The sequence below is a fragment of the Chlorocebus sabaeus genome, chromosome 5 (genome assembly GCF_047675955.1).
Source record: "Chlorocebus sabaeus isolate Y175 chromosome 5, mChlSab1.0.hap1, whole genome shotgun sequence".
NCBI classification, from domain to species: Eukaryota; Metazoa; Chordata; class Mammalia; order Primates; family Cercopithecidae; genus Chlorocebus; species Chlorocebus sabaeus.
In genome coordinates, this window is record NC_132908.1 from 71,808,928 (window position 1) to 71,930,823 (window position 121,896).

General features: G+C 52.3%; 4 protein-coding genes and 1 pseudogene across 11 annotated transcripts in view; 2 read left to right on the forward strand and 3 right to left on the reverse strand.

Moving 5' to 3' along the window:
- ZFP1 (ZFP1 zinc finger protein) overlaps positions 1 to 15,574 on the forward strand; it is a 25,936-nt gene extending 10,362 nt beyond the window's left edge. Inside the window, exons 3-4 of one of the 4 annotated variants that reach the window (XM_007994070.3) lie at positions 8,906 to 9,032; positions 12,319 to 15,574. In XM_007994070.3, coding sequence (XP_007992261.2) covers positions 8,906 to 9,032; positions 12,319 to 13,394 — 1,203 coding nt within the window. In that variant the 3' untranslated portion in view covers positions 13,395 to 15,574. Of the gene's footprint in view, positions 1 to 8,905; positions 9,050 to 12,318 lie in introns of those variants that run through there. The other 3 variants (XM_038008265.2, XM_073015576.1, XM_007994071.3) reach the window with 3 other exon arrangements.
- Positions 15,575 to 34,967: 19,393 nt separating this feature from the next.
- LOC103233306 (small ribosomal subunit protein eS4-like) lies at positions 34,968 to 35,748 on the reverse strand (annotated as a pseudogene).
- A 14,860-nt stretch (positions 35,749 to 50,608) lies between these two features.
- Positions 50,609 to 57,171, reverse strand: CTRB2 (chymotrypsinogen B2). Its single transcript, XM_007994075.3, has 7 exons — positions 56,786 to 57,171; positions 53,356 to 53,459; positions 53,179 to 53,258; positions 53,006 to 53,084; positions 52,594 to 52,774; positions 52,187 to 52,320; positions 50,609 to 51,735 (listed from the first exon to the last, which is right to left on the reverse strand). The coding sequence occupies exons 1-7, from the start codon at positions 56,835 to 56,837 to the stop codon at positions 51,574 to 51,576; spliced, it is 792 nt and encodes a 263-aa protein (XP_007992266.3). The 5' UTR covers positions 56,838 to 57,171; the 3' UTR covers positions 50,609 to 51,573.
- Positions 57,172 to 70,143: 12,972 nt separating this feature from the next.
- LOC103233308 (chymotrypsinogen B2-like) lies at positions 70,144 to 72,850 on the forward strand. The gene is made up of 6 exons (XM_073014942.1): positions 70,144 to 70,195; positions 70,445 to 70,597; positions 71,074 to 71,177; positions 71,275 to 71,354; positions 71,593 to 71,936; positions 72,210 to 72,850. Exons 1-6 carry the CDS (start codon positions 70,144 to 70,146, stop codon positions 72,446 to 72,448), a joined length of 972 nt encoding a protein of 323 aa, XP_072871043.1. The 3' UTR covers positions 72,449 to 72,850.
- A 3,203-nt stretch (positions 72,851 to 76,053) lies between these two features.
- On the reverse strand, positions 76,054 to 121,354 carry BCAR1 (BCAR1 scaffold protein, Cas family member). 5 transcript variants are annotated; one of them, XM_038008261.2, is made up of 7 exons: positions 121,298 to 121,354; positions 91,206 to 91,826; positions 85,305 to 85,466; positions 85,012 to 85,128; positions 82,684 to 83,781; positions 81,691 to 81,780; positions 76,054 to 77,846 (listed from the first exon to the last, which is right to left on the reverse strand). In XM_038008261.2, the coding sequence occupies exons 1-7, from the start codon at positions 121,337 to 121,339 to the stop codon at positions 77,334 to 77,336; spliced, it is 2,643 nt and encodes an 880-aa protein (XP_037864189.2). In that variant the 5' UTR covers positions 121,340 to 121,354; the 3' UTR covers positions 76,054 to 77,333. The 5 variants fall into 5 exon arrangements, with proteins under 5 accessions (XP_037864189.2, XP_007992274.3, XP_007992275.3 ...); XM_007994083.3 differs by lacking the exon at positions 121,298 to 121,354 and adding an exon at positions 116,417 to 116,524; XM_007994084.3 differs by lacking the exon at positions 121,298 to 121,354 and adding an exon at positions 114,341 to 114,593.
- Positions 121,355 to 121,896: the final 542 nt, after the last annotated feature.

Sequence of the window (121,896 nt, forward strand, 5' to 3'; positions counted from 1 at the left end):
TTTCTTTTTGAGACAGATCTCTCTTTCTCACCCAGCTGCTGTGCTGGAGTGAAGTGGTGTGATCTTGGCTCATTGAAGCCTCAACCTCCTGAGCTCAAGCAGTTCCCCCACATCAGCCTCCTGAGTAGCTGGGACTACAGGCCTGTGCCAGTTAATTTTTATTTTTTAATTTTTTTGTAGTGTTGAGATCTTGCCTCCCAAAGTGCTGGGATTATAGGTGTGAGCCACCATGCCTGGTCTATTTCTGTCTTTTAATTGATTTATTATTTTATTTGTGATTGATTTTTTTATAGGCATAGGTGAGTTTAAGTCTGTCATTTTGCTATTTATTTTTAGTTGTCCTGTGTGTTCCTATTTTCCCTTTTATCTTAAGTGGTTGCTGTAGAGATTACAGCTTATAATCTTTACTGACCACCTCTGTAATATTTTGCATAGTACTTTACAGGTCGTCTGGAGTGTTTATGGGTTAACTAATATATTGGTACTCTCTACATCTGCCTCTTTTGGGTTGTTTATCTCTTGATTGTTTTTGTCTTGTCTTTTTTTTTTTTTTTTTTTGAGGCAGGGTCTTGCTCTAGGGGCTTGCCCAGGCTGGAGTGCAGTGTCTTAATTTCCATTCACTGCAACCTCTGCCTCCCGGGCTCAAGTGATCCTCCCACTTCGGCCTCCTTAATAGCTGGGACTACAGGCACATGCCATCATGCCCAGCTAATTTTTGTGTTTTTTGTAGACATGGAATTTTTCTGTGTTGTCCAGGTGGGTCTCAAACTCCTGGGCTCAAGCAATCTACCCACCTTAGCCCCCCAACCTGCTGGGATTTCAGGTATGCACTGAATGCCTGGCCTCATTGTTTTTGTTTGCTTGCTTTCTTTTTCTTTCTTTTTTTCTTTTTATGTTTTAACAGGGTCTTGGTTACCCCCAGGCTGGAGTACAGTGACACGCTCACAGTTCTTTGTAGCCATGACCTCCTGAGCTCAAGCAACCCTTCCACCCCAGCCTCTTGAGGAGCTGGGTCCACAGACATGTGCCACTATGCCCAGCTAATTTTTGTACTTTTTTTAGATGGGGTTTTGGTATGTTGCCCAAGCTGGTCTCAAACTCCTGGGCTCAAGCAGTCCACCTGTCTCAGCCTCCCATAGTGCTGGGATTACAGTCATGAACCACTACACCTGGCCCTGGTTTTGCTTTTTCACATGTCTAGCAGTTTTGTTTGTACGCTGGATATGTTGAATGATACATAGCTCCTTCTAAAAAATGTTAGGTTTTGTTTGCCAGATAGCTAAATTATTGGCAGATGATTTTGATCCCGTTGGGGCATGTTTTAAGATTTGCAGGTGTGGATCTGTCAGTTTGGTCATACTCCTTTCTCCTAGGGTATGGTCCATCCTTCTAGGGCATGGCTTTTCTGGCATCTCAGCTGTTTGCCAGTATCTCTATCTTGCTGGATTCAGACTGTCCTAGCTCCTCAGCACTATGCAACCTCTGAAATCTCTAGTCAGCTTTCAGTCTCCCAGTCATTGCCACTGGTTCTCTTGGAGGCCTGTCTTCCACCTACACATATTAGGAACTAGCCAAAGATCTGAGGTGAATCTTTATGCAGAATGTTAAGGCTTCTTCTCTATGTCTTTCTTAGCTCCATCACCCTGTGTCTTAATCCATTTTTTACAGAAATTTATTTTCTCAGCTGGACAAGGTGGCTCATGCCTGTAATCTCAGCACTTTGAGAGGCCAAGGTGGGTGGATCATTTGAGGGCAGGAGTTTGAGACCAGTCTGGCCAACATGGCAAAACCCCATCTGTACTAAAAATACTAAAATTAGCCAAGTGTGGTGGCACTTGCCTGTAACCCCAGCTACTTGGGTGACTGAGGCACGAGAATCACTTGAACCTGGAAGGTGGAGGCTACAGTGAGCTGAGATCACGCCACTGCATTCCAGATTGGGTGACAAAGCGAGACTTTGTCTCAAAAAAAAAAAAAAGGAAGAAATTTATTTTGTCACAGTTCTAGAAGCTGAGAGTCCAAGATCAAGGTGCCGGTGAAGGCCTGGTCTGTTTTTCCAAGGTGGTACTTTAAATGCTGCATCCTTCAGAGGGGAGGAGTGCTGTGTCCTTGCATGGCAGAAAGCAAAAGGGCAAAAAAGGAGATGAACTCCTTTCATCAAGCCCCTTTAGAAGGGCACCTGACCCCATTCACAAGGGGAGGAGCCTCCATGACCCAGTCACCTCCCAAAGGCCACACTTCCCAATACTTAATTGGGGATTGTGTTTCAACATGAATTTTTAGAGGGGACAAAAATACTCAAACCATAGCCCTGCCCCTAGATCCTAGTTGCTTTACAGACCCAAACACCAGTTTGTGTTTTTTTTTAAATTTATTTAATTTTTGAGATAGGGTCTCGCTCTGTCACCCAGGCTGGGGTGCAGTGGCATGATGTTGGCTCACTGCCACCTCCATCTTCTGGGTTCAAGCGATTCTTCTGCCTCAGCCTCCCGAGTAGCTGGGACTACAGGCACGTGCTACCACGCCTGGCTAATTTTTGTATTTTTAGTAGAGACAGGGTTTCTCCATGTTGGCCAGTCTGATCTCGAACTCCTGGCTGCAAGTGATCTCCCTGCCTCGGCCTCTCAAAGTGCTGGGATTACAGGCATGAGCCACCGCACCCGGCCAGCGACACTCACTTCTGCTTGGGCTTTGTTTTTCTGTGCCGTGGTTCAGCATCATTGTAAATGCGTGGCTCTCCTCATATATGCCTTTTGGTAATTGTAGCCCTACAGTGATTGCTCTCCTCTGCTTGCAAGTAATTATTTTATTTTGTCCAGTTTTTATCGTTTGCCTCTCTGATTATTTTGAAAACCCTGCTTTCTGGCGTACTCAAGAGGTCTGAAAGCTTTCAATCTACTTACTTGTAACCTGTTCTCTCCTGAAACTCGCAGGCTTTTGTCTTTGCAGTGTTCTGAGATTTCCTTAGGAATTTTTTTCTTCCGTTTTACGTGGTAGATTATAAGATTTATTTCACAGAAATACAAATAAAGCATAGTAGTTTTATGAAAAAAATTATATATATGTGTATATATTTACATTTTTTTTTTTTTTCTGAGATGGAGTCTCACTCTGTCACCCAGGCTGGAATGCAGTGACACAATCTCGGCTCACTGCAGCCTCTGCCTCCCGGGTTCAAGCGATTCCCCTGCCTCAGCCTCCCAAGTAGCTGGGATTACAGGTGCCCGCTACTGTGCCCAGCTAATTTTTGTATTTTTAGTAGAGACAAGGTTTCCCCATGTTGGCCAGGCTGGTCTCAAACTCCTGACCTCATGTGATCCGCCCACCTCGGCCTCCCAAAATGCTGGGATTACAGGCGTGAGCCACAGCGCCCAGCCAAAATATTTTAATGTATTAAAACAGTTGAAAGTAACTTCAGTATGGATCAACTTTTGAGACAGCGTCTCACTTTGTCACCCAGGCTGGAGTGCAGTGGTGTAATCTCAGCTCACTGCAGCCTGGAACTCCTTGGCTCAAGCAATGCTCCCACCTCAGCCCCTCATGTAGCTGGGACTACAGGTGCGCACCATCATGCCTGGCTAAGTTTTTGTATTTTTTTTTTTTAGAGATGGGATCTTGCCCTGTTGCCCAGGCTGGTCTTGAACTCCTTACCTTAAGTGATCCACCTGTCTTGGCTCCAAAGTGCTAGGATTACAGGCATGAGCCACTGCATCCGGCCCAAGTGTAGGTCAACTTAATTATCTGCCTATTTTGCTATCTAGTCAGTGCTTAACATTTTGACATGTTTCCATGTATTATGTATGTTGAAGTTTTTTAAAAATATAATTTCAACTTATTTCAGATTTAGGGGTACATGTGCAGATTTGTTACATAGATATTTTTCACGATGCTGACGTTTGGGGTATGATTGATCCTGTCACCGAGTAGTGAGGATAGTACCCAATAGTTTTTGCTTTGTCCCCCTCCCTTCCCTACCAGTAGACCCCAGTGTCTGTTGTTGCCATCATTATGTCCATGAGTACCCAGAGTTTAGCTCCCACTTATAAGTGAGGATATGCACTGTTTGGATTTCTGTTTGTGTTAATTCACTTGGGATAATGTCCTCTATCTGCATCCATGTTGCTGCAAAGGATATGATTTCATTCTTTTATATGGATGGGTTTTTAAATTTATATTACTTGTATTATATTACATTTTAAATGTGTTAAAATGTAATTTTTTTGTTTGGTTTTGTTTTCTTTGAGACAGTCTCGCTCTGTCGCCCAGGCTGGAGTGCAGTGGCATGATCTTGGCTCACTGCAACCTCTGCTTCCTGGGTTCAAGAGATTCTTCTGCCTCAGCCTCCCGAGTAGCTGGGATTACAGGCACCCGCCACCATGCCTGGCTAATTTTTGTGTTTTTAGTAGAGACAGGGTTTCACCATGTTGGCCAGACTGGTCTTGAACTCCTGACGTAATGATGCGCCTTCCTTGGCCTCCTAAAGTGTTGGGATTACAGGCATGAGCCATTGTGCCTGGCCAATGTTTTTTATATTACAAAATTCATACATTAATTTTGTCCCTTACTGTCTCTGTCATATGAGGATCTGCCCTCCCCAGCATGCTGTTTTGTTTTGTTTTGTTTTAGTAGAGTCTTGCTCTGTTGCCCAGGCTAGAGTGTAGTAGTGTAGTGGCGTGATCTCGCTCATTGCAACCTTTGCCTCCCGGGTTCAAGCAATTCTCCTGCCTCAGCCTCCTGAGTAGCTGAGACTACACGTGCCCACCACTATGCCTGGCTAATTTTTGTATTTTTAGTAGAGACTGGGTTTCACCATGTTGACCAAGCTGGTCTCGAACTCCTAACCTCAGGTAATCCACCTGCCTTGGCCTCCCAAAGTGTTGGGATTACAGGTGTGGCCACTGCACCTAGCCTTTTTTTTTTTTTTTTGAGATAGGGTCTTGCTGTGTCTCCAGGGCTGAAGTGCAGTGGCATGATCACGGCTCATTGCAGCCTTGACCTCCCAGGCCCAAGCTGTCCTCCTACCTGAACCTCCCGTGTAGCTGGGACTACAGGTGTTCACCACCACGTCCAGCTAGGTGCTTTGTTGTTGTGGAGACAGGGTCTCGCTATGTTGCCCAGGGTGGTCTCAAACTCTTGGGCTCAAGCAGTCCTCCTGCCTCATCCTCCCAAAGTGCTGGGATTACAGGCATGAACCACAGCACCAGCACTGTTCATGTCACCTCAACTCAACCCTAACATTTTGACCATTAAAGTCAGTCTTTCCATCTTAGAGATAACCAGTATGTTTTATGTGGGTGTACCCATGCCCTTTGTTAAATCACTTTTATATGCATGAACAGGATTATATAGAATTTTGGGTCATGTTATGTGCATTTTTTGGAATTTTGTTTAATTATTGATGTTCCTTTGACAGCTTTCAGTGCCTTTTGTTTTTAGGCTTTGTTACTTTGTTTATATTTTAGCTAGATCATTGAAGTTTGTGGTGCTTTTAAAGTTTGCCTCTTGTAAAAATTATATATAGGTTTTTAAACCCTGAAGGTCTTAGTCTTTTAGCAGAAATTTATCCCATTTTATTTTGATTACTGATTTTATCTGCTTTTCCTTCTCTGCTTGTCATATTTCTACCCTTTAAAGGTTTACGTTACTTTTCAGTACTTACCTATTTTAAACAAAAGTTAATCAGAATTTTTCTTCCAAATGATGGTACTTCTTCCCGCCCCAATGTCTAAGTTGATGACATGCAAAAATTAGTTTAATACTTCGTTCCCCATTCCATATTTGCATACTTTTAATATGTTTTACTGGTTTGCTATTGCTTTTTTTGCACATTCAACTGATTCTTGCTAGGCTTAATTTTGGTTTTGGTACATCTTTTAATAGTAGTAATAATGCCTAATACTTGACATCTATTGTGTACTAGTCATCATTCTAGACTCTGCATCAGGGGGTGTCAAACTCTGGCCAGTTGTCCAAATGGGCTGCTGCCTTGTTTTTGTATGACCCACAAGCTAAGAATATTTTTGTTTTTTTTTTAATTATTTTATTTTATTTTATTTTATTTTATTTTATTTTTATTTTTTTTTTTTTTTTTTGAGACAGAGTCTGGCTCTGCCACCCAGGCTGGAGTGCAGTGGCTGAATCTCAGCTCACTGCAAGCTCCGCCTCCCGGGTTTACGCCATTCTCCTGCCTCAGCCTCCCGAGTAGTTGGGACTACAGGCACCCACCACTTCGCCCAGCTAGTTTTTTGTATTTTTTAGCAGAGACGGGGTTTCACTGTGTTAGCCAGGATGGTCTTGATCTCCTGACCTCATGATCCGCCCGTCTCGGCCTCCCAAAGTGCTGGGATTACAGGCTTGAGCCACCATGCCTAGCCTTTTTTTTTATTTTTTGAGACAGAGTCTTGCTCTGTCACCCAGCCTGGAGTGCAGTGACGCAATCTCTGCTCACTGCAAGCTCCACCTCCCGGGTTCACACCATTCTCCTGCCTCAGCCTCCCACGTAGCTGGGACTACAGGTGCCCACCACTACTCCTGGCTAATTTTTTGTATTTTTAGTGGTAACAGGTTTCACCTTGTTAGCCAGGATGGTCTCAAACTCCTGACCTTGTGATCTGCCTGCCTCGGCGTCCCAAAGTGCTGGGATTACAGGCATGAACCACTGCGCCTGGCCAAGAATAGTTTTTAATTTTAGTGGTTGGGGGGGAATATCAAGAGTATTTTGTGCTGTGAAATGATTTGAAACAAAAATGATGGATCAAGTTGGTTTTTTTTTTTTTGAGGCGGAGTTTCACTTGTTGCCCAGGATGGAGTGTAATGGCACCATCTCTGCTCACTGCAGCCTCCACCTCCTGGGTTCAAGCGATTCTTCTGCCTCAGCCTCCCGAGTAGCTGGGATTACAGGCATAAGCTACTGTGCCCGACTAATTTTGTATTTTTAGTAGAGATGGGGTTTCACCATGTTGGCCAGGCTGGTCTCGAACTCCTGACCTCAAGTGATCCACCCACCTCGGCCTCCCAAAGTGCTGGGATTACAGGCATGAGCCACCACGCCCAGCCTCCATAAATCAAGTTTTGTTGGAACACAGCCATGCCTATTTATTGACGTGTTGCCTGTGCCTGTTTTTTTTTCTGTTTTTGTTTTCTTTTTTGAGATGGAGTCTTGCTCTGTCGCCCAGGCTGGAGTGCAGTGGTGAGATCTCAGCTCACTGCAAGCTCTACCACCTGGGTTCATGCCATTCTCCTGCCTCACCCTCCCAAGTAGCTGGGACTACAGGCACCCGCCACAACGCCCGGCTAATTTTTTGTGTTTTTAGTAGAGACAGGGTTTCACCGTGTTAGCCGGGATGGCCTTGATCTCCTGACTTCATGATCCGCTCGTCTCGGCCTCCCAAAGTGCAGGGATTACATGCATGAGCCACCGTGCCTGGCGCCTGTGCCTCTTTTTATGGTATGACGGCCAAGTCGGTTTGTTTTAGCAGAGACTGCATGTAGCCTGAAAAAAAAATCAAATAGTTACTTGACCCTTTATAGAAGAAGTTTGTCAACCAACTCATTCTAGATATTTTCAGCACTTTGAAGATTTGTCTTCTGACTTCCATTGTTTATGTTGAGAAATCAGCTGTCAAGTTTTTTGTACCTCTCAAGACAATACCTCTTTTTTTCCTCTGGGTTTTTTTCTGAGACAGTCTTGCTCTGTCACCCAGGCTCAAGTGCAGCAGGGATTACAGGCGCCTGCCACCACGCCCGGCTAATTTTTATATTTTTAGTAGAAACGGGGTTTCACCATCTTGGCCCTGAACGCTTGACCTTGTGACCCGCCTACCTTGGCTTTCCAAAGTGCTGGGATTACAGGCCTGAGTCTGGCCACCTCTAGGGTTTTAAAATCAGTTTTGTTATACTCTGAGTGGGTTTTTTTGTTTTTTGTTGGTTGTACTTACTGTACTTGGGGTTGGTGGTTTTAAAACTATAGCCTGTTGTGAGGTGTGTTGGAAAATTCTCAGCTATTCTCTCATCAAATATTGTTTTGACTGCATTTTGCCCCTCCTCTTGGGACTGCCGCCGCAAGTATATTAGACCTTCTCAGCTCGTCCCATGTATCTTTTAGGCTCCTTAATGTACCTTTTGCATTTCAGTCTAGATATTTACTGACATTTTTTGACTAATCATTTCAGCTGTGTCTGGCCTGTTAAATTCAATCATATTTTTAAAAATTTTTTGTACAATTTTTATGGCTTGAATTGGGGGATGGAGGGACAGAGATCCTTACTTGTACCTGATATTTTATAGTTGGAAGTTGATTTTCTGCCTTTAAGTAGTCAAAGTTTTAACTCTTTAACATCGATATCACAGAAATAATGCCTATGTGAGCTTTATTAAAAGCACACTGGTAACACTGAATACCTAATGTGCTTGTCTCACAGTACACATCTTGAGAGCAGAAACAGTGGTGCAGTCTTGGCTTACTGCAGTTTCTGCCTCCACCCACCATGTAGCTGCGACTACAGGCATGCGCCATCACGCCCAGCTAAATTTCTTTTAGTAGAGATGGGATTTCACCATGTTGACCAGGCTGGTCTCGATCTCCTGACCTCAAGTGATCCACCCCCCCCACCCCCAGCCTCCCAAAGTGCTGGGATTACAGGTGTGAGCCACCATGCCTGGCCAACAGTGTTTTATTAATATGAGACACCTATCAAATATGACAGTGCCAGAGATAATGGGAATCTGAATAAATCTCAACTATTTATAAAAATATATTTTGGAAGATATGAAAAAAACGGTGAACAAGATGTATCATTGGTGTAAATATATAAATTTTCATGGTGAATGACTTACAAAGTTGTCATCTATCCTTTCTGTATCACCAAATGATCATCTTAGGATGAATAACAATATGCTGTTTTAGGGATCAGTTTCATTCACGGATGTGACTGTGGACTTTACCCAGGAGGAATGGGAACAACTGGACCCTTCTCAGAGGATCCTATACATGGATGTGATGCTGGAGAATTATAGCAACTTACTTTCCGTGGGTAAGGATGATTTTCAGGTACAGCTCACCGTTTTCCTAGAAGTATTTATGTCCGGTCTCAGTGAACAGAAATGAGCTTCTGAATTACTAAATGTTTTTGGCCTAAGTCTTCAGGTGTTAAACCTGAGAGATCTTGCAGCCTTTAAAGCTCTGTCTCTCCTTTCCTTCAAGGCTTCTGAAGTCCGAGCAGTTATGAGCTATGTCCCATTAGTAAACTGCTGTCAAGCCACAGGCAATTTCAAGTTGGAGCAACAAGAAGAGTTTTGGGTAGCATAGAGTTGTCAATTCAGAACGTTTTAGGGGAATATGATAGGAGAAAGGGAGAAGCAGAAGCCAGTGGAATTAGTATCCAGGAGATTATGAGCAGCTCAGTACCTTTGAAATACTTTTCAGGAATCTGTTTTTTGAGTCCCTAACCCTTAAATATAGCTGAGGAGAGATGACCTGTACCGTAAGTCTCTGAATCATACCTCCAAATGTCTGTCTCCCCTGCTTACCTTTTTTTTCCTGTTTAACCTTAGATATTTGCCTTTCACACTTGAACCCTGATACTTTCCCAATATGTCTTAAACTTTTGTTGTAACTAGTTGCTCTTTCTTTAGCATTCTCGTTTTGCCAGAATGGTAACACTTACATTTTAGCTCTTAGGAATCGGTGTGGTGGCCTTAAGATAGATTTTTCAGTGTGAGAGTGACAGTGTTGTCCTGGAAAAAATGGCAGCAGGATCACAGTAACATAACCAGTAATAACGTAAGATGACGGTCTAGGTTGTGGCTGGGCAATTTTAAATTGCTTTTTAGATGTAGGGGTACAAGGGTATATTCCGTGATGCTGAGGTTTGGGTTTGATTGATCCTGACACCTAGGTCGTGAGCATGGTACCCAGTAGCTTTTCAACCCTTGCCTCCCTTTCTCACCAGCCATTCTGTCTACTATTGCCATCTTTATGTCCATGAGTACCCAGTGTGTAGCTCCCATTTGTGAGCCTCCATGTTGCTGAAAAGGACAGGATTTCATTTTTTATGGCTGTGTAGTGTTGTATCTTGTACATGTACCATTCTTTTCCAGTCCACCATTAATGGGCACCTAGGCTGATTCCATGTCTTTGCTATTGTGCATAGTGCTGTGATGAACCTACAAGTGGGCATGTGTCTTTTTGGTAGAATCTTTTTTTTTTTGAGACAGGTCTCATTCTGTCACCCAGGCTAGGGTTCCATGGTGATATCTTGGCGCACTGTAGCCTCCACCTCCTGGGCTCAAGTAATCTTCTCACCTCAGCCTCGAGTAGCTGGGACCACAGACAAATACCAGCAGGCCCTGCTAATTTTTACTTTTGTAGAACAAGTACTGTAGATCCTGACCTCAGGCCAGGCGTGGTGGCTCCCGCTTGTAATCCTAGCATTTTGGAAGGCCGAGGCAGGAGGTTCACCTGAGGTCAGTTCAATACAAGCACCAACAACATGCAACCCCATCTCTACTAAAAATATAAAATAAGCTGGGCATGGTGGCGTGTGCCTGTAATCCCAGCTACTTGGGAGGCGGAGGTTGCAGTGAGTGGAGATCACACCAATTGCACTCCAGCCTGGGCAAGAGAGAGAGACCCCCATCTCAAAAAACAATAAGAACTCCTGACCTCAAGTGATCCTCCTGCCTTGGCCTCCCAAAGTGCTGGGATTACAGGCATGAGCCACTGTGCCTGGCCAAATGATTTTTAATGGGATTGCTGGGTGAAGAGGTAGTTTTGAATTATTTGAGAAATCTTCAGACTATTTTCCACAGTGGCTGAACTAATTTAAATTCCCACCAACAGTGTGTCTTAGCTTTGCCAGTATCTGTTTGTTTGACTTCTTAATAATGAACCTGAGTAACTTGATCCTTAAGATTCTGAACACATTAAAAGTAGGCTGGGCATAGTGGCTCATGCCTGTCATGTCGAGAGGATCCTTTGAACCCAGGAGGTCAAGGCGCAGTGAGCTATGATTGTGCCACTGCACTCCTGCCTAGGCAACAGAGGGAGACCCTATCTCAAAATAAATAGGAATGGAAGAAAAGTAGGATATGATAGTGAATATATGTTCACTCTCCCAACAACTTCAGTAGGAAAAAAAGCAATAAAACCAGCAGCAGTCAATGATCCTGTTGTAAGGGTTGTATTTTTCTTAGAGAATGAGTTTCTAGATTTTACCATTTGTAAGATTCTCACTTTGGAGACTTGGAGCTCTGCTGTATGACTATCACTGCAAACCTAATGAGAAGTGCTGCTTTCTGGAAATCATTTTGGTAAAGATGAACAGAAGAGAAAAAGGTGAAAAAGCTTAGAACCATGCAGACTGGTGCTGGTTCTACCATAGTAATCTGAGTTTAGCAAATAATACTCTTGCTCGAGATCTGCGTAGGTATTTTCCCTTAATTCCCTCATCTACTTTCTTTCTCCGTCTCTGTGCTAACTGCAGTGTCCTCAAGAACACTGTAAATCTCCATCCCTGGAATTGCCAGCCTTCTCGTATTATTTGTGTTCTGTTTTCTGTCTTATTTCACCTTTTCTGCCCACTTTAAGGTCATTTTGTCATCTGGCATTGCTACTTGTATTGATTTTGGTTTTGTTTTTTAACCACATGGGAATTTAGCATAATCACTGGGAATTTGAAATTCTTGTCCTCTGTGATAATTAGGACATAACAAGATTTTCTATACTAAACATCACATGTGTTTTTCAGTATCTCTGCAATCCAGTATGCATTCCAAATCTTGCTATTATCTTTCTCTTTCAAAGTTTGAAAGGAAACATTTTCTTTCAAAGTTTGAAAGGAAACATTTGTGCTGGGAATTTTTTTTTTTTCTTTTTTTTTTTTTTTTTTTTTTTGAGGCGGAGTCTCGCTCTGTCGCCCAGGCTGGAGTGCGGTGGCCAGATCTCAGCTCACTGCAAGCTCCGCCTCCTGGGTTCACGCCATTCTCCTGCCTCAGCCTCCCGAGTAGCTGGGACTACAGGCGCCCGCCACCTCGCCCGGCTAGATTTTTGTATTTTTTAGTAGAGACGGGGTTTCACCGGGTTAGCCAGGATGGTCTTGATCTCCTGACCTCGTGATCCGCCCGTCTCGGCCTCCCAAAGTGCTGGGATTACAGGCTTGAGCCACCGCGCCTGGCCTGTGCTGGGAATTTTTTAATATTGGGAGACTGAGTCCCAAACTAAAGAGTCAGCCCTGTGATTGAACACTTGTGAAGACTTCGCATTCTGTAACATTACAGCAGAGGCGTTGACAAGGTTCTTTTCATTGTGCTCTATCCTAGAAGTGTGGAAGGCTGATGACCAGATGGAGAGAGACCACAGAAACCCAGATGAGCAGGCAAGGCAATTTTTAATTCTTAAGAACCAAACCCCAATTGAGGAAAGAGGTGATCTCTTTGGAAAAGCGCTTAATCTGAACACAGACTTTGTTTCTTTAAGACAAGTACCCTATAAATATGACTTATATGAAAAAACTTTGAAATATAATTCAGACTTGCTTAATAGAAGCTATGCAGGAAAGCAAACTGATGAGTGTAATGAATTTGGAAAAGCACTTCTCTACCTGAAGCAAGAGAAAACCCACGCTGGAGTAGAATATTCTGAATACAATAAAAATGGAAAAGCCCTCAGCCATAAAGCAGCCATTTTTAAACATCAGAAAATAAAAAACTTGGTTCAACCTTTCATTTGTACTTACTGTGACAAGGCTTTCTCCTTTAAGTCACTCCTCATTAGTCATAAGAGAATACATACTGGAGAAAAACCATATGAATGTAATGTATGTAAGAAAACCTTCTCCCATAAGGCCAACCTCATCAAACATCAGAGAATTCACACTGGGGAGAAACCCTTTGAGTGTCCGGAATGTGGAAAAGCTTTTACCCACCAGTCAAACCTCATTGTACACCAGAGAGCACATATGGAGAAGAAGCCCTATGAATGCAGTGAATGTGGAAAGACGTTTGCCCAAAAGTTTGAACTCACCACACACCAGAGAATTCATACAGGAGAGCGACCCTATGAGTGTAACGAATGTGCAAAAACCTTCTTCAAGAAGTCGAACCTTATCATACATCAGAAGATTCACACGGGGGAGAAACGGTATGAGTGCAGTGAATGTGGAAAATCCTTCATCCAGAACTCACAACTCATTATCCACATGAGAACTCATACAGGAGAGAAACCCTACGAATGTACTGAATGCGGCAAAACTTTCAGCCAGAGGTCAACTCTTAGATTACACTTGCGAATCCACACAGGAGAGAAACCATATGAGTGTTCTGAATGTGGGAAGGCCTTTAGCAGGAAGTCCCGACTCAGTGTCCATCAGAGAGTTCACGTTGGGGATAAACCCTGAAACTCCAGCCAGGTTGTACTGTGGAAAACTCCTGCCAGAACTCTTCAAGCGTGTGAGAAGCCTCATGACAGTTTTGAGGGAACATGGGAATTCATACTGAGATGCAATCTCTCAACTCAAAAATGTATTAAAAATAAGATCCCATGAGAACATTATACTGGAAGTTACATGTGATACCCAGCTAAAGAATACGTATCAGAATATATCCAGTTGTAAATAGCCATACCCAGTTGTACTACAATGAGCTTTTAAAAATCTTGAATGAATTGAGTATTCTAGACAGCAGCATAAGAGATACACAAACAGTATCCTATGAATTTAGTGGTTTTATGTGGATATGCCACAAAACACAAGTGGTATGTTTTAGATCTGCACATGTGAATTTAGCATAATCACTGGGAATTTGAAATTCTTGTCCTCTGTGATAATTAGGACATAGCAAGATTTTCTACACTAAACATCACATGTGTTTTTCAGTATCTCTGCAATCCAGTATGCATTCCAAATGAAATGTGTAACAGATTTAAAGTAGCATGGAACCTACGTCTTTCCCTACTGCTTGCTGGCATATATAAGTTGGTATGAACATCGTTTTTGAGCTGCCTCTTACGAAACAGAAGACAGTGTTGAAGTTTTCCCTGCTTCTGGTTTGCTGAAGATTTTCTAGAAGCACTATTTATACAAATATGCAAATGTGAAATAATTGATCTATAGCGTGAAGGAGGCAGACGTGAGTTGTACTACTCAGTATGCACCACAGAATAAGAGTTTGTCATGTAAAGACAATATCCCCATTTATCATGCTCTTATTTTCCAGTGGGATATTTGCATACAAATGCATGTCTATTACCAAAATATTGTGTAACACAGACAAACTACCTGTTTTTCTTTCCTTGTTTCCCTTAATATTTCATGAATTGTCTAGCAAAAATGGTAGGATGCTTCTATAGTTCACAAATGTTACATTTCACAGACCTTAGAGGAAAAATTATTTTAAGTAACTGTCAACTGTTTCATTGCTTTTTAAATTTTTGATGTGTGTAACACCCCCTTTAGAAATGATTTTTTACAATATTTTGTTTAAAGGAGGCATGTCTACTTCCTTGAGTTGCACTATTGCCAACCTAAAACATTTCCCTTTGGAACATGACTTAAAAATTATTACCTTTCCTTTAAATGTTTACACTTTTATAAAAGATTTTTCAGTGGTCTCTCCCTATATTAAGAATTTTTGTGTAACTCAAAGATAGGCTTTTATAGACTTGATTTCAATTTTTTTTTTTTTTGATATGGAGTCTCGCTTTTTCACCCAGGCTGGAGTGCAGTAGCCCTATCTCAGCTCACTGCAAGCTGCAACTCCCGGGTTCACGCCATTCTCCTGCCTCAGCCTCCTGAGTAGCTGGGACTACAGGCGCCCGCCGCTGCGCCCAGCTAATTTGTTTGTATTTTTAGTAGAGACGGGGTTTCACCATGTTAGCCAGGATGGTCTCGATCTCCTGACCTTGTGATCCGCCTGCCTCGGCCTCCCAAAGTGCAGGGATTACAGGCGTGAGCCACCGCGCCCGGCCTTGATTTCAGATTCTTAAGTTCAGCCGTTCCCTGTCAATCACAAATCATGTATTGGAAATTATAAATGGCAACCAAAAACTGGCTTTTAAAAAATATTTTTGGATATCATTAACGTGCTGTCACTATATATTAATTTGAGTGACTTTCTGAACAGATTTATCCAGAACATCCGTAGCCCAATAAGCTTTTGTCTAAGTTATCTTACCTACTCACAAAGGAGGGGAAAACATTTTCATATGCTGCTTTTAGAAATGTAAATTTTAACAGCCTCCTTGGAAAATATTGTGACTCTGTTTTAACATTAATATACTCTTCAACCTAGGAATCTCCTGGGAATCCCTAAGGAAAAAAAAGTGCCAGTACTTAAGGTTATATGTTTACTAATGTATATTGTATTTTTTGGTAAGGACCGAAAGAAAAAAGACCATCAGTAAGGGAATGGATGAATAAATTGTGGTAAAAACATACCATGACTGAATGGTATTTCCTTGAAAAGAATGTATGGGACCAAACTCCAAACTCCTCTAGGTCAAATGAGGAAAGCAAGAGGGGAGAGAGAGAGTGTATGTGTGTGTGTAGCAGTTTTTATAAAATAAAGATAAACCCATATATATGTGTGTCTTTGTGTATGATTTTATGGGCCTGGTGAACAGAATTCCTTCCATTTTTAACCTGTGGACCTCACCAGCTGTATCAGTGAGCGCTCTAGCAGTAAACTGAATTAGCCCCATATGAAAGGATAACTTGGAAAATGAGAGAAGGATTAAGGGAACAAACAACGGATGGTAAGGAATCCAGAGACCAGCAGTGCCAGGAAGCTGTTGTCTCCGTAGGGACAAAAGGAAGAAATGGTGTTGCAGAGCCCAGTGAGAGCCAAAAATGTTGTAAGGTCTCTTTCCTGTAAGGGATAGGAAAAATACAGAATAAAAAGGAAGAGTCTCTTAAGTGGATGTCGAAGCTCTAAAAAGATGCAGCTACTGTGAGAAACACAGAACTGTCAGGAAAGGGAGGGCCGGGGGGAGGGGGGATAGGGGGATGAGCCTCAGCTCTTTATTGCTTCCTCCTGAAGATATCTCCTCCACTGAACCTGATCAGAAGCCCGGATGATGCTGTCCTCCTGGGATAAAGCAGGGTAGAAGGATGGAAGATGGACTAGGAGGGCAAACAGCACAACCAGCAAATCTCCCATCTCAGTTTCAGCCTTGCTGGTCCGACTGTAATGAGGCTTTCCCAGAAGGACCCTTCTTCCCCTATGGTCATTCTAAGTGGCAGCTGTTTGTCTCATGCCTCTTACGCATTTAGAGGGAAGATGACTCTGAAACCCAATTTCAGAGGAAATAAAAATTCGGGAGTTGTCACAGGGTTAATATTTTAAGCCATAAAGCTAGATGAGATTACCTAGGAAAAAAGTATAAAGAATGTCAAGGACTGAGCCCCAAGCACTCATCCCAGTATTTGCTGGGCAGGAACTGGCAAAGGAAACTGAGAAGGAACCACCAGGATTAGGGTGAAAACCAGGAGAGGGTGGTATCTGAAGCCAAGAGAAAAACTATTTTGAAGTAGAAGAGTGGCCACAATATCAAACACTAATAATTTTTATGAAGTTGGATATATGCTGAGATTAACCGTCAGTGAGGTCATTTTGATAAGAACAGTTACAAAGGAGTGGTCAGGGTAAATCAAGGAAGATTCAAGATCAAATTGGAAATGGGAACTGTGAATAAGGGGCAAAGTGTTAAGGACTGAAAAGTCTGAGATTTTGTCCTACTTGTAACAAGCTACCAGTTTTCACAGATGCTGGCAGACGACCTTGTATTGACCTAGAATACACATTCGCTGGGTGGAGTTACAGGAGAGGAGCTCCAAGTTGAGGGAGCCTGAATCTTAAACAGTGGTCTAGAAGTAAATCTGTCAAACCTTTGTCTGGAAGGAAGACACACTGGATGCTAAACCATTGCTCTGGAGAGCGTATTACCTATCTAAGGCTATTCATTCATCCTGAAAACAGCCTGTAACAAAAGCCATCACCATCTGTACTTGTAAGATAGGCGGAAACATGAGAAAACCCATGGAGAATTGTCTCCCAACACAGAGAAATGGATGGGTAACTGAAGAGATGGGGGCTTTTGATGATTTGGGTGTTTTAAAATATTAGAAATTCTAGGATAAATGTATATACTCACGGGAATGACAAGTAGAAAAACTGACACTCTAGGAAAGGAGGAGGAGAATGGACCAGAGCAGAGTCTGAGCAGGTGAAGACACCGGGATCCAGGGTGCCAGCGAAGAGGTCAGACGCTGGAGCACCAACCAGGAGGAAGGCAGAGTGTGGACACAGAAGATGCGAGAGCTTGTGAGTGTTCTTGTCTGATTTGCGTTTGCTCTGTTAAACTGAAAACATGGTTATTAGCTGAGAGTGAGGATGGTGGAGGTGGTTTGAGAGGTTTGGGGGATAGGGAAGAGTGAAAAACTTAAGGAAATGTATGATACACTAAAGGCCCACTTGAGGTTAGTGGTTATGAGTTTAACATCAATTATCAAGGTTGTATGTTTTGTTCCAGCCACATTCAGCAGAGTTGGATTTAGCCTGGATTGACTGGTGTGAAATATATGAACCATGGGACTTAAGCTGATGAGGTCAAGAGTCACAGCTTCAGGGAGGGAAATCAGAGTGAGGGATATCAGCAAGATGGCAGAATAGGACTTTCCAGCACTTGACTCCCTGCAGAAACATCAGTTTGAATAGCTTTCCATGCACAAAATTACCTTCACAAGAGCTAAAGAAACGAAGTAAGAGATCACAGCACCTGAATATAGGATAGAAATAAAGGATGCGGCCAGGCACGGTGGCTCATGCCTATAATCCCAGCAATTTGGGAGGCTGAGGTGGGTGGATCACCTCGGGTCAGGAATTCGAGACCAGCTTGGCCAACATGGCAAAACCCCGTCTCTACTAAAACTACACAAATTAGCCGGGCATGGTGGTATATGCCTATAATCCCGGCTACTAGAGGGGCTGAGGCAGGAGGATTGCTTGAACCTGGGAGGCTGAGGTTGCAGTGAGCTAAGATTGTGCCACTGCACTCCATCCTGGGCAACAGAACGAGACTCCGTCTCAAAAACAAACAAAAGATGCATTGAAGAGGGCAGGAAGGACAGTGTTACATTATTTTTGTTACCTCTGCCCCAACCCCGGGCACCACTGTGTGAACAGAGATAACGCCCCCATACAGGGGAAAGAGAAGGAAGTGGACACTGGACTTTGGCTCCATCCCTAGCACCAGCTCACCTGGGTAAAACTCAGTGCTGGGCAGGCCCCCGTTGCCCTAGACCCCAGGCCACTCACTACCCACAGAGTGAATTTCCAGGCCCACCCTACCATAAGGTTGAATCCCATAGCCCCAGGCCAGCAGAGCAGACTTGGTCTGCTCACCTCACCTCCAGATCAACCTCAGTGGGTCAGACTTATCCCAGCTTCAGGCCTGGTCCCACAGTCTGGGGTTCCAGGCCATCCCCAGGCCTGCAGATGCAAGGCTTCAGGCCTGTCCTGGGTCCTAGACCGTTCCCGAGCCAGGTCAGCACCACTGGCCTCAGGCTCCAGGCTGGCCCCTGCCTCACCTCAGTCTACAGGGGCTGACATGGTGCCAAGGCCTGCCCAGATCTACCCTGGCACACTGTACACAGCCTGGGGCCTACCCCAGCACCATGTAAACCCCCATGGAACCAGGCTTCAGGCCAACCCAAGAGGATACAGGTTCCAGGGTTATCCCCATGTACCCAGTCAACAAGTCCACTCCCGTAGATCCAAGCTTCAGGCCCAGTTCTATAGACCCAAGCACCAGGTCTGCCCATCTGCTGATGCAGGTACCAGGCCAGCCTGGCTGAAGACTCCAGCAGCAAGCCCACTTGCAGATCACACCAGATCGCCTCTCCAGAATCTCGACAGGCTGACTGGTGAAGAGCTTTCCCAGACAAAGCCAGTTGGCAGACTGGAATACTTATTCCCTATTTCTTCAAATGCCCAGACATTAACACACTACAACGATCAAGGACAATCAGGGAAATATGACCCTCTAAAAAAGGAACAAAAACACCAGTAATTGACCTTAAAGAAATTTAGAAGATTTGGGTGATACATGAGCTGCCTGATAATTCAAAATAATTATTTTAAGGAAGCTCAGCATATTAAATTTTCTTATCTAAGAAAATAGAGAAACAATTTCATTAAATCAAGAAAATGACCAACATTAGAAACTTAACATAAATTATAAAAATAAATTCTGAAGTTAAATAATACAATTAATGACATGAAAAATGCAATAGAGAGCAGCAACAACAGAAGGGATCAAGCAGAAGAAAGAATCTGAGCTCAAAGACATTTTATTTGAAAATATCCAGTCAGGCCGGGCGCGGTGGCTCAAGCCTGTAATCCCAGCACTTTGGGAGGCCGAGACGGGCAGATCACGAGGTCAGGAGATCGAGACCATCCTGGCTAACACGGTGAAACCCCGTCTCTACTAAAAAATACAAAAATCTAGCCGGGCGAGGTGGCGGGCGCATGTAGTCCCAGCTACTCAGGAGGCTGAGGCAGGAGAATGGCGTAAACCCGGGAGGCGGAGCTTGCAGTGAGCTGAGATCCGGCCACTGTACTCCAGCCTGGGCGACAGAGCAAGATTCCGCCTCAAAAAAAAAAAAAAAAAGAAAATATCCAGTCAGAGGAGAAAAAAGAATGAATGAAAAGACTTGGGATTTATGGAATAGCATCAAAAGAACAAATGTTTGACTCTCAGAAGTTCAAGAAGGAAAGAGAGACAAAAGGGCAGGAAGGTTACTTAAATAATAGGGCCAGAGTGGGGGTAGTTCACGCCTGTAATCCCAACACTTTGGGAGGCCACGGCAGGATCACTTGAGCCCAAGAGTTCAAGACCAGTCTGAGGAATATAGTGAAACCCCCATCTCTAGAAAAATACAAAAATTTAGCCTGATGTGGTGGTGTGAGCCTGTAGTCTCAGCTACTTGGGAGCCTGAAGTGAGAGAATCCCTTGAACCCAGGAGGTTGAGGATGCAGTGAGCCATGATCATGCCACTGTACTTCAGCCTGGGTGACAGAATGTAACTGTCTCAAAAAAAAAAAAAAAAAAAAATCAACAAATAATAGCTATAAAATTTTAAGGGATACACACTATAAAAAGATGTAAATTGTGACATTAAAAACATAAAATGTGGGAAGGGGTAAACATGTAGTTTGGTGTACAATCCAAGTTGTTACCTACCTAAAATAGCCTGTGATAACTATATTTTCTGTAAGCCTCATGCTAACCACAAAGCAAAAATCTATAGTAGATACACAAAAGATTTTTAAAAAGAAACCAAAGCATACCACAAAAGAAAATCACCTAATTACAAGACAGCAAAACAGAAAGAAAGGAACGAAGCATCTAGGAAAGAAGCAGTTAACCAAATGGCAGTAGTGGGTCCTTGGCTATCAGTAATTATCTTAAATATAAATGGATTAGGCCGGGCACAGTGGCTCAAACCTGTAATCCCAGCACTTTGGGAGGCCGAGGTGGGTGGATCATGAGGTCAGGAGATCGAGACCATCCTGGCTGACACGGTGAAACCTGTTTCCACTAAAAATACAAAAAAATTAGCCGGACATGGTGGTGGGCGCCCGTAGTCCCAGCTACTTGGGAAGCTGAGGCAGGAGAATGGCACAAACCCAGGGGGCAGAGCTTGCAGTGAGTGGAGATCGTACCACTGCACTCCAGCCTGGGCAACAGAGCAAGACTCCGTCTCAAAAAATAATAACAAATTATATAGAAATGATGGATTATTCATATAAATGGATTAAATTTCTTGGTTAAGAGTGACTGAGTAAAATGTTTTAAAGACCCATTTATATGTTGCCTATAAAACTCACTTCACCTTTAAGGTCATATATATACTGAAAGTGAAAGGATGGAAAAAATATTCCACGGAAATGGAAACCGAAGGAGTAGGGGTAGCTATACTTAAATCAGATAAACTAGATTTTAAGTCAAAAATTGTGACACAAAGGTCATTATAAGATAAAGGTGTCAATTTATCAAGAAGATATACCTCTAAATTTATATACATTCAACATCTGAGCACCTAAATATGTAAAGCAAATAATAGATCTGAAGGGAGAGATAGACTGTAATATAATACCAATATGAGACTTCAGCAACAGAGAGATCATCCAGACAGAATCAGTAAGGAGATGTAAACTACAGCTTAAACCAAATGAACCTAACAGACATACACAGAATTTCCATCCAAAAGCAGCAGCATGCACATTCTTCTCAAGCATACAAGGAACTTCTCTAGGATAGGATGTACATTAGGCCACAAAACAAATCTTAAATGTAAGAAGATTATAATTATATCAAGTATTTTTTTCCTACCACAATGGTATAAAATTAGAAATCAATAACAGGAAGAATTTTGAAAAATACACAAATATGTGGAAATTAAACAACATGCTCCTAATCAATAGATCAGAGAAGAAATTTAAAAACATCTTGAGACAAATGAAAACAAACACAACATACCAAAATTTACAGGATTTGTGCAGTGAGCTGAGATCGCACCACTGCACTCCATCCAGCCTGGGCAACAGAGGGAGACTGCATCTCAAAAAAAAAAAAAAAAAATTATGGGATTCACTAAAAGCAATTGTAAGAGATGTTTATAGCAATAAATGCCTATATCAAAAGAGAGCAAATAATATTACACCTCAAAGAACTAGAGAAAGAACAAAGCCCAAAGTTAGAAGAAAATATCAGAACAGAAATAAATTATCCAGAGATTTATTCTTTCATTTCTTAGAGAAAGACAGCAGGAAAAAACCTTAAGAATTGTTTAAGATAAAATTGGGAAACTTTTAGGTAGAGTAAGAAAAAAGACGACTCAAAATCAGAAGTGAAAGAGGAAGTGTTACAACTGATACCACAGAAATACAAAGGATAAGAATACCATGCACAATTATACATCAACAAATTAGAGAACCTAGAAGAAATGGATAAATTACTAAACACATACAAACTACCAACACTGAATCATGAAGAAACAGAAAAACCAATAATGGGCTGGGCATGGTGACTCACACCTGCAATTCCAGCGCTTTGGGAGGCTGAGGTGGATCACTTGAGGTCAGGAGTTTGAGACCAGCCTGGGCAACACGGTGAAACCCCATCACTACTAAAAATGCAAAAATTAGCCGGCCATGGTGGCACGCGCCAATAATCCTCGCTACTCGAGAGGCTGAGGCAAGAGAATTGCTTGAACCCAGGAGGCAGAGGTTGCAGTGAGCTGAGATTGCGCCACTGCACTCCAGCCTGGACAGTAGAGTGAGACTCGGGGGCAGGGGGGTGGGGAAGGCTAGACACAGTGGCTCATACCTGTAATCCTAGCACTTTGGGAGGCTGAGGCAGGCAGATTACCTGAGTTCAAGAGTTCGAGACCAGCCTGGCCAACATGACGAAACCCTGTCTCTACCAAAAATACAAAAATTAGCCGGGCATGGTTACGGGCACCTGTAATCCCAGCTGCTTCGGAGGCTTAAGCGGGGAGAATCACTTGAACCTGGGAGGCAGAAGTTGCAGCAAGCCAAGATTGTGCCATTGCACTCCAGCCTAGGTGACAGAACGAGACTCCATCTCAAAAACAACATTAACAACAAACCCAATAAGAGGCTCAATTAAAGAAAAGTCCATCAAAGAAAAGCACAGGACTTAATGGTGTCATTACTGAGTTCTACTTAACATTTAAAGAACTAATACCAGTTCTACTCAAACTCATCCAAAAAAATTGGAAAATAGGGAGCACCTTCAAACTTATTTTATGAAGCCAGCATTACCCTGATACCAAAGCCAGACAAGGGCACTGCAAGAAAAAAAAAAAATTACAGGCCAGTATCCCTGATGAACGTAGATGCAAAAACCCTCAACAAAATACCAGCAAACCAAATTCAACAGTACATTGAAAGACAGTTCACTATGATCAAGTGGGATCTATCCCAGGGATGTAAGGATGTTTCAACATACACAAGTCTATAAATGTTATCTACCACATTCACAGTATTAAGGACAAAATCAACTCTGATCACCTTAATAGATGCAGAAAAAGCATTTGACAAAACTCAACATCTTTTCATAATAAAAACTCTCAAAATAGGTATAGAAGGAATGTACCTCAGCACAAGGCAGGCCGTGTATGACAAGCTCACAGCTAACATACTTAATAGTGAAAAATTGAAAGCTTTTTATCTGGCTGGGCGCAGTGGTTCACACCTGTAATCCTAGCTCCTTGGGAGGCCGAGGCAGGCCGATCACTTGAGGTTAGGAGTTTGAGACCAGCCTGGCCAACATGGCAAAACCCTGTGTCTACTAAAAATACAAAAATTAGCGGGGTGTGGTGGTACAGCCCTGTAATTCCAGCTACTCGGGAGGCTGAGGCAGGAGAATTTCTTGAACCTGGGAGGCAGAGGTTGCAGTGAGCCGAGATTACACCACTGCACTCCAGCCTGGGCAACAGAGTGAGACTCTGTCTCAAAAAAAAAAAAAAAAAAGAAAAGGAAAAGGGAAAGCTTTTCATCTACTATCATGAACAAGACAAGAATGTTCACTCTATTTCTACTCAACATAGCACTGGAAGTCCTAGCCAGAACAGTTAGGCAAGAGAAAGAAATGAGGCTTCCAGATGGGAAAGAAAGAAGGTAAATTGTCCATGTTTGCAGATGCTATGATCTCATATAGAAAACAGAGTCCACCAGAAAACTTTTAGGACTAATGAATGAATAAAGTTGCAGGATACAAAAATCAGCATACAAAAATCAGTAGTGTTTTATGAAACAATGACCTATCTATACAAGAAATCAGTAAGACAGTCCCACTTACAACAGCTGCAAAAAGTTAATGAATGAACCTAGGAATGAATTTAACCAAGGAGATGAAAGACTGGTACACCAAAAACTGTAAGACATTGATAAAAGAAACTGAAGATACAATTAAATGGAAAACTGTCTTGTGTTTGTGGATTGGAGGAATATTGTTAAAATGTTCACACTATCCAAAGCAATCTACAGGTTCAATGCAATGCCTTTCAAAATTCCAATTATATTTTCCACAGAGATAGAAAAACAATCCCAAAACTTATATGTAACCACAAAAGATCCCAAATACTCAAAGCAGTCTTGAACAAAAAGAACAAAGCTTGAGGCTTCATACTACCTGCATTAGTACATTCTCACACTGCTATATAGAACTACCACAGACTGGGCAATTTATGAAAAAAAAGGTGTAATTGACTCACAGTTCCACAAGCTTAACAAGAAGCTTGACTGGGAAGCCTCAGGAAACTTACCATCATGGTGGAAGGCAAAGGGGAAGCAAACAGCTTCTTCACATGGTGACCAGACAGCATGCTAGCAAAGGGGGAAGTGCCACACATTTGTAAACCGTTAGATCTCATGAGAACTCACTATCAGGAGAGCAGCAAGGGAGAAATCCACCCCCATGATCCAGTGTCCTCCCACCAGGCCCCTCATCCAATTTGACATGATATTTGGGTGGGGACACAAATCCAAACCATATCACTACCTGAATTCAAACTACACTACAAAGGTATAGTAACCAAACAGCGTATTAGTATGAAAACAGACACATAGACCAGTGAAACAGAGTTCCCAGAAATAAATCCACGCATTTACAGTCAACTGATTTTTTTTTTTTTTTTGAGACAGTGTCTTGCTCTGTCGCCCAGGCTGGAGTGCAGTGGCTGGATCTCGGCTCACTGCAAGCTCCGCCTCCCGGGTTCACGCCATTCTCCTGCCTCAGCCTCCCGAGTAGCTGGGACTACAGGCGCCCACCACCTCGCCTGGCTAATTGTTTGTATTTTTTAGTAGAGATGGGGTTTCACCGTGTTAGCCAGGATGGTCTCGATCTCCTGACCTCGTGATCCGCCCATCTCGGCCTCCCAAAGTGCTGGGATTACAGGCTTGAGCCACCGCGCCCGGCCCCAGTCAACTGATTTTTGACAAAGGTGCCAAGAATACATAATGGGCAAAGGACAATCTCTTCAGTAAATGCTGGACATTCACATATGAACTAATGAAATACAGAAAAATAAACCAAAGACTTAAATGTAAGACCTGAAACTGTAAAACTACTAGAAGAAAGCAGGGATCCATGACACTGATCTGGTCAATGAATTTTTTTTTTTTTTTTTTAATCTGACTTCAAAAGCACAGGCAACAAAATCAACAACAGACAAATGAGATTACATCCAACTAAAAAGCTCCTGCACAGCAAAGGAAACAACAGAATGAAAAGATAGCCTTTGGAATGGGGAGAATTATTTCCAAATCATAGTCTGATAAGGGATATCTAAAATACAGGGAACTAAGACAACTAAATAGCAAGAAAACAAATAACCCAAGTAAAGAGCAAAGGACCTAAATAGACACTTCTCAAAAAGAAGACATACATGTGCCTAACAGATATATGAAAAAATGTTCAGTGTCACGAAGTATCAGGGAAATGCAGATTAAAACTACAATGAGGTATCATCTCACACCTTGTTAGAATGGCTGTTAACAAAACGATGAATAAAAGTGTTTGTGGGCCAGGTGCGGTGGCTCACACCTATAATCCCAGTATTTTGGGAGGCCGAGGCAGGTGGATCACCTGAGGTCAGGAGTTCGAGACCAGCCTGACTAACATCGTGAAAACCCGTTTCTACTAAAAATATTAAAAATTAGCCGGGCGTGGTGCCCTGCACCTCCTGTAATCCCAGCTCTCGGGAAACTGAGGCAGGAGAATCGCTTGAAGCCGGGAGGCGGAGGTTGCAATGAGCCAAGATCACGGCATTGCTCTCCAGCTAGTACAACAAGAGCAAAACTCCGTGTCAAAAAAAAAAAAAAAAAGTGTGATGATGTGGAGAAAAGAACTCACAAAGTTGATGAGAACGTAAATTAGTACAGCCATTATGGAAAATAGCATGGAAGCTCCTCAATAACTTAAACAGAACTACCATGTTATCCAGCAATACCACTACTGGGTATCTATCCAGAGGAAATGAAGTTAGTGTGTCAAAGAGATATCTGCACTCCCATGCTCATTGCAGCATTATTCACAATAGCCAAGGTATGAAATCAACCTAAGTATCCATCAGTGGATGAATGGATAAAGACGATGTGGTCTACATACACAATGGAATACTACTGAGCTTTAAAGAAGGAAACTCTAGCCAGGCGCAGTGGCTCATGCCAGTAACCCCAGCACTTTGGAAGGCTGAGTCAGGTAGATTGCTGAAGTCCAGGAGTTCAAGACCAGCCTGGCCAACATGACGAAACCTTTTCTCAAAAAAAAAAAAGAAAAAGAAAAAAGCAAACAAACAAAAAAAATTAGCCAGGCACAGTGGCACGTGCCTTTAGTCCTAGCTACTTGGGAGACTGAGGCAGCAAGATCATTTGAGCTTCGGATACAAAGTTGCAGCAAGCCAAGATTGCACCATTGTACTCCAGCCTAAGTGATAGAGCAAGACCCTGTCTCAAAAAAATAAAGAAGGAAGCTTATTTGTAACATAGATGAACCCTGGAGGACTTTATACTAAGTGAAATAAGCCTGGCATGGAAAGACGAATACCACATGATCTCACTTATATGTGGAATCTAAAAAAGTTGAACTCATAGAAGCAGAGAACAGAACAGTGATTACCAGGGGTTTAGGAGTGTGGGAGGGGATAAGAGATGTTAGTGAAAAGATACACAATTTCAGTTCAATAGGAGGAATAAATTTAAGAGATCTATTAAGAGATGGGTCTCACTACATTGCCCAGGCTGGTCTCAAACTCCTGGGCTCAAACAATTCTCCCACCTCAGCCTCCCAAGTAGCTGGGACTACAGGTCGTATCACTGTGCCTGACTGTAATGTATTCTTGAAAAATCACCAAGGGTAGATTTTAAATATTCACACCACAAAAATACATGTAATACAAATGTAAATTATTCGGATTTAGTCATTCTACAATGTATACATTTGTAAACATCATGTTGTATACAATAAACGTACTTTTTTTTTTTTAAAGACAGTCTTGCCCTGTCACCCTGGCCAGAGTGCAGTGGTGCAATCTTGGCTCACTGCAACCTCTGCCTCCCAGGTTCAAGCGATTCTCTTGCCTCAGCCTCCCAAGTAGCTGGAACTACAAGCGTGCTCCACCATGCTTGGCTAATTTTTGTATTTTTAGTAGAGATGGGATTTCACCTTGTTGACCAAGCTGGTCTGGAACTCCTAATCTCCGGTGATTCACCTGCCTTGGCCTTCCAAAGTGCTGGGATTACAGGCATGAGCCACCACAACTGGCCCCAATAAACATAATTTTGGAAGTGAGTTTTTAAAATTTAATTAAAAACAAATCTAAAGAACTTGAGGGGATAAAGGGAGTGTGGAAAGTGGTAGAGTGAAAAGATTGTATGTTTCCATGGGGTAGGATTATTAGAGTACTAAAAATCTGGTTGAGTGTGGAATGCATGAAACAGATTACAAACAGGTTGCTATTACTAGTAACAAGATAAATATGTTTGAGAATAACTGGCTGAAGGAGGGAGGAATACAGGCTCATTGGAAAAGTGGAGATCAAGGAACTGAAAAGCCAAGTATTAAATCTACATAAACATTAAAATTATCAAAAATTCAGATGGTAGTGTTAGAGTGGTAACTAAAATTTAAGAGATCCAGGGATCAGAAGATGACTGCTTTAAGTATGAGGTGGTATAGTCTGATGGCCTGAGCGTCCATGCCAAGGGGTTTCAGAGAAGATGAAAGGAGAATGGTCTTTCTGCTTTCAGCCAGAAGGATATCTTCCCCCTCACAGGCCCAGTGGTAAGGGTGAAGTAGTAAAGTTTAGGGAATGTTCGTTAATACACAGGGAATTCTGGCCAGTCACGGTGGCTCACGCCTATAATCCCAGCACTTTGGGAAGCCGAGGCTTGTGGATCAGTTGAGGTCAGGAGTTCGAGACCAGCCTGAGCAAACGGTGAAACCCCGTCTTTACTTAAAAAAATACAAAAATTAGTCAGGAGTGGTGGTGCATGCTTGTAGCCCCAACTACTCAGGAGGCTGAGGCAGGAGAATCACTTGAAACCAGGAGGCAGAGGCTACAATGACCTGAGATCACACCACTGCACTCCAGCCTGGGCAACAGAGCAAGACTCCATCTTTTTTTTTTTTTTTTTTTTTTTTGAGACAGTCTCGCTGTCGCCCAGGCTGGAGTACAGTGGTGCAATTTCGGCTCACTGCAACCTCCGCCTCCTGGGTTCAAGAGATTCCTCTGCCTCAGCCTCTCAAGTAGCCGGGACTACAGGCACGCAACACCACGTCTGGCTAATTTTTGTGTTTTTAGTAGAGACAGGGTTTCACCATGTTGTTCAGTCTGGTCTCTTAACTCCTGACCTCGTGATCCACCCACCTCGGCCTCCCTGAGTGCTGGGATTGCAGGCGTGAGCCACTGCACCCAGCCGAAGACTCCATCTCAAAAAAAAAAAAAAAAAAGATATAGGGAATTCTGCTTGTAACCTGTGGTAAGTTTCAGAGGGCAGAGGAAGACATCTAGAAGTTGGGGAAAAGCAAAAGATGGAATCACAAAGGGATATAAGTAGAGGAAGTTTAGAGTGGCGTCAGGCAGGGGGTGACCCAGAAATCCTGAGCCTCTTATAACTGAGCAAATAAGGACAAAAGCTTTAATGAGATCAGACCCGATAGTCTCAGAAAATGGTGGAGAAGCTGGAGTCTTGGGAGGAGGCAAAGGTAGGCATCTTGCCAAGAACACCCAGAGTTCTGGGCCCTTCTTCACTCCTGCTAATAGAAATGTGGAAGCCTGGGGAGGTGGGTCTAACTTGGAGCACTTGACACTCCTTCTTGATCCTTGCCACGAGGTCATACGAGGAGTATTTGAATACCATATGGTTCCTTGCATATGGTAGATACCATAGAGCTTGTAAGAGTGAAAGTAGTCAGACTAATTGTATTGACCTGGAAAAATGTTTGATCGAGTTTTAAAAACAAGTTGCCAAAAATGTGTGTACACACACACAGACAGTTGGCTTTCTGTATCCATGGATTCTGCATCTGAGGATTCAACCAACCTTGGGTTGATCTGAGGATTCAGCCAACCTTGGGATGAATATTCAGGGAACAAAGAAAAAAATTGTTGGTTGCATTGAACGTGCACAGACCTTTTGTCATTATTCCCTAAATAATGACTATATAATATTTACATTGTATTAGGTATTTTAAGGACTAGGGATGATTTAAGGTATACAAGAGGATGTGCGTAGGTCACAAATACTGTGCCATTTTCTATCAGGGACACTTTAGCCTCTGGATTTTGGTATCTGCAGGAGGTCCTGGAACCAGTTCCTTGTGGATTATCAAGGGACACATACACGTGTATACACATACACAGAGGGGGAGAAATGAGAGGGAGGAAGGAAGATGTGACAACATACAGTCGGCAAATCTAGACAAAGAGTGTATGGGTGTTCATTATGTAGTCTCCTCTGTAGAAAATTCTAATTTTCTAATTTTGAAAATGTGGAAGAATGTTACAAGATATTATGTGTAGCTTTTTTATAGAATATATATTTATATACATATGGATATAAACTTAGACAAAAACCAGGAAGTATAACTGCCTGACACGTTCTCCTTGCCCACAGCCCAGATACAGCCAATATCAAGACAAGGCAATTGTAATAGAGAGAGTTTAATTCATGTAGAACTGGCTGACCAAGACCGGAGTTTTATTACTCAAATCGGTCTCCCTGAAAATTTGGAGACTCAGGTTTTTTTCAGGATAATTTGGCGGGTAAGGGGTCAGGGACTGGGGAGTGCTGACTGGTTGGTTCTAGAGATGAAATAAGGGGTCAGCGGGCAAGGTGGCTCAAGCCTGTAATCCCAGCACTTTGGGAGGCCAAGGCGGGTGGATCACCTGAGGTCAGGAGCTCTAGACCAGCCTGGCCAACATGGTGAAACCCTGTCTCCACTAAAAACACAAAAATTAGCCAAGGCTTGGTGGCTTGCACCTGTAATCCCAGCTACTCAGGAGGCTGAGGCAGGAGAATCACTTGAACCCAGGAGGCGGAGGTTGCAGTGAGCCAGGATCATGCCACTGAACTCCAGGCTGGGCAATAAGAGTGAAACTCCATCTCAAAAAAATAAAGAGGTCAAAGTGGGCCCTTGCCATCTTCTGTTCCTGGGTGGGATCACAGAACTGGTTGAATGACATGACGAGATTACCATTCTGGGTGGCACTAGCTGGTGCATCAGAATGCAGGGTCTGAAAGATACCGTGAGCACCAATCTTAGATTTTACAATAGTGATGTTATGGGGAGATTTGCGATCTTGTGGCCTCTGGCTACAAGACTCCTAAACCATAATTTCTAATCTCATGGCTAATTTGTTAATCTTACAAAGGCTGTCTGGTCCCCAGGCAAGAAGGGGTTTGTTTTGCAAAAGGACTGTTGTTTTTGTTCCAAAGTTAAACTATAGATTGCAGGTCGGGCACGGTGGCTCACACCTGTAATCCCAGCACTTTGGGAGGCCGAGGCAGGCGGATCATGAGGTCCGGAGATGGAGACCATCCTGGCTAACACAGTGAAACCCCATCTCTACTAAAAATACAAAAAAATTAGCCGGGCATGGTGGCAGGTGCCTGTAGTCCCAGCTACCTGGGAGGCTGAGGCAGGAGAATGGCGTGAACCCAGGAGGCAGAGCTTACAGTGAGCCAAGATCCCACCACTGCACTCCAGCCTGGGCAACAGAGCGAGACTCTGTCTCAAAAATAAATAAATAAAAACAAATTCCTTCCAAAGCTAGTTCAGCCCACGTGCAGGAATGACCAAGGGCAACTTGGAGGTTAGGAGCAAGCTGGAGTTGGTTAGATTAGGTCCGTTTCATTGTCATGATTTTCTCACTCATAATTTTTGCACGGTGGCCTCAGAAGGACTTGGAGCAAGCCCTAACAGCGTTTACCTCTGGGATAGGGACCTTTAGGTTTTAAATAGATTAGAGCTATAATGGTGACTTCTACATTGACATATTTTCTCATCAATATTTGGAAGATAAAAAATCAGTACAAAATACTGTACTCTATTAGCTCAGTTTTCAGATAAAGACTCCACACGTATATGGAAAGTAAGCGACGAGGAAGGGGTCTCTTGTGGGGGAGAACAATTATTCCAAGAGATGGCTCATGACAGATAACCTGCTGGCATGTTCCCAAATCCCTCACTCCCCGTGTAGCCCAGCAGCACGTCATTCCTGCACAACCCAAGACTTCCCTCTAGCCCCTGCCTCTTTGCAGACGGCCCCTCCTCTGCTGGGCTGCCCGTTGGACCCTTGCAACTTATCTTCTGCTTTCCCTCTAATAAATCTGCCTTTTTTCTCCCCCATGGCTGTCTTAGTAAATTCCTTTACCGCCTGCCACACCAGCCATAGCCAGTTGTACCCGCGACATTTTGGTAGCCCGTATGGGAAGTGCTCGGGGACTGCTTCGGGAGTCCTCCCCTCCTGTGTCCCTTTCTTCTCCAACTCCAGCCTCTCAGTGGACAGCGCCCAAGCCTGGAGACAGCTGAAGGTCCCCAGCTAGGTCTACTCCCTAATGGATCAGAAGGTCCCGGTGGAGAGATGCCCGATTCAGTAAAAGTTTAGAGTCTTGCCTTCCTTTTCAGTCTTCCAGGGGACAAATTCTAGTATTCGTCTGACAATCCATGCCACTGGCTAGGGCCACTCCTTTGTGTAGCCTGGAGGCCAAGGGGTAAACAGGTTTGGCTACCTTGCTGGGAAGGGAGGAAGGCCCCTCCTATCCTTTCTAGCCAAAAGTTCACAATCCCTACATGTAGTGCCACTGGCAGCGGAAGCTCAACCAGGGTAAACCTACACACATTTTGGGAAACTCAGAGCCCCCCTTTCTCATGCTAAATTCTCCCGTGAAGACAGCAGCCACGCTGCTCCGGACCTCTTAAGCCAGGTGATCCCAAACAGCACCAGGGCTAATTCAACAGTTTCACCTTCAGATGATGCTGCGGATGGAATATCAGTCTCCCAGTGATGCCAGCTACCTTTACAAGGCATCTCCCCTGGATGCAGCTGGACATCAGTTTCACCTTGACAGGCTGCCCTTCTCCAACAAGTCCCTTTCTCCACCAAGAGCCAACATCCTAGGCCTCACAACCCGGGACAGTGACCCACAGGGTCTCCTGACAGACCAACAGGCATAGGTAGGGTCAACTCTACGCCTCAGGCCAGCAGGAAGTAGCTGCAAATGAAACTGCCACCCCAGTGCCAAAGCTTTGGCATTGTTCAGTTAGAGGGGGAATGTGGAGTCCTGGTAAGCTATGCTAGCAACAACAGGGAAGGGGTCCCAGGTGAGGGAGAGCAAGTATTCCAAGAGAAGGCTAATCAGACAACCTGTAGACACAACATCCCATTCGTTCCACATGCGGCCCCCTCCAGCATGACCCTGTAAGACTTCCCTCAAGCCCCTGCCTCTTTGCAAGCAGCCCCTTCTCTGCTGTGCTGCCCATTGTACCCTTGCAACATGTCTTCCTACTTTTGAGAAAGGGTCTGGCTCTGTCACCCAGGCTGGAGTGCAGTGGTACCGTCTTGCCTCACTGCAACCTCTGCCTCACAGGTTCGAGTGATCCCCACCTTAGCTTCCCAAGTAACTGGGACTGTAGGCACCAGGCACCACTCCTGGCTAATTTTTAAATTTTTGGTAGAGGAGGATTTTGCCATGTTGCCCAGGCTAGTCTCGAACTCCTGAGCTCAAGCGATCTGCCTGCCTCCACCTTCTGAAGTGCTGGGATTACAGGTATGAGCCACCACGCCCAGGCCATATTCTCCCTCTAATAAATCTGCCTTTCCGCACAACTATCTTGGTGAATACCTTTATTGCTTGTGATTCTAGCCCCAGCCAGTCACACCCAAGACAATATGTATATTTGTATATATTTACATTTCTAGATATGTCTCCAGTTATTAAACATTTAATAATGACATGGTGGCTGACACCTGTAATCCGAGCACTTTGGGAGGCCAAGGCAGGTGGATTGCTGGAACCCAGGAGCTCGAGACCAGCCTGGGCAACATAGTGAGACCCCTATCTTTACAAAAAATACAAAAAATTAGCCAGATGTGGTGGCTCATTCCTGTAGTCACAGCTACTCAAGAGGCTGAGGTGCGAGGATCACTTGAGCCCAGGAGGCAGAGATTGTGCCACTGCACTCCAGCCTGGATAACAGAGTGAGAATCCCATCTCAAAAACAAAACATAAAAACATTTAAGAAAACTTTGTGCTGTGCAGTCTGATGTATTTTTCACCTACATTCTCCTGCTTTAAAAGGGTAATTTGTACATAAAAACCCCTCCTAGGATGAATTCTCCTCAGTGGAGAATATAATTGCCATTAATTCCAGTGGAAAAATTTGTATGCACACCTTAGTCCCTAAACACACACTCATTTATCCTAAAACACCATAAACCCATTAAAATGGACACAGATAATTGACCTCCACTAACACAGCACAACATAAGCAAGGTCTCTTAATTACCCTATAAAATGGCTGTCTACATACATTAAGCAGTTCATGCATTGCTATAAATACCTGAGGCTGAGTAATTTATAAAGGAGAGAGGATTTGTTTGTTTGTTTTTGTTTTTTAAGATGGAGTCTCACTCTCACCCAGGCTGGAGTGCAGTGGCATGATTTCGGCTCACTGCAACCTCGACCTCCCGGTTTCAAGTGATTCTTCTGCCTCAACTTCCTGAGTAGCTGAGATTACAGGCACCCACCACCATGCCCGGCTAATTTTTGTATTTTTAGTAGATACAGGGTTTCACCATGTTGGCCAGGCTGGTCTCGAATTCCTGACCTCAGGTGTTCCGCCTGCCTCAGCCTCCCAAAGTTCTGGGGTTATAGGCGAGAGCCACCACACCCGGCCAAGAAAAGAGATTTAACTGGCTTGTTGTTCTGCAGACTGATCTCTGCTCAGCTTCTGGGGAGGCCTCGGGAAACTGACAGTTACAGCGGAAGGTGAAGGGGGAGCAGGCACATCGTGTGACAAAATTAGGAGCAGGGTTAGGGGGTGCCACACACTTCCAAACAACCAGCTCTCACAAGAACTATCTTGAGGACAGGACCAAGCCATGAGGGGTCCTCCCTCATGACCGAAACACCTCCCAGCAGGCCCCACCTCCAACATTGGGGATGACATCTCAGCATGAGACTTGGACAGGGACAAATACCAAACTCTATCACCACACTTCTCCAGGCCTTTCGGAGCTGCATTGTACACTTGAGACTATACTACCAAAGAAAGCATATTTGACATCCATCGTTCACATAAGAAAACGCTTTATACAAAAAGGTAAAGTAATAGAGGCAGAAAAGTCAATGGAAACAATGCAGGGAGTGCCAGGGTTGTCAGTATAAGCTAAAAAAAGGTTACAAATGCTGAGAACTTCACACACCCCACTCTACGACTAGGAAGGTGACCACAGGGGTTACTCTTAGCTGCATGTTCCCAAGGCTCTACAAATCCAGGTTTTTTTTTTGTTTTGTTTTGTTTTTTGAGATGGAGTCTTGGTCTGTCCCCCAGGCTGGAGTGCAGTAGCACAATCTCAGCTCACTGCAACCTCCCTCTCCCAGGTTCTAGTGATTCTCCTGCCTCAGCCACCCCCCACCCCCCCCAAGTAGTTGGGATTGCAGGAGTGTACCACCACACCTGGTTATTTTTAGTAGAGATGAGGTTTCACCATGTTGGTCAGACTGGTCTCCAACTCCTGACCCTCAAGTGATCCACCCACCTCTGCCTCCCAAAGTGCTGGGTTTATAGGAATGAGCCGCCACGCCTAGCCTCTGATCAGAACTTTTTTCTTAGAAACAAGAATTCACTATTTGGGGGGGGCGGGGGGAAAGGTATGCTGCTACTGCAATTTAGCCACCGCTGTTTGGTGGCTAGCCTCTTCTCTCTCTTCAGCAATAGTAAGTCGGATGCCCTTTCTCCTGGGCAGGGAGATCCAAGGTTTACTGCCATTGCCAATGACAAAAATGTTGGACAGCCTCGTGGCAAAGCTGTTGCCACTGGCGTCCCTCACATGCACACTGAGCGATCCAGGATGTCTTTCCCTGTTGGTGGTCACACCAACACGACTGATGCTGGCTCCACCAATCACCGTACAGACATTGCCTGTGTGGAATTTGATAAAGTTGATTATCTTGCCAGTCCCTAAATCAATCTTCACAGCATGGTTCACCTTGATGAGAGGATCTGGGTAGTGGATGGTCCCAGTATCATGAGTCACCAGGTGTGGGATTCCTTTCATCCCCACAGTGCTCTTCCTCCCTTTGCACAGGTTGTGCTTTGCCTCTTCCACTGGGATGCAGTAAACAGCAAAACAGCCCTTGGTGTCATAGAAGAGGCAGAAATGCTCCCCTATCTTCTCAATACCAATGACATCCATAAATCCAGCAGGGTATGTGGTAGCCACTCGAACCTTGCCATCAATTTTGATGAAGCACTGCATACGTATCTTCTTTACCTCATCTCCAGTCAACGCGTACTTGAGTTTATTCCTGAGAAGACGATCAAGGGAAGACATTCCCTAAGCTTGTGGGGATCTGTCAATGGACGAAGTGCAAATACACCTGTTAGTTTGTTGAGCATCAGTGCTTCGGCACTGCAACACACTTCAAGTGCTTCTTAGGGCCCTATGGTGAAACCCTGTGATGGAAGATCACAGCTCTTTTTAAGTGCCTTGTAATCCTCATAAACCACAGTGCTTTTAGATGAAACTCCTCTTAAAGACAAGTTCTTGCAGCCTGGGCATATCTCAAGATGTAACTGTACTTCATCTAATCCTCACACAAGCCTAGGAGGCAGTGGTTTTTGCCTTACTGGTGAGGCAGCCAGCCAAAAGCAGCAATGCCAAGAACAACAAAACCCAGCTCATCGAGTGTATTTCCAGTTGAGACCTCTTCCTGTTCGACTTCGAGTCCATGCTCACTGTATTTGGCCCTACAGCCCATTTTTATCCTGGTATTTTAGATATTTTTTTTTTCACTTGATAGATGTTTTTCATAACCAAACTGCATATTGGGTTATGTCTTTATTTGTAAGTCTGAAGTTAGGACTCACCTATTTTGGCCTCGGGCTGATGTGGCTGAATCTAACTGGCCTCCACATACTGTTCGTAAATCCAGGACAAGTCAGAAGGGGAATGAGGCCAGGGCATCCCAGGCTGCAGGCATAAGACTTGCAATGGCATAGAAATAAGATGCTAGGAGTCCCCAGCGTGGGTGACAGAGGGATTTTGTGGGAGGTAGATGGAGGCTTAGCTGGTGCCACACATTCACCACGCTTGGCCACAGTCTGCCATTGTTACCTCCAGTTGTATGACTGACAGAGCCCTGCCCCGCCAGGAGCTGGCCTGGGAAGTCAGGGGCCTGTGGCATCCTGAGACCTCATCCATCCTGAGACCTCATTTGGGTATAGTTTCTCTTGGCTCAACTGCCCATCTGATGGTCCTACTGGCCCAAGTAGGACTAGACCCTTAGGACCTGGTCTCCACTAGGAGGCTTCCAGCTTCACACTCTGTGCTCTGGTGTTTTGAGAGGGAAAGCACCCATGAGCCTGTCCTACTGAGCCATAACCAGTGGGACGCTTCCAGGACCCCTCTGCTTGATGCTGCAGCTCTCAGCTCATTGTTAGTGGCCTTCTTGGCCTCAGATCTCCTCTCCTTCTGGCCCTGGAGGGCAATTTTTTTGTTTTGTTTTTTGTTTTTGTTTTGGCGGGAGATGGAGTCTTGCTGTCACCCCAGCCCTAGAGTGCAGTGGCTCACCGTAACCTCCGTCTCCTAGGGTCAAGTGATTTTCTTGCCTCAGCCTCCTGAGTAGCTGAGATTACAGGCACACACCCCCATGCCTGGCTAATTTTTAGTAGAGATAATGTTTCACCATGTTGGTCAGGCTGATCTCCAACTCCTGACCTCAAGCGATCTGCCCGCATCGGCCTCCTAAAGTGGTGGGATTACAGGCGTGAGCCACTGCGCCCAGCCCTGCAGAGAAGCTTCTACCTCAGACATTGAGTAATTTCTCATGTAACACACGTGTGAGTGAAAGAATCTCCCGAACAAACGCTAGCTTTTCTGAGGACTGTCAGAATATGAAACAAAAGACAGCAAAGCAGACATGCCTATGAAGGTTAGCATGACTTGCGTGCCAGAGCCTGGAGATGGGGACTCCAAATTTCAGCCACTAGAGAGTAACGAGAACACAGAAGCCAAGGAGAGGTCCTGCCCATGGCTGTTGGTGCTAATCGTGGAAGTGGATGTGGGATCTTCACTCCTGTTGGGTGCCGACTATGAAGCAGGCACAGGAGGCTGCTGGGCGACACATTGGTGAACAAGATGACTGACAGAAGAGCCCTGTCCACAGGGGGATTCCACCTTAGCAGTACATCCCAGGAGCAGACACAAAACCGGAGTAGAGGGCAGGCCATGTGACAAAGCCAGAAACACATGAGGGCCGGGCCTGCCCATGAGAAAATATGAAGCCCTGGGAGGGTTCAGAGTTAACAGCAGCATCAGGCTGGGCATGGGGCTCTTGCCTGTAATCCCAGGACTTTGGTAGGTCAAGACAGGAAGATCCCTTTAACCCAGGAGTTCAAGACCATCCTGGGCAACATAGCAAGACCTTGTCACTCCAAAAAAAAAAAAAAAAAAAAAGCATCATCTGCATTTTAAAAAGTAGGTGAGCTTGGCCAAGCCCGGTGGCTCATGGCTATAATCCCAGCACTCTGGGAGGCCGAGGTGGGTGGATCACCTAAGGTCAGGAGTTCGAGACCAGCCTAACATGGCAAAACCCCATCTCTACTAAAAAAAAAAAAAAAAAATTAGCCAGGAGTGGTGGTGAGGACCTACTACTATAATCCCAGCTACTTGGGCCGCTGAGGCAAGAGAATCGCTTAAACCTGGGAGGCAGAGCTTGCAGTGAGCCCAGATCGCACCACTGCACTCCAGCCTGGGCAACAGAGCAAGACTCTCAAGAAAAAACAAAAAACACACACAAAAGTAGGTGAGCTTGATACTAATCAGGAAGAGAATTTGGGTAAAGTTGCCCAGGAGTAGAAACCCCCACTTAGGAAGAAAAGCTAAAAGATGGAGTTCTGCCAGCTCAAGGCAACCACTTCAGTTGCTTTCAGTAACACCCCTTCAAGCAGGAAACAAGTGTGGTTTTTTTTTTTTTTTTTTTTTTTTTTTTTTGTTTTTTTTGAGACCGAGTATCACTCCCAGGCTGAGGTACAATGGCACAATCTCGGCTCACTGCAACCTTGGTCCCCTGGGTTCAGGTGATTCTCCTGCCTCAGCCTCCCAAGTAGCTAGGATTACAGGAACCTGCCACTATGAGCGGCTAATTTTTGTATTTTTAGCAGAGAGGGTGTTTCACCATCTTGGCCAGGCTGGTCTTGAACTCCTGACCTACTGATCCGCCTGCCTCGGCCTCCCAGAGTGCTGGGATTATAGGTATGAGCCACTGCACTTAGCCAACAAGTGCTTCCTCCTATCTGGTGCTGACAGTTGGCAGTTGGAAGCCATACTGTGAGGATCCAGGTCACTCTGATTACTCCTGTGTTTCTAGAGCAGTTTCCAGTGTCTTGCGGGGCTGCCCCGGTCCAACTGTGTCCAGCCCATCCAGATTTTCAAGCGTTACTCACTCCCATTTCCAAACCCTGGAATCAAGCCTGGCCAACATGGTGAAACCCCATCTCTACTGAAAACACAAGAATTATCCAGGTGCAGTGGCGTACACCGGCAGGCAGGTGGATCACTTGAGCTCAGGGATTTGACACCAGCCTGGCAACATAGTGAAATTTGTCTCTGCAAAAAATAAGCTTAGCATAATAGCGCTTGCCTGTAGTTCCAGCTACTCTGGAGTCTGGGGTGGGAGGATTGCTTGAGCCCAGGAGGTTGAGAACCATGTTCCTACCACTCCACACCAGCCTTGGGGACAACGTGAGACTCTGTCTCCCCAAAAAAAGAAAAAACAAAAAAACCCTCAAAGAAAAGAAAGGCCTAGAACCAGATTCCCAAAAACCCATTAGGAGTGGTTGCACAGACTGCCCCCAGGAGGGCTAGCGCTTCCATTCTGTGGGACTGATGCTGAGTGTGAGAAGACAGCATCCCCAGAGGCCTATGTCCCTGCAGATTGCTAAAGCCATCACTGCGAGAAGAATGGGCAGCAGATGGAGGCTGGGACAGAGTCCAGGAATGTGAAGGGCATAGGGAGGACTGCAGTGGTGGAAATCAAGCCAGGCTTTTTCTGCGATCGGCCTGGCTGGGTCAGCTGGTTTGGCTCTGCCGGCCCAGGAGCAGCCTGAAGAGGGGGCACAGGATGGTCAGGTCTGGGCAAGGAAAGGGCAGCTGAGAGGCGCCCTGGTGAGATACCAGCATCCCTGAGGGGCAGCCATTTAGCAGAATGGGTGATCACAGCCGGTGGACACATGACCCCCTGCAGTGGGTCTGCCGCTGGGGATACTCAGTGGTGGCTCCATGTGGTCTCAGGAGGCCCAATGCTGATCAGAACCACACTCTTAACAGTAGTGGCAGGACTAGTGTGGGAAAAAGAGAGATCAGCCTGTTACTGTGTCTGTATAGAAAAAAGTAGACATAAGAGACTATTTTGTTCTGTATTTGAGATGCTGTTAATCTGTGACCCTACCCCCAACCTTGTCCTTGCAAGAGACGTGCTGTGGTGACTCAAGGTTTAAAGGATTTTGGGCTGTGCAGGGTGTGCTTTGTTAAACAAGTGCCTGAAGGCAGCTTGCTGGTTAAAAGTCATCACCATTCTCTTAATGTCAAGTACACGGCCAAAGGTCGCAGGGACCTCTGCCTAGGAAAGCTAGGTATTGTCCACGGTTTCTCCCCATGTGATGGTCTGAAATGTGGCCTCGTGGGAAGGGAAAGACCTGATCGTCCCCCAGCCTGACACCCGTGAAGGGTCTGTGCTGAGGAGGACTAGTACAAGAGGAAAGAAGGCATCTTGGCGGTTGTTGGCAGTTGTGATAGAGAAAAGCATCTGTCTCCTGCCTGTCCCTGGGCAAAGGAACCCAATTGTGTGTTCTGTTTACTGAGAAAGGAGAAAACCGCCTTAGGGTGAAAGGCGGGACTTGCTAGCGCAAAGCTGCTCTTTATGCACTAAAAAGGTTTATGGAGACGTTTACATATGCATATCAAGGCACAGCACTTTTCCTTAAACTTATTCATGTCACAGAGATCTTTATTCATGTCTTTCTGCTGACTTTCTCCCTACAATGATCCTATTATCTTGCCACTTCCTTTTCTTTAAGATGGTAAAGATAATTATCAATAAATACTAAGGGAACTCGGAGACCGGTGCCGGCGTGGGTCCTCGGTATGCTGAGCGCTGGTCCCCTGGGCCCACTTTTTCTCTATACTTTGTCTCATTTCTTTTTTCAACTCTCTCATTCCACCTAACGAGAAGCACCCACAGGGGTGGAGGGGCAGGCCACCCCTTCAGACTAGGATCAGCCCTGACAGTCAACAGGCATTGCTGTTCTGCCCTTGGCTGTGTACTCGGCTTGAGTTCTCTCATCCGGGAGTCAGATAACCCATGAGAGAAAGTCACCATTCTCATCTTATAAATGAAATAACTGAAGTTCAGAGAGGTTAAGGGATTTTCAAGGTGCATGAAGTGGTACAATACTAAGAATATGAGAAGTTAAGACCCTATTAGAGCAACCACTGAAGAAAAGGAACAGCATCTCCAAAACACTAGTGGATACATTAAAACTGAAACTAGTATTTTTAGGCCCGGTCTGGTGGCTCACACCTGTAATCCCAGCACTTTGAGAGGCCGAGGCAGGCAGATCACTTGAGGTCAGGAGTTTAAGACCAGCCTGGCCAACATGAAACCCCATCTCTACTAAAAATACAAAAATTAGCTGGGAGTGGTGGCAGGCGCCTGTCATTTCAGCTACTCAGGAGGCTGAGGCAGGAGAATTGCTTGAACCTAGGAGGCAGAGGTTGCAGTGAGCCAAGATTGCACCACTGCACTCCAGCCTGGGTGACAGAGCAAGACTCCATCTCAAAAGACATATTTTTAACACAAAAGAGGGCAAGAAAGACGAGGGACCAAAATAGGGGAGGGAGTAGGAAAGCAAACTGGAGAGTGAAGTGGTAGACCTAAAACAACCATATCAAAAGGCAGAAATTGTCAAAGGGATCAAGATTCACAGGCAAGGCCGAATGATATATACAAGAATCATTTTAAATATAAAGACACAGGCGGACTGGGCACGGGGTCCACACCTATAATCCCAGCACTTTTGGAGGCTGGGGCAGATTTGCTTGGGGCCAGGAGTTCTAGTCCAGCCAGGGCAACATGGCCAGACCCCCATCTCTTCAAAAAAAAGTTTAAAAGAAAAACCAGCTGGCCACGGTGGTGTGTGCCCATAGTTCTAGCTATTCAGGAGGCTGAGATGGGAGGACTGCTTGAGGCCAGGAGTTTGAGGCTGCAGTGAGCTGTGATAGCACCACTGCACCCCAACCTAGGTAACAGAGCAAGACCCTATCTCTGGAAAAAAATGAAAGATTTGCCCAAGCTAATGACAGCCCAGACGTCGTTGGGGCTGGGAAGCAGGGAAGTGTAGGATGGGGACAGGTCCACGGCAGACACAGGATTTGGACCCAGAGTTGCCAGATCGTAAAAATCTAAGGTCTTTAACCTGTTTGTCCTACCTTTTGGCATGTTCCATGGCAGCGCTCCGAGTCCTGCTGGGGAGCAGTCCTCAGATGTGACATAGCTTCACAGCTGTGCTGCCTTCCCTGGACTAGTAATTCCCTACTACTGGCCAAAAATGAGGTGACATTTCTCTTAACCTCCCCTCTGCTTTAATACATCCCTCTGATCCCTCCAGCCCGGGAATTCATTCTTCCAGCAGCCGCTGAACTCCTCTGGATCAGATTCTCACACTTGAGCATGCATCAGAATCACCTGGAAGGTGTAATGCACTGACGGCCGGGCTCTGTTCCTACCATTTCTGAATCTGTAGGCCGGCGTGGGGCCTGGGAATCTGCATTGCTAACAAGGTCCCCAGGTGTTCACACTTGGAGAAGCCCCGTGGGCAATTAAGCCCAATGCTTAATCTGAGAAACAGCTCCCGCCTCGAAACCCACCCTCGAGCTTAAAGACGGTCGGGTGAAGAGGTGGATCCAATGGAGAGTAATTAGTTTCCAACAGAGGAAGCCCAGGTGCCCTGTGGGAGCACACAGGTGCAGCACCCGCCTCTGGTCAAGGGAAAAGCCCAAGACAAACTTCCGGTGCCACAGAAAGCCAGATGTTCTCATGGAGGCCACCTAGCCCCCTGTCACCCATCATGACTTTGCTTGCACAGTTTGAACAATATCATTGGTTTTGCCATGTGGCCAACTCTTAAGCATCTCCATAGGGCCACAGGGCAGGCCCCCGGCTGCTGGCATCGCCTGGTCTTATGATCTCAGGCTCCCAGCACCCTCATCACCCAGCAGCCTGTTCTATAGCAGCACCTCCTACCTTCTCCCTGACTTCTAGAGGGGAGCACCCCCATGAGCTTAGCTGTGCCGGCCCCCTCACCAGCACTGTCACATTCCTGCTTCCATAGATGAATGAATCTTCCAGGCCTTCCCGTGGGTGTTCTGCCTCACAGGGTACATTCACACAACTGCGCCCGCCTCTGAGCCTTTTAACGCCTCTTTCCACCATCTGACAGCAGCGCCAGCATCTCTCCTTTGCTTCGTGTGCTCTGCCTTCTGCCTGCTTCTAGGAGCCATCCGGCAGCACGGTGGCCTATCCCCTAGGGTCCCGAGCAGGGCATTAAGTCCTGTATCCTGGGGAGTACTCCTGAATTGAGAACCCCCACCTTTTTCCAGCTTTATGAGCTTTCCCCTTGGTCCAGCTCTCTCAGCACCCGGTTCCTGTCACGTGTGCCCAGTCCCTGCAAGCGCGTTTTGGCTCCATTCTGCAGCTCCCTTGGTACAAGGTCCTTTTCCTCCCTTACCAGGCCTGGTGCCTGGTGCCTGATGCTGGGGGTAATGTCCTGCAGGAGGGAAGCCTCCGTCTCCTGGGGGGAGGAGGATACTCTCACCCCTGGTGGGAAGAGTGGCTACTTATGTGCACTCAGGGCTTATGGGTTCTGGGGATTTGAGGTTTTGGGAGCACATCAACCCAGACGTCCGCATCTCATGAACTAGGGCCCTGCCTCTGGCACAGCAGGCTGTCTAGGTGGAGGATTTAACCTTCTTGAAAGCTTGGCTGATCTTACAACTAAATCCTGGGTCTAGTCGTCAGCTTTCTCTACCTTGCAGCTGCAAGATACAAAAACCTTTACGTGCTCCTAAGGAGGCTTTCACCCTTAGCTTTTAATTGCCTGTTAATCACTCTCAGCTTTTTTTAATTTTCCAACATCTTTGTGTTTAGCAACAACCACCTAGTTTCACTGTGGTTTTGAGGTTTTTGAGGCGGGGTGTCTTGCTCTGTCACCCAGGCTGAAGTGCAGCGGCATAATCACAGCTCATTGCAACCTCGACCTCCCAGGCTCAAGAGATCCTTCTGCCTCAGCCTGCCAAGTAGCAGGGACTACACCACCACACCTGCCTAATTTTGATTTTTTTTATGGGGACGTGGGTCTTGGTACGTGGCCCAGGCGGGTCTTGAACTCTTGGGCTCAAGCAATACTCTTACCTTAGCCTCTCAAAGTGCTGGAATTCCAGGCGTGAGCCGCCGCTCCTGGCCCGACGTTCTGTAGGTATTGTGTCCCCTCGTATCTCAAACTCCTGACACAGGGAACCCACTAGTGAATAGTCTTCCCCAGAATACCATTGCATTTCATCAGCAGCGGACATTTTCACAACCCCATTGCCCCCGTGTGCCCGAGCTATCTGCGCTCCCCTTGCCAACCATGAAGAGGTCATCACTGCTAGCCCGCTAGTCAGCAGTCCAGCTCCAGAATCCCACCTCAGCATCCGCGTTCTGCAGCCCACTCCTGGCACACATGATCATAGCTGGAAGCCCCCTCAGGAAGTAGACTCGGAGATGAAGATGACCGCACAGAAGTTTACCAGTACACCAGGATCAATGCCTGTGAAACCGAAGACATGGAGCGGAAGGGAAAGAACAGCGTTGAGCAGAGGGAGATGGAGCTGCAACACCGTCCCAAGTTTGGGTGAAAAGACTCGGCCTTTAAAAACCCCACTGACCAATCACTGGCTGCAGGCTGCTCAGAAAGGACGCACGACCCGAGGTCAAGATGATGCCCTTCAGCTGAGGAAATTGCCAAAGAGGACAGCAGCTGCGGACTGTCTGCTGGCCACAGCAACACTTGGGGAGGTCGGCCTGCAGTCCTGGAGGGAATCTGGGGGACTGATCACGCAGGCACCAGATTAGGTACAGATGCAGGCTGGTCCCAGACCGGATTCTCTTGCAACCACTCCAGACGTTTCTGTTAGTAGAAAGCCAGATCACCCGATGGGCGGGGAGAGGCGTGTGCCCAGTGTTTAACTGAGACCAAGGGTGCGGCAACCCCTGTCTGAGGAGGAATCTGTCTTTAAGCTGAGATTAAATCAAGTGAGACCCCGATTAAACTTGGAGCCTTTTGCTCAACTGTGCTTGTCAATGTAACACCTAATTGGAAGCTTTTAAGCGTATTTGGGACAATTTGGGTGTGAGTCTGCCTTTTCAACTGTAAGTTTTACAAGTTGTAAATGCAGATCGAGTACTTCTCATGAAAATGTAGCATCCAGGTAGAGAGGTGATGGAAGTGCAAATTACACACTACGTTTGAAAGACAGTATAAGAATGTAAAATATATCAATAATTTAAAAATATTGATTACATGTTGAAATATGTTGATATATTGGGTTAAATAAAATGTATTATTATTTTTTTTTTTTTTTAGAGACAGGGTCTTACCACCACACCCAGCTAATTTTTTTTTTTTTTTTTTTTTTTTTTGTAGAGAAGAGGGTCTATGTTGCCCAGACTGGTCTCGAACTCCTGGGGTCAAGCGATCCGCCCGCCTCAGCCTCTCAAAGGTGCTGGGATTACAGGCGTGAGCCACCGTGCCCAATATCTTTTTACTTTTTCAATAAGGCTACCAGATAATTTAAAATCATCCATTTGGCTCGCCTTGTATTTCTTTTGTGTTTCTTAGAAACAACGCTGGGTTAGGAACAGCAAGGCATAGCCATGCAGTTTTCAGGTTGGCCACCAGGTGGCAGCCTTATACCGGGACTGTCGTTTTCAGACTCTTGGGAGGCCGGTGGGTGGAGCGAGCGACAGACGTAGATTTCACCAGCAAATGAAAAAGTCGCTTAGCCAGGTTTGTGGTTGCTACTCCGTTTTTATTTTAATTACGACTCACATTTATTTGTATGTAGATGGTTTCTGACATAATAAAATATATGTCCTTTCCCCTGTGTTTAAGAGCAGTTCTCCCTCACTGAGCTGGCAGTTTCCTTAAAACACCTGGCTCTTTATAGGGAGACTGGGCGCGGTGGCTCTAATTATATATAGAGACCAAGCGCGTTGGCTCATGCCTGTGATCCCAGCGCTTTGGGAGGCCTAGGTGGGTGGATCACCTGAGGTCAGGGGTTCGAGACCAGCTTGACCAACATGGTGAAACCCTGTCTCCACTAAAAATACAAAAATTACCCGAGCATGGTGGCATGCACCTGTAATCCCAGCTACTCAGGAGGCTGAGGCAGGAGAATTGCTTGAACCTGGGAGGCAGAGGTTACAGTGAGCTGAGACTGCACCACTGCACCCCAGCCTGGGCAACAGAGTGACACTCCATCTCAAAAAAAAAAAAAAAAAAAAAAAATCACACACACAGAGACAGAGACAGGGTGATAGGGTGACAAGGTCTTGCCCTGTCGACAACCCATGCTGCAGTGCAGTGGTGTGATCATAGCTCACTGCAAGCTGGAACGCCTGGGCCCAAGTGTTCCTCCTGCCCCAGCCTCCTGAGCAGCACACTACAAGTGCAAACCACTGCACCAGGCTACTTTTTCTTTTTTTTAGAGAAAAGGAGTCTCACTATGTTACCCAGGCTAGTCTCAAACTCCTGGCCTCAAGTAATCCACCTACCTCAGCTTAATCCTTTTTTTTTTTTTTGAGACAGTCTCACTCTGTTGCCCAGGCTGGAGTGCAGTGGCACCCTCTTGGCTCATTGCAACCTCTTGCTTCCTGGGTTCAAGCAATCCTTGTATCTCAGCCTCCTGAGTAGCTGGGATTACAGGCGTACACCATCATGCCTGGCTAATTTTTGTATTTTTGGTACAGTCAGGGGTTTCACCATGTTGGCCAGGCTGGACTCGAACTCCTGACCTCAGATGATCTGCCTGCCTCGGCCTCCCAAAGTGTTGGGGTTACAGGCATGAGCCACTGCGCCCGGCAAGCTTAATTTTTTTTTTTTTGAGATGGAGTCTTGCTCTGTCACCCAGGCTGGAGTGCAGTGGCACAATCTAGGCTCACTGCAAGCTCCACCTCTCAGGTTCACGCTATTCTCCTGCCTCAGCCTCCCAAGTAGCTGGGACTACAGGCACCTGGCACCATGCCCAGCTAATTTTTTTTATTTTTAGTAGAGACGGGGTTTCACCGTGTTAGCCAGGATGGTCTTGATCTCCTGATCTCGTGATCCGTCTGCCTCAGCCTCCCAAAGTGCTGGGATTACAGGCATGAGCCACTGCGCCCGGCCGGTTAATACTATTTTTAATAGTCGATTTTGGGCCTCACTCCTGTGTCCAAGCCCTCTCTCATTTTGCTTTTCCCCTTTTCACACATTCATTCTCCACATCAATTTATCTTCATGTCCTTAGAATTAAATTGCATCTATAACTTTAATTTCAACCTATTAGATGCATCATTGGAACATCTGATATTGCAAGGGCAGAGAAAGGTATTAGGAAAGCCAGTGAAGGAGAAAACGCAGGAGGGAGCCTATTCCATTCCTGCCAAGATGCCAGGTTAGTGTGGATTGTTGGCTGCCCTGCAGGACCAGCCATGATGAATTTTTTTTTTTTTTTTTTTTTTTTAGATGGAGTCTCGCTCTGTTGCCAGGCTGGAGTGCAGTGGCGAGATCTCTCCTCACTGCAACCTTTGCCTCCCGGGTTGAAGCGTTTCTCCTGCCCCAACCTCCTGAGTAGCTGGGACTACAGGTACTCACTACCACACCTGGCTAATTTTTGTATTTTAGTAGCAGCGGGGTTTCACCATGTTGGCCAGGATGGTCTCGATTTCCTGGCCTTGTGATCCTCCCTCCTCAGCCCCCCAAAGTGCTAGGATTACAGGCGTGAGCCACCGCTCCCAGCCCATGATGTATCTTTAGAGGGAAACATTGACAGACAGGAAGACCTGGGAGAGTAAACAAAGGTTGTGTGGGGAGGCCAGGGCTATGGCCCAAGGCAGGAGGCTGTGGACTCGGTTGTGGGAGGAGAAAGCAGTAAATGAGCACCAGGGTTCTACTCTGCTTCCGACCCAGCTTCAGGGCTTTGGGCGATGGGTGCCTGGCCCCGGCCTGCAGGTGTCCTCAGGATAAAGCAGGTCATGCAGAGGCTCTGTGCAGGGGAGGAAATGAAAAATACTTAGAACTACAGCATATCAAATTGCAATAAAAAAGGCCGGGTGTGGTGGCTCACACCTGTAATCTCAGCATTTTTGAGAAGCCAAGGCGGGTGGATCTCTCTCTTGAAGTCAGGAGTTCGAGACCAGACTGGCCAAGATGTTGAAACCCTGTCCCTACTAAAAATAAAAAAATTAGCCAGGCATGGTGGTAGGCACCTGTAATCCCAGCTATTTGGGAGGCTGAGGAGGGAGAATTGCTTGAACTCAGGATGTGGAGGTTGCAGTGAGCAGAAATCATGCCACTGCACTCCAGTCTGGGTACAAGAGCAAGACTCCATCTCAAAAAAAAAAAAAAAGAAACCACCCAAATTGCAATGAAAGCAGTGCTTGGAGGAAAGCTTGCCTCCTGAAATACTTTTATGAGAAAATAAGAGACTGAAAATTAATGAGCTGAATATCTAAATTTGTGATGTGAAAAAATCACAAATGGATACATACAGATTAGGAAGCCAGCATTACCGTGATACCAAAGCCAGAAGAAAAGAAAATTACCAACCAGTATCTGTCATGAATATAAGATGCAAAAACCTTCAATAAAGTACTAGCAAACTGAACCCAACAGCATATTAAAAGGATTATACACCATGATGAAGTGGGATTTATCCTGGCATGCAAAGCGCTATAGGAAATAACAAGAAAATTCATCAGCGTAATATGCCACATTAATCAAATGAAAGGGGAAAATCACGTGATCACTTAAATTGATGCAGAAAAAGCCTTTGACAAGATCCAACACCGTTCATGATAAAAAGCACTGAGAAATGTAGGAATAGAAAGGAACTTCCTTAACACGATAAAGGGAATTTTTTAAAAACCCACACATAGGCTGGGGGTGGTGGCTCAAGCCTGTAAACCCAGCACTTTGGGAGGCCGAGACGGGCAGATCACGAGGTCAGGAGATCGAGACCAGCCTGGCTAACATGGTGAAACCCCGTCTCTACTAAAAAAAAAAAAATAGAAAAAACTAGCCGGGCGTGGTGGCGGGCACCTGTAGTCCCAGCTACTTGGGAGGCTGAGGCAGGAGAATGGCATAAACCCAGGAGGCGGAGCTTGCAGTGAGCTGGGATCCGGCCACTGCACTCCAGCCTGGGTGACAGAGCGAGACTCCATCTCAAAAAAACAACAAAAAAAGAAAAACCCACACATAACATATTTCAATGGTGAAGAGCCACAAAACTTTTTTCCTAAGATCAAGAATTAGACAAGGATGCCTGCTTTTATCACTGCTATCCAACACTGTACTGGAAGTTCTAGATAGAGCAATTAAACAGGAAGTAAAAATCATCCAAATTGGAAAGGAAAAAGTAAAACTACCTCTAATGGTAGATCATATGATCCTGTATATAGAAAACCCCAAAGGATCCACAAGAAAGCTACTCAAATAAACAAATTCAGGAAAGTTGCAGGATACAAGCTCAATACACCCAAATCAGATGTTTCTTCACAGCTGCACCTGCAATGAGTAATCTGAAAACGGAATTTAAAAAGCAGTTCCATTTACAATAGCACCGAAAAGAGTCAAATACATAGGAAAATAGTTAACCAAGGAAGTGAAAGACTTACACTAAAAAGAATACAACACTGCTGAAAGAAATTAAAGAGCTGGGCATGGTGGCTCACACCTGTAATCCTAGCACTTTGGGAGGCCAAGGTGGGTGTGTCACCTGAGGTCAGGAGTTCAAGACCAGCTTGGCCAACCTGGCAAAACCCTATCTCTACTAAAAATACAAAAGTTAGCCGGGCATCATGGTGGTCGCCTGTAATCCCAGCTACTTGGGAGGGTGAGGCAGGAAAATTGTTTAATCCTGGGAGGTGGAGGCTGCAGTGAGCCGAGATCATGCTACTGCATTCCAGCCTGGGTGACAGAATGAGACGGTCTCAAAAATAGAAATAAAAAAATAAAAATCAATCTATAATATTCCACATTAATCAAAAGAAAGGGGAAAAAAAATCACATGATTACCTCAATTGATGCAGAAAAGGCCTTTGACAAATTCCAACACCTTTCATGGTAAAAAGCACTCAGAGGCTGGACATGGTCACGCCTAATCCCAGCACTTTGGGAGGCTGAGGCGGGTGGATCACATAAGGTCAGGAGTTTGAGACCAGCCTGACTAACATGGTGGAACCTCATCTCTACTGAAAATACAAAAATTAGCTGGGTGTGGTGGCTCACACCTATAATCCCAGCTACTCAGGAGGCTGAAGCAGGATAATCTCTTGAACCCAGGAGGTGGAGGTTGCGGTGAGCCGAGATCACGCCACTGCACTCCAGCCTGGGCAACAAGAGCAAAACTCCATCTCAAAAAATAATAATAAATAAGCCAGGCATGGTAGCATAGGCCTGTACTCCAAGCTACTTGGGAGGATGAGGCACGAGACTCATTTGACCCTGGGAGATGGAGGTTGCAGTGAGCTCAGATTGAACCTCTGCACTCCCACCTGGGCAACAAAGCAAGACCCTAAAAAAAAAAAAAAAAAAAAAAGACTAAAAACCCCAAGCAGGCTGAGTACAAAGGAAACTAAGAAACTAAGCATCTTGGTAAACCAATGAAAATCAAAGTAAAATCTTAAAAGCATCCAAAGAAAAACCATTAAACCTTTTAAAAAGCAACAGTAAGATTAATTACTGACTTTTCCACGAATCAACAGAAGCCAGAAGACACTGAAATACCTTCCAAGTCCAAATATCCATATACATACCCATATGCACGCTGTGACAAAAATTATTTTTCAGCGTGACAGGTGACTTTTACATAATCAAAATGAATAAATATCTTTTCAGACAGTGTAACAACAGGAGAATTTTCTCCAACACAATTTTCACTGCATTAAAGACTAAAAGGTTCCAGAGACAGAGAGAGAGAGACAGAGAGAGACAGAGAGACAGACTGCCAATCCGCACACATCCTGGGGAAGGGACCGGCCTGGCCGAAGCAATGGAACCTGAGCTTGAGGAAGCCTCAAGATCTAACAGCAGAGACTGGGCGCAGTGGCTCATACCTGTGATTCCAGCATTTTGCGGGGCCGAGGCAGACAGATCGCATGAGGTCAGGAATTTGAGACCAGACTGGACAACATAGTGAAACCCCATCTCTACTAAAAATACGACGATTAGCCAGGCGTGGTGTTGAGTGCCTATAACCCTAGTTACTTGGGAGGCTGAGGCAGAAGAATAGCTTGAACCTGGGAGGCAGAGGTTGCAGTGAGCCAAGATCATGTCACTGCACTCCAGCCTAGGCGACAGAGCAAGACTGTCTCAAAAAACAAATAACAAAAAAATCTAACTGCAGGGTCATAGAAAATGCAGAGAGGGAGGCGGTGAAGAGTGTGGGAGCTGAGAGGACAGTGGCACCAGCTCCCAGCGCTGGATGCAGAAGGTTTGAGGGGCTGGGGTCTGACGGGGGAGGGGTGGTGCTTGCATGCACATTCCTGGGCACTGGACATGGGGCACTAAAGGCAGAGAAAGGCACCTGGAGTGTGTGTGTCAGCATTGGTCCCAGTGACAACCCCAGGAGGCTATGGCTTGCAAAGCCTGGCCAAGGACTGCTGCCTTCCAGAAAGCCCCATGGGTCAACCTACCTTCAGCAGGTAGGGCCTAAATTCTAAACCCGGGGTGGAGCCGTGAGCAGGGAGGAGATATGAAGACCTCAACTTCCTGAGAAGGCTGGATTGCCAAAATGAACTGCAGCCTGGAAAGGCAACAGTAGTGCCACCCCTTTGTTGGTGACAAGGACAACTTCAACCCCATCTCCCCGGGCCACACAGAGAGACACGGGCAGTGCAGTCAGTGCTTCTAAACAGATGCATTTAATGGCAACTCTTGGGGCAGAGGTGGCAGGAACTGCGGGCTCAGTTGGTGGCCAGGATCTTCTGCACCCAGGGTATGAGCTTGGTGACACGGGCGTACACGGCGGGCGTGGTGGTAGAGCAGGTGCGGCTGCCCCAGGACACGATGCCCACCAGGGTCCAGGCTCCGTCCTTCTGGCAGACCAGAGGGCCTCCAGAGTCACCCTGCAGGAAGTAGAGAGGAAGTATCTCCACCCTGAAAGGGGTGCCAGGGCCTAGGGGACCCAGAGCTGGTGGAGTCTAGGGAGGAGAGCAGAGAAATGGCAAGCATGGGCATAGGGGCTGTGCCTGGGTCCTGAGATCCGGGTTCACCTGGCAGTCCCTTCTCTGCCATGCACTCCTGGAGGGAGCTGGGGCGGCTGGCTTCCCTCCCTAAGCCGGGGCACCATCCATCTCTCCAAACCTCCAGGTCAGAGGGCTGCAAGGAAATCCCCAGGGACAGCCTCACCCACATGGCCTGGAGGAACCCTCACGAGCGGCTGTGACCCTAAGTCCTGGCCCTCATTGGGCCCCAGGAAGCAGTGGTGTTAGCAGATGAGGGCAGAGAGGGGTGGAAAGCCCAGGCCTGCCCTGCACCCCGCTCGCCTGGCCAGGGCCTGGGCAGGGCCAGCCTCACCTTGCAGGAGGAGACACCGCTGGCCCCGGCACAGATCATCTCGTCGGTGATCTTGCTGCCCCAGAACTTCTTGCATTCGGCATTGGACAGGAGGGGCAGGGCCGCCTGCTGCAGCTTGTCAGGGATCTTGTTGGCTGCAGGATAGCAGGAGGGTCATGGGCAGGCATGTCAGCCAGGGCAGGGCTCACCCGGTTGGGCACTGCTCAGAAACCCCCTGTGCAGGCTCCTCGTGATCCGACCTGGATTTTATTTGCATTTGGGGGATTTTAAATTTGAGGGATTTTAAATTCAGAAGATTTTAAATAAAGGGGCAGTTAAGAACGTGTTGGAATTTAGAGCCGAACGGTCACGGGGACACTCCACAGCCAGGCAGCCCCGACCCCAGAGGCAGCCCCACGGCCCCTCACCGTTGTACTTGGTCTTGCCCCAGCCTGTGGTGACGCACACTGTCCCCGTGGGGAAGTCATCGTCGGCGCTGGGCAGGCACACGGCGGACACCGTCTGGGAGAAGGCGGCGGGTGTGGCCAGCTTCAGCAGGGTGATGTCATTGCGCACGGTGAAAATGCTGAAGCTGGGGTTCTTGAAGACCTGGGGGTGGGGGCCAGAGTGCCGGGGTGAGGCCCTGGGAGGAGGCAGGACCTGCAGGCTTCGAGGACACAGACTCCTTCCCTGGTGCCCATTAAGGAGCAGTCCATCCCCAGGGCCAGAATGGGAACCATGAGGCCGGCCCGGCTCCACTGGGCACCTGTCCCTGAAGCAGCCCAGGGGTCTCCCCCCATGCCCGCTGCCCCTGCCCTCTGCCGCACGGGGCCTGGGTACCTTGGCGATCTTCAGGACCTGGATGTTCTCCTCATCAGAGCCCTGGTCAAACTCCCCGGCCACGACCACGTCAGAGGTCCTGGGCAGAGCGTTGTGGGTGAGAGAACATGCCCTGCTCCCCCCCTCCCACCCAGCTGGGCTGGAAGCAGAGCTCGAGGCTACCCGGTCCTCACCTGACCCCGCAGTGGGCGGCGGTGACCACCCAGTCCTCGCTGATGAGGGAGCCTCCACAGAAGTGGAAGCCAGTTTTGTCCTGGGAGGAAGATGGGGAGGGTCAGCAACTCCCACCTGGCGGCACCCCCAGCCTGGCCCCTACCCAGGGTGCCCCCTGCCTTGCAGAAGCCCCTCACCTGCAGGGACACCTGCCAGGGCCAGGAGCCAGGGACGGCGTCCTCCCCATTGACGATCCTGGTCAGGCCGCTGAGCACGGGGGGGATGGCGGGGACCCCGCAGCCTGGGGACGGGAGTAGGGTAAAGAAGGGCTGAGGCCCCAAACCAACCTGGGCCTCACCTGCCTACGTGCAGGACTCTCGGTTATATCCCAGTCCACTGAGGCCAGCTCAGGACCTCCCTGGCACATGTCGCCTCCGCCTCCCTGGTTCCCCAGTCTCTAGGCTCAAATGTCCCTAACTCTCGGCCTGCTGGCTCCAGTCATCCTTCCAGGATGCAGAGGGTCATGTCTCCCCCTACCTGGGGCCTGTCCTGCCTGAAGAAGCAGAAAACAGGCTGCTGGGCTGTAAGACTGCCTGGGCTCAGCCTCGAGGCCACCCTTTCCTTGCTGTGTGACCCTAGACCAGGCAGGGCAGCACTCAGGCCTTGGTGTCCTCAGCTGTAAAATGGGCAGCAGAACCACAAGAGCTCCACCGGCCGACGCGCCTCTGTTAGACTGGCGGGGAGAGGGCAAGTGGGAAGAAAATCCGATAACCCCAAGTCCGCGGGGAACCTGGGGCTCTGACAATTTGCAGACAGGAGAGTGAAATGGTACCGTGGACCCTGGGTGGGCAGGCTGAACTCCACAATTTCAGGAAACATTGTGTACAGTTTTGGTTTCTTTCTTTTTTTTTTTTCCAGATAGGGTCTTGCTCTGTCACCCTGGCTGGAGTGCAGTGGTGTGATCATGGCCCACTGCAACCTCAAATTCCTGGGCTGAAGCAATCCTATTGCCTTGGTCTCCCAAGGTGCTGGGATTACAGGCATGAGCCCCTATATCCGGTCTTGGTTTCTTAATTATTTAATAAAACTGGACTTTGGCCGGCATAGTGGCTCACGCCTGTAATCCTAACACTTTGGGAGGCCAAGGGGGGGTGCATCACCTGAGGTTAGGAGTTCAAGACCAGTCTGGCCAACATGGTGAAACCCCATCTCTACTAAAAATACAAAACTTAGCCAGGCATGGTGGCAGACGCCTGTAGTCCCAGCTACTTGGCAGGCTGAGGCAGGAGAATCGTTTGAACCTAGGGGGTGGAGGTTGCACTGAGCTGAGAGCACACCACTGCACTCCAGCCTGGGTGACAGAGCCAAACTCCATCTCAAAAAAAGTCAAAACACAGCTGGACTTTGATTCCACACCATAAAATGGCACAGACGGAAGCAGAAAACAAACAGAACAATGAGAATAGTCAGGTGTTCCACATATGCCCACCACACCTCTGCTATCTCAGGACCAGATTCTCGGCTCCTGTGCGCAGGCCTCACGGTTAGGTTTTACGTTTGAGCAGACCCAGTCCCTCAGACCAGCCGGCCCCTTCTAGGGTCATACTCGCCTGCTACAGGGCAGCGCCTGCCTCTCCTGCCCACAGAAACACAAGCAGGCAAGGCGCCTCCCTGACGTTTGGGAGCATCAAAAACAACTGGTATTGTAACAGCAAAAAAATGAGAAAGAGCATGTTGGGAGGCCAAGGCGGGTGGATCACAAGGTCAGGAGTTCGAGACCAGCCTGGCCAATATGGTAAAACCCTCGTCTCTACTAAAAATACAAAAATTAGCCGGGCATGGTGGTGCGTGTGTGTAGTCCCAGTTACTCAGGAGGCTGAGGCAGGAGAAATGCTTGGACCTGGGAGGTGGAGGTTGTAGTGAACTGAGACTGTGCCACTGCACTCCCGCCTGGGCGACAAAAGTGAAACTCCGTCTCAAAAAAAAATAAGAGAAATAGATGGTAGTATACTCACAAAACAGAGCATGCATTATAAAAATTCAGGTGAATGAGCTGGAGCTCCATGTCAACATGCAGGAAGCGAGAAGATTTGAGTGGGGAAAAAGCACATTGTTGTAGAATGAAGGTAGAATGGAGTATTAGTTACATCAGCCAGCCACGGTGGCTCATGCCTGTATCAGCACTCTGGGAGGTTAAGGTGAGCGGATCACTTGAGCCCAGGATTTCAAGACCAGCCTGGACAACATAATAAGACCCCAGGCCGGGCGCAGTGGCTCACACCTGTAATCCCATCACTTTGGGAGGCTGAGGCGGGTGGATCACCGGAGGGTAGGAGTTCAAAACCAGCCTGACCAATATGATGAAACCCTGTCTCTATTAAAAACACAAAAATTAGCTGGGTGTGGTTACGCATTCCTGTAATCCCAGCTACTCAGTAGACTGAGGCAGGAGAATCGCTTGAACCCGGGAGGCAGAAGTTGCCGTAAACCAAGATCATGCCACTGCGCTCTAGCCTGGGTGACAAGAGTGAAACTGTCTCAAAAAAAGAAAAAAAAAACAAAAAACCTCCATTTCTACAAAAGAAAAAGTTTTTAAACTTCGGATCACTTGAGCCCTGGAGTTTGAGGCTGCAGACTCACACCACGGCACGCCAGCCCGGGCGACAGAGTGATCCTGTCTCAAAAACAAACAGGGTAGAACACCGTTTCGTTGATGTAAAACTTTTTGAAACCTCATGTATAGATGCATAAATATGTAGGACATTTGTATAAGCCCACATTGCAATGATTCACAGCAAGTTTAGAATAAAGCTCCCATTCCATACAGGGAAGCAGGGAGAAAAGGGAAAGCTGAGCAGAATCTGTTTTGGAAAGAAATATCTGAAGCAAATCTGCAAAAAGATTTTCTGAATTCTGACAGTAGATATAAGGATGTCATATTCTTTTCTATATTTTACTATTTCTCTTTTAAAAAGCAGAGAATGCGGCTGGGCACAGTAGCTCACGCCTGTAATCCCAGCACTTCGGGAGGCCGAGGCGGGGGTATCACCTGAGGCCAAGAGTTTGAGACCAGCCTGGCCAACATGGTGAAACCCCATCTCTACAAAAAATATAAAAATCAGCCAGGCATGGTGGTGGGCGCCTGTAATCCCAGCTACTCGGCAGGCTGAGGCAGGAAGATCGTTTGAACCCGGGAGGCAGAGGTTGCCGTGAGTGGATATCACACCACTGCACTCCAGCCTGGGCAGTAAGAGTGAAACTCCGTCTCAACAACAACAACAAAAAAGAAACAAAGAAAAAGAAAATGCTTGGCAAGTACCCGGCACAATAAATAAAAACCCCAAGGGAGGCCTTGGGAGGTCTCCTGGGGCCACACCTTATCCTACGCACGGCATCCCTGCCCCAGCCACTTCTGGAGCCTCAGACCATGGCAGAGGCCAGCAGGTCCTTCCCACTCCTGGCGCAGGTTGTGTGGGCTCAGAAAGCCCCAGAAGGACCCTCTTCTCTGAGCCCTCAGGTTACCTGTGCTGGGGATGAGGCCCCGGGGGCAGAGCAGGGGACTCAGATCCCCCTGTCGGCCAGGCTCTGGGCTCCCTCAGGACAGGCCCCTTGGACCCCAGCACTCACCAAAGGCGGCCCCCACCAGGGCGAAGCAGGAGAGGAGCCAGGGGAAAGCCATGCCGCTGCCTCAGAAGGTGTGGGACCTGCCAGCTGCCCTTTCTACCTCTCGGGGGGACCCCCAGCCCCGCCCAGCCAGGGAGGCCTGAGCCCACCCTCCCTGTTACCCAGGGACCTTGGGCGATAAGCGGAGGCAGAGCCCGGCCGGGTTCCCTGCCGGACAACCCCAGCCCCTGGGAAATGGGCAGCTGCCCTGACATCACCCATCAGCCTTGGGGACATGACCCCACAGAGCCAGCTGTGACCTGCAGTAACCCTGCCAGGAGCCGGCACCAGGCTCTTCTGTTCCCAGCGGGGAAGTGGAGGCAGTCCCACCCCAGGCTCATGGAGGCCCAGCCGATGGCACAGAGCCAGACCTCCGGGAACTCCGGTTCTCAGTGGACGGTGTTTCCGCCTAACACTGTCCTAGAAGCAAAGGGCTCAGGGCACTGTGGATTCTCCAGTGTCACCGCACATCACCAGTGAAGCCAAGTCATTTCCGAGTGTGGCGAGGGTCTCGGTGACACGGCCTGGTGGCCCTAACAGGTGGGCAAAGCCACTGACACGTGTCCCCGTCTGCTGCAGCACCCGACAGGATTCACTCTTTCTTCAATGACTCATAAGGAACTAATCATTTCACAGTTTCAGTTTCTTACAAAATGGAACTTTGATTCCACACCATAAAATGACCCAGAAAACTTGTTTTTAAGATGGAGTCTCACTCTCACCCAGGCCAGAGTGCAGCGGCACAATTTCGGCTCACTGCAGCCTCCGCTTCCCGGGTTCAAGTGATTCCCTGCCTCAGCCTTCCAAGTAGCTGGGATTACAGGTGCCTGCCACCGCGCCCAGCTAATTTTTTTTTTTTTTTTTTTTTTTTTTTGAGATGGGGTCTCGCTCTGCTGCCTAGGCTGGAGTGCAGTGGTGCAATCTTGGCTTACTGCAGCCTCTGCCTCCCAGGTTCAAGCTTTTCTCCCACCTCAGTCTCTTGAGTAGCTGGGATTACAGGCATAGCACCACACGCGGCTAATTTTTGTATTTTTAGTAGAGACAGGGTTTCACCATGTTGTCCAGGCTGGTCCCAAACTCCTGGCCTCAGGTGATCCACCCTCCTCGGCCTCTCAAAGTGCTGGGATTACAGGTGTGCGCCACTGTGCCCGGCCAATTGTTGCATTTTTAGTAGAGACAGGGTTTCACCACGTTGGCCAGGCTCATCTCGAACTCCTGGTCTCAGGTGATCCTCTGGCCTTGGCCTCCCAAAGTGCTAAAATTACAGGCGTGAGCCACTGCGCCTGTCTGAAAATAAACTTTTTTGAGGAAGCAGAAAAACTTTTCATTGTCACAAAACAAGGAGGAAAGACAGATGTGGGTGACAGGTCGGTGACTCTGGGCAGGAAGCAGAGGCCAAGGGATCCCCGGCACCCTGTGGGCAGGTATTCAAGGGACAGAGCCCACAGCATCCCTGCCCTTACGGGCCTGAGACACTCGTGACAGACACACACAACACAGATTAGCATGTAACGTAGTGACCACCACAGTCACCTGGGGCAAGGCTGGACAGGACGGGCTGCACTGTAGTTCCGGACAATGGGGGTCTGAAAGGAAGACGTGGTGGGTGGATGGCGTTTCCACTGAAGGCCTTGGGCTCTGTGGTCAGCGGGCCGCATCACCTTGGCATTTAGAATATCCCCTCCCCAGCCTGGCGTGGTGGCTCATGCCTGTAATCCCAGCACTTTGGGAGGCTGAGGCGGGCGGATCACAAGGTCAGGACATCGAGACCATCAAAAAAAAAAAAAAAAAGAATATCCCCTCTCCACTCCCACCGCCGCTGGAGAACACAACTATAAAGCAAAACTAAATTTATACACTAAAGACAAAATTTCAAAAGAAACCAAGTTCACATCAACCATGTTGCTTTCTTTTTCTTTTTCTTTTTTTTTTTTTTTTGAGACGGAGTCTCGCTCTGTCGCCCAGGCTGGAGTGCAGTGGCCGGATCTCAGCTCGCTGCAAGCTCCGCCTCCCGGGTTCGCGCCATTCTCCTGCCTCAGCCTCCTGAGTAGCTGGGACTACAGGCGCCCGCCACCTCGCCCGGCTAGTTTTTTTGTATTTTTATTAGTAGAGACGGGTTTCACCAGGTTAGCAAGGATGGTTTCGATCTCCTGACCTCGTGATCCGCCCGTCTCAGCCTCCCAAAGTGCTGGGATTACAGGCTTGAGCCACCGCGCCCGGCCTCTTTTTTTTTTTTTCTTTTTCTTTTTGAGATAGTCTTGCTCTGTCGCCCAGGCTGGAGTGCAGGGGTGTGAGCTCACTGCAACCTCTGCCTCCTGGGTTAAAGTAATTCTCCTGCCTCAGTCTCCCAAGTAGCTGAGATTATAGGCATGCGCCACTATACCCGGCTATTTTTGGTATTTTTAGTAGAGATGGAGTTTTGCCATGTTGGCCAGGCTGGTCTGGAACTCCTGACCTCAAGTGATCCACCTGCCTTGGCCTCCCAAAGTGCTGGGATTACAGTCATAAGCCACCACATCAGGCTGATAGCTACCATTTAAAAAAACAGAAAACGGCCGGGCGCGGTGGCTCAAGCCTGTAATCCCAGCACTTTGGGAGGCCGAGACGGGTGGATCACGAGGTCAGGAGATCGAGACCATCCTGGCTAACACGGTGAAACCCCGTCTCTACTAAAAAATACAAAAAACTAGCCGGGCGCGGTGGTGGGCGCCTGTAGTCCCAACTACTCGGGAGGCTGAGGCAGGAGAATGGCGGGAACCCGGGAGGCGGAGCTTGCAGTGAGCTGAGATCCGGCCACTGCACTCCAGCCTGGGCGGCAGAGCCAGACTCCGTCTCAAAAAAATAAAAAAATAAAAAAAATAAATAAAAATAAAAAAACAGAAAACAACAAGTGGTAGATGTGGAAAAACTGGAACCCTCATACATTGTTGTTGGGAATGTAAAATGGTGAAGCTCCTATGGAAACAGTTCGGCATGGCTGGGCACAGTGGCTCATGCCTGGAATCTTGGCACTTTGGGAGGCCAAGGTGGGAGGATCACTTAAGCCAAGGAGTCCAAGACCAGCCTGGGCAACATAGTGAGACTCTGTCTCTACAAAAAAAATTTAAAAAGGCCGGGCGTGGTGGCTCAAACCTGTAATCCCAGCACTTTGGGAGGCCGAGACGGGCGGATCACGAGGTCAGGAGATTGAGACCATCCTGGCTAACGCGGTGAAACCCCGTCTCTACTAAAAAATACAAAAAACTAGCCGGGAGAGGTGGCGGGCGCCTGTAGTACCAGCTACTCGGGAGACTGAGGCAGGAGAACGGCATGAACCCGGGAGGCGGAGCTTGCAGTGAGCTGAGATCCAGCCACTGCACTCCAGCCTGGGCAACAGAGCGAGACTCCGTCTCAAAAATAAAAAATAAAAAATAAATAAATAAATAAATAAATAAAATTAAAAAAAAAAATTAGCTGGGCGTAGTGGCATAGTTCCAGCTACTCAAGAGGCTGAAGTAGGAGGATAACTTGAACCTGGGAGGTCAAGGCTGCAGTGAGCTGAGATCCAGCCTAGGCAACAGAGCAAGGCCTTGTCTTAAAAAAAAAAAAAAAAAAAGGTACAAAGAAAGCAGTTTGGCAGTTCCACAAAACAAACAAACATGGAGTTACCTCATAACCCTACAATTCCACTCCTTGGAGGTACACTCCCCCAGAATAAAAGCAAGGACTTAAGTAGACACTCACACACCAGGGTTCACAGCAGCACTATTCCCGACAACGAAAAGATAGAAACCACCCCTATTGTTCATCAGCAGAGGAATGAGTAAAATGTGAGCTCTCCACGCCACTATTATTCAGTCATAAGAAGGAATGAAGCAGGCCTGGTGTGGGGACACACACCTGTAATCCCTGCACTGTGGGAGGACAAGGCGGGAGGATCATTTAAGGCCAGGAGTTTGAGACCAGCCTGGGCAACAAAGTAGACCCCTTCTCTACAAAATTTGTTTTTAATGAGCTGGGTGTGGTGGTACATGCCTGTGGTCCCAGCTACATGGGAGTCTGAGGCAGGAGGATCGCTTGAGGCCAGGTGGTCGAGGCTGAAGTGAGCTGTGTTTGTGCCACCACATTCCAGCCTGGGCAACAGAGTGAGACCCTGTCTCAAACACAAACACAACACAAAATGAATCAGGTACTCATACATGCCAAATGCCAAAACACGGAGTTTTTTTTTTTTTTTTGAGATGGAGTTTTGCTCTTGTTGCCCAGGCTGGAGTGCAGTGGCGTGATCTCGGCTGACTGCAACCTCCCGCTCCCAGGTTCAAGCAATTCTCCTGCCTCAGCCTCCCGAGTAGCTGGGATTACAGGGATGCGCCACCACACCCACCTAATTTTGTATTTTTAGTAGAGACCCGTTTTCGCTGTGTTGCTCAGGATGGTCTCAAAATCCCTTGACTTTGTGGTCCACCCGCCTCGGCCTCCCAAAATGCTGGGATTACAGGCGTGAGCCACCACAGCCAGCCGAATCTTAAATGATGTCTGCTATGTGAAATAAGCAATACAAAGACAAGTATTGCATTATTCCATTTATATTAAACTTTTTCTTTTGAAAAACTTTTTTGTGAGCCACCACGCCTGGCTGACTTGGAGTGTCTTATCTTTATTTACTTTATTTTTGAAACAGAGTCTCACTCTGTCACCCAGGCCAGAGTGCAGTGGCGTGATCTCGGCTCAACTGCAACCTCCACATCCCAGATTCAAGCGATTCTCCTGCCTCAGCCTCCTGAGTAGCTGGGATTACAGGCATGTGCCACCACACCCAATATATGAAACTTTTTTTTTTTTTTTTAGATGGAGTCTTACTCTGTCACCCAGGCTGGATGGCAGTGGCACCATCTCGGCTCATTGCAAGCTCTGCCTCCCAGGTTCATGCCATTCTCCTGCCTCAGCCTCCCGAGTTGCTGGGACTACAGGCGCCCGCCACCACGCCTGGCTAATTTTTTGTATTTTTAGTAGAGACGGGGTTTCACTGTGTTAGCCAGGATGGTCTCAATCTCTTGACCTCGTGATCTGCCCACCTCAGCATCCCAAAGTGCTGGGATTACCGGCATGAGCCACTGCGCCCGGCCATGAAACTTTCTTAATAGGCAAATTCAAAAAGACAAAAACTAGGTTAGAGGCCCATAGGCACCGAGGGGAGAGAGGAATGCAGAGTTATTGTTCACTGGGTATAGAATTTTGTAAATAGTGGTGATGCCTGCACAAATTGTGCATGTAATTACTATTGTATAATGTAATTAGCGCCGCTAATTGTACACTTAAAAATGGTTAAAATAGGCTGGGCATGGTGGCTTACACCTGTAATCCCAGCACTTTGGGAGGCCAACGCAGGGAGATCACCTGAGGTCAGGAGTTCGAGACCAGCCTGACCAACATGGAGAAACCCCATCTCTACTAAAAATACAAAAATCAGCCAGGGTGTGGTGGTGTGCACCTGTCATCCCAGCTCCTCGGGAGGCTGAGGCAGGAGAATCGCTTGAACCTGGGAGGTGGAGGTTGCCGTGAACTGAGATCCCGCCATTGCACTCCAGCCTGGGTGACAACAGCGAAACTCCATAAAAAAAAAAAAAAGTTAAAACAGCACATGTTATGTTACATATATTTTACCATAATTAAATAAAATCAATGGAATAAGCCAAAATCCATCAAATTGCACGCTTTACATGGGTGAATTGTATGTTACGTGAATTACACATAACAGCTCGGTAAAGCTGTTAAGTATTGTGGAGTCAGAAGTCTTCTTCCAGTGGCTATGGAGAGCAAATTCAGGGAAAAGGAGAGGCTGAAGGAAGGGAATATTCAGCCCGGAGCGTGGCTGACAATCAGAAGGCCTTGGAGGCAGTGCTGGAGAAGCCCACATCTCCAGCCGTCACAGGACAGATGTGGCTGAGGATAAGCCAGGGGCCTGTCAGGCCTGGAGGTGCAAGACCTGTTAGGACAGGTGTGGTGGCTCACACCTATAGTCCCAGCACTTTGGGAGGCCAGGCAGATCACTTGAGGTCAGAAGTTCAAGACCGGCCTGGCCAACATGGCAAAACCCCATTGCTACGAAAAACACAAAAATTAGCTGGGTGTGGTGCACATGCCTGTAATTCCAGCTACTCAGGAGGCTGAGGCAGGAGAATCGCTTGAACCCGGGAGGTGGAAGTTGCGGCAAGACTGTGGCACTGCACTGCACCCTGGGCAACAGAGATCCTCTCTCAAAAAAAAAAAAAAAAAAAAATGTTAAATCCACGATGGCCGACCCCACCGTGCTCCCTAAGCTGAGGAGCTACGCAGCAGGCATGGGCACCCCGAGACACAGGGCAGGGGCTTCTGGGCAGACAGAACAAGGATGATGAACCGTGAACCCAAATCTCCCCAAGACTCCCTCGCCCACACGGGCGTCCCCTTACTGCGACTGCGGGAGCCGACCTGTCTCTCCATCAGAGCTCTCAGTGACAAGCAGGGTGGTGGCCACAACAGAACACCAATTCTCCGTAGAACCCACCCCAGCATTCCCCACCACCTCCAAGAGCAGATCCTGCCGCCAACTGAGAAATGGCCCCAGCTCTTTGGAGCTCCCGGTACCCGCGTCCAGGACACAAAACTCAGCATGGAAGGGGAGAGACCGAATACACATGCGAACAGGGGCCAGACCGCCTAAAAGAAAGAGAACACTGCCCACACCAGCCCCGGGCGCCAAACAGCAGGAGCCCCACCGGCCAGCCCTGAAAAGCCACACACGCCCTGACAACCACAGAAAATGCCCACTGGGAGCTCGCCCGCACCGGAGGCCCTGTGTGCTGCCTGACAGAATACCTCAGACTGGGTCATTTCTAGTGGACAGAAACGTATTTTCTCACAGTGCTGAAGGCTGCAAATTCAAAGTTAACAGGCAGGGTTGGCAATTCTGGCCCCAGGCTGATGCCTTGAACTCCATGTCCTCACCTGGTGGAAGGTGGAAGGGCAAAGAAGGATGAGACGGGCATCCCTCGCCTTTTATTAATGGTATTAATCCCACCTGGGAAGCAGAGCCCCCTGCACTAATCACCTCTGACAGGTCCCACTGTGGATACGAACAATGCGGCCAGGTGCAGTGATTCGAATCTGTAATTCCGGTGCTTTGGGAGGTCAAGGCAGGCAGATCACTTGAGCCCAGGAGTTCAAGATGAACCTGGGCAACATGGTGAAACCTCATCTCTGCAAAAGCAGTTAGCCAGGGTGGTGGCGTGCACCTGTGGTCCCAGCTACTTGGGACACTGAGATGGGAGAATTGCTTGAGCCTAAGAGGTCAAGGCTATAGTAAGCTGTGATCGCACCACTGCACTCTGGCCTGGACCAACAAAGCAAGACCCTGACTCTTAAAAAAAAAAAAAAAAAAGAAACAAACAACATTTCAATACAAATGTCAGTAGGACAAACATGCAGACCACACAGGAGCCTGTCTCCCACTTCCCCACACCAACAGCCACCGGCCAGGACACAGCGAACCTTCCTCTTCCCTCCACGAAGCTTTCCCTCTCCCCTGCCAGCCTTGGCGTCTTGGTCAATGCAAGCGACAGTGGCCGACTCCCTTGCTGGGGCAAGCTCTGAATAAACAGCCCTCGCTGGTTCTCATTTGGGCCGGCGTCACTGATCTCCACAAAGGCTGAGCTGGACAGCTGATCCCCACATACGCTGCCCTCCTGGGTCAGGAAACGCCCCCCCAGCCCATCTCCCCACTATTGCTAGCCAGGCATCAACACAGAGCAAGGGGACAATTGTTTTCTAAGCAAGCTGCACGGGATCTCGTTGGCTCAAGGAGCACACAGCGCTTTCACTAAAAAAACATCCCCCCAGCCTCACTTGGACAGGGACAAATCCCAGTGGAAGGGGTTTAGGCAAAGAACCATTGAATTAAATTGCTCCACTTGGTAATTTTAGACACGTCCATTGGTGCTGTGAGAAGGGGCCCAGCCAGGCACAGTCAGTAGCTCACACCTGTAATCCTAGCACTTTGGGCAGCCGAGGCAGGCTGATTGCTTGAGCCCAGGAGTTTGAGACCAGCCGGGGCAACATAGAGAGATCCTGTCTCTACAAAAAATGAAAAAATTAGCCAGGCGTGGTGGCACACACCTGTAGTCCCAGCTACCTGGGAGGCTGGACCTGGGAGGTCAAGCTTGTGCTGAGCTGTGATTGTGCCACTCTACTCCAGCCTGGGTGACAGAGTGAGACCCTGTCTCAAAAAAAAAAAAGAGAAGAGTCTCATCCCCAACCCCATTGTGTACCAGTCCCCAAGTCCTCTGCCTTTTGCAGGGGGGCAAGGGAGTTCTAGGAAGGTGCCTCTCAGAGGCGGCCGCGGGACTCAGATTCTGCTTTGCTATGAAGGAAAAGTGGATGGCCGCCGAGAAAACAGTTTGACAGTTTCCATAAACACAGGCCCCAGCCTACAACCCTGCTGTTCTATTCCTAGGTGTTTTTTTGTTTGAGACGGAGTCTCATTCTGTCACCTAGGCTGAAGTGCTGTGTGGCTGGCTTGTCTCACCACAACCTCCGCCTCCCGGGTTCAAGCAATTCTCCCACCTCAGCTTTCCGCGCACGTCACCATGCCCGGCTACAATTTGTATTTTTACTAAAGACAGGGTTTCACCATGTTGGCCAGGCTGGTCTTGAACTCCTGACCTGAAGTGATCTGCCTGCCTCAGCCTCCCAAAGTGCTGGGATTACAGGCGTGAGCCACCGCGCCCCGTCTGCTCCTAGGTGTTTGCCCAAGATAAATGAACACACATCCACATAAAGACTTGCCCGTGGATGTTTTAATACCTGTTTTAGTTATTATAGCAGCTTTATTCGTAATAGATCAAAACTACAGAACAGATAGACAACCTGTAGTGCATTCCAGCAATAAAAAGGAAGGGGCTGCTGATCTCTGCAACAGCGTGGGTGAACTCCAAAGACAAGATGCCGAGCGAAAGCAGCTGGACTTCCAGAAACACCTGGGTTCTGTTCACAGGAAACTCCAGAACCTGAAAACGAATAGATGGGCAGGATTCAGTTTCAGTTCCGCGAGACGAGTGGCCGCACAGCGCTGTGGATGTACTCAGCACTGAATGGTACACTTAAAAATGGGTGCGGGCCGGGTGCGGTGGCTCAGGCCTGTAATCCCAGCACTTTGGGAGGCCGAGGCAGGCGGATCACGAGGTCAGGAGATTGAGACCATCCTGGCTAACACAGTGAAACCCCGTCTCTACTAAAAATACAAAAAAATTAGCCGGGCGCGGTGACGGGCGCCTGTAGTGCCAGCTACAGGGAGGCTGAGGCAGGAGAGTGGCGTGAACCCAGAAGGCAGAGCTTGCAGTGAGCTGAGATCATGCCACTGCACTCCAGCTTGAGCGACAGAGTGAGACTCTGTTTCAAAAACAAACAAGCAAAGAAACAAAAAACGGGTGCGATGGTCAATTTTGTTATGTGTATTACCACAATTTACAGGTTTTTTTGTTTTTGTTTTTGTTTTGAGACAAGGTCTGGCTCTGTCGCCCAGGCTGGAGTGCAATGGCCTGATCTCAGCTCACTGCAACCTCCACCTCCCAGGCTCAAGCCATCCTCCTACCTCAGCCTTCCCAGTACCTGGGATTACAGGTGCCAGCTACCGTGCCTGGCTTTTTTTGTTGTTGTTGTTAGAGACAGGGTCTCACTGTGTTGCCCAGGCTGGTCTTGAACTCCTGAGCTCAAGGGATCCTCTCGGCCTCCCAAAGTGCCAGGATTACAGCCATGAGCCACTGCACCTGGCTGCTAACAGTTTTTTAAATTTAACAATAACAACAACATCCCCTGGTGCGATGACTCCACCTGTAATCCTGGCACTTTGGGAGGCGGAGGTGGGAGGATTGCTTGAGCTGAGGAGGTTGAGGCTGCAGTGGGCCATGATCATGCCACTGCATTACAGCCTGGCATCAGAGTGAGCCTCTCTCAACCAAAACCAAAACCTTCCTTCCGGGGAAGGAAATCAGAACAGGGGGTGCTTCTGGAGATGGGGGACTGACTGCCAAGGGGCTGTGAAGGAAATGGTCTCTGCCTTGGTGCAGGTGGTGGTTACAAGGGTGCCTGGATCCTCACAAGTCATCTACCTATATCCACTTGCTTTTTTTTTTGTTTTCTTGAGACAGGCTGTCACTCTGTCGCCCAGGCTGGAGTCCAGTGGCATGATCACTGCTCATTGCAGCCTCCACCTCCTAGGCTCAAGTGATCCTCCTACCTCAGTTTCCCAAGTCCCAGCCTGGAGCTGGGACTCCATGCATGTGCCATCACACCTGACTCATTTATTTTTTGGATAGATAGGGGTCTCACCATGTTGGCCAGGCTGGTCTTGAACTCCTGGGCTCAAGTGATCCTCCTGCCTCAGCCTCCCAAAGTGCTGGGATTATGGGCATGAGCTACTGCACCTGGCTTTATATGCATTTTAAGTGGGGGCATTTCAACATAAGTAAAGGAAGAAGTGGCCAGGAGGCTGCAGCATGTGGGGACCCCCAGCTCATCCCTCCTGCTCCCACTCTGGCCAAGGCCACGGCTCTGCCTCCCCCACCCACCTGGGCCCTGGGTCTCGTGTGTCCTGACTCATCTGTCCTGAGTGTCCCTGGGCTCCTTCCTCGCCGTTTGGGTCCAGATCCCATGGGGGGGCTGGAGGGCAGTGTGGGTTGGGGGGTCCCATCCCCAGGAGCAGTGGAGTGGGGACACCTGTGTGTGCCTGTCCCCCCCGCCCCCGCCGCTGCAGCTGCACAGTTCCCACAAGCCTCTGTAGCCAGTGCGGGGTGGGGACGTGGCAGGCAGGGTCCTGGTCAGCCGTCAGCTCCCAGTGCGGGGTGGGGACATGGCAGGCAGGGTCCTGGCCAGCCGTCAGCTCCCAGTGCGGGGTGGGGACATGGCAGGCAGGGTCCTGGCCAGCCGTCAGCTCCCAGTGCGGGGTGGGGACATGGCAGGCAGGGTCCTGGCCAGCCGTCAGCTCCCAAGGCCACATAGCTGGGACTACGGGTCACTCAGGCCAGGTGAGGGCTGACGGCGTGCGGCCGCCGCGCCCTTTCCCCCCTCTGCCCCGGCCAGCTTATAGCTAGGGGCTGCCCCCGAGGCTCTAGTATCATCTTCTCTAGGGCCCTCCTGGACCTGCCCCCTTGACTTCTTTTTTTTTTTTTTTTTTGAGACAGAGTCTGGCTCTGTCGCCCAGGCTGGAGTGCAGTGGCCGGATCTCAGCTCACTGCAAGCTCCGCCTCCCGGGTTTACGCCATTCTCCTGCCTCAGCCTCCCGAGTAGCTGGGACTACAGGCGCCGCCACCACGCCCGGCTAGTTTTTTGTATTTTTTAGTAGAGACGGGGTTTCACCGTGTTAGCCAGGCTGGTCTCGATCTCCTGACCTCGTGATCCGCCCGTCTCGGCCTCCCAAAGTGCTGGGATTACAGGCTTGAGCCACCGCGCCCGGCCCCCCTTGACTTCTAAGCCCTTCGCTGCCCTTAGGACGCAGGCCTCTTTGGGTCCCGCGACCCCGGTTCATTTCCGATCCTCCGAGGATGCTCCGGGTTGCTCCCACCAACCCCTAGGCTGTTTGCTTCAATGTCGCCCTCAGAGTGAGGCCCTCCCGGCCTCAGTATCAGTAATAAGAATAACTCCTTAGCTGCTGGTGTGTATATTTTACTTATTTTAAAACTTGACTCTTTTCCCTCAACTCTCCAGCCTCCTCCCCCAGTCAGCTGCTACAGGCAGGAATTGGTTTGTTTTGTTCAGCTGTTCCCGAGGGCCTGGTAGGCGCTGGCTGGCAGGAGGAGCCCACGTGCGTGCAGAGGTGGGTGCGTCTCATCCAGACCAGGCCACGCCCCATCCTGGCTGGTGCCTGTCCACCCCTCTGTCGCCAGACAGTCTTCTAGAATGAGCAAAGGGCCTGGACAGGCGATTCACTCAAGAAAGAGGAACGTAGGGGCCCCGCCAGCATGGATTGTGTGCTTGGCCTGGTCCTTGCGCTCAAGAAGGCTCTTCCTTTTGTCATGGGACCCATACTCTAAACATCCTCAATTACATACAGGATCAGAGACGGCAAGTCATTTGCCCACAGCTCCACAGCTGCCTGACCCCAAAGCCCGTGCTGTAAACACACATGCTGCAGTCATCAATGCGGTGGAATTAAAAACAGCCACGAGGCACCCTTTCCCTGTGCATTTTGGGGAACTTGCCCTCCACCTGGATTTGGATTGAGGCTGCCCTCCAGCCTCAATCCAAAATTTCTCCCTCCCCCGTTTCCCAGTTGCTGAGAAAGGGCTCCACCACCCATGCTGCCACCCACTCCAGGAACCAGGTGTCCCTGCCCATGCTCTGCCTTGAGGTTCAGCCTCCATCAGTTCTCATCAGGCCCTAGACCCAGTCTTGCCCTCTGATGCCACATGCTTGGCTCCAGGGCCCAGGTGTGCTGGCACCTGTGTGCAGGGGTGGCCCAGCATGAGGACAGTGGGCAGCTACCCCTCCCCTGTACACAGCCCAAGTGTCCAACACAGATGTCAACTGGGCCTTCACTGAGCCTCCTTAGCCATCCCGTGGGACCCAGGGAACACCTGCATCCCAGCCTCTGGCTACACCATGGGGCACAGGCCTGCTCCCCCAGTCTCTCCTCTACTTGGTCACATTGCCCAGGGGTTTTCTTTTTCCTTTTTTTTTTTTTTTTGAGACGGAGCCTCGCTCTGTCACCACGCTGGAGTGCAGTGGCGCAATCTCGGCTCACTGCAACCTCCACCTCCCAGGTTCACACCATTCTCCTGCCTCAGCCTCCCAAGTAACTGGGACTACAGGTACCCGCCACCACGCCCAGCTAATTTTTTGTATTTTTAGTAGAGACGGGGTTTCACCGTGTTGGCCAGGATGGTCTTGATCTCTTGACCTCATGATCCGCCCGTCTCGGCCTCCCAAAGTGCTGGGATTACAGGCGTGAGCCACCGCGCCCGGCCTGCCCAGGGGTTTTCAAACCATGAAAGGATCAAGTGAATTATTTGCAGAGCACAAGAGACTCAGCTGGGGCTCAAACCCGGGGCTGCTGGACTCAGTCCCTGGAGGCCCCTGCCCAAGCCTGGGCCTGGAGGAGAAAGGCCATGGTAAAAGGCCACCTGGGTTAGCCCAGCTCAGCTGAGGCCACAGCTGCTGTCATCCCAGGCTCCCTGGCCAGCCCTGCACTGACACCTCCTGCCCACTCCCAGGGAAGGGATTATTGCCCCAACGTCTCCAGATAACAGCCGGCACACAGGGCTACAACAGGGACCCACAGACAGGCATCCCACCTCCCCGCCAGCGGCACCATGGCTTTCCTCTGGATCCTCTCCTGCTGGGCCCTCCTGGGCACCGCCTTCAGTGAGGGCCGGGCCCCGCGGAGGCTGAAGGGTTGTCTCCCCTCACTCCCAGCCCCGAGGCCAGCAAGGGGCAGCAGGGTCCCAGTTCCAGTTTAGTTGTGCACCACAGTGTGGGCCTGGGCGAGTCACCGGCTCCATCTCTGCCGTGGGCACTGCAAGACCTGGACCAGGTCACAGCTTCCCTCCCAGGCTCAGCTGCCACCTCGGAGCTCAGGAGCTGGGGAGTCCCGCTCCCCTTCCTCACCCCCAGCCGACCTGAGGCTCCCAGGGGAGGAGGTGGGTGTCTGGGGGGCCGCCCTGAGGCCTTCAGGAAACCCCCCAACAGTCAGTGGCCCCAGTACAGGCTTGGGTGGTGAGCATGTGGGCAGCTGGGGCCTGGCACCGTTCAGTCCAAACCTTTCAGGCGAGCCTCATCCTTTTAAACTCCTGCTTACGGAGCACTTCCTGGGTGCCAGGTGCAGAGCTGGCGCTCTGCCGCTCACTCTTCCAAACCTGAGAGGTCAGAAATGGTGTGATCCCCACTTTGCTGATGGGGACACTGAGTGGCTTAGCTGGGCAGGGAGGGAGCCAGGGTGAAATCCACAGAGTCTGGCCCCCCAGCCTGAGTGTCGGGACTGCACGCTCCACCTGTGTGGCTTCTCTGAACTGAGGAGGGGTCAACACCCCATTCCTCAGCAGCCCACAGTCCAGTGCCTTGGACTCAATTGTACCCGGAGATTCTAGTACTGCGAGAGGAGAGCCAGGGCAAACTTCTCAGAGGAGGGGATGTGGGAGCCAGCCTAGGTCCCAGAGACTGGAAAAGAGTTGTGAGTGAGAGGAGGCTGGAACACTGAGACCTGGGTGAGTGGTACCCACGCCTCAGCCCACTCCTGCCCCCAGGCTGTGGGGTCCCTGCCATCCCCCCCATGCTCAGCGGCCTGACCAGGATCATCAATGGGGAGGACGCCGTCCCTGGCTGCCGGCCCTGGCAGGTGTCCCTGCAGGTGAGGGGCTTCTGCAAGGCAGGGGGTACCCTGGGTAGGGGCCAGGCTGGGGGTGCCGCCAGGTGGGAGTTGCTGACCCTCCCCCTCTTCCTGCCAGGACAAAACCGGCTTCCACTTCTGCGGAGGCTCCCTCATCAGTGAGGACTGGGTGGTCACCGCCGCCCACTGCGGGGTCAGGTGAGGACCGGGTAGCCTCGAGCTCTGCTTCCAGCCCAGCTGGGTGGGAGGGGAGCAGGGCATGTTCTCTCACCCACAACGCTCTGCCCAGGACCTCTGACGTGGTCGTGGCCGGGGAGTTTGACCAGGGCTCTGATGAGGAGAACATCTAGGTCCTGAAGATCGCCAAGGTACCCAGGCCCCGTGCGGCAGAGGGCAGGGGCAGCGGGCATGGGGGGAGACCCCTGGGCTGCTTCAGGGACAGGTGCCCAGTGGAGCCGGGCCGGCCTCATGGTTCCCATTCTGGCCCTGGGGATGGACTGCTCCTTAATGGGCACCAGGGAAGGAGTCTGTGTCCTCGAAGCCTGCAGGTCCTGCCTCCTCCCAGGGCCTCACCCTGGCACTCTGGCCCCCACCCCCAGGTCTTCAAGAACCCCAGCTTCAGCATTTTCACCGTGCGCAATGACATCACCCTGCTGAAGCTGGCCACACCCGCCGTCTTCTCCCAGACGGTGTCCGCCGTGTGCCTGCCCAGCGCCGACGATGACTTCCCCACGGGGACAGTGTGCGTCACCACAGGCTGGGGCAAGACCAAGTACAACGGTGAGGGGCCGTGGGGCTGCCTCTGGGGTCAGGGCTGCCTGGCTGTGGAGTGCCCTCGTGACTGTTTGGCTCTAAATTCCAACACATTCTTAACTGCCCCTTTATTTAAAATCTTCTGAATTTAAAATCCCCCAAATTTAAAATCCCCCAAATGCAAATAAAATCCAGGTCGGATCACGAGGAGCCTGCACAGGGGGTTTCTGAGCAGTGCCCAACCGGGTGAGCCCTGCCCTGGCTGACATGCCTGCCCATGACCCTCCTGCTATCCTGCAGCCAACAAGATCCCTGACAAGCTGCAGCAGGCGGCCCTGCCCCTCCTGTCCAATGCCGAATGCAAGAAGTTCTGGGGCAGCAAGATCACCGACGAGATGATCTGTGCCGGGGCCAGCGGTGTCTCCTCCTGCAAGGTGAGGCTGGCCCTGCCCAGGCCCTGGCCAGGCGAGCGGGGTGCAGGGGAGGTCCGGGTTCCCCACCCCTCTCTGCCCTCATCTACTAACCCTACTCCTTCCTGATGCCAGAGTCACCTTGTTGCAAAATTCCATGGCCAATGTCAGAGCCAATGGCCCTTGGAGTTGTGCAGTGCACAACCTGGGCAGTGGATCCCAGCAGGCCAGCGGGCTCCAGCAGCCCTCCCTCTCTCACAAGGACCCCTTGGCCAGCCCCACCAGGCTCTTCCTCCTATTGGTCAAACCAGCTTTACTAAGCTTCCAATAAAGGGCCCCATTCCAGGGTGGCTCAGGCTTCCAGGGGCATGAACCACACAAGCAGCTGCTGGAGTCTTTCATGACCCATGCTGAGCCGCTGCTGTGTGTGGGGTCCTGGCCTGGTCCCTGGGAACTATGTCCAGTGACCCCTGGGACCAGTCTGTCTGGGCTGCCAGATCCAAGTCCCCTTCTTCCTCTCCCAAAGGGTGACTCCGGCGGCCCCCTGGTCTGCCAGAAGGACAGAGCCTGGACCCTCGTGGGCATTGTGTCCTGGGGCAGTGGCACCTGCTCCACCTCCAGCCCTGGCATGTACACCCATGTTACCAAGCTCATACCCTGGGTGCAGGAGATCCTGACTGCCAACTGAGCCCGTGGCTCCCTCCGACCTTGCTCCCCACAGAACCTCAGTAAACCCGTGGAGCACATGTCGGTGCTGTCCGTCTCCTGTTTTGGGGCCTCCAAAGCCTCACTCCACTCCAGAACTTGGGCCCCCATTGGGCTGGGCTAGGCCAGGCACTGGCAGCCTCTGGGAGGATCCTTCCCTAGTCACCTTTCCCACCACTCAGGCTCCTGCTTCCCGAAGAGTGGCCAGAAACACACAGGCAGATAAAAAGGGGTGCAGAGACAGACGGGGGATGTGGCTGGTGGGGACTGGGAGGACCTTGGCCCCCATCCTCAGCACCTGCCCCCGGGCGGCAGGGTTCTTGCCACCCACCCTTGCTCCCTTGCTCAGGGCCCTGCAACAGGGCGTGGGCAGTAAGGGGGACGAACTCACTCTGGCGCACACACCTGCGGTTCCAGGGAATCTTCCCACGGCCACTCCTAGCGCTGCCAGACATGCTGGAGCCAGGAGCGTTATCAACGCAAGGACTGCTGATGAGGGGGGTGGTGGCGAGGTGGGCCGTGATTGGTGGGCTCAGGGGACAGGATGGGGACCCTCTGACACCCCATGGCCTTTCTCTGGATCGCTGGGCTTCCCTCTCTCTGCAGTGATTCTTGAAAGTTCGAGGCTCAGGCAGGCTGGGAGCCCCAGGTCAAACACGCCCATCCTCAGCCCCAAATGCCCAGAAGCAGAAAACCGCACTGTGCCATGTTAACACGGGGGCACCACATCCTCCATGGTCAGATCCTCCTCCCCTTCCTCCTCACACTCTGCCAGCTGGCTCCCACCCCTCTGGCCACTACCCCTGCTCCCTCAGCCATGCTTGGGGCATATTTCCTCCCTTCCTTGGCCCCCACACCCTGCAGATTCTGCCTCCCGACGGTTTCCTGCATCCACACCTCTTGCCCATCCCCCACCCCCAGCCCCTGCACCCCCTGCACCCGGGCGGCCTCCTGGGTTTGTGTGTCCCCAGGCCCCGCACCCCAATCCACCCCAGTCACTGACTCAGAGCCCACGAGAGCACAGGGCCCCAGGGAGATCCAGCCACCACGTCACAGCACCCTGGGCTTGGAGAGGGACGGACACTCCCTTGGGTGCACAGCGATCAGGGGAGGGGGCTGTGGGCACTGCAGTGGCACCTAAGGACACCATCAACTGCCGGCTGCCCTGCCCCAACCCCAGGCTGCAGGGTCCCCACCATCCACCCTGACTCAGCATCCTATCCAGGATGTCCATGGGGAGGATGCCATCCCCAGCTCCTGGGCCTGGCAGGTGTCCCTGCGGATCAGAGTGGGGTCCTGCCCATGCAGTGGGGGGTACCCTGGGTGGTGGCCAAACTAGAGGTGGGGAGTTTAAAACAATTTTTATTAATATATACATAGAGACTTGGGTCTCACTATATGGCCTGACTAGTCTTGAACTCTTGGCCTCAAGTGATCCTCCTGCCTCAGCCTCTCAAAGTGCTAGGATTACACAGCCCTCGCCCCTCAGGTCCCTCCTGCCCTTGTGGGAGTTGTCAGTCCTATCCTCCCAGTGCAAACCTGGCTTCCACTTCTGCGGGGGCTGGGTGGTCACCACTGCCCACTAGGGGTCAGGTGAGGCTTGAGCTTGAGGAGTTGGGGCCCACCAGGTGTCAGGGAGTGACACCCCCTCTTCCCAACCCCAACTACACCCTGCAACCAGCAGGAAAAGGGTCGGAAATGAACTGCAGGCTGGGGAACCAGCACCCCCATTCCCCGGCCACAGGCAGAGCCTGCAAGAGACGTCCACCCCGGGCCGTGCACCCCACTTCCACCTTTGCACATCCTCAGGCCACCAGGATCACACCTTGGGGAAACCTGGGAGGTCCTGCGTCCTCACTGTGCAGGTGGGGAAACTGAGGCCCTAAGTGAGAAAGGGATGCCCTGAGGTCACCATGAGATTCAGTGGCCAAGCGGGGCTCACCCCCATGAGCCCAAGCACCGTCTGCCACCCTCACTCTCCAGAAGAGCCACCGTGTGGTGGCCGGGGCGTCTGACCTTGGCTCTCACCCGGAGGCCTTCCAGGTGCTAAGGATGGCTAACGCAAGGCCACACAGGCATGCAGAGGTGGCTCGTGACGCCACCATGGGACAAATCAGCCTCTGGGAGAGGAGGTGAGAGGATACAGGTGCCCCTACCCAGCTGGCCTGGGCCTCACCCTGCACCCTTGGCTGCCAGGGCCCATGGGCACCTGCCTCTCCCAGCTGTCTTTTCCTTCCCACGTGTTAAAGCGTCTGAAAGCATCCTGACAGGTGTCTTCAATGATAAAGTTTTGTTCATTGTAGAAAAACGTGGAAAGATAATCATTAAAAATCACGTGCCACGGGCTATTCTCCTTCAGTCTCCATAGACTCCACCTGCCTGGCGTCTCCATAGACTCACCCGTCCAGTCCCAGTCCTGTTCCTTTCTCAATGTACTCCAGGACTCTCCAGTCCCCTGATGGAGGTCTGGGCTCCCCACTCCTCTCTGCCTCCTTCCCAGGCCTTACAAGGGCCAGGCCTCAGGCTCACAGCTTCCTGGACCAGGCAGGTGAGGCTGCCTGGGGACTCCCTCCTCTCCCCAGCCCTCTGAGCTGGAAGGTCAGCTCACGGGACGAATGGCGCCCCGGCAGGAATGAAAGCCACTTGCCCCAGCTCCCTCCAGGAGTGTGCATGGCAGAGCTGGGGCTGCCACGTGAACCCAGGCCTCAGGACCCTGGCACAGCCCCTGCACCCACGCTTGCCATTTCTCTGCATCCCTCGCTGGACTCCGCCAGGTCAGGGTCTCCCAGGCCCCGGCACCCAGTTCAGCCTGGCGACACATCCCCTCCTGCCTGCAGGGCAACTCCGGCAGCCCTTGCCTGCCAGGGTGGACCCTGGACCGTGGAGGGCATCGTGTCCTGGAGCAGCACCAGCACCTCCCGTTCTCACCGGACGTGGATGCCCACATCATGAAGCTCATGCCTGGGAAGCCGTGGAGGCCGAGACCCTCCCTACCCCACGTCTGTGTAAAACACAAAGCCACTGCGAGCCACTGCATACACCTTTACTTCTGTGTCCTCACCAAGGAGGGTGGGCTGAGCATGATGTGGCTGAGTTGAGGGGACAGATGCTGTCACGGGGACCCCTCCGTAGAGGTAAGATCAGGAGGGCTGAGGATCACCCAGTACTACCCCCTTCTTCATACAGAAGGGAACCCAAGGCGCATGTTGACATCAGAATGGTCAGGGCTGGGAGGAGCACCAGGGGTTCCAGGCACCCTGGAGCTTCCATCTGGGCTGCGGGCTGCTGGGTGGGGGAGCCACGGGGGGCACACTTCCCCAGGGCAAAGGTCTTCTCCAGGCCCCTCCCTCCCAACTTGGAGGCCAGATCCACGTGTAATTCCGCGTGTGCTTCGGGAGTTCCACGGGCTGGGATGAGATTCTTTTAAGCAGAGTTCTAGATGCAGCCCCTGACGGTGCCCTCGGCTCACAGGAACCCGTCCCCTCCTGCAGCTGCTCCTGCCCCGATCTGCCCTCGCTCCAGATGCCAGTTGTGGGCATGGGCAGGTGCTCGCTGCTGTGGCAGCTCCCTAGGGCTCGAGGGGGCCACGCCCAGGCTGTGCCTTCTGGGCCCCAGACCTTGTAGCTCCGAAACTGACCCCAACTCCTCTCTTGGGCCCAGGCTCTGCCCTGGTTCCCAGGGCCTCACCCCACCTGCAGGAGACACCCAGCCTCGGTGTCCCTTAGTTTTTTTCTGGGAGATGCCATGCATGACACTTGCCCCTGGGTGCCTTCCCTGAACCGTCACCTGCCCCGGGGTGCTCTCATCTGGCACCCTCAGGCAGCTGCTCTTCATTTTAAAAACTTTATTTAAATGGAGACTATTAGTCAAATGATTGGAAAACCAATAATGAAAAATAGTTCTAGTTCTTCAGGGTCTTCTGGTAAGGCGGAGGACACACCAAACTGCACTGGCCCTGTCAGGGGACATGGCACCCTCGCAGGGCCAGGCTCAGACCTCGGGGCAGCATGAGGTCCTGGAGGCTGCGGGGCCCTCACACTCCAGACCCTGCCTGGTGACCCGCCCCGAGCCCGTGGTGCATGCTGGGGAAGGCCACTGGCCGACCCCTGGGCTTCGGCTCCTGGGGAGGCATGGCCCCACACCCTGCCCAGTCATAAATATATACAGATTCCTGGGCATCCAGGGTCCCAGGCCCGAGGCAGAGCTGGGGTCCTGTCTCTAAGCCTGTGGCGCAGCCACTCTTGAGATGGGAGCCAGGGAGCTGGGACCACCATGCCCCTCCCCCGCCTCCCTCCTGGGGTCACGGCCCTCAGGCGGCTGCCAGCTGGCCTAGGACGCGGCGGAACTGCTGGGTGCTGTGGCCCAGCTCCTTGACCCTCTCCACCATGTCCTGGGCAGCGGAAGGTGATGGGTACTGCAAGGCGGCGGCCTTGGTGGTGGCCACGATGCCACGCAGGAGGTCGCACAGCAGGTTGCTGTAGTGGGTCACCTGGCTGCGCACGTCAGCAGCCTTGGCCTGCCGTGACAGTGTGTCCCCAATGAACACCAGCTTGTGGGCGCTAAGGATGACGAATTTGCTGTGCGCCACAAAGATCTTGGGTGGCTGGTTGGTGGCCACGGCGGTGAAGAAGGCGTCCACGGCATTGGTCAGTGTGGTCAGGTTGGCCTCACACTGCTCCAGGTAGAAAAGCAGCAGCTGCCGGTCCGAGGGCCCCAGGCCGCCTGTCCGCCCCGGGGCCAAGGGTTGGGCTGGTGTCCAGTTGGCCAAGTCGTGGTCTATGGGCCGCGACACCTCCTGTTCCAGTCGTTCAAATTGCTTCAGCTGGGGCGGGAGGGAAGCAGGAGCAGGGTTAGGCTCTCAGGCGAGTCAGAACCACAGGCCAAGACCTGGGCACCCTGGGCTGGGCTTCTCTAAAAGGGCTGCTACTCAGAGTGCACGGGCCTGTGGGGAAACCGGCAGTCTCCTCTCCCGGGGACGGGCCTGTGGGGAAACCGGCAGTCTCCTCTCCCGGGGACGGGCCTGTGGGGAAACCGGCAGTCTCCTCTCCCGGGGACGGGACCAGGAACCATGGCAAGTCTTCTGGAGGCTGTTCAGTTACTTTCCACCAATCTCAAAAGACCAGACTCCGTGCCCTGAACATTTTTGAAATGACAAGATGGACAACAGAAAAGTGGCAGCCTGGGGTCAGGGGGCGGTCACTGTCCTGGCTTGGGTACTGTCCCACGTGACTTGAGACGTGGCACTGGGGAAACTGGCTGAAGGGCACTGGGCATCCCTCGACCCTATCTTTGCAACTTCCTGTGAATCTATAAATATTTCAAAACAGAAAGTTAAAAAAATTTTCTCCTTAGTTCAAAAGTAACATACACATTATAAAAAGATTCAAATCTATCAAACAGAAAAAAGGAAGACATCACCTGTAATCCAACGCCCCTAAACAGAACCTCTGCTACCGTCACCTTCCAGAACCCCACACGAAAGTTAACATTTCCACTCCTGTGCCTGGGAGTCAGCTGAAGGGGACGACGTGTCCTCACTAAGCCGCTCTGGCCCCGGAAATTACCAGCCACACCCACACTCAGGACAGGTAAGCTCTGTCCCACCCTAGGCGCAAAGCTCCAAGCCACAATGAGCAAAACCAATAGTAAACCTCCCCCTCCTAACACTCAGAACCTGGCACTGTCCCCCTTAGGCAGCTATTTGGTGAAATCCATCTCTCCGTTCTCTTAGCCAGTGAGATACATACTCAGCTTTTTTTCTTTGCAAAGCTCTGGTGAGGCAGGGTGAGGTGGCTCATGCCTGTGATCTCAGCACTTTGGGAGGCTGAGGCAGATGAATCACTGAGTCTGGGAAGTCGAGGCTGCAGTGAGCCCTACAGAGCACAGGCAACAAGCTCTGTGGGTCTTTGTTGTTCTTTTTTTTTCAAAACTATTTTTATTTTTATAAAGAGGGAGTCTTGCTCTGTCACTCAGGCTGAAGTGAAGTGGAACGATCTCAGCTCACTGCAACCTCTGCCTCCTGGTTTCAAGCCATTCTCCTGCCTCAGCTGGGATTACAGGCCTGCGCCACCACCTCCAGCTAATTTTTGTGTTTTTGGTAAAGACGGGGTTTCACCATGTTGGCCAGGCTGGTCTCAAACTCCTGACCACAGATGATCCTCCCACCTCTGCCTCCCAAAGTGCTGGGATTACAGGTGTGAGCCACTGCGCCCAGCCCTTTTTATTCTTTGACAACTCTTAATAGTTATATAATATTCTACTGCACAAATGTCCATACTTTATTGAACCAATACTCTCCTATTAGACACTTTGCAGGTGGAGATTTCAGATTCTTCAGTGATACAAAAATGGGGCAATAGATGTTCTCATGAGTAAGTCTCCATGGGCTTGCATTTAACATGGACTTTATGTCCTTGGCTTTGGAATTCTACATCTTTAGAGTTTTTCACATATATTCTTGCCCTTTAATCCAGCTTCTACCAAGTTATCTAAGTGATTGATCAGATAAGTGCAAAGACTTGTATTCGTCACAGCATTGTTCACAAAAGTAAAACTCTGGGAACAGCCTAAGTGTCCAACAGCAGGGAACTGGTGCAGTGCTGGAGGCGCACAGAGGAAGGATACAGCACATGGCCACTTCTGAAAACACAGCGATCCCAGAGTTCTCTCTACAGACGGAGATATAGACACATATATTGTTGATATTTCAGGAGGTTTTTTTTTTTTTGAGATGGAGTTTCGCTCTTGTTGCCCAGGCTAGAGTGCAGTGGTGTAATCTCGGCTCACCGCAACCTCTGCCTCCTCGGTTCAAGCGATTCTTCTGCCTCAGCCTCCCAAGTAGCTGGGATTACAGGCATGTGCCACTATGCCCGGTTAATTTTTTTGTATTTTTAGTAGAGATGGGGTTTCTCCATGTTGGTCAGGCTGGTCTCGAACTCCTGACCTCAGGTGATACACCCGCCTCGGCATTCAGGTTTTTAAAACAATTATTAGTTATTTATTTATTTTGAAACAAAGTCTCACCCATCGCCCAGGCTGGAGTGCAGTGGCGCGATCTTGGCTCACTGCAAGCTCCACGTCCTGGGTTCAAATGATTCTATCACCTCAGCTTCACAAGCAGTTGGGACTACAGGTGCATGCCACCACGCCCAGCTAATTTTTGTATTTTTAGTAGAGATGGGGTTCCACCATGTTGGCCAGGCTGGTCTCAAACTCCTGGCGTCAAGTGATCTGCCCGCCTTGGCCTCCCAAAGTGCTGGAATTACAGTTGTGAGCCATTAATTTTTATTAATATATAGAGACTTGGGTCTCACTATGTGGCCCGGCTGGTCTCAAACCCTTGGCCTCAAGTGATCCTCCTGCCTCAGCCTCCCAAAGTGTTAAGATTACAGGTGTGACATTCTTTTCTTGGGTGTTGTAATAGATTTAACAGGGGGTACAGGTACGGTTTTGTTATATGGGTACACTGTATCCGACAGGTAATTTCTCAGCCCTCACCCCTCCCACCCGGCCACGGTTCTGAGATGTCAATGTCTAACGTCTCCTGAATGTCTCTATGTGCCGGGTCCTCCCCGGGCTTCTTCCACTCTTCACTGATCCTCACCGAGCTCTCATGAGACAGCTGCAGCCTCGCCGCTGTGCGTCGTGGGTCTCAGGCCCCTGCCTCTGCCACTTCCTTGACGCCCAGAGGGTGGGTGAGGGAGCTTTGACGGGTGATATTTTTATGTTCACTTTGTACTACCCTGTATTTTCACTTTTAAAATTATCTTCATAATCGGAATAAAGCTCCCTTAATATTTTTTTACATACCTCTTTCCTACCCTCAGTAAATGATTCAAAATATGAAGAAAAGTCTATTAATATGTCAGCATATAAACATAGCAGTGTATTTATAATAAGGGGCCAGATGTGGTGGCTCACACTGTAATCCTAGCATTTTGGGAGGCCAAGGCAGGTGGATCATTTGAGCCCAGGAGTTTGAGACCAGTCTGGGCAACATGGTGAAACCTTGTCTCTACAAAAAATACAAAATTCAGCCAGGTATGGTGGCAGGCGCCTGTAATCCCAACTACTGGGGAGGCTGAGGCAGGAGAATCACTTGAGCCCAGAAGGCTGAAGCTGCAGTGAGTCGAGATTGCACCACTGTACTCTAGCCTGTGAGACAGAACAAGACTCTGTCTCAAAAAAAAAAATAAAATAATACTAAGGAAGTGTGGGTACAATACAAACATTCAATAGATGCTATGTGGTCTTTGAAGGAATCCACAAAGAATGCTTAATGCCATGGCAGATGCTGGGACAGAAGAGTCGAATGCCCACAGGACACCATCCCGGACACGCAGGGAGCAGCTTGGAGGAAGGAGCAAGGCAGAGCCAGCCCCGAGCCAAGCCTATGGCAGCTGTGAGGGGTCTATTTTCTGCTCTCACCCCACTCTCTAACTCCCTAAATGTCTCCAACAATTACTCTTGACAACTTTAAAACCAACCAAATGAAAAGATGAAGATGGTCAGGAGGCAGGGGGGTCGCAGGCTGGGCCCAGCTCTGAGAACTACCAGACAATGTGTGGGGAGAAGCTGGGGACCCGGGGTCGGCCCTGCGGGGCAAGAGCTGAGGGCTCAGGGGGTCAGCGGGCAAGGCAGGGCCTTGCTCTGCTCCAGGGCCTCACCTGCTGCAGCTCCAGCTGGCTCTTGCCCTGCCGCGTGATGCTGCCCTTTTCCAGCAGCTCCTTCTGGGTCTTTTCAAACTCCTCCTTCCCCTGGAGGGGAGAGACAGGGGCTGCACTGAGGCCAGTTCTCTTCTGAGCCAGAAGAGCAGGCCAGCCCTGTGGGGGCGCAGTGAGCTGAGTGGCCACCAGGCGGTGCTGCGCGCGCACACGCACACACACACAGACACACAAAACAGGCTGGCACATGCAGGGGCAGGGGCAGACACAGACACACATCCCCCGGGCTGACACATGGGGACACACACACACACACACCTTCAGGCTGGCCCATGTGGGGACACAGCCCCACATACACAGGCTGGCACATGCAGGGACAGATAAGGTGGCTTCCTAGGAAGCAGCCCTGGCTGCCCCTTTCACCGCCTGCCAGTCCAGGAAGAGACTGGGCATAGGGTGGGCCACCTGCAGAAAGGCCACAAGCTCCACCCTGCCTGCCTAGGCTCCCACACCAGGAATCAAACCCAATCTCTCCCTGTTGGCCTAAAGGCCTGGCCACCTGTTCCCTGCCCCTGGATGCCTCTCTGGCCCAGCTCAGCCTGGAATGTTCCTCACCAGGACTCCCACCCGGCTGGCACCCAGGCCTCTGCTCCGGGGCCTGGCCTGGGAGAAGCAGTCCCAGCCACCTCCTGCCACCTCCTGCTGCTCCCCCACCCTCGGAGGATCTTTCTCTGCATGCACATTTCTGCAGATCTGTCTCCCAACACAACAGTCACTGCTGCTGGTCACCGGACACACCAGCCCGAGGGACTCCATGAAGGACTCGATGACGTGGCCATGCTAGCACATGGGGCCAATGTGGGGTGAGGAAGGTCAGAGTGAGAGGAGGGTACAGGGCCTTGCCAGGGACCAGGCCCAGCTGGGAACAAATCTCCCCCTAAGCACGGGAGCCCCGTGTGGCAGAAGAGGAGCCGGGGCTGGGCAGGCGGCACCCACCTGCAGGTGGACGTAGTCATAGTCCTCCATCCAGCCCCCCTCGCTGTTCTCGTACTGCCCATCCGGCGAGTCCTGGGAGGTGAACTTAGGGGGTGAGGGCAGGGGCCGTGACTGGATGCTGCTGGTCTTGTCAGTGGGGTTGGGGTGCAGGGTGCCACCCCCCTCGGGCCCCAGAGCGGGGGCCTTGGTCCGTCTGAAGAGCAGCGAGGCATTGCCGTGCAGGAAGGAGGCCAGCTGCTTGGCGTCCTCGGGCACAGCCCGCGAGCAGGCCACCAGCCGGTCCAGGTCCTCAGGGGTGGCTCCAGGGCCTCCCCGGCCAGAGTCGAGGGCCTGACCGTGTGCCACCAGCGTCTGGTGCACGTCCTCCATCTTCTGTAGTTGCCGGCTAAGCTTGGCATGCAGGGCGCGGTCAGATGTGTGGGCAGCATTGCCCACGGCGCTGCGGGCAAACTCCAACAGCTCGTGGACGGCACTCTGGACGGCAGCCACAGCAGCCTGCAGGTCCTGCACCAGTGGCTCCTGCGGCTCAGAGGGGTTACGCCAGCTCCCAGTCCCACCGGCGCTGCCTGCCAGGTCCAGAAGGTGGGCAACGGTGGTGCTCACACCCTGCTGCAGCCGTGCCAGGGCCTCCACGGCAACTTCCAGCTCCAGGGGTTCCCGGCCCGGTCCCGCCACCTCCAAGGAGGATGCGGACTGGCTGCTACGTGTGCTGCCGGTGCTGGAGGCCGAAAGGCGCTTGCCATCCGCCGGGGCTTCACGTTCAGCTGGGGGAGGCACCGCATACACACCGCTGTCAACCGTGCCACCCTCAGCCACCTCGGGAGGAAGCACCCGTTCACGGGGCACATCATACAGGGTGCCTGGGCCCGGCCGCCGCAAGCCAGGGGGCACGTCGTAGAGGTCAGGAGCCGGGGGCGGCACGTCATACACGTCCTCGGCCGGCGGGGAGTCTGGAGGGGGCACAGCCAGGACCAGTGGGGTGCGGGCCGGGTCAAAGGGCTTGGCCTTGGCGAAGGCGGGGGGCACATCGTAGGTCTCCTCACGGAGCAGCGGGCCATCAGGCACATCCTTGCTCACCGATGGAGGAACGTCATAGACCTGGGGGGACAAGCGGCAGTCAAGGCTGTCCATCCGTCCATCTGCCCACCCCAGCGGCTGGGGGCAGCACCCAGCCACACACATGTACACACACCCAGCCACACACATGTACACACACCCAGCCACACACATGTACACCCAGTCACACACGTACACACACCCAGCCACACACATGTACACACACCCAGCCACACACATGTACACCCAGTCACACACGTACACACACCCAGCCACACACATGTACACACACCCAGCCACACACATGTACACCCAGTCACACACGTACACACACCCAGCCACACACATGTACACACACCCAGCCACACACATGTACACCCAGTCACACACGTACACACACCCAGCCACACACATGTACACACACCCAGCCACACACATGTACACACCCAGGCACACACACGTACACACACAGGCACACACATGTACACACAGACACACACGTACACACACCCAGGCACACATATGTACACACACCCAGCCACATACATGTACACACACAGCCACACACATGTACACACACACAGCCACACACATGTACACACACACAGCCACACACACAGCCCCGGCGCACACATCCTTCACGATTCCCATCCATGACAGCTCTGGGACGAGCCAGCTCTAGAACCTGAAGGTGGGAGAGCTTCCTCTCAAGGAATTACACGTGTTAATTCACATAATTGTGTCACTTCAGACTCACTGAAAGGTTAGTTCTCATACTGCCACTGCCACCACCATCATATTATGATTTCATCACCACCACCACCGCTGTACCACCCAGTACCACCACCACCTGGGAACTTTCCACTCTGCAGCACCTGTGTGACTGAGCTCTGCGGGTATTATCAGGGGATCAAATTCTGGTTTGCTCCGGACAGTCCTGGTTTGTCCCTGATGCTCCCACATAATTACTAGTCCCCCCTTCACTCTTGGAAGTATCTCAGGTGACATGACACACCCTGTGGTCACCTTGCAGATACCCTCTCAGGAGCTCATGGGGAAGGCCTTCCCACAGGCAGCTCTGCAGAAGCAGCAGCTGAGGCTCAGAAGAGAGCTTGGTTTCCTCTTCTGTCAACGATCCAGTGAGGAGCAGAACCCGGGTCTGGAGCCAGTCTCTGCCTGCCCGCCACCCCGAGCCCTGAAGACACTGGTCAGCACCCCAGTGCACACACCCAGACACCCCACAGTCTCAGCCTGGCCCTGGCATGTGCTCACCGCGTGGTGGCTGGACAGGGGCAGGCCCTTCTCCACGCTGGGGGGCACGTCATACACCTCCAGCAACGGGTCTCGGCCATTGGGACCCTTGACAGCCATGGGGGGCGTGTCATACACCTGCGGGCAGAAACAGTGGAGGGTTAATGGCGCCAGGGGGAATGGGAAAGGCAGAAACCCCACGGCACTGCCCCCAAGCCTGGCCATGGCTGAGAAGATGCAGTTCCCTGCCCAGGGTCAAGCAGAGGCACAGACTCGCCGCCCTGCCCTCCCACTGCTGTGCACCCCACACCTACCTCCTGGCCATACTGGCTGGGAAGCAGCCCCCGAACTGGGGGCACATCATAGATGTCCTGTGACCCCGGGGCCAGCAGGTGTCGCGGGATGTCGTACTCGTCCTGCTCCGGCTGGGCGGCCTCATATACATAGCCCTGCCCCACGCGGGTGGGCACCACCACCTGGGGGCAGAGAGCTGACTTCACTGCTGCCCTCGAACCGGCCCTCAGGGAGGCTCCACTCACACCTGGGCGCCACGTCCTTTTGGGAGGTGGGCAGGGCACACCAGGTGGAAGGGACGGGGCTCCCCAAGGACGCCAGTTCTCACCCCCTCTGCACCCTCTGACCTTCCTCCAGCGGAACGTAGTGCTGGGTACAGCAAGAACCCCGGGTTTTATTCAGAGCTGCCTGGTCCTGGGCCAGAACACCGCCATCTCTACAGCCTGCTGAGCCGGAAGGCTCCACAGACGAGTATGGGTGTGAGCTGATGACGGTGGGGGACACCGGTGGGGTGAGGGGCTGGGGCCCTGGCTCTGGAGGGCACTACCCACAGGAAAGGAACCCCCCGTGACTGGGGCGCCCAGCCCCGAGGGACAAGAGGTCATGTCGGAGGCCTCGGAGCCTGCTGCCCACACCACCGAGCTGTAGCCTCCTCAGAAGGATCGGCCCAGCAGGGGACTGCGTCCAGCCCAGGACCAGACAGAGCCTAGCACCCCCTGCCCCACAGCACAGCATGGGGAGACTCTGGAGGACAGGAGCAGAGGGGCAAGTTGAGCGTATGCTGGGGGGGCGCAGCAGCTGGAACCAAGGCTGCCCCACCTTGCCGCACCTGCCCCGGGGGAGCTGCCTGCAGCAGGTAAGATCCCCAGCGACCTGAAAGGATGAGACTTAGTAGGGGAGGCAGGTCCAGGGCCAGCCCTCCCCTCCCCAGGCTCTCTTACCCTGGTCCAGAGCCCGGGGCGGCCAAGGCAGGCAGCACAAGCACCTGCCCAGGGCCACGCTGCCCCTCACCAGTAATGGCCTGAAGGAGGTAGGGGCCATGCCAGGCAGCCTCGTTCCCCAAAGGCCTCCTGCCTTGGGGAGGACAAGGCCTCCCTGGTGGGATTCTCCAGCCCCTGGCACACTGCGCCCACACGCCTCCACCACCAGGCTCCCTGTTCAGCTCTCTCCACTGAAAGACCTTTTGTTCCCTCATCAAAGGGGATGTCTGGGACAGGGTTGACTCAGGGCCTCCCTGCACATCCCCCAGAGCAGCAGCGCCAAAGCAGCCTCTCCCTCGGGCCCAGTGCCCCTGAACCCCGAGAGGCCCTCCCAATGCAGGCAGGCAGCCAGCCCTGCTCACTGAGGGTGCTGTGAGGGGGTGCAGGGCATGGGGGCGGCAGAGACGCCCAGCACCCCCCAGCAGCCCCAGGCCTGGCAGAGCCCCCCGCAGCGCAGCAGAGCTGGGCCCACTGGGTCTCCAGCGCGCCTGGTAGCAGAGCCCCACAGGCTGGGGGCCTCCGCGGGGTGTCCCCACCCCCCTCCAGTGCGTCTGGGAGTGCATTTGGCGGCTGCCTCTCCAGACTCATCTCCCTCCACGCGCTCCAGACTTGAGTCTCCTCCAGAACTATTTTTAGACGCAGGGACCTGCCAACAGTGGGGCAGGCGGGGCGGAGGGACGTGGCAGGTTGGCTGGGCCTCGAGGCACGGCCCGAGGCTTCTCCAGGCCTCCCAGCCTCCCAAAGGCAGGTGGGGACCCAGCCCCAAGGCTCAGCCAGGACCCAGCACCAGCAGGAGGGAGGCGTGAGCATCCTCCAGGAGCACCCGCTGGTGGCCGTCCCAACCTCACGCGGTGAGGCCCAGGGGCGCAGCTGGACTCAGGCCAGCCTCCCCAGGCAAACGGCTGCCCGCCACTCTTGGAGCTGAGTCGGGTGGCAGTAGGCAGCCACAGTGACCAAATGTTTCTGTTAGAAAAACAGAGCAAGGCAGCCACCAGCGGAAAACGCTCGTTAGGGGAATGACGCTGCTAATCACAGGCCACCTTGCTACACACCTGAGACCCCATCAGCAGGGCCTGGAGGTCCCCTGGGGGTTAGGGGAACACAGCCAGAGCCCAGGAGGAGGGGACAGAGTCACAGACACTGACATAACACCCACACGGTCTCTGACACACACGCCTCATACAAGCAGAGAAAACACAACACAGGCCAACTGCCAGGTGCACGCACGGAACCCAGGCAGCACCAGGGCCAGGGTGCTGCCCCTCTCCTCCGCCAGGATCAGGCATCAAGCAAGGGGATGAGTGAACTCAGGAATACATCCCAGACTCCCAGTCAGGGTCCAAGAGGCAGGCATCAGGTTGGAAGAAGGGGACAAGGTGGGCCCCCACCCTGGAGCTCAGTGGCTGGTCTCCCCACTTCTGCAAAATGGGTGTCACCCCTGACCTAGGCTGGCTCCTGGCTCTGGCATCCCCAGGTCCCCATTCAGGAGCCTCGTTTCCTCCTCGGGAAATGGAGCACCACAGGAGCGCTGTGACCACGGCCACCAGGACACACCCAAGTGCAAGGGGCTCACCCGACCTGGGTCATGGTGGCCCGAGGGGCCAGCACCACAGCCCGCTCCCCTCCCTCCCCAGCTCCAGGCCCCCTGGCCTGAGGTTCCAGCACATGGGGGCCTGGGGCAAGATGAAGCTTCTAGGGCGAGGAGGGTGAAACTCAGGCCCAACAGGACCGCGTATACACCTGACCCCACGCCATGGCTGTCTCCTTAGGCACCGACCAGGGTCACAACCTGAGTGACCTCCCACAGATGCCTTCCCCCAGGAAGTCCCACCTGCCCATGAAAGAGCCTATGCCCTCAGATTCCTAGAGCCCACACCCAGCCCAAAGAGTCTCGATGCCAGTGTGGCCCTCACTTCTCCCCCAGCCATAGGGGCCACCAGGCTGCCATCTCAGCACCCGCTGGACCCTGCTCCAGGCCCCAGGGGTCTGACGCTCCTGGCCACCACCCTTGTCACTCACCCTCTTGGCTTCCTGAGAGCCAGTGTCCATCCTGCCCACATGCCGTCCTGGCAAGGGCTCCTTGTCAGCCCAGCCAACCACTACCCTGGAACTGGGAGACTCAGTTTCCCAGGCATTTGAGGGGCAGGCCTGAGGCTTAAAGGGAGGACATGGAGGTTCGGACACAGATGTCCCGCAGCCAGGTGTTACCGCCGTGCCACTGTACTGAAGACATGAGCAAATGGAAACTGCCCAGGGCCCGTCCCAGCAGAGGGGGCAACCCAGAGAAGTCCAAGGTGGCTCAGGGAGAAGCTTTAAGAATGCAACAAAATTATTTTGATATCTAATGTTGGATTTACAACTTTGAAATGCAAAACTACATGTACAAATCTGTGAAACACAGGGCAGATGCTAGACAAAATATGCCAGAATTTCCCAGTGATTACCTCGATTGGAAAATTTCATCTCCAGGCCGGGCGCGGTGGCTCACGCCTGTAATCCCAGCACTTTGGGAGGCCGAGGCGGGTGGATCACAAGGTCAGGAGATCGAGACCATGGTGAAACCCCGTCTCTACTAAAAAATAGAAAAAAATTAGCCGGGCGCAGTGGCGGGCGCCTGTAGTCCCAGCTACTCGGGAGGCTGAGGTAGGAGAATGGCGTGAACCCGGGAGGCGGAGCTTGCAGTGAGCCGAGATTGCGCCATTGCACTCCAGCCTGGGCGACAGAGCGAGACTCCGTCTCAAAAAAACATAAAAATAAAAAAAAAAAAAAGAAAATTTCATCTCCAGACTTTTCCATACGTTATGCATTTTCTACAGCAAACAAGCATTGCTTTTGTGACCATAAAATACAAGCAGACACAATAAAGACTGGCGGAGCTTTCCTAGGGGAGAGCAACCGGGCCCAGGATGTAGGACTCTCCTTCCTGGGCCATCAGCCAGGTCAGGGCCCTTGGGGCACAGGCCTGGGCAGCACTACCAGAGGCCATGGGCGGAGAAGGACCCAGCTGGTGGAGCCCCTGATGCAACTGAGAGCAGGTGCCTTGCCGGAGAGGGAAACAGAACAGCTGCCAAAACAAAGGCTTGAGGCCAGGCTCTGTCTGGGGGTCTCACTGCTGCTCCCTAGCCTACAGGGCTTCCAGCCGCACCAGGACAAGCTTCACTGCAAAGGCGGGAGAGGAGGAGAGGGGGCGTGCCTGACCTTGGGGCATGTGGAGTGTGGACTGTGTGTGTGTGTGTGCATACGCACATGCATTTGTACATGTTTGTGGGATACTGGTGGGTGCGTATGCTTTGTATGTGTGGACGTACACGTGTCTGTGTGGGGTGTGTATGCACGTGTTTATACATACGGGGTTTGGGTGTGCACATGTTCATGCATATGATGTGTGCATGTGTGGGCGTACATGTGTGTCCATTTGTGGGGTATGGGATGCAGATATGTGCATATATTCATGCACATTCATGTAGCGCATGTGTGTGCCCGTGCATATGGTGTGTGCACGGGTGTCTGTACCTGTGGTGTACAGGTATCATGCACGTCTGTTCATTCGCATGGAGTGTGGGTATACATGGACCATGGTCTGAGGCTCCCCGACAGGACGCTGCTCCCTGCCGCCTCCCCGGGGGATAACAGGACTCTGCTCCTCTTGCTAAAGCCAGTGTGGGAGAGCCCCACCCAGGCAGCCTCACACCAGCCAGGCTCACGTCTGACCAGATGGCTGAAGGAGCAGGTAGAGCAGGAAGTGGGAGCCAGTGACCCAGGTTCCCCTGGTGGCCAGATTTGGTGGCCCATGTCCATGGAGTCCCACCTGCCAATGTCCTCCGGCCACACCTCCTGGGTACCAGGCCACCCATGGGCAGAGGTGGGGGTGACTCCCTGCTGACGTGCTGCCCAGCTGGCACCAATGAGTTCTCCACCTTAGCCCTAGGCTGAGTGTCCACTTGGCCAGTGTCTCTCCAGACACAGGTGGCTCTAGACGGGACACAGCAAAAACAAGGCTTGGCCTGGGTCCTGGGAAGCTGACCCCAAACAGCCTGGGCTGCTATGTCCCCCAGGAGTGCTGAGACAGCAGCATGGGCTGGGTTTCTCAGGTCCTCCTGGTGAGCCCTAAGAAGCAGGCAGGAGAAGACGAGAGACCCTGAGACACCCTCCCCACGTCTAGGCCTGGAAACTCCACACCCCAGCTCTCGAGGGAGCTTTGGCACAAGGGGAACGGACCAATCAAAGGTGAGAAAAGGTTGCTCCTGCTGCAGCCAGTGGACCTCGACGCCCTCTCCAGTTCTGACTCCTCCCTACAGGCAGGTGAGCTTGGGAGGCAGGGGGCCTGTGGACTTGGGGAGTGCACTCAGGGTCTGGAGGCCAGAGATATTGTTCCCAGGCCCAGCATCCCATTGGCAAGAGCTCAGGAGGCTCTCAGAGTAGCCCTCCTCTAGCAATTCCAAGGGCAGTGTCCTCCCAGGAGTCACATCCAGATCACCGTAAGCACCCACTGGACCCTAGCATCCCCCATAAGAGAGGGGTTGGCCCGTGGAGGCAGGGGCGGTCAGAAGATGTGCTGGAACCCCATCTAGACGCTGACACGTAAACCCAGAGGGCACAGCATGAGCATGAAGTGGCTGGCCTCTCCCTCGTGGGGGCCCATGTGCCAAGCCCCGCCTGCCCACTGGAATGCCTCAACATTCTGATCCCTGTGGTGACACAGCTACTCAGATCGGCTTGGCTGAGGCCAGCGGGGCGTCTCCCCTCTGGGTCCATTCACATCCATCTTCCCCAGACAAATGAACACTCCCCAAACACTCACTTCCCATTTTGACCCCAGACCAAACACACAGCCACTCCTGGACGGCCAGTGACTGAGGGTGGCTGGGCCCTTCTGTGCCCAGAAACCAGGGCCTGGGCCTATACCTGTGGGGCTGCACGACTGTGCCAGGACAGCCTTACCTTTGCCGGGGGCTTTGTGCCCTCCCAGCTGCGTGTGTCCATGGACGGGGGGACCTGGTAGATGTCATGCCCCATCCCGGCAGAAGGCGGCACCTGGTAAATGTCCTGGGCGGGGCCTCCAGGCCCTGGGGGCACTTGATACAGGTCTGCGGCGGGGCTGGGAAACTGGTGATGGGGCGTCTGCTTCGAGAAGGTGGATGTCTGCTTGGCTGGGGGCGACTGGAACTGAGGGCTGGGACCCGGGGCTTGGTAGAGGCCTTGCTGAGCCTTGCTGGGCGTGGGCACCAGGTAGACACTGTCAGGCTGGGGCTGGTAGGTGGTGGGGAGCATGGGCGTGTACTGGGAGGCCGGAGGCGCCGGGGCATGGAGGCCAGGCTGAGGCTGGGCCGGGATGGTGGGGGGGCCGGGGCCAGGCCCTGCTGGCTTCTTATCATACATGCCCACCAAGATCTTGAGGCGGTTCCCAGGAACGATGCCCTGGCGCCCGTGCAGCGAGCAGAGCCACCAGCCGTCCAGGCCCTGCGTGTCCTGCTCCAGCACCGTCATGATGTCACCCTTTCGGAAGGACAGCTCATCTGGGGACTCGGCCATGTTGTCATAGAGGGCTTTAGCCAGCACGTTCTGGGGAGAGAGGACACAGGTGTGAGACCAGGAGGATGTGTGGGGCGTCAGGGGATCCCCAGCTCCTGCCCTATCTGGGGAGGTACCCAGCTTTGACACTGGGAAAAGAACTTAGTGGAGTTTGGTGAGATCATTGTGCCTTTGCCTCCAATGTCTCCATCTGTTCCCCAGCAGAAAGGCCCAGCTGATTCTGGCCTTTCTTTCCACTGCACCTGTAGAGCACCTCAAAATCCTCTTGACCACTGCCACCACCAAAACTCCAGGGATGACCCTCAAGATACCCCTAAAAGCCCCACCCAACGCCACTCTGCTACCTGGACCAACACAGGGAGAGCGGCAGTAACGACGACAATGCTGCCAAGTTAAAATAAATAGCAAATGGTTCTCTCTTGAGATGCACGAAAATAATCTGACAAAAAGGACAGCTTCTTAGGATAAAAAATTGAACAAAAATGAAAGGAAGCTTCCTTAACAAAGTCCATCTACCCAAAATCCAAAAAGTCAGTAATTAGTTTAGTAACTTCAAACACCTTCCCCAAGGCTGGGAAGCAAACAGGAGGCACGCCCTCCCGGGCCTGGCCCCGCTGCCCTCAGCAAACCCTCTCAGGGCAGGGCATGTCCTCCACGTGGCCCAGGAGCCAAGCAGTCGGAGAGGGACTTGGAGGAGGCTGTGGGATCAGAGGCATGAGGGCGATGGTGAGGGCAGGTGCAGAGCCTCGCTGGGACACAAGAGCCCAGGCAGGGAGGCCTAACAGTTTCCCGCCACACCCATGCGTCCTTGCCCCTGCTGCTGCCCCATCGAGGTGCCAGGCGCAGGATGCGCCCAGAGAGACAGAGGGTCCCTGGCTGGAGGGTGTGGTCGGTTCCAGCAGAAGGCAGGTGTGAGGGAGGCACGGGGTGAGATAAGGCCAGGGCTGCAGCCCCTCCTAGGGCGGCCAAGGGTTGCATGGGTTCCACAGGGACCCCAGACTTCACACACAGGGAAGCCGGGTCTGAGAAAAGTGCCAGGCCAGCTGGGTGGTGACCCGACTGGCTCCAGCCACCCCACCAGCCTGGCCTCAGGTCTGGGCTGCCCTGCAAGGTCCATCCTTGGAGTCTCCTGGGGTCTTAGACGTGCAGCCTGGTCGAGACTGACTCAGAAATGGGACCTGGGTTCTGGCCAGTCAGTAGCTGTGTGACCATCCCCACTTGGGCCCAAGTCCCATTTTCTGGACTCCATCTGCAAGGAGTGAAACAAGGAAGAAAGGGCTATGCCTCCTTGGGCAGAAACAGGAAGCCAGAGCCTGGGTCTTGGGGCAGAGTGGGGGTGACACCTCTTCCAAGTCCCTAGGGCCCAGCCTCCCCTATACCAGCAGGGACTGGACAGAACCCCTCTGAGCTCCGTCTCCCTGGCCGGCTTCAGAGGGCGATGGTACACCAGGCAAGCAGCCTGAGTAGGCAGTAGGTGCTCCAGGTCCCAGGAGCAGACATTCAGACCCCACAGCTCATTTGCCCTGGGTGGGCGTCCTCAGCTGGGAGCCTATTTCTCCAGAGCAGCTAGGAGCCTCCAGTCCCTAAAAGGGCCACAGGTTAGAGTGTGGGGAGCCAGGAGGAGCAAGGCCCAAGGGAGGGGCCAGGGGGCAGCTCAGAGAAGGCAGGCCCAGGTGGAGTCACATCAGAGCCAAGGTGAGCGCAAGGGCAGAGGCCCTAGATGGCTGCAACACTGTCCACACCACAATTACAACAGAATGAAAAAGGAACTCAAGTGAAAAGCACGCCTCAAGAAAACATCCTGTGAAACGTAAAGACAGGAGAGGGTCAGGACTACTCCAGAGATGTCTGAGACAATGGAGACACTTTCTCTTCCTGTTTTTCAGGAATGAGTGTTTCTTGCTTTGGGGCTGAAAAAATACACAAAAAGAAAAAAAAAAAAAAAAAAGAAAACGGTGGACTGTGTCCCAGGCTCTGAGGCAGAATGGGACAGGCACTGCGGCAGGTCCAGGGGCCAGAGCCCCACGGAGGAGCGGGAGGGCGGGGGCTGTCCTGCAGCCCACCCGTGCTCAGGGCCCCCATCCCAGGCAGCCAGCAAGGCAAGCATTTCCCAAATATGGTCTGCAGCCTGCCTCTGGGAATCACAGCCCATCAGGGGGCGGGCCACCCTCCCCCAGTGACCCTACACACCACAAAGCTGCCCCTCCAGGTCCCCCAGCCCCTGCCCTGGTGACCACAGGAAGTGCCAGCAGAGTGAGTCACAGGAAAATTCCCCTCCAGCCAAGTCAGAGAAGGTGGGGGTTTAGACAGAGGGGACCGCCCTGCGAAGGCCCCTCACCTCCTAGAAGGGCAGCCCAGGAAAGGCCGGCAGAGGCCCCGCCAGGCAGGGCCAGGCACTCAGGGAGACTGAGGGAGCACAGGCAGGGAGGCCGGGGGCTCTGCAGAGGGAAGGGCCCAGCAGGGAGGGAAAGTCTGGCCCAGGTGAGCGGCTGTGGCCTCTGGCCTCAAGGTCCAACCCCTCCTGGAATGAGCTCACTGATTGGCCACAGCCCAGTCTGGGGCCACTGAAGCCAGGCTGGGAAGCACCTCACAGGCTGGGCACGTGGCACCGGGCGCCTGGCACCAGGAGCTCCCCTGCCTGCGTCAGCTGGTGTGCCCCCGCCCAGCCTGAGCTCTGGACACTGCTGCTGCTGGTACACAACCAACCACTCCAGCTGGCCAGGGCCCTGCCTCTTTGGGCCTCTCTGCCTCCCCGTCTGTTCCCCAAGGACACACACTCCTTCCTCCTCACTAGGCAGCAGCTAAGACTCAGACCTGGGCCCCGCTGTGGGACTTTCGGCAAATCCCTTAGCCTCTCTGAGCACCTAGATCCTCTCTGCTGGATGACAGCCTTGGTTTCATAGGATTGTTCTTTTTTTTTTTTTTTTTTGAGACAGGGTCCTGCTCTATCGCCCAGTAGCACAATCATGGCTCTCACAGCATCCACCTCCCAGGCTCAAGCGATCCTCCCACCTCAGCCTCCTCCCACCTCAGCCTCCCAGGTAGCTAGGACTACAGGCACGCACCACCATGCCCAGCTAATTTTGTATAGAGATGGGGTCTCCTTATGTTGCCCAGGCTGTTCTCAAACTCTTGGGCTCAAGTGATCCTCCAGCTTCGGACTCCCAAAGTGCTAGGATTACAGGCGTGAGCCACTGTGCCCAGCGCACACTGTTCTTTTAACAAAAGATTCGCCTGGCCCTTGCTTCGGCCGGGCTCCGCAGAGATAGCGCAGGCCTAGTGGACAAGGCCTCTGTCTGAACAGGGCCTATCCTGTAGTGGGACAGAAAGACAGCAAACAATTTGCTCTCATGGGGAAGAAAGTGGGGGGCCAAAAATAATGTGGGAGAAGGCCTTTGCATACAGGGTCAGAGACGGCCTCCCCAAAGAGATGACATTCCACAGGATTCCCGTCTGGGGAGAGCATGGGGCAGAGGAAGGGCCTCAGCTAGGGGGCTGGAGCAGGGAGGCAGGCTGTGACCCTGGAGCGGCAGAAGGACTCACGCCACAGACTCCATGGGTGATGTGGGCACAGCTCAGTGAACGTCATCCACACAACCAGCTTCCCATGGCCAGATAAGCCCAGACGAGTAAAGCGCACACCACCTCAAGCATTCCTGCTCTGGACATGCTCGCAGGCCCCCCAGCAGCCTCCCCCGGAACCCCTGCCATGCTCCAAACTGGAGGAGAGGCCAGCCTCCCTAAGCCTACTTTCCTGGCCTCCTGCACTGCTGGGCCTAGGGCATGACCCAAGCTGGGCCAGTCAGGTGCTCCTGCCCAAGTTCTCAAGGGATACAACTGTGACCTCAGATGGGGTGCAAAGCCAGTCCAGGTGGACACTGTCAGTCACCTGTGTCCAAGGCACAGTGGAGGCTGCTAAGTCTCTGGTACCTCACTCCTGCCGCACCCCACTCCCACTTCAGGACCTGCTGGACTGTCATCCCGTCCAGGAAGGCTCCTCCTGGGACACCCCCTTCCCTCGGCCCCCACCTCACAGTACCACCCAGCATGTCTTGACATAGCCCAATTCACAGCCCTGGACCCCCAGCACCTGGGACAGGAGGACAAGTCTACCTCCTTCAGAAGGGTAGCTCCAGGGTATGTGCACCAGAGGAACCCAGGAAGGCCCTCGAGGGCTCGCTCATCCCAGAGGGCAGGGCCAGAGGAGGAGATCCCCAGCCTGATGCCAGCACTCCCCAAACAATATCCCAGCTGTTGCACATGGGAGCTGACAGGACTGCCCCACAGGCTCTGCCTGGCTCTGAGAATGGCCCTCATTGTGTCCCTGGGGCCCGCCTGGGCACCAGATCCAACCGGGCTGGGCAGGCAGGCCCTGAGAAGCAGAGCGGCTGGGACCAGGGCTGCGGGTGGCACACGTCAGGGAGAGCTGCAGCCGTCGGATGGGTGTTGGGTTCTCCTCATTGGCTCTGCCAGCTGCCTTGGGAGCCCTGGACATGCTGCGGCTGTCCCCAAACTCTGACTCTGGGTTGGGGGGAAGCTGGTATCGGGGAGTGGTAAAGGGAGATGCTGCAGCTCCAAGGAGCCTTCCCTAGTTGCCTGAAGGGACAACCGAGGAGTTCTCAGGAGCAGGGCCAGCCCGAGCCAACTGCAGAGAACACTGCAGGTATCACCGCTGACCAAAACCCTCTCTTCCAGGCCTGGCTCACATCTGGCCTGCACCCTTTCACCCAGCAAATGTGACTTCAGCACAGCACCCACAAGCCAGCACAAGGTGGGAGCTGGGAGAAAATGGCAAGAACTCCTGGTCTCTGCCCAAGACCCCGGGGTTGGGAGCAGACAAGGAAACGGGTTACCACCACCACAGTTGTCACTAGGTTCACAACAGTAAGAACAGCACAGTTCCTCCCTGCCGGAGGCAGAGCTCTTTCCCTCACAGCCACCAGCTCATTTAACCCTCAAAACAACCCCACAAGACAGAAATACCTCCATCTTACTAGACAGGAAAACCAAGGCTCAGAAGCTCCCTGACAGTCCAGGGTCACTGAGTCCAGAAGCAGCAGAGGCCAACCCCGGGCTGAGACACAGTAGAGCTGGGTGGCTCCACTTATCTCCACCCAGGGGTGATGCCTGGGTTCGTGGAAACCACGAGAGGAAATGTCACGGGCCTTTCCCACCCCTCCTGTCCACACCCCCAACACACACATGCACCCGCCCCAGCACAGAGCCTCACACACAGCAGGCACTTGGGAAACACTGCTTTCTTTCATACCCAGAACCGTCACAAACTTGGGCCAAGTTTATTTCTGGAGCATTCTATTTGCTTGTCCCAGTGAGCCTCCATGGCCAGCGGATGCAGGCCCAATGAGCGTGCATGCCCAACTGGCCATCCGTACCCAGGACCCACCTGGAGGGGTCCTGATCACCCCACTTGGCCCTGGCCTCAGGCTCTGAGGGGCACCTCCTCTTCCCTCCTCCATGTCCCCATCCTGGGTGGAACTCCAGGACCTGCCAGTTTAGTGGCATCTTCCCCTAATACTCCCACAGACAACTGGGTGGCCAGGGTCTGGGCTCAAGTCCTGGGTGGCCGGGTGGCAGGCAGCAAGGGCGTGGGCAGATCACATAGCCTATGCGCGGGGCCCACGTTCCAGAGCCACCCCAGGGGAGCATGGCTCCTGTCCTGCCGGCCTTAGTAGGGCATGAAACCTCGGAGAGGATGAGGCAGGGAAGGCGTGCAGGCCCTCAGCCCCACGCGTGACACTCAGCAGCAGGAGGGAATAAAAAGCCACCTGTGGGGTGGCCGCTGCCAAGGGTGCCCTGACACAAGCGCAGGGCACAGCCTGGCTTTCGTTGCAGCGCCACAGCAGATGCCTTTATGCCCAGGCCAGCTATGGACTGGAAGCACGCCCCAGCCCCTACTCCCGCCAGGGCATCCCAGGTACTGTCCCTAAGAGGCTGGGCAGAGGAGGTGGCACGGGGAGGGCCCTCCTGCTTCAGGACATGGAACCTGCAACCCAAAACACCCCACGGACAGTGGGGACGGCTGGCAGGCCCTAGGCCTGTACCCCTGCAGGCAGGATCAGCGGGGTTCACTCAAGTGGACTTGCTAGAGCTCATGCTTGTGCGGACTTTTGGCAGAGAGTTCAGTGTGAGGCTGACCCCTGACTTCAGAGACAGCAACAGGCCCAGAACAGGGGTAGCTCCCACCTCCAACCCCAACTGAGTCATCAAGGAGGCTGGACCCGCCCCTTCACCCTACTTCTGCCCCAGACTAGCACCTAGAGGTGGGAGGAAGTCAGGGCAGCAAGATACAGATGGAGCCAGGGCCTCTCCTGTGCTCAGAGGGCCAGGAACGGCCTGACAGAGGGCAGAGCCCCGCCCTCTTACAGGGAGACCACCCTGTAGCCCCTTTTTTGGGGGCTGAAGAAGAGGCTTGCCCAGTGTCTTTGCTGGAGAAACATCCCTATCACCCAACTCCACGCCCCACACTTCAAGTCTGATTCCAATACTGCCTCCTCCAAGAAGCCCCCCTGGAGTGCACCTCCCCTGCTGGTTGGTTCTAGCTGCTTCAGCTGGCTGTGGGCTCCTGAGGTCAAGGGAAGAAGTTGTCCAGGCTAAGGAGAAAAGGGTGGTAAGACCCACTAAAGGGACAGTAGATGCCAGCAGAGGGCCACAAAGGCACAGCCTTGGAACCAGAGGGTCCCTACCAAGTTGATAATCCCAAAAGAGCATGGTGGTCCCCCAAGGACCAGAGCTCCTTCAATCCCAGACTGGGAATTCAGAAGCCACATGTGGTGCTGCACTGGGGGCCATGTCAGGAGACCAGGATCTGGATCCAGTTCTGAGAACAACTAACTGTCTCTCTGTACCTCAGTGTCCCCATCTGCACCATCCGTATAATGGGAAAGGGGCTTCAAGAGCTGTCTCAGGGCCCTTCCTGCACAGACAGGAGGCCCTAGTGGCACTGTCCTTATTTCCATTCTTTGCCCAGACCTGGGGCCATGGTACCAGTCCATAGGGCTCACCCTCCTGCTCCGACAAACAGTAACAGCCAGAGGCTCCAAGCCTCCTGCCCCAGCCCAAGGTGACTTTCCTGGCAGAACCTGGAACTGCCCTGCCCTGCCTCCACCCAGCTCCCAAGCAAGCAGTGCCAGCAGGAAGCGTCAGCAGCTCCTCCCCAAAGCTCCTTTCCCCACAGCCCCGCCGCCCCGGTACCTGGGCCCCGATTCTCCAGGCACCTTGACACCTGCTCTCACAGGCCAGCCAGTCCCCACCACCCAACTCTCCACCGAAGGAAAGGAATGAGCACAAGAGGGGGCGTGCCCCGGCCCAGGGCGATGGGAAACATCTCACCTGGCCGAATCCAGTAAGGAAATCAACCCATGGTCATTCTGAGGTGACCAAAAACGCAGCGGGACCCAGGAGGAGTGCGGGAAAGGAAACCAGGGACTCTTAAGAGGGAACGGGAGCCTTGTGGTGGGAAAAGGAGCTGCTGTTCCCGATCTGGAACCCGAAACTCCATCTTCTGGGTCGCAAGCCCCTCACCACGCACCCCTAGGCAAATCTCAGCTTTCCCAGCTCCCTCACCTCGGCCCGGCGATCAGCCTCTCTGACCCTCGAGAGGCAGCCCCGCCCCTGCTCTAGCTCTGTGGGTCCCCCAACCATGGACTCCAAAGCCTTCACGTTCACATTGTAGAACCCCGCCCCGGCCCACTCCCGCGACTCTCGTGTGCAGCTAGGACTCCTGTAGCCAGCCAGGACCCGGCTTCCACAGGCACTCGGCGTGCAGGGCTGCAAAGCCCGCGGCGCGCCCGCCCCCACCCCCGCTCCGCTCCCGGAACCCAGTGCCGGCGGCCGGAGTGAATCATTAACCGGACCCGGGTGCTCCGGCCGCACAGCCTTCCCCGCTGGCGCCACGCACTTGCCCGCCCGGCCTCGGTCCCCCGGAGCTCCTCCCTCTCCGGGAGCGGTGGGCAGTCCCACGCCACACCAGACGGACCACCCGCCCGAGGCTCAACGGTCCCTCCTCGCAGCCGAGGAAACAGGCTCGGAGGCAGGGCGCAGAGGCCCAAGGTGACACAGCAGGCGGCCGCCGGCCTGGGAGCGCGGGCCCCGCCAGTCACTTTCCCGACACAGGCATCTTCCTGCCGGTTGGCGGCCCCAACGCCCGGCCCCGCCAACGCCCCCAAGGCCCGCAGGCTCCGGAGCCCCCGCGGTTCCTGCCTCCCGGCTCCCCGACCAGGGCGGAAGGAGGTCTCGGGGCCGCGGATCCCGGTCGGCGGTTCCCAGGCCCCGCAGGTCCGGCAGGAAATGCCGCTCACTTAACCCCTTCCAGCCCGCGCCAGACCCGGAGCCGGCAGGGCTGCCGCCTCGAAGCCCAGACGCGGCCCGGCCCCGCCTGCCGCCCTCACCAGGTGGTTCATGGTGTCCAGCGGGCCTGGGGCCCCGGCTCCCGCGGTGGCGCACACCGAGCTGCTCTGGCCGCGTGCCCTCGGGGCTCCGAAAGCGCCGCGGCTGCCCCGCTGCCGCCGCGCAGCTGCCGCCTCGGCCACCCAGAGCCGGTCCAGCCGCGATCCGCCAGCCGCAGCGGCCCAGCCGGCCCAGCCCGATCCCAGCATGCCCGGCCGCGCGCGCCCATTGGCCGCCGCCGCTCTCCATGCAAATGAGCCGCCTGTCAGGGGCGCGGGCGCACAGACAGAAGCCCGCCCAGTAGGGACCGCCCCCCGCCCCGCCCCCCACCTCCCACCCCGAGGCTCCAGGCCCCCGGCCGAGGCCAGGCTTCCAGCCTAGAGCGCAGGACACCGCTTTCCAACAAATCCAAGTCCCCGCCTTCCACCCGGGCGAGAACGCACCGAAGGCCTATGCAAATGCCTCCACTTCTGGGAAGGCTGCCCGGATTGCCTTCCTCCTCCAGAGCCGAGCCACGGCGTCAAGTCGACTTCTGTCTTTCCCGCTAACCAACCCCAGGGCATTCATCGCGTGTCGATGGGCCGTGGGACTCAGATCTGAATCTAGTGGGAAAGGGGAGGGGGTGTGCGCCAGCGTGCAGGAGAAGAATCACCACCACCACAGCTCCGACTGTAGACGGGCCCACCATGTAAAGACCCTAGGAAATGAAGCCTCAAGCAAGGAGGATGGCGAGCTCTCAATCCAGCACTTTTCACGGGCAGCACCTATCTTTCCCTGCATTGTGCCGACATCTGGGGACTCCAGCTGAGTTGATCTGCCTCCTCTCATTACTCATTCGCAGGCTCAGCCTAAAACCTGGGCCCAGTACCCTCTTGAGTCCTGCTCCAACTTATCTGCTTCAGCGACATGGGGTAGGAGGGCGGCACTGGGGGAATGAGGGAGACAGAAGGAAGAATCACCCAGGGGAAACGGAGTGGAGACAACCTTGGCTGTCCTGAGTCGCCCCTTGCTCGGTTGCAGGTCAGTGACTGTCACCCCCTGCAGCAAAACCACGGTGCCAGAGCCCCTGGGCCTGGCCAGGGAGGTACAACCTGCAGGAAGAACGTAAGACGAGCCTGGTCCAGACCAGACAGGACCCTCAGTCAACAATCCTGGGCCACTGGCTGAGCAAGGGGATGCCATGAGGCAGCTCCAGTGGCAGGGAAGCAGTGGGGTGGACCCGGCTTCCCACAGCAGAGAATTCTCAAGCGTGGCCTATGACAGACATAAGCCTAGGTGGGCCTGCAGCTGCCCCTCTGCCTGACACCCAAGGCTCAGCCTACACAGCACCTGGCGAGATGTGCCGCCTTGGCAGACCCTCTCCCCTCTCTGGGCTCCTTTCTCATCTGAAAAGGGGCTAGGGCAGCCCAGGTTTGGCTGCTCAGGTGCTCTGGGGAGCTTGTTTAAAAACAGACTCCTGCGTCCCACCCCTCCCAAAAAACTGGACGTCTGCATTTCCTCAATATTTGGCTTGGGAACCACTGGCCAGAACTCACAGCACAGCGGGTGAGGAAGGACCAGTGCGATGGGACACAGCGTGACCCAGAGTCCTCAGGAGGAACAGAACAGCTCGCCAACACCCTATGCCTCCTGGACACAGCCCACCTCACCTCAGAAGAGGAGCCAGCCTTCAGGGAGGCTGCCTGGAGCATCTCCTCCTGCTTGTTCCCAAGAGCTGTGCCCGGCCCCTCCTGCACTGACCCTGTCCAGCCACCCCCTCCTCAGCCTGACTGGCACACAAACCAGCTTCCCAGAGAGCAGGTCTGAACCAGCGGGACCCTCAGGAGCCTCAGGTGATCCCTGGGCCTCCACTTCTGTGGGGAGGGGAGACCAGGCCTCATGGGCAGGCAGTGCCCTGCTGGCAGGGCTCCAGGCAGGAGTCTCTGCAGGGGCGGGCAGGGACACAAAAGGCCTGGCCCTCAAGGGAGCCGGCCCCTGCTCCATCCTAGTTGGCCAAGGAGAGGGGTACAGAGAGGAGGTGGATGGCTGGGACCCTGAGGGATGGGACCCTCCTCCCCCAGGAGCTGGATTAGAGCAGCACTGGGGGTGGGGCTGCTGGTGTGAGCGGGAGGCAGCAAAGGGAACAGGCTCCGACACAGGCATTTCAAAAATTTGCTCGTTTTCCACTTAAATTCCCTCCCCTCAAAGCCTGTGCCTCCCAGAATGGCATTTCCGCTTTGGAAACAAGGCCCCAGGAGTTAAGCCCCACTGTGTTGAAGGGGATGTAGCTGGGGGGTGGGGAAGGAGCACCCACTGGGCAGGCTCTGGCTGGGGTATATGGGGGCAGAACCTCACCCCACCCCCAGTCCAGCCTCCCGGACCTCTGCTGTCAAGGACAGGGATGCAGCCCCACATACCCAGCAGAGCCTCCACGCCTAGCCAGCGCCAGGGACCCTATGCCCATGCACTTATTTTGTGCACACAGCAATCCTGCAAAATAGGCTCACCATTAGCCCCAGTTTGTTTTTTGGGTTTTTTTGAGACGGGGTTTCACCATATTGGTCAGGCTGGTCTCGAACTCCTGACCTCAAGTGATTCACCCGCCTCAGCCTCCCGAAGTGCTGGGATTACAGGCGTGAGCCATTGCGCATGGCCTAGGACCATTTTTCACATGAAGAGACTGAGACCCAGTTTAGCAACCACTGTCCCATCCCATACACTTCGGGGAACAGAGGAGACAAGGCCAGGGAAGAAATGGAGCTGCTAGACCTCAGCCCACCCTGCAGCTGGAAGGGAATCTAGGGACAGGGGCAGCAGCACTCTGCTCAGAAAGCCAAAGACCCTTGTCACACTCAGACTGCAAAAGGATAGGCAGCTGAGACCTAAGCACCCTCCTCCCCAATAAATATTAATTTAGCACTGGGGCCAGCACCACCCCCACCCCAATGAAGTTTAGCCCCATTGGTGAGAAGGGGTGCAGTAAACATTTGTTGACTGGATGGGACCTCAGAGGTGGCCCTCATGGGATGCGCTGGCCTGGGTGAAGAAATCTGAGGCTGCCCTAGTCTGAAGGATGGCGGTGGTTAAGTCACGCATAAGTGCAGAGGCACATACTTGCATACACACAGCACACACGCATGCGCACACACACAGTGGGACTGGCAGCAAGGAGAGAGGCCCTGGATGAGAAGGAGCTGGGAGAGGGTGCTGCCGGACCAAGGGAGACAGCTGCAGACAATGTGGCCAGCGCACCAGCACAGGGCCCTCCCAGACAGTTGTGTCATCCCAGGAGTGGCCTGGCACCTCCAGCCAGGTTCAAGATGAGCTCACAGGCTGGAAGGGATGTCTCCAACCCCTCAGGGCCTGGAGTAGCTGTTTGTACAGAAAACAGGTGGACCCAGCACACCAGGACACTAAGTGGAGTGGAGGGGGTTATACTGGACCAGAGTGGAAAGAAAAGTCTGGGATAGGGTTCCTGCTCTTTGGACTTTCTGACGTCTGCCTTCAGGACAGACCCAATGCACAGGAGAAGTTTTCTTGCTCGATGTTCACCAATGTCCACTGCAGTATTTATGACAGCAAAGTGTGGAGCAAAATATCAATGCCAACTCCAGGGGACCGGTGAGACAAACCACAGCCCCTCAATAGAATAGTTTGCAGCTATTAGATGGCCTCTTCCAAAGACTGAAATAATGCAAGAAGATGCTTACAACAAACTAAAGTGAAAAGAGCAGGCTAAAACTGGCTTGCACAGTGTAAAGGCCCGCAGCCCTTCCCCTCCTGAAGCCTTGGCCTGCCAGCAGCAGTGAGGGTGGGCTTGGTTGATGGCCGGCTCTGGGAGCGCCAGCAGGAGAGGATTTCCTGAGGCCGGAGGTGAGCACTGCCAGCCCCAGGAACGGGAAGAAATGGTATCTCTGGAGGGCCAATGAGAGCTGACGCCATCCCCCTAGGCTGGACACTCACAGTGGCAAGCTCAAAACCCAGGAGAGGCCGGGCGAGGCAGCTCACGCCTGTAATCTCAGAACTTTGGGAGGCTGATGCAGGCAGATCACCTGAAGTCAGGAATTCAAGACTAGACTGGCCAACTAAAACTACAAAAACTAGCTGGCCGTGGTGGCAGGCACCTGTAATCCCAGCTACTCAGGAGGCTGAGGCAGGAGAATCGCTTGAACCCAGGAGGCGGAGGTAGCAGTGAGTTGAGATCGTGCCACTGCACTCCAGCCTGGGCAATAGGGCAAGACTCCATCTCAAAAAAAACAAAAAACAAAAAACAGCCGGGCACGGTGGCTCATGCCTGTAATCCTAGCACTTTGGGAGGCCAAGGCAGGCAGATCATCTGAGGCCAAGAGTTCAAGACCAGCCTGACCAACATGGTGAAACCCCGTCTCTACTAAAAATACAAAATTAGCCGGGTGTGGTGGCATATGCCTGTAATCCCAGCTACTCAGGAGGCTGAGGAAGGAGAATCGCTTGAACTCGGGAGGAGGAGGTTGCAGTGAGCCGAGATCGCGCCACTGCACTTCAGCCTGGGTGAGAGAGCAAAATTCCATCTCAAAAAAACCCCCAAAAAACAAAAAAACCCAGGCGAGGGCACGGAACCCTTGTGGATAGCGCAGAGGTGAGCCTACTGTTACACCCAGAATGGACAGCCTACATCCCAACACCAGTCATTCCTCACTGCTGCCCTGGGACCATGACAGACGACAGCTACCTGGAGGCAGAGAGAAGGGCAATGCCCCACGCAGCTCTCACGGCCAGCAGAGCTCGCACCCTCCACCTCATAACCCAGGCGGGTGCCTGCCAGAAAGCACCCCGGGTGACACCAGACCGCAGAGCGTGCGCTCAAGACTCAAGCTGGAGCTGTCGCCTTAAAGGGCTTTCCCATCCTTCCCTGCTCTCGAGGGTGGAGTGATTGCGAGGCAGGGTTTGTCATTACAGTAGCGGCTCTGACTGTGGGAAGGTGGGCGGGCCCTACAGCCTGAAGCCAAATCCCTCCAGTGGTCATCCCCTTTGGCATGCCCGAGGCCAGTCCCCAGAGACCCGGGGTCAGGGGCAGGACCCAAGGTGTGTGGGCAGAGCTGCCAGGTAGGGGACACAGCACAGGGGTGGGGTGGGGCCTCCCTGCACTCCAAGTCCTGGCCCGCATCCCAGTAAATCCAGCCCTATGCCTCCACTTCAGGCCTGTCAGGAACAGCACTGGAAGAGGCAGCACGACTTTCCAAATTATCTGGAAATTAACAAGCAGCAGAGGCCCCTGCCGGAGGTACCTGCCTCAGAGAGGGGCACAGCTCGCAGCGGCCCGAGGCTGGAGTGGTCCAGCAAGGCAGCCCCGGGGCGCCATTCAGAGGCTCTCCGCCCACCCCAGCGACCCCTTCTTCTTGTGCACCCTCCTCTCTCAGCTCTCTCCTCCTGCCCAGCCTCCTGGGGCTGGCAGGTGGGGCGGACACCAGCACAGGGCCCTCCCAGACAGGTCCTCCTGGACCAGCAGTGCCCCTGTGTGCAGTAAGGAGGGGCCATGTGAGCTCTGCCCTGCTGCTGACCACCAGGTCCCCCTCCTGCATCTGCGCCCTATGGCAGAGGTGGCCCTTCAGCACTGCCTGGGGGAGGGGAAAGAGGGGGGCTCAGTCCTGGTTGGAAGGGGGAAAGAGGGGCAAAGGGGCAAATTCTGTCCTCGTCCTGAGAGAGGAAGCTCCATGGCTGGAGGCTGCCCAGCTCTCCGCTGACTGGCCGGTGGGCAGGGATGAGGGTGTGGTCAGGAGGCCTCTCCAGCTCAACCCAGCCCAGCCATCTGCTCTCCCATGGCAACCAGCCCCAGCATACTGGGCGGAGGGGGTTGACTTCACACACCATCTGCTGCCCACTCCTGGCTGCTTCCGCAGAACACAGGTGCCCACACCCACAGATACCCACCCGGCCACTCTGGGGTCAGCAGGCCAGGGGCCAGTGGAGTCACAAGAGGGGACCCTGGAGGCTCTGCATGGCAGTGATGGAAAGAGTGAATATAGAGAAGACAGAGCTGTGGCAGCCACAGGGAAAGCAATGCTTTTTTTTCCTTTTTTTAAAGAGAAGGTCTCTATCACCCAGGCTGGAGTGTAGTGGCACAGTCATAGCTCACTGCAGCCTCAACCTCTTAGGCTCAAACGATCCTCCCACCTCAGCCTCTTGACTAGCTGGGTCTACAGGTGTGCACCACCATGCCTGGCTAGTTTTCTAATTTTTTTGTAGAAATGGGGTTTCACTATATTGCCCAGGCTGGTCTCCAACTCCTGGGCTCAAGTGATCCTCCTGCCTTGACTTCCCAAAGTGCTGGGATTATAAGCGTGAGCCACAGTGCCTGATGGAAAAGCAATGCTTTCTCTCCTTCCCTGGACAGACAGCATCATGGGGATAGGCTGAGCATCCCACTGGAGCCTACGCCAGCCTACAGATAAAGGCTCCTTTGCCCTGGGAGACCTAGGCTTAGACTAGAGGAAGGGAGCAGATATTAATGACTCCAACTGGCCTTGGGCCTTCAGCCAGTCACTGTACTGCTCAGGTCTCAGTTTGCCCATCTGTTAAATGTACCTGCCTCCAACAGCCCTGGCTGCCCCAGGGCCATAAGAGTGATGGCACAGGTGGCCTGCAAGCACACAGTGGCACTCTAGTGTCCTACTGCCCGCAGCACACCCACACTCTGCGCCATCATACACTGGCCCCACCCGCTGGGCACCAGGGCACACCCTCCCTTGGCCTACCCCATGTGCTAAGTCCATCCCCCAACCAAGCCCTCCCTGCTCTCCCTATAGGCTGCACAGACACTGCTCCTCAGATGCCCTGAACATCCCTCACCTTCCCTGAAACCTTGTCTGAGAGACGGGGGCAAAAATCTCTCCTTGGAGCTCTGTTGCCCCCAGATCCACCCGCCAACACTGGAGGCAGGCAGGGTCTCCTCTTGGACTGCTCTGGGGAAAGCAGGAAGTAGCTGGTTGCAGTCCCTTTCATTATGCACATTATAAAGCAAAACTCGTGCATCTGCGCCTCCTGACTGAGGTCTAACTGTTGGCAGCACTGCTGTGTAAAAGGACAGCTGTGTCCTCAGGGAACTCACACTCCAAGGTGTGTGTTAAGGGGCACAAACATAAACGCTTACAAAGCAGACAGCAGAGGGATGGGGGAAGCTGTTCTATGCAAGGTGCTTGAGGGCTTCTCTGCGGAGTTGACATTTGAGCAGATGGGTGACTCTTTTGCTAAGACTCATTATGCAGAAAAAAATAACAGCAAAGATTTGTAAAAATAGCAGAGGCAAGCCAGCTCCTTCGGTGTGAAGAGCCAGGGTGGCCTCAGGAGCACACAGAAGAAACCCAGACGCTGGGGGCCCGGGACGCAGGGAGTCTCCCTCTACCCTCCTCAGTCTTGGCTCAGTGGTGCATGCCTCCTGGGCTTGGGGATTCCAGTGCTGGGGTCTTCCTGGAGGGGTGCCTTGGCAGATGGCCAGGGAAAAAGAAGAGAGAGCCCAAGAATCTGTGTAGGCTGGGAAGGAGGAGGAGGGACACAGGCAGCTTCTGCTCCATCCTCTCCCGCTTCCTGCTCTCCTTAGAAACCTCCCAACCAGGACCTCTGGAGTTGTCACCGGTCCTGGCAGAAACATAGATGACTCCACAGCCTAAGACACTTAAACTCCCAGATAACCTGCGAAAAGGCAGTTCAAACTCTAAGACACCTGGTGAGGGATGGGACAGGGAGGAGTGTGGTCATACCACTTTCTGAGCAAACAAGTAACTTTGGTAGATCCAGGATTTGGGGGCACAGATCTCCAGGCATGTCTCAAGGCATACAATTGGATATCAGTTTTTATAAAATACTTAAATGGGGTATTTTGTCAACAATAGTGCTGGTGTTCCAGTACTTAATAACACACAGCACAAGCTGGCCTCAGTGGCTCAGTCCCAGCTACAGGGGAGGCTGAGGCAGGAGGATCGTTTGAGTCTAGGAGGCCAGCCTGGGCAACACAGCAAGACTGAGACTCAGATACAGACACAGTACACTAAAGATAGAGACAGATATCTATCCACAAGGGAATGGATAAATATCTTGTGGCACATCCATTACTGGAACATTGCTCAGCAACAAAAAATAATAAACTGGCCGGGCGCAGTGGCTCACACCTGTAATCTCAGCACTTTGGGAGGCGAAGGCGGGCGGATCACGAGGTCAGGAGACCATCCTGGCTAATACAGTGAAACCCCATCTCTACTAAAAGCACAAAAAATTAGCCGGGCATGGTGGTGGGTGCCTGTAGTCCCAACTACTCGGGAGGCTGTGGCAGGGGAGTGGTGTGAACCCGGGAGGCAGAGCTTGCAGTGTGCCGAGATCGTGCCACTGCACTCCAGCCTGGGGGACAGAGCAAGATTCCGTCTCAAAAAAAAAAGAATAAACTAGTGGGGTTGGGTGCTATGGCTCATACCTGTAATCCCGGCACTTTGGGAGGCCAAGGCAGGTGGATCACCTGAGATCAGGAGTTCGAGACCAGCCTGGCCAACATGGTGAAACCGTCTCAACTAAAAATACAAAAACGAGCCAGCATGGTGGTGGGCACCTGTAATCCCAGCCACTTGGGAGGCTGAGGCAGGAGAATCGCTTGAACCTAGGAGGTGGAACTTGCAGTGAGCCAAGATCGCGCCACTGCACTCCAGCCTGGGCAACAGAATGACACTCCGTCTATTAAAAAAAAAAAAAAAAAAAAAAAAAAGAATAAAACCAATATGCTCGATGAAAAAAGCCAGACTTGGCCGGGCTTGGTGGTTCATGCCTGTAATCCTAGCACTTTGGGAGGCCAAGGTGGGCGGATTACCTGAGGTCAGGAGTTCGAGACCAGTCTGGTCACATGGTGAAACCCTATCTCTACTAAAAATACAAAAATTAGCTGGGAATAGTGGTGGTCACCTATAATCCCAGCTATTCGGGAGGCTAAGGCAGGAGTATCACTTGACCCTGGGAGGAAGAGGCTGCAGTGAGCCGAGATCCTGCCACTGCACTCCAGCCTGGGTGACAGAGTGAGATTCTGTCTCAGAAAAAAAGAGAAAAAAGCCAGACCCCAAAGCACATCTACTGCAGGCTTCCAGTTGCAGAAAGTTTAAGAACAGGCAAACTTAAGCCAGGGTGATAGAATCTTGACTGTAAGGGGGCTTTTGAGAACTTTCTGAGGTGATGGAGACATTTGTTATTTTGATTTGATTGATGGCTACATGAAGGTCTATATTAATCAAAACTCATCCAACTAACTGTATGTTTAACATCTGCACATTTGGCAACATGTAAAATTTACTTCAGTAAGAGTTTCGACTGGTAAAAAATAAAACAAAGCAAAGAAAAAATATATGGTATTACAAATGCCAAAACTAGATACTGCAAGCCCAAACCCACCATGCTACTCTTTTTGCCCTGACCATCAGGGAGCTTCAAGTTAAATGTGGATGCCTACTGAGCCCAGGCTTTCCGGGATAATTCTTCCTCCTTCATAATACATTACATAATTCCAGATCTTTTCATGATCCCAGACTATTTGTGTCTTCTGCTATAATCTGCTTCAAATCCTTCTTGGAATTTGGCAGGGCTTAAATAATAAATTAAAATGACTGAAAAACCTTCCCAGCCTCTAATCCCCGTTGGAGAAGAGATTAACTTCAGAGCCGCAACTTGTGACCATCTCAACAAAGCAAGCATACCTTCCACACCTCTACTGAGGTCCCCAACCTGTCCCCCAGAACTCTTTTCCTTTTTCCTGAAGAGAGGGAGACAATGGTTCAGCACAGGAGGACTGAGAGTGAGCCACAGAAACAATGGGGCTTGACCGGGAGGACACACGCAGGGCTGCAGTGAAGCCAAGTCCAAGGCCGGGGTGAAGGTAAGCACACAGAGGGAAGGTGGTATGGGCCCAAGGACACCAGGGCACCAGTGGTAGGAAATGGGGAGGTCTGCAGGTATTACCCAGGCCCCCCACTCTCCCTCCCGGCTGTAGGAGCCATGATCCTCAGGCAGGGGTGGAACCAGCCTCCCTCCAGGCCCTGGCTGCCCTGTGCTGGCCCAGCTGCTGCAGACCACACCTGAGCAGAGGCCTGCACCACTGCGGTGACTCCCACGGTCTGCAATGCTGCCTCATTCCTGGGGGCACTTGGAGCAGGGCAGCAGCTGCCTAGATGCAATGGGCCAGCTGGTGGCCCCAGTGCAGGTCACTCTCTCTGGATGGGATGAAGACAAGGACCTGCCCATCCAAGGCTCAAGAGGCTAGGGTCCTGCAGGCCACGCCCGGGTAGGGGAGAGGCCAGGGTCATCCCACCACCAAAGCCTTGGCGGAAACCACACTGACCATAAAGAAAGGGCCACGGCACCCTGGGGGCAGAGGCCAATCAGTCTGGGCCCAGCCCAGCCTCCTCCCTATGCTGGCTGCCCGGGAGTCAGAAATGGGGTCTGGGCCACTGCACTAGCCAACCACGGCCACATAAAGACAATAATCTCCATAGCAGTAGCTGCTGTTACTTAATTACCCTCCTTCTAACAGCTCTGGGCACCCCTCACCAAGTTCTCACAAAACCCCAGGAGCTCTGTGCTGTTAACATCCCCATGACATAGAGGAGGAAACTGAGGCTCAGGAGGTTCAGTAACTCACTCAAGGCACAGAGCCAACACTGCTCACTCTAGAGCCCTCGCCCTTGACCCACCAAAACACTCTCCCCACCCCGCAGCAGCCTCTCCAGGAACCCCTTTCAGCCCTAAGCAAGGCTCTGAGGAGAGTGGCTGAGACCCCAGGCTCGCAGAGCTCGAGGTGAACGGGAATGACCTGGTGAAGAAGGCAGCCGGCTGGGGATCACTTCCTATAGAGAGAGGGACAGGCTGAGCCAAGGCCCAGTGGCCGGAGAGGGTGCTGCAGGGGCAGTGGCGCCTGAGCTGCGGACTTTGAACATGGACACTGCCTCTTCCCACTCTCTCTGTCCACTGCCTGGCTGCCCAGGCCAGCCCCTCATGGCTCCTTGGGCAGCTCTCCCTCTCACACCACTGCCTGGCACAGAGCCAGTCCCAGGATTGCTGGCCAAGGTTTCAACCAGATGCAGGCTGGTCCACTCATCTCCATCTACCACTGCTGGGGCTGGCTGGGACTAGACCCACCGTGCTACACAACCCTGGGTGCTACCTGCTCTGAGCCCAAGCTGCCTTGCCTCCCAGGGACGCAGAAGGGGTGACGCAAACTCATGTTTGGGAAGCCATAGGTAGAGGGTTGGCTGCTGTCCACAGCTCAACAGGCTGCGGCCCCCACAGGTAGAGGCCATGCAGGATGACGGTCATTTTATGGTTGTGGATCTTGCCACACTCAGCTCCCACCCTGGCTCCATCTCTCACTGGCAAGACACGACACAGGCCCTCTGTGGGCCTGTGAGACCCTGAGCCCAGTGCCCGGCACACAGGGCAGCATCCCTGAAAGGAGCCATCCCTCAACGAAGGAGCACAGGAGGAGCTGGAGTGGCCACACTCACTTCACAGATGGGAAGCAAGAGGCAGAACAGATAGCAGGGAGGCCGCTCTGCAACTGGAAGCTGGCCTCTCACCTGGCGGGGCCGGGTGTGGCCAGCACCTGCCACCCCTAAACATGGACTCCCAAGCCAATGCCAGTCAGAGGTCTGAGAGGGGTGGCACATTTCCTTCCAAATGTGTCCTCTCAGCTGCGGGAAGAGACAGGCCCAGGGCACTGAGTAGCCATGCCCAAGAGGAAGGCATGGGAATACGCACAGGGTATCCAGGCACCGCCTGAGCACTGCACTGCTCTACGCCTGGAGCAGACGAAGGGGCACTGAGCAGGCAGCTGGGACGCCCTGGCACCTTCCCCTCCCTGGGTCCGGGACTCCATGTGAGTCAAATGACAAGGTGACACCAGCTGACCCCCGACGTGCCCCCTGCCCCACACTCATGGGGTTGCTCCCCGCACAATCAGCCCACCAACCTCTCACCCTGCTTACCCTCCCACCCCCTTCTGAAGTATCTTATTTCTGTGGGCCAAAGTGCCTGCGTCAGCCCATCTAGGAAAAGACTGCCCAAATGAATGGGTGTGCTTAAAACCCAGACGTGTCCCTGAGCAGTCGCCACTCTGGGTTCCAAGGGCAGGGCTTGAGCAGGCAGCTCGGTCTGGAAGCCTCCACAGGGCCTCCTCAGCACATGAAAGCAATTTTCCGAACACTTCAAGACTGTTCCAAAAATGAATTCTCTTGGCCCCACCACCTCACACACTGCCCAAGGTCCCAGGAGAGAGAGCCATGCTGATCTGCCAGCCAGGCACGTAACGGACAGATGGCGAAGACCCCTGCCCACCCCTAGCAGAATTCTGCTGGGCTGTGACTATAAGGGAGAGGGTAGGAGGTGACTTGGAGCCTGTGATGGTCTGGCCAGGTTGCAGGTCCCCACAACGGTGCCTATCTGTCCAAGTCCTATCCAGCCCGCCGTCCCTCTCTTGTTACAGACGAGGCACAGCGCCAAAGAAGGCTGCCCAAAGTCCTGTAAGGCAAGGGGTCAGGGCGCCATCCCAGACTCTGTGTCCAGAGCTTGGTTCTGACTGTGGACAACCAGACCAAAGCAAACAGGGACCTCCCCATAGAGGCCCACGCAGGCTCGGATGTGGCCAGACTGACATTCCCTAATCACTACTACCCTGGGACACCGGCCCTCCAGCAGGCTCAGGTGGTTCACCTTGTCCCTCTGTCTCGTGCCCACAGGAACGGGGCTGGCCAGTCTCCTGAGGCCCTGGGCCAGAGAAGTCCAGAACTTTCCAGGAGAGCAGAGCAGAAGACAGGAAGGGCTTGGTAGGCATGCTCTGTTTTCTTTCTTTCTGAAGACGAGGCGATTATGCTCTGAACCAGGACGGATGGCGGGGCTTACTTCAGCACAGTCTGGAAGCCCTCATTTTTTCATCTGTAACTGCATTACCACTTCTGGAGGTGGGCGGGAGCGGGCTCTTTAATTCCGCAATAACAATGCTTTGCACTTGGCCAGCCTCCCCTCCAGTCATCTGCACACACTCTGGAGTAGTTAATGAAGAGGCCACTTGCCAGGAAGCCCCCACTGCCTGCTTCATGGAAAGGATGGGGTCCTCCCGGTGAGGAGCAGTTCCAGAAACAAGGCCAGAGTGGACAGGGCTCTGGAGGGTAAAGCCCCTAACTAGGCAGGGAAACGATGGTTGGAGGCCACAGCTCACCAGGTGCGGATGGTGTCCCTTCCTGGCAGTACGCCAGGGTGTCCGCCTCCCACCTCAGTCTGTCCATCTGTAATGTGAGGCCTGGTCACCCAGGGTAGCCAGGATCACTTGCTGTCCTCAGAATATGAGACTGAGATGCTCGGAGATGCCAGTGCCCATGTGTGGAACCATGGCCCGGGGGTCTGCCAAATCCAGGCTGCCCGGCCAGGAAGAGGGGGTGTCGGACAGAAAACGCCCACGGCCAGCGGGGAGGAAGCTGCCAGTCAGGGCCCCGGGGGTTCCGCGGCTGGAGGAAAACTTCCCAGGAAAGTGAGCGCATCAGTTGTGGAGGGCAGGCACGGCTCCCATCCAGACAAGCCGTCCTGGGGGAGGGGTGGCTCCGGTGACTGGCAGAGATCGCGCCCCAACCTGGCCACCCCGGGGGAGATCCGGGAGCGCCGCAGGGCAGCAATCCGAGGGAGGTCTTGGAGGGGCAGCACAGGCCTCCCACCCCTCATCCAGGCAAGCAGTCCTGGAGGGGTGTCCCGGGAGTGGCAGAGACCCCTCCCCGCTAGGCCTAACTGTCCTGTTGCGGGGTCCCGGCGGGCGGCAGACTCCTGCCTGGCCCAGCTGTCCCAGGGGTTTCCCGGACCAACAAAGAGCCTTCCCGACCCAGCCATATTGGGGGGCTCCCCGAGGGGACAACACGGACCCCAGCCCGACCCGGCTCTCCTCAAAGAGGATGCAAAGGCTGGGGCATACAGGCCGGCTTGTGGGAGGCTCCCCGACACTGTGCGCTCTCCCCCGGGGCCAAGCAGGCCCGGGTCAGGCGACCCCCAGTCCGGGAGCCCCCGCGGCATCAGGGCCGGGGGCGCGAGGTCGCGAGGCATCAGGCGCGGGCGGCGCGAGGTCGCAGGCGGGCGGGGGGCAGCCGGCCCGGGGTCCCGGGCGGCGCGGTACTCACCGGCACGGACATCTTGGCTGTCGCCCCCGAGGCCTGGCGGGCAGCGGCACCCGCGGGCTGGGGGCTCGGGTCCGCCCCCGCCGCTCAGAGCCCCCGCGAGGGGTCCGAGCGCTCTCCGGCTTCTTGGGCTCCCTAGCGTTCCCGGACGCCGGACAGTCCGGCGGCTCCAGCCGCGCCGCGCATGCGCCGCCCGCGCCGCCCCTCCCCCCGTCTCCGCGGCCGGGGCCACGTTAAAGGCGAGGACCCCAGACCTTGGCCTTTTTCTGTCGGCCCAACTCGGCGGGGAGGCGCGGTCTCCTCCGCTCCTCGCCCATCCCTTCCAGGCCACCTCCGGTCGCACCAGCTCCAAGTCGCCTAACCAGTCCCCTCCCCCAACACTGCACGTCCCCGGGGGCTGGGCGCCTGCCCTGTGGCCCTGGCCGGCCTCCTAGGCGCAGACGGGGGAGGGGTCGGCCGGCGGAAGGCGATCGCGGGGCAGCAGAGCAGGCCTCCGGGAGCCCCTCTGCCCTCCCCCAGCTGAGAGCGAGCCCCGAGACCCCCAGGGAAGAGGAGCTCCCCACTCCCCGGAAACAGTCTGGCTCATCCTGAAGTCATCTGGCCTGGCTTCTAGGGAGGATCCTGTGTCCCTGTAACCCCCACTCCTGGGCCCACCCTCAGCCCATCGTCCTCCCAGAGGCTGGAAGACAAGCCTTCCTGAGACTTCCTTTCCCCAGGCCAGACACCCCCAATTTCAGCTGTTCCGCATCTACCATGGTGCCCACACATGGCATCCACAGCCACTGGGCACATGCATGTTCGTCCCCATCCCTCTACCCCTGCCAGGCAGGCCTTGCTCTTGCCCGCGGGCCTTGCTGTTGCCTACGTTTCATAGGCCCAGGCACTGAGATCCCTCACCCACCCAAAGGAAGGAACAGGGGTCAGACCCCTCTGTTCTGCTGCCTGGGGACGGTGGGTGAGCATCTAGAGCAAGTGGGGCTGGGGTCCAGAGCAGTGCCCAGAGGTCATCACTACCCACCACAGGGAGGAAAGACACAGCCAGCTCTATGAGGCTGGTTGGCCACAGCCCGGGCTCATGGCGGGGACCTGGGGGCAGACAGAGAGCTCCAGCTGCCTAGGGAATCTCTGTGTGGGTGCCCATGTGGGGGGCGGGCCCTTCTGTCTGCCAGGGATGCTGTGCCAGGAGGCCATGGTGGCTGGATGGAGGAAGCAGAGCCAGGCAGGAGGCTGACTTCCCCAGCTCCCAAAAGCCCCCAATAGCAGGTCACCGACTGGGTTTTCGGCCTTTTTCCCCAAGGGGCGAGCAGCCTTGATCTTTTCTCCAGGAGTGTCCAGGGGAGGATCCCAAGAGGCCAGCAGCAATGAGGGGGTATGAGTTATGCGAGAAAGAGGGAAATCCAGGCCTCCCACAAGGACCCAAGTCCCTGTTCTGGCAATGATGGGGTGTACCTCCCTGCTCCGGTTTAGTATGGTTGCCCCTTCACCTCTTGAGTGGGGTTCCCAACTGTGCACATCAGCGTCCACAGCCCAGTGCTCAGCAAGGCATTGTTGGAGGGGCCAAGCAGGGCCACAGCAAGAGGAGGGGGGCCTGGACCCACAGCTGCCACATCCTCAAAGGGCGCTCTGTGCATGTCTGGCACGTGGCCCTGCCCGTGCCCACCCGCCTGCATCCAGCTGGCACAGGGGCTCCTGAGCTGGGAGCAGCAGCTCAGCCTGGCGCCCGGGCTCCTGGCCACATGCCCCGCTGTCTCTGATGCCCCCACCCACCACCACCCTGGCCCTCTTCCTCGCTCCTTGGCTAGACCTCACCTCCCTCCCTCGCTCCTACCTGGGGCCCACTGTTTCTGTCTCCTTTCCCATCTCCCCCATCTCTAGGTGCCCCGGCCAGAATGGGAGAAAGATCCCTTCCACCTGCCTGAGTACAGGGAAAGGAGAGTCCAAGGGAGGGGCACAGATGGAGCTGGACCCTCCAACGCATGTCGTCCTGCCTCTGACCGCCCAAGCGGCTGCTTATGTAGGGCATCACTAACCCAGCCCTTAGCAGAGTGAGAGGGGACCCTGGCTAGAGCACTCACTTACTCTGAGGCAGGGATCCTTGGGTGTGGGCCTGGGGGCAGCCAGAGGAGCCTCACCAGGGCAGTGCATGCCTTCTTCTGACACTACCAGGTGTCTGTGAAGGCGGCAGCTGCTCCTCCCTCACCCACTCCTGGCAGGCAAATGATCCCAGGATGACTCACTCCGTCCTACAGGGAACAGCCTCTGGGGCTTCAAGGCTGGCAGTTCCAACCAGAAGCAACAGCTGGGCTGTCAGAGCAGGCGCCTGCGCCCTGAGAGGGTCCTTGAGAGCTGAGCGAGGCCCTCACACCGGGACTATTGTTGTCCCTGGCCTCTGGAGGGAAAGGAATTTGGACCTGGCCATGGAGTAAATCTGTGCAGAGACAAGCTTCACACCCAGCTCTTCCAGCACCCAAGCTGGCCTCTGTCCCCAGGGCCTTGCCATGTCTAGAGGGGCTGAGGGCTGGGAAGTGGCTCTTTTTCTCCCTGTACCCCCCTTCAGGTGACCAGGGACTTCTCTGGCAAAGGAGCTCCTGCCCTGGGAGAGTGCAATGATTACCAGGCACTAATAATAATCTCCCGTCAGTTGGGGAGCGGTGGCTCACGCCTGTAATCTCAGCACTTTGAGAGGCCAAGGTGGGCAGATCACCTGAGGTCAGGCATTCAAGACCAACATGGTGGTGAAACCCCATCTCTACTAAAAATACAAAAATTAGCTGCGCATGGTGGTGTGCACCTATAATCCCAACTACTTGGGAGGCTGAGGCTGGAGAATCACTTGAACCCGGGAGGCAGGGGTTGCAGTGAGCCAAGATCGCACCACTGCACTCCAGCATGGGCAACAGAGGGAGACTCCATCTCAAAAAAAAAAAAAAAAAATTCTCACATCAGCATGGGACGTGTAGCATCAGTAATGAACCAATACTGATACATCTTTGTCAACTGAAGTCCACAGTTGATTCAGATTTCTTTTTTTTTTTTTTGACAGACTTGCTCTTCTTGCCCAGCCTGGACCCCAGTGGCACAATCTTGGCTCACTGCAACCTCTGCCTCCTGGGTTCAAGTGATTCTTCTGCCTCAGCCTCCCAAGTAGCTGGGATTACAGGGGTATGCCACCATGCCCTGCTAATTTTTTTGTGTGTGTGATGGAGTCTCCCTCTGTTGCCCAGGCTGGAGTGCAATGGCTCCATCTCAGCTCACTGCAACCTCTGCCTCCTGGGTTAAAGCAATTCTCCTGCCTCAGCCTCCTGAGTAGCTGGGATTACAGGCGCGCGCCACTGTGCCCGGCTAATTATTTTTATTTTTTATTTTTAGTAGAGACGGGGTTTCAGCATGTTGGTCAGGCTGGTCTCAAACTCCTGACTTCATGATCTGCCCGCCTCAGCCTCCCAAAGTGCTAGGATTACAGGTGTGAGCCACTGCGCCAGCCAATTTTTTTCTTGTATTTTTAGTAAAGATATGGTTTTGGTCAGGCTGGTCTTGAACTACTGACCTCAAGCGATCCACCTGCCTCAGCCTCCCAAAGTGCTGGGATTACAGGCGTGAGCCACTGTGCCCAGCCAAAGATTTCTCCAGTTTTTACCTAATGTCCTTTTTCTGTTCTGTGATCCCATCCAAGGTCCCAGCATCTCCTTGGGTTCCTCTGGGCTGCGACAGTTTCTCAGACTTTGTTTTTGATGACCTTGACAGTTTTGAGATGTTTTTACATCTTACATTTTACATTTACAGAATCAAATAAAACATTTATAGATGTCCCTCAGTTAGGATTTGTCTGACGTTTTTCTCATGATTAGACTGGGTTGTGGGTTTCAGGGAGAAGACCCCAGAGGTCAAGTGCCGTTTTCATCCCATCATCTCAGGGTGCATACTGACAACATGACGTATGATCACTGTTGAGGCTCACCCTGACCACCTGGCTGAGGGAGTGTTTGTCAGGGGTCTCCACTGTAAGGCGACTCTTTTTCCCCCTGCTTTCTGTAGGGCACTCCTTGGAAGGAAGTCCCTGTCTGCCATCCACAGCCAAGGAGGAGGGAGTTCCTATGTTCCACCTCCTGAGGGTGGACTCTCTATAGAGATGATTTGGAATTCTGGATGAGAGGTTGCTTGTTCTCCCTCACTTATTTATGTATTCAATCATTTATTTATATCAGTATGGATTTATGGATATTTATTTTATTTTATTTTTTTGATACGGAGCCTCACTCTGTCACCCAGGCTGGAGTGCAATGGCACCAGCTTGGCTCACTACAACCTCCGACACCTGGGTTCAAGCGATTCTCCTGCCTTAGCCTCCTGAGTAGCTGGATTACAGGCACCTGCTATCATGCCCGGCTAATTTTTGTATTTTTAGTAGAGACAGAGTTTCACCATGTTGGCCAGGTTGGTCTTGAACTCCTGACCTCATGATCCACCTGCCTCAGCCTCCGAAAGTGCTGGGATTACAGGCATGAATCACCCCGCCCGGCCTATTTTTATTTTTTTGAGACAGGGTCTCACTCTATCTCCCAAGTTGGAGTGCAGTGGTGCCATCACGGCTCACTGTAGCCTCAACCTCCTGGGCTCAAATGATCCTCCCACCCCAGCCTCCCAAGTAGCTGGGACTACAGGCATGTACCACTACCTTCTGCTAATTTTTGTATTATTATTATTATTATTATTATTTTTGGTAGAGATGGAGTTTCACCATGTTGCCCAGGCTGGTCTCAAACTCCTGAGCTCAAGTGATCCTTCCTCCTCAGGCTTCCCAAAGTGCTGGGATTACAGGCATGTGCCACTGCACCAGGCCTCTTGTGCAATTTTTTGTTTTACAGTAAACATACTTTTAAAATTGTGATAAAACATACATAACACAGCATTTACCATTGTCACCATTTTTAAGTGTACAATTCCGTGGCATTAAGTACATTCACAGTGTTGTGCAACCATCACTGTCCATTTCCAGACGTTTTCATCTCCGAAACAGAAATGCTGTAGCCATTAAATAACGCCCTGCTCCCCAGCCCCTCAGTCCCTGGTAATCCCCATTCTACTTCTGTCTCCATAAATTTGCTTATTCTCTGCACCTTGGCTAAGTGCAATCATATATTGTTTGTCTTTTTGTGTCTGGCTAATTTTACTTAACATCATGTTTTCTTTTCTTTTCTTTTTTTTTTTTTTAAGACGGAGTCTTACTGTGTCTCCCAGGCTGGAGTGCAGTGGCGCAATCTCGGCCCACTGCAAGCTCCGTCTCCCGGGTTCATGCCATTCTTCTGCCTCAGCCTCCCGAGTAGCTGGGACTACAGGCACCCACTACCACGCCTGGCTAATTTTTTGTATTTTTTAATAGCGACGGGGTTTTACCATGTTGGCCAGGATGGTCTGGATCTCCTGACCTCATGATCTATACCTGCCTCAGCCTCCCAAAATGCTGGGATTACAAGCATGAGCCACCGTGTCCGGCCTAACATCATGTTTTCAAGTGTAATTTTTTTAAAGAACTTTTTTTTTTTTTTTTTTTTTTTTGAGACATAGTCTTGCTCTCTCACCCAGGCTGGAGTGCAGTGGAGCAATCTCAGCTCACTGTAAGCCCCGCCTCCCGGGTTCACGCCATTCTCCTGCCTCAGCCTCCCGAGTAGCTGGGACTACAGGCATCTGCCACCACACCTGACTAATTTTTTGTAGTTTTAGTAGAGACAGTGTTTCACCGTATTAGCCAGGATGATCTCAATCTCCTGACCTTGTGATCCGCCCGCCTCAGCCTCCCAAAGTGCTGGGATTACAGGCATGAGCCACTGCGCCCGGCCGCTAATTTTTGTTTTTTTTGTTTTTGTTCTTTTTTAAGACATGGTCTCACTCTGTTGCCCAGCTTGGAATGCAGTGGTGTCATAGCACACTGTAACCTCCACTCCGATGAGCTCAAGCAATCCTCCCACCTCAGCCTCCCAAGTAGCTGGGACCCCAGGCACACACCCCTGGCTAATTTTGTTTTTTATGTTTTGTAGAGGCAGGGTCTCACTATGTTGCCCAGGCTGGTCTCAAACTCCTGAGCTCAAGCAGTCCTCCTGCCATGGCTTCCAAAGTGCTGGGACTATAGGCCACCAAGTCGGCAAAGAATGATTTTTTTTTTTTAAGGGAAAAAGGCAATTGCCAAGTTTTAGGAACTGCAAGTGTCCTGGAAAGGTTCCCAAGGACCCTCTGAGGCCTGGTGCAAGGGTTTTCCCAGGGGCTGACGTGGAGGGAGGCTGGGGTCAGGGGTGCAGCTAGGCATCAAACGCAAATGTGGAGCCACACACACCAGTCTGTGCAGCCCCCTCTCTCTCCCCTACAGGCAAGAGACAGGGGGAAAGGGATTCGCAGGAAGGCCCATCTTTGGAGAGCTGAGCTGGGGCAGACCCTCAAGCTCTTGGCATGCTGGCTGCTGGCCTCCTGTCTTCTAGGATGTTCACAAACACCCAGAGACCAGAGCCCCTTCCAGGAACAGGCTCACATCCTCGGTCACTGTGACAAGTGAAATTTCACTCTTCGCTGGCAGCAATCCCCTGGGCATTGTGTTTCTGAACCCAGAGATGAAACTGCCCGCTGAATTGTATGCATTCTCTAAATTATTAAAGAGCCGAAAGAGCGGCTGCCACATTGGGGTCACCAGTGCGAGTCCCCAGAGCAGCAGTTTCACGTTCTCAGCAAGGCTTGAATGCCAGGCATCCCCGGCAGCTGCCCTGTGATGTTGCCCGAGGCCAAGGGTCCGCCCAGGGTTGGAGTGGGGGGTAGGGGACACTAGGAAAATCTTGCTGTTCCCTGGGAGTGAGAACAATCCTTGTGAAAACAGGAAGGAACTCACTGTGGGGAGTGAGGTCTGCACTTTGACAGGAACCCAGGCTCCTGTCACCATTGACCTCCAGTGGCAGGGCAGGGTGGGGTGGGGCTGACCTGGTTCTGGTCCTGCCGTGTGAGCTTCAGCATGATCTTCATACTCTCTAAGCATGCTTCCTCTCCATCTGTAAAACAGGGATCCACAAAGCAGTGAAGCTGGGCGCGGTGGCTCACGCCCGTAATCCCAACACTTTGGGAGGCTGAGGTGGGCAGATCACCTGAGGTCAGGAGTTCAAGACCAGTTTGGCCAACATGGCGAAACCCCGTCTCTATTAAAAATACAAAAACTGGCCAGGTGTGGTGGTGTGCATCTGTAATCCCAGCTACTTGGGAGACTGAAGCACGAGGATAGCTTGAACCCAAGAGGTGGAGGTTGCAGTGAGCCGATATCACACCATGCACTCCAGCCTGGGTGACAGAGCGAGACTCGGTAAGAAAGAAGGAAAGAAAGTAAGAGAGAAAGAGAGAGAGAGAGAGGGAGGGAGGGAGGGAGGGAGAGAGGGAGGGAGAAACAGAGGCAGAGAAGGAGGGAGGAAGGAGAAAGCAGCAAAGTACATCACATTGCAGGGAGTGGCTGCTCTATTTTGCTCTGTGAATGGCACCCCTGGAGTTGTGCACCACCGTGGCCCTGATTGGGACACACGGCATCCACTTCC

What these genes read in the sequence shown, in the direction of transcription:
- CTRB2 (XM_007994075.3), bottom strand. Translation starts at nt 56,837, where the DNA reads ATGGCTTTCCCCTGGCTCCTCTCCTGCTTCGCCCTGGTGGGGGCCGCC. An exon ending in CCTGGTGGGGGCCGCCTTTG is followed by an intron (nt 53,460 to 56,785) that starts GTGAGTGCTGGG and finishes TCCCGTCCCCAG; the next exon opens with GCTGCGGGGTCCCCGCCATC. An exon ending in GCCGCCCACTGCGGGGTCAG is followed by an intron (nt 53,085 to 53,178) that starts GTGAGGACCGGG and finishes CGCTCTGCCCAG; the next exon opens with GACCTCTGACGTGGTCGTGG.
- LOC103233308 (XM_073014942.1), top strand. Translation starts at nt 70,144, where the DNA reads ATGGCTTTCCTCTGGATCCTCTCCTGCTGGGCCCTCCTGGGCACCGCC. An exon ending in CCTCCTGGGCACCGCCTTCA is followed by an intron (nt 70,196 to 70,444) that starts GTGAGGGCCGGG and finishes CCTCACCCCCAG; the next exon opens with CCGACCTGAGGCTCCCAGGG. An exon ending in CCTGGCAGGTGTCCCTGCAG is followed by an intron (nt 71,178 to 71,274) that starts GTGAGGGGCTTC and finishes TCTTCCTGCCAG; the next exon opens with GACAAAACCGGCTTCCACTT.
- BCAR1 (XM_007994083.3), bottom strand. Translation starts at nt 116,482, where the DNA reads ATGCACTGCCCTGGTGAGGCTCCTCTGGCTGCCCCCAGGCCCACACCC. An exon ending in CCCTGTCCAGCCACCACGCG is followed by an intron (nt 83,782 to 85,011) that starts GTGAGCACATGC and finishes TTGTCCCCCCAG; the next exon opens with GTCTATGACGTTCCTCCATC. An exon ending in GCCAGCTGGAGCTGCAGCAG is followed by an intron (nt 77,847 to 81,690) that starts GTGAGGCCCTGG and finishes CTCCCGCCCCAG; the next exon opens with CTGAAGCAATTTGAACGACT.